The sequence below is a fragment of the Odocoileus virginianus genome, chromosome 21, assembly GCF_023699985.2.
Source record: "Odocoileus virginianus isolate 20LAN1187 ecotype Illinois chromosome 21, Ovbor_1.2, whole genome shotgun sequence".
In the NCBI taxonomy this organism is placed as follows: Eukaryota; Metazoa; Chordata; class Mammalia; order Artiodactyla; family Cervidae; genus Odocoileus; species Odocoileus virginianus.
The window spans coordinates 1,978,097-2,122,275 of NC_069694.1; the positions used below are offsets into that span (position 1 = coordinate 1,978,097).

The 144,179-nt window shown below is 36.7% G+C and overlaps 1 protein-coding gene across 2 annotated transcripts; it reads left to right on the forward strand.

The window, feature by feature from the left end:
* Positions 1-1,483: 1,483 nt before the first annotated feature.
* GABRG1 (gamma-aminobutyric acid type A receptor subunit gamma1) lies at positions 1,484-84,230 on the forward strand. Of its 2 annotated transcripts, XM_020890164.2 has the most exons (9): positions 1,484-2,121; positions 25,220-25,368; positions 48,233-48,300; positions 63,072-63,292; positions 64,127-64,209; positions 66,785-66,922; positions 67,046-67,198; positions 71,291-71,502; positions 78,277-84,071. In XM_020890164.2, the coding sequence occupies exons 1-9, from the start codon at positions 2,018-2,020 to the stop codon at positions 78,544-78,546; spliced, it is 1,398 nt and encodes a 465-aa protein (XP_020745823.1). In that variant the 5' UTR covers positions 1,484-2,017; the 3' UTR covers positions 78,547-84,071. The 2 variants fall into 2 exon arrangements, with proteins under 2 accessions (XP_020745823.1, XP_070308049.1); XM_070451948.1 differs by lacking the exons at positions 1,484-2,121; positions 25,220-25,368; positions 48,233-48,300 and adding an exon at positions 50,536-50,743 and having other exon boundaries at positions 78,277-84,230.
* The last annotated feature ends 59,949 nt before the right edge of the window (positions 84,231-144,179 follow it).

Genomic DNA, 144,179 nt, shown 5'->3' on the forward strand with positions numbered 1-144,179 from the left:
TAGTAGCCTAAGGATATATCCTTCACCTTTCCTCTCCATTAACTTTTTGTAATGGCCCTGAGCATCTTTCAGTTATTCATTAGAACAATAGGAGTAAAATTTTTGATGGGAGAACTTTCAACGACTGTTGTATAAATAAATGCAATATCATATTGTCAACTCGATATCATATTGATTTTATGCAGAAAACTTACCTAATCTTTGAAAAATGCAAAGAGTACCTAGACAAGTATTTGTTTTTCACCACATACTTCAAATAAATTCATTCCTAAGTTCACTGGCTAACCAGAGAAGTGAATGAGTGTGTGCACCCAATGAAGCAGTTAAACAGCTATGGAAAGTGCATTCTTAATTGGCCAGAAAAACAACTACTACCCACATTCATATTGAAATCAACTTTTAACTAAATTCAATTCATTTCAAAATTTATTATAATGAAACTTTATTGTTATTCAAATTATTTAGTGTGAGCTACCTTGATTAATGTGCTTTGATGAAAGAGAATAATGCTTAGTAATTGGGTAGCAGAAGAAAACTAAGGAAGTCAACACCTATTTTCAGAGAAGACTAAAGAGATGGAGAACCAAAGAGAGAGGAGAAAAGCCCTTGTATTTCACCATCTGTTATTCTGGGCAAGAAAATATCTGTAGCCTTGTTACCCATCCAGTTCCTTTAAGTGATTTCAGAAGCTAGGGTAGCAACAGCGACTCGTGCACAAACATTGTTACTTCTACCTTGAACTGCTTGCTGGGGAGACAAATACTCTAAGGTGACCCCATGGTAAATTGCGGTTCACCCCTGAATCGGGTCAGTTCCAGGTAGTTGTGAGATGATTAAGGACACAGCCAAAGGCCCCAGCCCCACGTGTCTGGGGGGAAGCAGCGATCCAGGAGGGCGCAGGGGAGGAAGATGGCTGGGCAGAGCGGGCCTGCTTCCACCGCCGCCGCCGTCAGCCTGTACTGATGCTCAGGCTGCCAGAGGCTTTCTAGTTGCCATGGCAACTGTTGGGCTCCGCTGCAAACTCAGAGCAGAGCCTCTGAAGTTAGGTACCACGCACTGGAGCCCCGCAGACGCAAAGCGGGGAGCAAGGGTCACACATGCGGTCGATCTACAGCCCCCAGGACTGACATAATCGCTCTAAGGCCGGAGTTTTGTTTATGTTTTGTACAATGAGATCGTTCTTGCCTGGCATTGTTCATTAGTGTGTTTGGCGCCCAGAGCGGGGAGACTGCAAATCCTCTCACTTGTAACGGCAACGGAAAGGGGGTGGGTAGGAAACGTGGCGACCAGGAATGCACGCAGCGGGCTCATTCACTCATGCAGCTATATATTCCAACATCTCCCGAGAACATATTTGTGTGGGGCACTATGCCAAGTGCTGGGTCTGCAAGGAAATAAGACCGCCCCTCTCAGAGTCACAACAGTAATTACCAACATTAGCTGGGTCTGCAAGGAAATAAGACCGCCCCTCTCAGAGTCACAACAGTAATTACCAACATTAGCAGAGCCTTCGCGAGCCTGGGGGAAACCAATTAGGCATGGCAAAGCTCCCCACGGATCCCTCTTGGAAGACAGATTCAGAATCCAAACGCGGACGAGGAAGGAGACTCCCGAAACGGAGGCGGTCCGGAGGGAAGGCTAGGGGAAAAGAGGGAAGCCGCCTTTCCCTAGGGAGGGAAATCTGTCAGAGCCACTCAACTGTTTCTCTGAGGCTGCCAGGGAGAAGAGGTTTGTTTTTCTTTTAGGAAGAAAAGAGCCCTTTTCCCTACTGGGCTCGGTTTCTAGTAGGGGAAGCTCCGCCTCCTAGGGCTGTTGATTGGCCCAACTTTTTCCAGCTAATTTTTACCAGCATCCTCTCGGTCTGATTGGCTCGCTTTGCTGAATTCCGCCGGGAGCCGCATCCTACCTGGTCGCGAGGGGTACAGCCTCCCCACCTTCTCCTTTCTGCACTCACCAGTCTGCAGCTGAGGTGGGAGGAAAAGTCCTGGCTGGAGAACTGAGAAGAAAAGCGATCCCCATGGGTTCTTGGAAAGCTCTTCTCTTCTCCCCTTTTCTTCTGTGGAATCAGAGGAGAGGCGTGAGGTTGATGTTCCTGTTACTGACCGTGCATCTGGGAAACTGGTGAGTAAATTCAAGGACTTCCAACTATTCTTTGCTATCTACCCACTCCCTCCTCATTTCTCTTTAGAAATCATGCTGGGTTAAATAATTTGCATTTCCCCGGTCACATTTGGGATATTTTTCCATCAGTTTATTTTTTTATTAGATCTACTCATTTTCTGATAGTATGAAACGAGCCTATGTGTGAAGCACCGAAATTAGCTCAGTTGGTTGTGACTTGAAGCACAGTGGAAACTAGTAAAGACTCAGTTGCTGGAAGTAGGGAGGGGAGTAGAAATGATTTTGTAACTGCATTTAGTGAATGAATGTCACTGTTGAACTTTCTGAATAATTCTGCATTTTAAAGACAAAGTTATTTTCGAAACTTGTTACACAGCATGGTATGTATGAAGCTTTTCTATACACTAATATTGCTTTTTCCCTTATCCCTTCTTTTTTGCTATTCAAAAAAAAATAAGCAAAGTTTTAGTCAAGGAGGATCATAGATATGGCTTAAAAATCCATCAGGGTTGCAAGTCTGTTATTTTTGTTAGAAATTAATTGTGTATAATTTATTGAGTCAGTTTTGAATGATTTTTATTTTAATGGGCTGTGTACAAGTAAATGAAAGTGTTATGTTGATGTGAATGTCCTGGATGCGTGTGTGTGTATGCATGTCATACAGTATGCATTTGTCATACAGCATGACAAAAAGGGATGAGTGAGATGGGGGACAGTGTTTAGAACTCGAGTAAAACGCGATCACTATAGAGATGGAAACATGCCTTTACAACTACTTGCATCATTGCTAAAATGTATTATGATTATGATTATTTTTAGCATATAGCTAGAGTGAATTTTTTGCCACTACTGGCCTATAGAACAACTGTATTTTCTCTCCAAAAATAGAGAATAAAGTATGCTAAGTAATATGGGTCTTGCCAGAACATGTTTGACACTGTTTTTTAATATTACAGTTTTAGTTTATTTACCCTCTTCCCTCAGAAACTTAAATGTTCTGTATGGGTACAAACATACTACGTAATTAACTTCTTATACTTAAGTGTGACATAATGGTTTAGTTCTTTGAATATATTATAAAATTATGAAATATATCTTGGTAGGCCGTGTATCACTGCTTTCCTGCATCTTCATAATATTGCAAATGCATCTGTGTCCTCATAAGTAAAAACAGATTTCCTGGTGGTTTTCTGGAGTAACAACCTGTATGCCCCTCATCACTCTGAGTGCAAGCTCCTTTTGCCGCCCAGTAGACAGGGCTTACTACAGGGCATGCTGTCTTTCTAAAGAGATGTTTGGTTTTAAATAATACATTTTCTTCTTGAGGATATTTGCATTATCAAGGCTCCAGAACTCTCTGTCAAGCTGCTCAGAATTAGGGTTTTGTGGTGGTGTAGACAGAGATGGACTCTGGCAGACTGGAGACATGATTCTATGTGTCAAGAGTCCTTAATCTCTCTGAGCACAGTTTCTTCATTTAGGAAATGGAGGAAAGCAGTAGATCATTTATGATTTCTTCAAGTTTTCATATACAATATGTTCAAGGTTTGAAGTGAAACAAAATAACTCAGTAGTTGTGTCACTGGCTTTTCTTAGTAGTGTTCAAGAGGGAAATTTTAATGGGGATGTCATGCACTTTTTTTTGCCATTATGGATAAGTGAGAGACAGATAAATGTGTTAACAGCTTAAGTAGATGAATTGTTTTATCATAGTACCAAAAAGAATATGAATTTTTCTGGCAAGTGAATAAATACGTAGTAAAAAAAAATAAAGATATATGTTGCTGTTGTAATTAGCTCTTAGGGTCTCAATGATGAGAATGCATGTATTTACTTTTCAAAGTAGCTACAGTTGTGATGAACTTTTCATCCTTTTAATATTTAGTTGAAGCTAATTGATGTAGACATGTACAAACCACTTACATTCATATTTTCTTCTTCATTTCTCCTTTTGTGAGAGACCTTCCTAAAACTAACCACAGATGGTTCTTTCTAAGAATTTTGATGGCTGATGCCAGTTTCTAAATTAAATCTTCAAAGTCACCTATTTTGGAATCTACCAAATTGGAAGTCTTGATTTTTTCGTATCTCATCAGAGACAGTAGCTTGTTTCCTCATTAGTTTTCACCAAGAGTATAAAGAAGAGACATTTTACTGATTTTTATATTGCTGAGCTATGAAAACCTATCCTGTTGTTGTAGCTAAAACCTGAAGTCACAGTTTCTGTGTTTCATTCTCAGTGAGGCTCCATGGCATCTTGGCAAGCTGGTTAAAACTTCTCAAGCCTGAGCTGTCTCATTTGTAGTGTTGAAAACAATCTCATTTTGATCAGACTTTGGAAAAGAGTTGAAGCAGTGGTGTGAGATGTTGGCTGTTCTGAACTAAGTTACAGTGAGCTTTCACTAAGAAGTGATATTCTGACAGAGCTCAAGGAAGGGAACTCATCTTTATTTTTAGAAACAATTCATTAAATCAATAATCCTACAGTATAGCAGTCATGTGCCTAAATGACAATATTCAAGTATAATTGCTTTCAAAATATATTATTTTCAAATAATTTTAGTAATATATTTTGTGGAGATGATAATACATGGTTTTTCTTTAGACACTTAGATTTTTGGCTTCATTCTCTAATAAAATGTGGGTGCAAACTTACAGACACAATGACTAATGATGTTCTAGAATAATTAAATATTCAAAGAAGAAATGAGAGACAAAATGATTTTGATGCTAAAATGCAAATGCATAATTACTAAATCCCACGTTTATAGAGTCTTTTAGGTATACTCTTCTTCCCTTTTATCCCATTATGTACTATGAGACACATTGTTGGTAAAGCAACAAAAGGAAATGTCTGATTTTTCATTTAAAAATGAAAGAGACAAGCCTGGTGTTTTATATTTATATACAGGTGATTAAGATTTATCTAAGAAAATAATAATGATGGTGGGGTCCCAAACAAGAGGAAGCAAAGCAGGGTGGAAAACTGGAAAAAAATTTGGCTCTTGAGACATTACTAAAATATGGTGAAATGACTGCCACAGGCCTCTGGAGATTAATTCACATATATGCATGCTACCGACTGAGAACCGTGGACCTGATCATTAGATATAACTTATAGTTTCAGCTACACCCCTTCCCACTAGGGTGATTTCAGGCAAATCTTTGAGGCAGAGTCCTCATCTGTGAAAAGCAGAAATGACATCTACCTTTCGAACTTGTTTCAAGACCAAGAGAGAAAATTTGTGCAAAGTAATGTCACCTAAATTTTTAACTGAAATGACATAACAGATATTCTCAGAATCACAGTAAGTCTAGAATTATTTATTCTAGTTAAAGTCAAGCTCAGTAAACTCCTTGAATTCTTGTGCATTATTATTAAATATCTTGCAATGAACTGAACTATAAAACTACTTTTCATATTATTGAATCTTTTTTGAATTAGAGACACCGTCGAGCCATCAGAAGCTTCCCTGATGGCTGAGATGGTGAAGAATCCACCTGCATCTCGGGAGGTTGGGTCGGGAGATCTCCTGGAGAATGGATTGGCTGTCCACTCCAATACTGTTACCTGGAGAATTCCACAGACTCCTGACCAGCTCCAGTTCATGGGATCACAAAAAGTCGGACATTACTGAGAGACTAACACTTTCACACTTTACGTTTTGAGTTACAAGAAAGATCAGTCTTTCATTCAACAAATATCTACTGAATGCCAGCTATGCTCTACAACTTGCTGGGTGTGCAGTGGTGAATAAACTAGACGTGAGTACTAACCAGACGGACAGTGCTTGTATTTTACATGAGTACTCTGTTACACTCACTGCTAAAGCCGAGATTTATGATGTTACTCAAAGGGAAACATCAAAATAATAGTCAAAATAATGAAATACATTTTAACTCCAAAGATAAACAGAGGAGTCTAAATTTTTAAGGTTACAGGGTGCTAATAGAAAATATTACAGTCAAGGCAAGAAAATTAGAACACCATGAGATTACTCATCGGCAATACCAGAAAACCATGGGGGAAATGTCTCCAAAATAAAGACACGTGTTCAACCTAGAAAGTTATACTTAGTGGAACTACCATCAAGCATGAAGGGAAAATAAAGGTTAGATACTGTTATTCTCCCAGTTTTGCAGATGGGAAAATCAGGACACATCAATTTTTAGGAACACACTAAAGATGCCAGGCATCTCAGGGGTAAACAATCCTCTTGCAATGCTGGAGACACAGGATGGATCCTGGGTCTGAAAGATCCCCTGAAGGAGGAAATGGCAACCCACTCCAGTATTCTTGCTTGGGAAATCCCATGGACAGAGAAGCCTGGCTAACTACTGTCCATGGGTTCACAAAAGATTTTGACACAACTACATAGCTAAATTCAGTTCAGTTCAGTTCAGTCGCTTAGTCGTCTCCGAGTTTTTGCAACCCCATGGACTGTAGCACGCCCTGCATCCTTTCCCTGTCCATCACCAATTCCCAGAGCTTGCTCAAACACATGTCCATTGAGTCGGTGATGCCATCCAACCATCTCATCCTCTGTCATCTTCTCCTGCTGCCTTCAATCTTTCCCAGCCTCAGAGTCTTTTCCAATGAGTTAGTTCTTTGCATCAGGTGGACAAAGTATTGGAGTTTCAGCCTCAGCATCAGTCCTTCCAATGAACACCCAGGACTGATTTCCTTTAGGATTGACTTGTTTGATCTCCTTACAGTCTAAGGGACTCTCAAGCATCTTCTTGACACTTGAGTTCAAAAGCATCAATTCTTTAGTGCTCAGCTTTCTTTATGGTCCAGCTCTCACATCCATATGTGACTACTGGAAAAACCATAGCTCTGACTAGATGGACCTTTGTTGGAAAAATAATGTTTCTGCTTTTTAATATGCTAAGTTGGTCATAGCTTTTTCCAAGGAAAAGCTTGTTTCTAAGGAACAAAGGTCTTTTAATTTCATGACTGCAGTAACCATCTGCAGTGATTTTGGAGCCCCCCAAAATAATACAGAGTAGGCACTAAATAATACATAGAAACAAAGTGAAAGTCGCTCAGTCGTGTCCGACTCTTTGCGGCCCCTTGGACTGTATAGTCCATGGAATTCTTCAGGCCAGGATCCTGAAGTGGGTAGCCTATCCCATCTCCAGGGGATCTTCCCAATGAAGATCCCAGGGACGAACCCAGGTCTCCCCGTTGCAGGCGGATTCTTTACCAACTGAGCTATCAAGGAAGCCCAAAATAATACACAGTGGAGCAGCTAAATAAACAACAACAAAGATCACCTTGCTGCTAACGCTGAGTCCATGACTCAGATCCACGTGCAGAGCAGAACCTGCGTTTGTAATCCCTTTCCTCTAAGGTTACAAATACCATGTAAATCAAAGCCATTAACATAACTGTGGACCAGGAAAGCTGGGGAGGGAGGGAAAGGATGAGGAAGGGAAAGTAGAGAAAAAGAGAGGAGCAGAGGGGAGAGGAGAGGGGAGGAGATACTTGAGTGCAATGGACAGAAGCACAATAGGCACACTATCCGCTGTGGCCCTGACGCATAACCTAGAATCTTATGGGCAGTGCTGGAGTAATTATTTTAGGGAAAAAACTTCAACAAACTGGACTTCTTGATCTAGAAAAAAACCCCACTGGATAAAAGCAAGAATTTGGAATTCAGGAAACTTGTATTGAGGCATCTTATATTCTTAAGGATGCCAGAGAAAATCATGCTTGAATTTACTATGTATAGATGTCATAAACAATCTATAACTAAGTAGTGAAAGCTATGTGAAGACAGATTTTCATCCATACAAAAGTCTTCTAACAAAGTAATGGATGCCTTATCACTAGACTTTTAGCAGAAACTTGTTAGAAGGAGATGAAATCTATGGTTTTCTTCCATTTTTAAATAGCTCAAGATCTAATTCTCCCTGTACTAAAATAGTTTAGCCAACTGAAGCCCCGTGTTTCAGGAAAGAGTCTTAGCTATTAATTCAGTAAACAGTCATTCAGCAAATATTTATTCAGTGCCCACTATGTAAGGCACTTTGGTCGTTGAATGTGTTTCATTACAATGGCAATGCTTCCCTGACAGTTCAGTTGATAAAGAATCCGCTTGCAATGCAGGAGACCCCAGTTCAGTTTCTGGGTGGGGAAGATCCGCTGGAGAAGGGATAGGCTATCCACTCCAGTATTCTTGGGCTTCCCTTGTGGCTCAGCTGGTAAAGAATCTGCCTGCAGTGTGGGAGACCTGGGTTCGATCCCTGGGTAGGGAAGGTCCCCTGGAAAAGGGAAGGGCTACCCACTCCAGTATTCTGGCCTGGAGAATTCCATGGACTATAGTCCAGGGGGTCACAAAGAGTCGGACACAACTGAGTGATTTTCACTTTCTAACATCCTGTTAAAATCTATATAATTTAGTTAAATAGTAAATTTCTGAACTGTAGGGATCTTTTTCTCCTAAATACAATCCATTTGGAGATTTAACATTTCTCCTTACTTTTAGACAAATATTTTGAGTAACACAGGGATGTAGAAAGAAAGTTAACATAGACCCTGAACTTCAACCTGTAGGTGGATGGGCATATCAGAAGGCTTATGATTAGAAAATAGTAGGTTTAATATAAAATTTTAACAGTTATGATCAGGGTATGATTCAGTTCGCTATGTAACAATAAGACTATTAGAATCAAGGGTTCTGGAAAAGAAGTTAATCTTTAGGTATGTTACTAAGACCATGATTCATGCTTGCAGAATTTGAGAACTGCTTTAATAAAGACATGTCATTCACCTCTCAGTCATCCTAGATGTGTGTAACTATCAGAATAATTTTCCAGCACATGTGGTGGAGGGCTTTGAGCTTTTCTACTAAAGAGCCATATTGACTGAAACAAGGTAGTCCTATTGGTTCGATTAAACTTACTTTCTAATCCAGGCAGCTGTGTTCTGTAAACTGATTTCTTACTTTGTGCAGGTGTCTTATGCGTGTACATTTGTTCCTGTCATTTCCTTAGCAACAATTCTTTCTGAAAGCCTTCAGATTGTCGTAACTGTAGTTGACTAGAGTGTTTTGTTGTTTCTGTTCTACTCATTTGTATTCTCTCCCTTTTCAAGTGAAAGTCCTGAGAGGATACTTACGTCAGTGAAAATATTTTACCTCTTATTTACGCTCTCAAGACTTAGGAAAAAGTATAACTTTTTGCATTCAGAAGAACAAATCCCCATTTCTTTCTTCCATTTAAAGATCTTTTCATATCTTTTATAATTTAATAACCTCAATATTATGTCTCAATTTTGCAAAAATTTTAGCAGCCTTATATAATTTATCTGAGCATCAAAGGCTTAGAGAATGGGAATGTCATGAAGAGTTATATTGTTTCTAAGTCTAATTTATATTGTGTTGTGTTCTATGAATATAAAGTAAAATAATGAAAAATTTGCTGTTCATTTTAATATACTTTCAATCCAGCAGTAATTTTTTAATAGACTGAAGAAAATTATGGTTTATTACCCTTCCTCCAAAAACTATTCACTTGGAAACAGGCTCAAAAAACATTTATAATCTCTGTGTATTCACCACCCCCCTAAATATTATTCTTTAGAATCATGGTTCCCAACTTTATAAACTCTGTTTCAAGAAAATAGAATTGGTATGTCAAACAAAGCAAATAAAAAATCCAAAAACTTGCACACAACATTGTTTTATTATTAGTATTTTTGGATCAATCACTAAACCATGAGAATTCCATAACTGTGAGCAAAGATGTTAAGAAAAAATAAGCTGCTTTTTTTTGTAATTTTCTCTTTTTGTTCTCTTTCTTATGTCACTATACTAATTAATTTTTAAAAATATATTCTGATATGAGTCTTTCCCTTTTCTTATTAACTATTATAGCTCTACATTCCTATATCTAGTCTAATCAGATCACACTGTGTTCTACTAGATTTAGGAATTTGTCATACTCCTTTTTGAAACTAAGAATGAAGCACTGTGTGCCCAAGCAATCTCTATGGTCATTAATTTCTTAACCTTAATGTAATTTGAAGGATTCTATATATTCTACTTTATCAAGAAAGTCACATAAAGTTCACAGTGGATGAAGTTATCATATTTTATTTTTTCTTCTAGGCTAATATTCCACATCTCAAATTGTAGAATCATTAATATTTAATCCAATTTCTATTCTATTCTGTGGACATAAAATATTTTAAGTTTTTTACCAAAAATAATTAGAATTTATTTTTCTTTATCTTAAATAATTTAAATAATCTGTTAGTGATACACATATATGCTGCTGCTGCTGCTAAGTCACTTCAGTCGTGTCCGACTCTGTGCGACCCCATAGACGGCAGCCCACCAGGCTCCTCTGTCCCTGGGATTCTCCAGGCAAGAGTACTGGAGTGGGTTGCCATTTCCTTCTCCTCTATGTTGTTGAAGTATATGGAAAAAATAAAACATTTTCCCCTAGTGTCATAATGTTTTTGATCATGTAATGTTAATAATAATAGAATAATATTTATTACATTTCTACTCCTCAAAATTACTTAGCCACTTGAAGCCTATACCTCCAGATTTTTCTGTAAGTTTAAACAAGTATGTGTATACACGTTTATGTGTACATTTTTATACAAATGAAATCTAACACTTGTTTTTGTCATACAACTAATATCAAAGGTATTTTTCTAGATTTATATATATACTTAATTGTTGTTCAGTCGCCCAGTCATGTCTGAAGTTTTGCAGCCCCATAGATTGCAGCACACCAGGCCTCCCTGTCCCTCACCATCTCCCAAAATTTGCCCAAGTTCATGTCCATTGCATTGGTGATTCCATCCAGCCATCTCATCCTCTGATACCATCTTCTCCGTCTGTCCTGAATCTTTCACAGCATCAGGAACTTTTCCAGTGGGTCAGGTGTTCGCATCAAATGACCAAAATACTGGAATTTCATCTTCAGCATCAGTCCTTCCAATGAGTATCAGGGTTTATTTCCCTTAAGATTGACTGATTTGATCTTCTTGCTGTCAAAGGGACTCTCAAGACTCCTCTCCAGCACCATAGTTCAAAGGCATCAATTTTTCATTGCTCTGCCTTCCTTACTGTCGAGCTTTCACAATCATGAGATGATTGTGACCACTGGGAAGACCACAGCCTTGACTATGGTCTTTGTCAGCAGAGTAATGTCTCTGCTTTTCAACACACTGTCTAGGTTTATCATAGCTTTCCTGCCAAGAAGGAAATGTCTTCTGATTTCATGGCTGCAGTCACCATTCACAGTGATTTTAGAGCCCAGGAAGAGGAAATCTGTCACTATTTCCACCTTTTCCCCTCTATTTGCCATGAAGTAATGGGGCCAGATGCTGTGATCTTAGTTTTTTTAGTATTTAGTTTTAAGCCAGCTGTTTTGCTCTCCTCCTTCACCCTCATCAAGAGTTTCTCTTCACTCTTTATGGACTAACTGAATAAATTATGATACTTCTGTAATATAGAATACCACATCATCATTAAAAGAAGGGACCAAGTATCTCTGTTCAGTTCAGTTGCTCAGTCTTGTCCCAACGTTTTGTGACCCCATGGACTGCAGCACGCCAGGCTTCCCTGTCCAGCACCAACTCCCGGAGCTTGCTCAAACTCATGTCCATCAAGTTGGTGATGCCATCCAACCATCTCATCCTTTGTCATCCCCTTCTCCTCCTGCCTTCAATCTTTCCCAGCAACAGAGTCTTTTCCAATTAGTCAGTTTTTTGCATCAGGTGGCCAAAGTGTTGGAGTTTCAGCTTCACCATCAGTCCTTCCAATGACTATTCAAGATTGATTTATTTTAGGATTGACTGGTTTGGTCTCTTTCAGTCCAAGAAACTCTCAAGAGTCTTCTCCAACACCACAGTTCAAAAGCATCAATTCTTTGGTGCTCAGCTTTCTTTACGGTCCAACTCTCCCATCCATACATGACCACTGGAAAAACCATAGCGTTGACTAGACAGACCTTTGTTGGCAGAGTGATGTCTCTGCTTTGTAAGATGCTAGGTTGGTCATAGCTTTTCTTCCAAGGAGCACGGGTTTTTATTATTGTGTCCATACACACATATGTGCTTGCATGTGCATTGTCACTTCAGTCATGTTCGACTCCATGCCACCCTGGGCACTATAGCCTGCACAGGCTCCTCTGTCCATGGGATTCTCATGTTTTCACTTCATTATTTCATCAGTGTTTCCAAGTTACCCAATTTGTTCTATTAGGGTAACTTATTCTGTTTATAGCGTCATCAACTCAGTAGACATGAGTTTGAGGAAACTCCAGGAGATAGTGAAGGATAGGGAAGCCTGGTGAGCTTCAGGCCACGAGGCCACAAAGAGTCAGACATGACTGAGTGGCTGAACACAAATGGTCATAAAAATGCCATTGATCCATATTATTGCTAGTTCTGAACATGCTAGTACCAAAACTTTTAATGTTTTGCCAGTGTGATGGCTAAAATTTGTCATATTTTAAACTTATTTTCCCTTGCTACCAGTAAATGTTAGCATAATTTCATATGTTTATTAGTCTTCTCTTCCCTCTGAAATTCCTGTGCAAGTTATGTTGTAGATATCTTTGTTTTTATCCTTTGTCTCTAGTTTTTGTCTGAATTCTGTCTAATGTCCTCCATAATTTATTTTTCCTTTTTTGTCAGTTTTTTCCTTTCCTGATTTGAAAACATGTTGTGTAGAAAGAACGCCTTACCCCAAAAAGTTAAAAAATAAATATTTTTGATATTTTCTTTAATTGTTTTATACTTTATTATATTTTGGTCTTTAGTATGCATGCTGAGTTGCTTCAGTTGCTTCTGACGCTTTGTGACCCCATGGACTATAGCGCTCCACGCCCCTCTGTCCATGGGATTTCCCAGGCAAGAATACTGGAATGCGTTGCCATTTCCTTCTCCAGGGATCTTCCAGATCCAGGGATCTAACCACATCTCTTGTTTCTCCTGCATTGGCAGGTGGGTTCTTTACCACTAGCCCCACCTGGGTATATTAGTAATTTATTGTGTAAGTAGTAATTTATTTTTTATAAATGTTTTAATAGGCATTTACTGAATTATTCATGCTCTCATTTCTAAGCTGACTAGTCATATTTATCATATACTGAATTTTTGGACACTTGGTATTTCACTTCGAATGTTTGATTTCGTTCTCACTGATTTTTTTATGTATTACACAATATGCTTTTGATTACAGTAACTTTACTTTGTTTTTCTCTTTATTCTGGCAAGGCAAATTTCATCTCACAATCTATTAAAAAAATTTTTTTTTGTTATCCTCATATTGAGGATTAATTACAGTATAATGATTTTAACATTTTATATAGAAACTGTTGATTTTAATTGAAACTTTCTTTTTGTTAATTTATTTTTAATTGAAGGATAATGCTTTACAACATTGGTTTAGTTTCTATGATACATCAACAAAATTTTTAAAATATAGATTTCTTAGATTCATAAACTAGTTTGAGAATTATATATTAATATGACTTTTATAGCCAAAATATTTACTTTGCCTTTATTTTTTCTATTCTTATATTCTTCAATTAGTTTTTTAGTTTCCTCACATAAGATGTACACCTTGCCTGCTATATTTTTTGTAACTGTTTTTTAGATTGTATCGTCATTGTTTTTTCTGAAGTTTATGATAGATTAGTACTAGGATGAGAAAGCTACTGTGTTTTTAAAATTAATTTTATATTAGGTAAAAATTACAATAATGTATGCATGTCAAGAAGCAACAGTTAGAACTGGACATGAAACCACAGACTATTTCCAAATCAGGAAAGGAGTACATCAAGGTTGTATATAGTCACCCTGCTTATTTAACTTATATACAGAGTACATCATGTGAAATGCTGGCCTGAATGAACCACAAGCTGGAATCAAGATTTCTGGAAGAAATGTCAATAACCTCAGATATGCAGATGACACCACCCTTATGGCAGAAAGTGAAGGAGAACTAAAGAGCCTCTTGATGAAAGTGAAAGAGGAGAGTGAAAAGGTTGGCTTAGAGCTCAACAATCAGAAAACTAAGATCATGGCATCTGGTCCCATCACCTCATGGCAAATAGAGGGGGAAACAGTGGAAACAGTGGCTGACTTTATTTCGTGGGGGGGGGGGGGGGGGGCTCCAAAATCACTGCACATGATGACTGCTGACATGAAATTAAAAGATGCTTGCTCCTTGGAAGGAAAGCTATGACCAACCTAGACAGCATATTAAAAATCAGAGACATTGCTTTACCAACAAAGGTCCGTCTAGTCAAGGCTATGGTTTTTCCAGTGGTCATGTATGGATGTGAGAGTTGGACTATAAAGAAAGCTGAGCGCCAAAGAATTGATGCTTTTGAATTGTGGTGTTAGAGAAGAGTCCCTTGGACTGCAAGGAGATCCAACCAGTCCATCCTAAAGGAAATCAGTCCTGAATATTCATTGGAAGGACTAATGCTAGATTTGAAACTCCAATACTTTGGACACCTGATGCGAAGAACCAATTCATTGGAAAAGACCCTGATGCTGGGAAAGATTGAAGGCGGGAGGAGAAGGGGACAACAAAGGATGAGATGGGTGAATGGCATCACCAACATGATAGACATGAGTTTGAGCAAGCTCTGGGAGTTGGTGATGAACTGGGAAGCCTGGTGTGCTGCAGTCCATGGCATTGGAAAGTGTTGGATATGACTGAGTGACTGAACTGAATTGAACAATAATGAATTCTCTGATTAAGGCCAATATTTACAGTTCTTACTTATTTTCTTTATTCACTATAATTTTACCTATGAACATCTAGGTGATTTCTAATATTCTTTACATTATTATTCATTTATTTAGTGAATTTTCTTTTATTGTGCACATTATATGTCTGGCTCAGCGACAATGTTATCATATTGAAAAGCTTAGCCCTGGCTTTCAAGGAGTTTATAGAGTGCCATAAACAAATAAAGTAGTTGAATAAGATGCAATGTGATTAATTTATGGTAGAGTTAAGCACTGAATAGACTGGAAGCACAGAGTGGAAAACACTTACTTAATACTCTAGACATGCTTCCCTTCTCCCTCCTCAGATTTCCAAAGCATTTCTCTCTAGTGCCTTAAGTGATGGGTCCCAAATTCTTTTGTGCTTATAAGATAATCACAGAATTGAGTGGACTATCATTTCACCTCTGAAGCTTCAAATCTGTAACACTGTTATCTATCACTCTTACTTATTTTGCTTCCCTACCAACATTTATGAACAATGAAAATGATTCAGCATCACTACCCTAAAAAGAACTCTATACTAAAGAAATAAGTGGTGAGACTATAACGGAAAAAAGAAGAAAAAGAATTAAATTTTTAAAATTTTATTTTCTCTGACTTTTAAATATAAAATCAGTGCCTATAAATACTCTTTAAAAGTTAGCTCCTATAGGCTTTGACTTTAAGATATAGTCTACTTAGAAACATTAAACATTATAGTTCTTCCCTGGAACGTGTCAGTTGACTTATGGAAATGTATCTGATGTTTATAAAAAAACACTAATTTGTCATGAGCAACAGTTCACTGACGAGGCCTGATTTTTGAGTTTCATCTGCCCTGTCTCAGCAGATTAATGGAAGGGTCTTTCCCAGGTGTCAGAACAAGGACACCTGCATTGAAATCAACTTTATTTGAACTATATATATATAGTTTGAACTATATATGAACTATATATATATATACACAGGGTGACCATACAATTTATAATTCAAATTAGGTTTTTTTGTGAGTGAAAGAGGGTACTATTTATAATTATTCTAGGACAACAGGTGTAAATCAAGATTGTCCTTGGCAAATCTTGATGAATGTTTACCCTATTTATGAAAGATAGTTTATATTGATTGATAGACTTGTTTTATATATATATATATTTTTTTCTAGCTGTAGAGATGAATTATTTCATGATTATATGCATTAGGTTATCTTGTCTATACTTAACCTATCTCTTAGTTATCATAAGTTTAAACTTTTTCTTATTGTATTAAGAAGAGTAATATACTCATTAAAGTATTTTTACATCAAATAATTTACTATATATTTATTATAATCAGACTTGTAAATGTATTAAAATAGCTTCAGTTCAGTTCAGTCGCTCAGTTGTGTCTGACTCTTTGCGACCCCATGAATTGCAGCACACCAGGCCTCCCTGTCCATCACCAACTCCCAGAGTTTACTCAAACTCATGTCCATCGAGTCGGTGATGCCATCCAGCCACCTCATCCTCTGTCGTCCCCTTCTCCTCCTGCCCCCAATCCCTCCCAGCATCAGAGTCTTTTCCAATGAGTCAGCTCTTCGCACGAGGTGGCCAAAATCCTGGAGTTTCAGCTTCAGCATCAGTCTTGCCAACGAACCCCCAGGGCTGACCTCCTTTAGGGTGTGCTGGTTGGGTTAGACGCTACAGGCATGTAATAACCACTGAAACATGAGGACTGACCTCCTTAGGGTGGGCTGGTTGGGTTAGACGCTACAGGCATGTAATAACCACTGAAACATGAGGACTGATCTCCTTAGGGTGGGCTGGTTGGATTAGACGCTACAGGCATATAATAACCACTGAAACATGAGGACTGATCTCCTTAGGGTTGGCCGGTTGGATTAGATGCTACAGGCATGTCATAACTACTGAAACATGAGGACTGATCTCCTTTAGAGTGGGCTGGTTGGATTAGATGCTACAGGCATGTAATAACCACTGAAACATGAGGGCTGATCTCCTTTAGAGTGGGCTGGTTGGATTAGACGCTACAGGCATGCAATAACCACTGAAACATGAGGACTGATCTCCTTAGGGTGGGCTGGTTGGGTTAGACGCTACAGGCATGTAATAACCACTGAAACATGAGGACTGACCTTCTTTAGGGTGGGCTGGTTGGGTTAGACGCTACAGGCATGTAATAACCACTGAAACATGAGGACTGACCTGCTTTAGGGTGGGCTGGTTGGGTTAGACGCTACAGGCATGTACTAACCACTGAAACATGAGGACTGACCTCCTTAGGGTGGGCTGGTTGGATTAGATGCTACAGGCATGCAATAACCACTGAAACATGAGGACTGACCTCAGGGTGGGCTGGTTGGATTAGACACTACAGGCATGCAATAACCACTGAAACATGAGGACTGACCTCCTTTAGGGTGGGCTGGTTGGGTTAGACGCTACAGGCATGTAATAACCACTGAAACATGAGGACTGATCTCCTTAGGGTGGGCTGGTTGGATTAGATGCTACAGGCATGTAATAACCACTGAAACATGAGGGCTGATCTCCTTTAGAGTGGGCTGGTTGGATTAGACGCTACAGGCATGCAATAACCACTGAAACATGAGGACTGACCTCCTTTAGGGTGTGCTGGTTGGATTAGACGCTACAGGCATGTAATAACCACTGAAACATGAGGACTGACCTCCTTTAGGGTGGGCTGGTTGGGTTAGACGCTACAGGCATGTAATAACCACTGAAACATGAGGGCTGATCTCCTTAGGGTGGGCTGGTTGGGTTAGACGCTACAGGCATGTAATAACCACTGACACATGAGGACTGACCTCCTTTAGGGTGGGCTGGTTGGGTTAGACGCTACAGGCATGTAATAACCACTGAAACATGAGGACTGACCTCCTTTAGGGAGGGCTGGTTGGGTTAGACGCTACAGGCATGTAATAACACTGAAACATGCTCTTGCTGTTTGCAGTGTGTGCCACTGAACGTGGCGCTGTGGCAGGATCTTTGTGTGTGATGGTTTTCCGTATTGTCTGAATGCGCTGTGCTCCGCTTAGTCACTCAGCCGTGTCCGACTCTTTGAGACCCCGTGGGCTGTAGCCTCCCAGGCTCCCCTGTCCATGGGGTTCTCCAGGCAAGAATGCTGGAGTGGTTGCCATGCCCTCCTCCAGGGGATCTTCTCGACCCAGGGGCTGAAACTAGATCTCTCGCATTGCAGGTGGATTTTTACTGCCTGAGCCACAAGGGAAGCCCAGGAATACTGGAGTGCATTGCAGGCGTATTCTTTACCAGCTGAGCGCCCACAGAAGCCTGATGGTTTGAACAGTTATCTCCTATAATAAAAAATAATGCCATCTAGGGGTTTCCCTGGTGGGTCAGTTGTAAAGAATCTTCCTGCCAATGTGGGAGACTCGGGTTCAATCCCTGGGTCGGGAAGATCCCCTGGAGGAGGAAATGGCAACCCACTCTGGTATTCTTGCCTTGAAAATCCCATGGACAGAGGAGCCTGGTGGGCTACAGTCCAAGGGGTACCAAAAAATCAGACACGACTTAGTGACTAAACAGTAACAACGAGAAGATCATTTAGATCAGGAATACAGTTTTATTTGTCTTTATGTTTTCTGTAGTTAACATATTTGTAGCACTTGTTATTTCTTCTATAAATGAATGAAAGCATTGGATTGAAGATTAAGCATACCTATTAGAAAATCTTTTTCATCAGAGTATGTGTGATTCCTTGAAATTATCATTCTAACTCCTCAGAGCTCAAGGCAGAGACTAAGTACCCTACATATGCACAGTCCAAATGCGCTTGCTAACTATTTACCACAAGTGTTGTTGTGTTCTTATAAATTAGAAGATTCACAATTCAACCACACTGGATTGTTTAATAGTGATGATACCATGGAAACTTCAAAGAGAAAATGAGCCTTCAAACTGATTCTTGTTTCAAATTCTGCCTCTATTGTTTAATACTGTGGGTCCTGGAAATTCTGTATATCTATTTTTTCTCATTTGTAAAATAGGAATAGTAATATTTATTTAATAAGATTACTCTGTATTAAATAGCATAGCTTAATATGGAAGAAACCTTGCACACAGTTCTGAAAACATAATAGGAACTTAATGGCACATTATTGGCACTCAACAGTTGATAATAACAATGAAAACATCAGTCATTAAAATTAAAAAAATATAAAATTATATACTGGGGAGTCTATGTATTTCCAGTAGTGATAAAATTATATTTATTCAAACTGTTTAAAAGAAGTGCTTGAGAATTCCCAGGGAAATTTCCTAAGAAAATATTACTTGTTTCCCCCAAATGAATGTTCACTCAACGTACGTAAATGTTACAGATCTTCCAGCCTGTGAAAGACAGTGAGACATTGATATGCTATATAAACTATGTTTAACTTATTACAAGTGTTTTTTTAATCCACAAAATAATACCAATATGATATTAAAGTCGTTAATATTCTGAAAGCAATTTAGAAAATGTAGACACAAACGTAGAATAATGGACTATTAATATAATGAAATTTCCTTTCTGTTATTGCCAAAAATGAGGAAAGTTAGCTTTGTAATATCATTGAGGCAAATTTTCATATTACCTCTGAGCTTTCTGGGAAAATGGGAATATACATCAGTGTGTACATGTACTTTTGGGATTACTAAGATTTTGTTGCCCTAAAAAATAGGGAAAGCTTTTATATTTTCTGGGAACATCCATTTGACTACAATCATATTGCAAAGAAAAATCAAGTTCTTATATGTGTATTGATCTTCTCTATCCATCAGATTTTTTTTTTTTTAATAAAACCAGGGTTTAAAGCTAGATGCATGCCCTAAAGTTTTGGTTATTGACAATATTTCAGCAATTCTAATTTCATAAAATTTTGCTGGAGGACACACCAGCAGGGATTCCTAATACTTCAGTATTTTTGAGTCTTTAGTTCATAAATGAATGTATCTATGTACATATATATACCTTTTATTGAGGGAAAATAAGAATTTATTTGAAGGAAATCATATAACTATATTTTAGTAGTATATACTTTTTAAGTTAAATACTGCAAAATAATTATGAATGAACACTTCATTAAAAATCTGTTAATATACCAGGAGTATAAAATTTGTACTCTGTGGTAATAAACTACCCCCCAAGTCTCAGTAGCTTACAAAAGGGATAAAATTATATACTCTAGTAATAATCTACTCCCAAATCTCAGCGACTTACGATTCTAAATGTTTATTTCTCACTCAGGCTACGTGTCCATTGTAGGTCAGCTGTGGCTCAGGTCGGGTGCCTTTACCCTGACAGACAAGTCATGGAGGACTAACCTCTGAGCGTGACTGGGTCTCTCCACAGAAGGACCAGAGAGAGACGGTGAACGTGCGTCGACATTAGAGCTTCTGCTCGGTAGTGGCACGTTACACGTTCCATTAGCCAAAACAAACTACTGAGCCAAACTTGAGTTTAGTGGGTCAGGGATGTATAATTCTCTTTGAGAAAGGAGAACTCAGGTCACATGACCAAGCTAGAACCCAGTGAAGTGAAAACTATAATTATCTGACAGGAAGAAGATGAGAAATATTGAGAAGACTACTACGTCCCATTATCTGTTAATAACTATCAATATAATGACTGTGAAGATGAAATGAGGCACAAATATTTCAAAGATTAAGTTTTTATTTACAATGTTAATTTATACTCTTTAAAAGGATAAAAAGGGTGAATGTTAACTAAACTTACTGTGGTAGTCATCTGCTGTGTACATGTGTCAAATCATTGTGTTGTACGCCTTAAATATAGACGATGTTGTAAGTCAATTATATATCAATAAAACTGGAAAAAATGATAAAAGAGTTAAGGATGGCATTAGCTAAGATGTTTAGGTCCACAGCAAAAGAGAGCTGAATGAATAGTGTAGAAATAACAATTAAAGCTATTATGATAAACTTCAGTATCTATTGTGTGAGGCAAGCCCATCTCTGAAACATATGTAAGTAAACAATGTATTATAGATTTACCTAATTTTACCAATATAAAAGTTTATATATATTTTTCACTGGGGACGAAGATTTACTAAAGGTGAGTGTAAGTCTAGAATGATCTCACTCAAATGATGATCGGGTAATTCATTGGCAATAAAGATGAATATTTTTTATCCTGGTGGCTCAACTTTCCTAGTAGCTCAGCTGGTAAAGAATCTGCCTGCAATGTGGGAGAGCTGGGTTCGATTCCTGGGTTGGGAAGATTCCATGGAAAAGGGAACGGCTACACACTCCAGTATTCTGGTCTGGAGAATTTCATGGACTGGCAAAGAGTAGGACACAGCTGAGCGACTTTGACTTTTCAAGATAAATATATTACAACTGAGGCTCCCCAGGTGGCACAGTGGTAAAGAATCTGCCTGCCAATGCAGCAGATGCAGGAGATTTGGGCTCAATCCTTGGGTTGGGAAGATCCCCTGGAGTAGAAAATGGGCACCCACTCCAGTATTTTTGCCTGGAAAATTCCATGGACAGAGGAGCCTAGTGGCTTGAGTCCAGGGAGTCGCAAACAGCTGGACATGAGTGAGTGACTGAGCTCACACACACACACACACACACACACACACACACACATACATTACTACCACATATGTTTCTAATATAATTCATAAGTAAGCTGGAACTTTATGCTTGTTAAACACATAGGTATAGCAGGAAGCATTAACTGTAGGACCAAGGTTTGAGTTTCAGTTTTGCAAACAAATGAGTCTGTGCTTTCTTTAGTTCCCTACAAACTTCAGTTTCCTCTTTACAAAATAAAGGCAGTGGGTTATTTGATCCCTAAAGTCTAAATTCCAGTTCTAAAATTTGATAATCAGAGTTTTCAATTATGTATATATGGAGAGTGAGTCATTCACTTATGATTTGAAAAGACAATCTTCAACCAAATTGTTGGAATAAATGGCTGGGGTCTGGGTTCTTCTGACTTAGCAGGAAAAAGCATCAGTTCGGTCAGTTCAGTCACTCAGTTGGGTTCTACTCTTTGCAACCCCGAGGATTGCAGCACTCCAGGCTTCCCTGTCCATCACCAAATCCCGGAGTTTACTCAAACTCATGTCCATTGATTGGTGATGCCATCAAACCATCTCATCCTCTATTATCCCCCTCTTTCCCACCATCAATCTTTCCCAGCATCAAGGTCTTTTCCAATGAGTCAGTTCTTTGCCATCAGGTGGCCAAAGTATTGGAGTTTCAGCTTCAGCATCAGTCCTTCCAATGAACACCCAGGACTGATCTCCTTTAGGACGGACTGGTTGGATCTCCTTGCAGTCCAAGGGACTCTCAAGAGTCTTCTCCAACACCACAGTTCAAAAGCATCAATTCTTCAGTGCTCAGCTTTCTTTATAGTCCAACTCTCACATCCATATATGACCAATGGAAAAACCATAGATTAAACTAGATGGACCTTTATTGGCAAAGTAATGTCTCTGCTTTTTAATATGCTGTCTAGGTTGGTCATAGCTTTTCTTCCAAGGAGTAAGCGTCTTTTAATTTCATGACTGCAGTCACCATCTGCAGTGATTTTGAAGCCCCCCAAAATAAAGTCAGCCACTGTTTCCACTGTCTCCCCATCTAATTCCCATGAGGTGATGGGACCAGATGCCATGATCTTCATTTTCTGAATGTTGAGCTTTAAGCCAACTTCTTCACTCTCCTCTTTCACTTTTGCCAAGAGGCTCATTAGTTCTTCACTTTCTGCCATAAGGGTGGTGTCATCTGCATATCTGAGGTTACTGATATTTCTCCTGGCAGTCTTGATTATAGCTTGTGCCTCTTCCAGTCCAGCATTTCTCATGATGTGCTCTTCATATAAGTTAAATAAGCAGAGTGACAATATTCAGCCTTGACAGTCTCTTTTCCCGATTTGGAACCGTCTGTTTTTCTATGTCCAGTTCTAACTGTTGCTTCTTGAACTCCATACAGATTTCTCAGGAGGCAGGTCAGGTGGCCTGGTATTCCCATCTCTTTCAGAGTTTTCCACAGTTTGTTGTGATCCTCACAGTCAAAGGCTTTGGCATAGTCAATAATGCAGAAGTAGATATTTTTCTGGAACTCTCTCACTTTTTCAATGATCCAGCAGATGTTGGCAATTTGATCTCTGGTTCCTCTGCCTTTTCTGAATCCACCTTGAACATCTGGAAGTTCATGGTTCACCTACTGTTGAAGCTTGTCTTGTAAAATTTTGAGCATTACTTTGCTAGCGTGTGAGATGAGCGCAATTGTGCCTTAGTTTGAGCATTCTTTGGCATTGCCTTTCTTTGGGGTTGGAATGAAAACTGACCTTTTCCAGTCCTGTGGCCACTGCTGAGTTTTCCAAATTTGCTGGCATATTGATTGCAGCACTTTCACAGCATCGTCTTTTAGGATTTGAAATAACTTAACTGGTATTCCACTAACTCCACTAGCTTTGTTCATAGTGATTCTTCCTAAGGCCCACTTTACTTCACATTCCAGGATGCCTGGCTCTGGTGAGTGTTCATACCATCATGATTATCTGGGTCATGAAGATCTTTTTTTGTATAGCTTTTCTGTGTATTCTTGCCACCTCTTTTTAATATCTTCTGCTTCTGTTAGGTCCATACCATTTCTGTTCTTTATTGTGCCCATCTTTGCATGAAATATTCCCTTGGTGTCTCTAATTTTCTTGAAGAGATCTCTAGTCTTTGTTTTCCTCTATTTCATTGCATTGATCACTGAGAAGGGCTTTCTTATCTCTCCTTGCTATCCTTTGGAACTCTGCATTCAAATGGGTATTTCTTTCATTTTCTCCTTCAGCTTTTGCTTTTCTTCTTTCGCAGCTATTTGTAAGGTCTCCTCAGACAACCATTTTGCCTTTTTGCATTTCTTTTTTTTTGGAGATGGTCTTGGTCACTGCCTCCTGTACAGTGTTATGAACCTCCATCCGTCGCTCTTCAGGCACTCTGTCTATCAGATCTAACCCCTTGAATCTTTTTGTCACTTCCACTGTATAATAGTAAGGGATTTGCTTTAGATCATACCTGAATGGTAGTGGTTTTCCCTACATTCTTCAATTTAAGTCTGAATTTAGCAATAAGTAATTCAAGATCTGAGCCACAGTCAGCTCCTGGTCTTGTTTTTGCTGACTCTATAGAGCTTCTGCATATTTGGCTGCAAAGAACATAATCAGTCTGATTTTGGTTGACCGTCTGGTGATGTCCATGTGTTGTCTTCTCTTGTGTTGTTGCAAGAGGGTGTTTGCTGTGACCAGGTGTGTTTAATACTTCTTCCTTTTATTCTTTGAACTCTGTTTCACTCATCTTTCCTTGTCTTCTTCTTTATACTTGCATTTTAAATACATTTACTAGACTAATTAAAGTTATGACCAACCTAGACAGCATATTAAAAAGCAGAGCCATTACATTGCCAACAAAGGTCCATCTAGTCAAGGCTATGGTTTTTCCAGTGGTCATGTATGGATGTGAGAGTTCGACCATAAAGAAAGCTGAGCACCAAAGAATTGATGCTTTTGAACTGTGGTGTTGGAGAAGACACTTGAGAGTTCCTTGGACTGCAAGGAGATCCAACCACTCCATCCTCAAGGAGATCAGTCCTGGGTGTTAAGGACTGATGCTGAAGCTGAAACTCCAATACTTTGGCCACCTCTTGCAAAGCGTTGACTCATTGGAAAAGACCCTGATGCTGGGAAAGACTGAGGGCAGGAGGAGAAGGGGACGACAGAAGATGAGATGCCTGGGTGGCATCACCGACTCGATGGACATGGGTTTGGGTGGACACCAGGAGTTGGTGATGGACAGGGATGCCTGGCGTGCTGTGGTTCATGGGGCCACAAAGAGTCAGACACGACTGAGTGACTGAACTGAACTGAACTGAACTAGACTAATTTTTGCAACTTTTCCTATATATATTAACCTTTTTAATTTTTATTTTATTGTCTGGTTTAGAATCACTGTATATGACTCTGCAGATTGTGGTCCACACAAATATAGGGCCACTACTATGTTGTCATCTGCATGATCTCTGTCACTGTAAATGACAGTTGTGGGATGGCAACATTTTATTTTATTATATTAATATTACATGATTATTCCTTGTATTGATTTATTCATTTTTGAATGTTATTGAAACAGCACAGTTCATATGACCAAAGTAGTAGGTATTAGGCTAACTTGTATAAGATATTTCTAATGCTTTTTTTCACCTCTTATTACTCCCATGCACAATTATATATATATATATATAGCAATCTTAAACTATTTTTTAAAATCTTTCTTTGACTGAATTATCATGCAGTTTTCTTTGAATTCCTTAGTGTTGATAAAGCAGATGATGAAGATGATGAGGACTTAACAGTGAACAAAACTTGGGTCTTGGCACCGAAGATTCATGAAGGAGATATAACACAAATTCTCAACTCCTTGCTTCAAGGCTATGACAATAAACTTCGCCCAGATATAGGAGGTAAGTTTGAGTAATCATTCTGGGACTTTGGTACCTATGAAAGCCACACTTACTGATGTTGCTTTAATCATATCTCATATTTCTTGAGTTTCTGACAAATGTTATAAACTGCTAGGTTTGACAGTTATTAGTTGGACTGGTACCACTTCAAAAGATTCACAGTTTGATGTGGGAAGAAAGATATCTAAATATTTTTGATGTCATTATTTTACAACTGCTACAACAAAGGGTGCAATAGAAAAGTTTTGATAAAATAGCCATCAAAATTTTGATATAATGCTAAGAGATACTTCATAAAACAGAACATTTCAAATGTAACCAAGAGTTCTGATTCTGTACAGTAATGCTGCACTGTCTTAGATAATGTAGAATTATAAGCCTTGAGAGTATATTTAGTGTAGGTAATCCAACTTTGTTCTTCTTTGTCAAAATTGTTAGTCTCAGTTCTGTGCTTTTTTGTATACATCTTATAACATGATTAACTTCTGTTTCTCCTGTGACAATTTAAAACAAAGAAGCAAAATACATTAGTAAGTCAGCAAACATTTTTATTGAAATTGCATTCAATCTATGATCAATATAGGGAAATTGAAATATTACTATATTGAATTTTTACCAAACCAAATTCATGATCATCATATATCCTTCTATAGGTATTCTATTTTTATTAATGTTTTCTGAAAAAAATTCTGAATGTATTTTGCTAGATTTAATTATCTATATTTGGAGTTTTTGATATAAGCATAAATAGATTTTTAAAAAATTTTATTTTGTAAGTTTTTATTAGCAGCATATGGAAATACAATAGACATTTTGCTATCTATTGTATCCTCAGCAGCCTTGCTAAATTTATCAACTTTATTTATTGAATGATGATTATTACAAATAATGACAACTTTGCCAATAGTGTCCATTTTTTTAATTTATTTTTTTAATTTTTATTTATTTTATTTATGTTTTTTCATTTATTTTTATTAGTTGGAGGCTAATTACTTTACAATATTGTAGCGGTTATTGTCATACATTGACAGGATGATGAATTTTTACTTCATTTTCAAAAATTTTGCTAGGGCTCTTTCTTCCTCCCTAATGTTTAAAATGATTTCTGTGCATCTATTGAAATCATATTGATCATATTTTGCTCTTTATTCTACTTACCATTTGCTCTATAAATTTGACTGATTTCTAAAACATCAACCAAATTTGCGTGCTTATAATAAATGTCACTTGGTTGTGACATGGTAAGATATTTAAAATATCACTAGATTCAATTTGATAATATTTTGTTTTAGAATTTTATATGTATGTTCAGGAAGAAAATTAGTTATTTTATTTAAAACAATTTTTTTTTTCAGTTACACAGTCAAGATTATGCTAGCATCTACAAATGAGTTATGTTTTCCCTTTTTTTCTCTACTGCAAGAGTTATTTAAAATGGATACTGTTTCTTTCAGAAATTTGAAAGGATTATTTGATAAAATCATGTTGACCTAGAGTTTGCACTTGAGGAAAAATTTTTAACAGTTCAATTACTTCAATAATCAGTTTTGGTGGGCTTTCAAGGAACTTAAATTTACTAATGTTAAATTGCTTCATAAAACTTCTGTGATATTTTTAGTGATTTTTAGCACTAAGGATTTTTCCCCTTTGTCACTTATATTGATAAACTGTTCTTTCACTTGTGAATAAATCTTCAAGGACTTAAAGTGTTTTATCAGTTTGTTGTAAAGTCAAATATTGGGTCTGTCAAATTTCTTTGTTGGAGAATGTCTTAAATGTCACTATTTTGTTTATTATGTTAATTCATTTTCTGTGTATTTAATTTCCTGTGTTCCTACATTGTTTTAAATGTTTCATTTCAAAATAGAATTTAGACTTAGTAAAATACTATCTGGGCTTCCCCGGTGGCTCAGCAGTAGAAAGAATTCTCCTGCATGTCCAGGAAATGTGGGTTTGATGTCTGGGTCAGGAAGATTGACTGGAGAGGAAATGGTAATCCATTCTAGTATTCTCTCCTGCAAAATCCCATGGACAGAGGAGCCTGGAGGGGTACAGTTCATGGGGTTGCGAAGAATCAAGACACGACTAAGCGACTCAACAACAACAAAATGCTATCTATGTACGGTATTCCCATAAACCTTTTAAATGTGCTGTTAACATTTGCTATAATCATAGAACCATTACCTAAATCAATGAATTAGTAGTATCAATACAATAATATTAACTAATCTATAGACCTTATTCAAATTATGCTGGATGCTTCACTAATGACCTCTTTCCTGGTTCAGAACCCTAACCGAGGTCACACACTGCGTTGTTCTCATGTCTCGATACTTTCTTCCAATGTGGTATAGTTTCTCAGTTTTTCTGTTTGGTTCATGAACTTGATAACTTTAAAGTATATTAGCCAGGGTAAACCACTCAATTTGCCTGATATTTTCGTTATTGAATTGTGCTTATGCATTTTTGCCAAGAATACCACAGACTGATATTCTCTGCTTTTCTGCACGTGTGCTCACAAAATGAAGCAGGGCAAAGGCTAACAGAGTTTTCCAAGAGAACGCACTGCTCACAGCAAACACTCCCTTCCAGCAACCCAAGAGACAAACCTACACATGGCAACACCTGACGGTCTATAGTGAAGTCAGGTTGATTATAGAGTTTGCAACCGAAGATGGAGCGGCACTATGCAGTCAGCAGAAACAAGACCGGGACTGACTGTGGCTCAGATCATTAGTTCCTTGCTGCAAAATTCAGACTTAAACTGAAGAAAGTAGGAAAAGTCACTAGGCCAGTCAGGTATGACCTAAATCAAACCCCTTACAGTTATACAGGGTAAGTGATGAATAGATTCAAGGGATTAGATCTGATAGAGAGGTTAGATCTGGTAGACCAAAACAATCCCAAGGGAAAAGAAATGCAAGACAGCAAAGTGGTTGTCTAAGGAAGCTTTACAAACAGCTGAGGAAAGAAAAGAAGCAAGAAGCAAGGGGAAAAGGGAAGGATATACCTGAATGAATGCAGAATTCAAGAGAATAACATGAGAGAAAAGAAGATCTTCTTAAATAAACAATGCAAAGAAGTAGAGAAAAACAATAGAATGGGAAACACTAGAGATCTCTTCAAGAAAATTGGAGATATCAAGGAAACATTTCCTACAAGGATGGGCACAATAAAGGACAGAAACAGTAAGGACCTAACAGAAGCAGAAATGATTAAGAAGAGGTGGCAAGAATACACAAAAGAACTGTACCAAAATGTCTTAATGACCCGAATAACCACTATGGTGTGCTCAGTTACCTAGAGCCACACATCCTGGAGTGTGAACTTAACTGGACCTTATGAAGCATTGCTATGAACAAAGCCAGTGAGGTGATGGAATTCAAGCTGAGCTATTTAAAATCCTAAAAAATGAGACCATTTAAGTGCTGCATGCAATATGTCAGCAAATTTGGAAAACTCAGCAGTGGGCACAGGACTGGAAAAGGTCAGTTTTCATTCCAATCTCAAAGAAAGGCAGTGCCAAAAAATGTTCAAACTACCATAAAATTGTGTTTATTTCACATACTAGTAATGTTATGCTCAAAAACCTTCAAGCTAGGCTTCAGCAGTACATGAACCAAGAACTTCTAGATGTACAAGATGGATTTAGAAAAGGCAGAGGAACTAGAGATCAAATTGCCAACATTCATTGGATCATAGAGAAAGCAGAGGATTTATAGAAAAACATCTACTTCTACTTCATTAACTATGTTAAATCCTTTGACTGTGTGGGTCACAATAAACTGGAAGATTCTTGAAGAGATGGGAATAACAGACCACCTTACCTGTCTCCTGTGAAGCCTGGAGCAAAGTTAGAACCTTACAGAGATCAACTTACTGGTTCAAAACTGTGAAAGGAGTATGACATAGCTGTGTATTGTCACCCTGTTTATTTAACTTGCAGAATACATCATGTGGACTGCTGGGCTGGATGAATCACAAGCTGAAATCAAGATTGCTGGGAGAAATATCAGTAACCTCAGATATGCAGATGGTGCCACTCAAATGGCAGAAAGCAAAGAGCGTCCTGATGAGGGTGAAAGAGGAGAGTGAAAATGCTGGCTTAAAAATCAACATTCAAAAAATTAAGATCATGGTAGCTGGTCCCATCACTTCACAGCAAATAGAAGGGGAAAATGTGGAAGCAGTGACAGATTTTATTTTCTTGGGCTCCAAAATCACTGCAAATGGTGACTGCAGCCACGAATTTAAAATATGCTTGCTCCTTGGAAGAAAAGCTATGACAAACCTAGACAGTTTACTAAAAAGCAGAGACATCACTTTATTGACAAAGGTCCCTATAGTTAAAGTTATATTTTTTCCAGTAGTCATGTATGGATGAGTGAGTTAAACCATAAATAAGGCTGTGGTGGTTTAGTTGCTAAGTCATGTCTGACTCTTGTGACTGCATGGACTGTGGTCTGCCAGGCTCCTCTTTCTATGGGATTCTCCAGGCAAGAATACTGGAGTGGGTTACCATTTCCTTCTCCAGGGGGTCTTATCTGCCCAGGAATCGAGCCCTGGTCCCCTTCATTGCAGGTAGATTTACCAGCTTTACCAACTGAGCAATGAGGGAAGTCCCCTAGTGAAGGCTGAGCACCAAGGAATTGCTGCTTTTGAATTGTGGTGCTAGGGAAGACCCTTTAGAGTTTCTTGGACTGCAAGGAGATCAAACCATTCAATCCCTAGTGAAGTCAATCCTGAATATTCATAAGAAGGACTGATGCTGAAGGTGAAGCTCCAATACTGTGGCCATCTGATGCAAAGAGCCAAGTCATTACAGAAGACTGATTCTGGGAAAGATTGAAGGCGGGAAGAGAAGGGGACAACAGAGGAGGAGGTGGTTGGATGGCATCACTGACGCAATGGACATGCGTTTGAAGAAACTCCAGGAGATGGCCTCTTGCAGTCTATGGGGTCACAAGAGTCAGATATGACTTGGGGACTGAACTGCAGCCTCCTATAACTTGACTGCTCTTTCCTTTTATGTTGACGTCGTTTCCTAGGCATATCCTTTTCTTTCTAGCACATAAGATATTTCAGGCTCATCTTGATCCAGGAATGTAATTCACCATATCTCTATAACTCCTGGTCCCCCCTTTTGTAGAATGATATATAGAAACCAAGATCTGGGTACTTGGTGGTGATGGTGGTTTAGTCGCTAAGTCATCTGACTCTCTGACCCCATGGACTGTAGCCTGCCAGGCTCCTCTCTCCGTAGCATTCTCCAGGCAAGAGTACTGGAGTGGGTAGCCTTTTTCTTCTCCGGGGGATCTTTCCAACTCAGGAATCAAACCTGGATCTCCTGTTTTGCAGGCAGATGCTTTACCAACTGAGCTATCAGGGAAGCTTGCCTGATAGCTCAGTAAAGAATCTGCCTGCAATGCAGAAGACCTCAGTTAGATTGGGGTTGAGACCTGGGTTGGGAAGATCCCCTGGAGAAGGGAAAGGCTACCCACTCCAGCACTCAGGCTTGGAGAATCCATGGACTGCAGTGGCAGACACCCCTACGAGCATCCTTGGTATATTCATTCATATTGAGGGTCATTGCTTCCTGACTTCATTGGACAGACAGAGACAATATATGTTCTACCTACACATTCACAGGCATTCCTGTGTGTTTCCATGTGTACGTGTATTATGGACCATGAGTCCAAACCTTTCACTTTTCCTTATTTGTAACTTCTTTTTTCCAACAAATAGGTACCTGGTTCTCATCTTCCCATTGTATATTTTCTTATTTGTTCAATTCTAACAAATATATAAAGTGGTTCTGTAATTTTAATGTCTATTAAAATTAACTAACATGAATAAAACATTCATGTACAATTATGTTTGTGTTTATCTTTGAAGTATTAATGAAAACACTGTTCCCCAAAGTTAGTTCTTTTCTTCCCTATCCCCATTCAGTGTTGTTATGTTACCCATTTTTTAACAGTTTGGTTTCAGTTTTACTGATTATATTCCACTTTGAATGGAATTCACCTATGTTTACTTTAAGCATTTGTATCATTTTATTTCATTTAATTCCCTAATGCACTCGAAATTTATCCTGTGCATGGTGTAAAGTATGAATCTAATTTTTATCTTTTTCAAATGGCTTTTCTGTTGACTCAGCATGATTTATTAAAAAGTCAATCTTTGCTTCCATTATTTGAGATGTCAACTGTATATTATATTTTCTTATGTACTTTGGTTATTTATGACCTTTCTATTCCATTCTCTTACTTGTTTTTCTATTTATTTGCCACCACACTATATTAACAGTAGAAATTCAACAGTATTTTGAGATTTGTAATACCTTGTAAAATATTTTAATGCCTGCCCTAAAGCTGGCCCTACCTCATATTTTCATTTTAGTTTGTTTTTCCTTTTAAGTTTTCCTTGCTATTGTGTGTCTTTACATATATATATGAGCTTTATTCTTGTATATAGAAACAACAAGTTTAGTTCTACTTGAATAATATTTGTTGGTATTTTTATTGAGATTGTGTTAAATTTGTGAATTAACTTTGGGAGAACTAGGATCTTTATAACACTGAGTCATTTAAAACAGGAACATGGGCTGTCTTTCTAAATCTTCATGCTTATTTTCTATCTCTCTGGAATGTTCTAAGATTTAGTCATTGATTTTTTTTTCACATTTCTTAAAATGAATCCTGAATATTTAAGTTTTTCTTCTGTAAATGATATTTCCTCAGACATAATTTCCTCTGAATATTGTTTTTGTATTTCAGTGCTATAGATTTATGAATGTTTATTTTATATATTTTTACCTTAATCAATTTTTGTTACTTTAAGCATTATTTCTTTTCAAAATTTTGCTATCATACCATATGCAAAAAAATCTTTTTTCTTTACCAATTCATATGAAACTAATTTAATTCTCTTGTCTAAAAAATTACAATGTCTCATTTTAATAATAGTGGAGATAATGGGTAACTTTGCCTTGTTCTCGTTCTTAGGGAATTGATTCAAGTATTCCTTTATATGAATATTCACATTAAGAACTTATCCCTTGATTCATTTGATTTAGTTTTAAAATCAAGAATCAGTGTTGAAATTTTTCAGTCTTTTTCAACATTTATGGAAATAAGTTTGAGTTTTACCCTCCTAAAATCTATTAGTATGGTATATAATAGTAATTGAAACTATTTGAATTCTGGACTAAAGATATACTTATCAAAGTGTTGGATTCTGCTTGGTAATATATTATTTAGTATTTTGCATTGTTATTTCTTAGTGATATTCATCTTCCATTTTATTTTTGAGTAATGTTTTCATATGTTTTGCTATCCTTTTACATTTGTTTCATGAAAGGGTGTTTTCCTGATTCATTCTCAAAGGTGTAGCGCTTTTTAAAATTAATTTTTATTTGAGTATAGTTGACATACAGTGTTGTGTTAATTTCTGCAAAGCGTGTCATTTATATTTATACACCTACCCGTGCTTTTCAGATTCTATTTCCACAAGGTCGGTGCAGAGTACTGAGTAGAGTTCTCTGTGCTATTTATTAGATTCTTATTGGTTATCTATTTTATAGATAGTGGGGTATATATGTCAATTCAATTTTTTCCAATTTATCCCTCCCGCCTGTTTCCCCCTTGGGAACCATCAGTTTGTGTTCTATATCTGTGACTCTATTTCTGTTTGTGAATAGGTTCATTTGTACACATTTTTAGATCCCATGTATCAGTGATGCCATAGAGCCCTTATTTCCTTCTGTCAGGCTTACTCCACTTAGTAGAGCAATCTTTAGATCCATCCGTGTTGCTGCAAATGGCTTTATTTATTTTTTTATGGCTGAGAAATATTCTATTGTACATATGTACCATGTCTTCTCTATCCATCCCCCTGTTGATAGACATTTAGACTGCTTCCTTGTCCTCGCTGTTGTAAATGTGCTGCACTCAACATTGGGGTTGGTTTCCCTGGTGGCTTAGCGGTAAAAGAATGCATCTGCCATGCAGGAGATGCATGCAAGAGATGCAGGTTCAATCCCTAGGTTGGGAAGATCCCCTGGAGAAGGAAATGACAGCCCACGCCAATTATTCTCGCCCAGAAAATCCCACAGATAGAGGAGCCTGGCAGGCTACCGTCCATGGGGTCACAAAAGAGTCAGACGTGACCTGGCACCTAAACAAAAATGCAAAGCACACTGGGCTACAGGAATCTTTTCCAAGCATGCTTCTCTCCAGGTACCTGCCCGGGAGTGGGGTTGCTGAGCCATCTGGTAGCCCTGTTTGAGTTTCTCAAGGAGCTCCCTGCTGTTCCCTGCAGTGGCTGCATCAGTTTATGTCCCCGCCGACACCGCCTGCGCCCTTGTTTCCACACTCTCCTCAGCACTTACTGTTTGTAGATCTTCTGATGATGGCCATTCTGACTGGGGTGAGATGATACCTCATTGTAGTTTTGATGTGTATTTCTCTAGTAAACAATGATGTTGAATGGGGCCTAATTAAACTTAAACGCTTTGGCACAGCGAAAGAAACCATAAACAAAATGAAAAAACATCCCTCAGAGTTGGAGAATATATTTGCAAGTGAAATTACTAACAAGGGATTAATTTCCAAAATGTACAACAGCTCATGCAGCTCAATATAGAACAAGCAAACAACCCAATCAAAAAAATGGCGGATCTAAATAGACATTCCTCCAAGGAAGACTTACAGATGGCCAAGAGGCATGTGAAAAGATGGTCAACAAAGTTCTAACACTTTCTTTGTCCACGTGTTAGCATTGTCTGACTCTTGGAAGTTTGGTAGAATTCTATTATAAATTCATCCAGGTCTTGTGCTATTTGGAAATAGTTAATCATTTGATCTTTTTTTTTTTTTTCCTGCTTAAATGTTTAGTTCACATTTGTTATTTCCTACTTTATATTTCGTATTGTTACCCCATTTTTTCTAATCAAGAAAATTATGAGTAGTGGATTTTTTCAGGATTTCCATTTATTATAACAGCAAATGAGTTTTAGTGGTTTTCTGTTAATTATCTCATGATTCCTACTCTATCTTTATTATAACCTTCATTTTATTTTATTTTTTTTGTGCTTTTTGAGCTTGAAATTTGATGGTTGATTTTCCCTCTTTGACTTTTGGTGTGTTGCTATCTGTGTTTCCACTTTTCCCCTGTATATTGTACCTCATGAATGTTGTGGTCCGTTGTTTAGTCATTGTGTCTGACTCTTTTGTGACTCCGTGGACTGTAACCCACCAGGTTTCTGTCCATGGGATTTCGCAGGCAAGAATGCTGGGAAGGGTTGCCATTTCCTTTTCCAGGGGCCCTTCCAAGCCCAGGGATTGAACCTGCATCTCCTGAATACAGGCAGATTCTTTTCCTGCTGAGCCCCCGGAGAAGCAAAGGTACTGCGTCTTATTTAGTGTAGAAATATTTTGTGTTATAGCTTCATACTGCCTTGTGGATTTAAACATTAACAAGAGAGCTTATTTGTCACCTGTAAGGTTTTGTAGGGGTTCCTTGGTGGTCCAGTGGTAAAGAATAAAAACTTCCTGCCCCTGCAAGAGACACAAGAGACATGGGTTCAGTGCCTGGGGTGGGAAGATTCCCTGGAGGAGGAAATGGCAACCTGTTCCAGTATTCTTGCCTGGAAATTTCCATGGACGAAGAAGCCTGATGGGCTGTAGTCCATGGGGTCACGAAGAGTCAGGCATGACTGAGAACAGCAGATCACAAGGCTTTTTGACTTACATTTTCCTTCATCTGATATCAAGATATTGCTAATCCTTGTATTCTTACTGTTGCCACTTGCCTGTATCTTTTTGTCCCCATTAATTTTTGCTTCTGTAGATCACTTTGTTTTAGCTATGTCGCTTGTATGCACCACGGCATTAGGTCTTGTTCTGTAGTCCAAGATAAAGACAATTAGGTCTTTTCTTTTAAGATCATTTGATTCCATTATATTTGTCAATATGACTGATAGTTTTGTTCTCAATTCTGTCATAACATTTTAGTCATAGTTACTGTCTTTCTACATGAGATTGGATTATTTGCACTTTAATTGATAATGTTTATATTTTAGTATTTTCAAAGCTTTATATTTTTGTTCTACTTTACCTTTATATTTTTAACTTTCCTAATGGTCTTAATCCCCTTTTTTAAAGTCTTTGATCTTTCTATTATCAGATGATTTTGGTATAATTTAACTCCTACCTACTATCCATGAAACAGCAAGCCTTTCCTAGGTTTTAAATTTTCCTCTCCAATGCTTTATTATTTTTAGTTAGCGCATTTTTTGCTTTACAACAACATAAAACAATTGTAAATTAGTCTCACATCCTTGTCTCAATCTCTGTTTTAGTATTTGATCTGCATGCATATGTGTTAAAAGGCTCACCATTAGCATTTTTTTTCCTGCTATTTTCCTGGTTCTATCCAATCTAGTACATTGTTTGAGTTTTTCTATGGTGAAAACTCTTTTTCGTTGACCCAGCGCTTGAAAGACACACTGGCTGCATGTGATATTCTTAGTTCAGGCTTTCTTTTGCTGAGTTTCCTTTTATTAGACTGTTTCAGGGTTGATGTGTTTTGTGTTTCTTTTAAAATGTATATATACATCGTTGAGGTGCAGTGTTGTGTCGTGTACTACTTTGTGGTTGGCATTTCTTTACCTTGTGGAATGGTCACCATGATACATTTAGTAATTGTCTGGTCTCATAAAGTGTAAAACTATTATTGATTATATTCTTTATGCTTTATATTATGTACCCATGAATTATTCATTCTATAACTGTAGGTTTGTGCCTCTTAATCCCTTTCACCTATTTTGTCCCTACCCCACCACTCTCCTTTCTGCCAGTTAACTGTTTTCTGTATCTATTAGTCTGCATTTGGCAGGGGGAGGGGTTGTTTGTCTGTTTTTTAGATTACACATGTAAGATTAAATTTACTTTGTTTTACTCTGACTTATTTCACTTAGCATAATACCCTCAAAATCTACCCATATTGTTGCAAATGACAGCATGACTAGTGATGTTGAACATCTCCTAAATGTAAGATGGGAAACTATAAAACTCCTAGAGGAAAACACAGGCATGTTAGTATTTGACATAAATCATAGCAATATTTTTTTCAGATCTGTCTCCTAAAACAAAGGAAATAAAAGAAAAACTAAACATATGAGACCCAATTAAACTTAAAACTTCTGCACAGCAAAGGAAATCAAAAACAAAATGAAAAACTACTGAATGGGAAAAAATATTTGCAAATGATCTGACTGATAAGGGTTTAGTATCCAACATATAACCATCTCATACAACTCAGCATCAAAAATGAACAACCCAATTAAAAAATGGGCAGAATAACTATCTTTAATTTTTTAAAGACCCTCCAGACTATTTTCCTGTAAAGTGGCTCCACCAATTTTCATTCCTACAAACAGTGTCCTGGACTTCCCAGATGGTGCTAGTGGTAAAGAACCCATCACCAATGCAAGAGACACAAGAGACACAGGTTCAAAGTCTGGGTCGGGAACATCCCCTGGGGAAGGAAATGGCAACTTGCTCCAGTATTCTTGCCTGGAAAATTCCATGGACGAAGAAGCCTGATGGGCTGTAGTCCATGGGGTCACGAAGAGTCAGGCATGACTGAGAACAGCAGATCACAAGGCTTTTTGACTTACATTTTCCTTCATCTGATATCAAGATATTGCTAATCCTTGTATTCTTACTGTTGCCACTTGCCTGTATCTTTTTGTCCCCATTAATTTTTGCTTCTGTAGATCACTTTGTTTTAGCTATGTCGCTTGTATGCACCACGGCATTAGGTCTTGTTCTGTAGTCCAAGATAAAGACAATTAGGTCTTTTCTTTTAAGATCATTTGATTCCATTATATTTGTCAATATGACTGATAGTTTTGTTCTCAATTCTGTCATAACATTTTAGTCATAGTTACTGTCTTTCTACATGAGATTGGATTATTTTCACTTTAATTGATAATGTTTATATTTTAGTATTTTCAAAGCTTTATATTTTTGTTCTACTTTACCTTTATATTTTTAACTTTCCTAATGGTCTTAATCCCCTTTTTTAAAGTCTTTGATCTTTCTATTATCAGATGATTTTGGTATAATTTAACTCCTACCTACTATCCATGAAACAGCAAGCCTTTCCTAGGTTTTAAATTTTCCTCTCCAATGCTTTATTATTTTTAGTTAGCGCATTTTTTGCTTTACAACAACATAAAACAATTGTAAATTAGTCTCACATCCTTGTCTCAATCTCTGTTTTAGTATTTGATCTGCATGCATATGTGTTAAAAGGCTCACCATTAGCATTTTTTTTCCTGCTATTTTCCTGGTTCTATCCAATCTAGTACATTGTTTGAGTTTTTCTATGGTGAAAACTCTTTTTCGTTGACCCAGCGCTTGAAAGACACACTGGCTGCATGTGATATTCTTAGTTCAGGCTTTCTTTTGCTGAGTTTCCTTTTATTAGACTGTTTCAGGGTTGATGTGTTTTGTGTTTCTTTTAAAATGTATATATACATCGTTGAGGTGCAGTGTTGTGTCGTGTACTACTTTGTGGTTGGCATTTCTTTACCTTGTGGAATGGTCACCATGATACATTTAGTAATTGTCTGGTCTCATAAAGTGTAAAACTATTATTGATTATATTCTTTATGCTTTATATTATGTACCCATGAATTATTCATTCTATAACTGTAGGTTTGTGCCTCTTAATCCCTTTCACCTATTTTGTCCCTACCCCACCACTCTCCTTTCTGCCAGTTAACTGTTTTCTGTATCTATTAGTCTGCATTTGGCAGGGGGAGGGGTTGTTTGTCTGTTTTTTAGATTACACATGTAAGATTAAATTTACTTTGTTTTACTCTGACTTATTTCACTTAGCATAATACCCTCAAAATCTACCCATATTGTTGCAAATGACAGCATGACTAGTGATGTTGAACATCTCCTAAATGTAAGATGGGAAACTATAAAACTCCTAGAGGAAAACACAGGCATGTTAGTATTTGACATAAATCATAGCAATATTTTTTTCAGATCTGTCTCCTAAAACAAAGGAAATAAAAGAAAAACTAAACATATGAGACCCAATTAAACTTAAAACTTCTGCACAGCAAAGGAAATCAAAAACAAAATGAAAAACTACTGAATGGGAAAAAATATTTGCAAATGATCTGACTGATAAGGGTTTAGTATCCAACATATAACCATCTCATACAACTCAGCATCAAAAATGAACAACCCAATTAAAAAATGGGCAGAATAACTATCTTTAATTTTTTAAAGACCCTCCAGACTATTTTCCTGTAAAGTGGCTCCACCAATTTTCATTCCTACAAACAGTGTCCTGGACTTCCCAGATGGTGCTAGTGGTAAAGAACCCATCACCAATGCAAGAGACACAAGAGACACAGGTTCAAAGTCTGGGTCGGGAACATCCCCTGGGGAAGGAAATGGCAACTTGCTCCAGTATTCTTGCCTGGAAATTCCATGGTCGGAGGAGCCTGGTGGGTTACAATCCACGGGACCACAAAGAGTTAGACATGATTGAGTGACGGGGCACACACACAACAATACACTAAGGCTTCTTTTTCTCTACATCCACGCCAACACTTGGTATTTCTTGTCATTTTGATAAAGTCCTTCTTGCAGACATGAGGTGATACCTCAATGTGGTTTTGATTTGTATGTCCTTGATAATAGTGATGCTGGACATTTTTTCATATGTCTGTGTGTCTTCTTTGGAAAAACATCTATTCAGGTTCTCTGCCCATTTTTTAATTAGCTTTATTTTTTGATGTTGAGTTGTAGTGTCATTTTGAGAAAATCTGATGCCAGTACAATTTTCTTGCCCTGGTTATTGATTCAATCTCTGTTTTATGAAAGCTAGAGGACTTTATGGATTTTTCTTTGTCTTTCAGCTGGATACTTCTGTTAAGATGTATCTTAGAATTGTTCATTTTGGGTAACATTTCTTCTGGGTAATCAATGTCTTTTTAAAATGTAATTTCAGGTTTTATTTCATCTCTGGGTAGATTTATTTATTTATTACATTATAGTGTTGAATATTGGTTCTCTTTAACTGTTTTGGTTTTCTTTTTAAGCTACAATTACAGGTGTGTTAATCATAACTTTCTATTTTCTATCATTCTCTTTGAGTTCTCTTCAGCTCATTTATATTCTCTTGATATTTTCCTTGTTTTTTATTCATTATTTATAGTTTATTTATTTATTTTTCTATCTTATCATATTGTCTTCCATTTCTTTCCTAAGTTCAATAAATTTCCTATTCATCTCTTCCTATGTATGTGTTTGTGCTGGGGGGAGGGAAATGGCACATTTTTAGTTTCTGAATTTCTGATACAAGGAGGATTTCTAATCCCCAAGTGATTGCTTGACTATGTGTAACTGTTTTTTTTAAACAGGTGTTTTTTTTTTTTTTTTTCTGCTTATGTGTATTGAGGGGATTTTCCACAGTTAATTTGCATTGGATCTTGATTTCTTATTTCTTCAATGTTTTGGTATGGATCCTTTCCTTGCTGTTTTCCTATTTCTTTTTGCTATTTATGAGTGTTTTATAAGATTACTAGTTTGTCGGTATCTCTTGTGTCCGTAGAGCAAAACCTTGACTTTGAATGGATTTGTTGTTGTGGGTAGTGTATATTTGGTTGCATGGTTTGAGGCCTTGCATGGTTTCCAATATATTGGCTCTCTTATTTTTAGCTCTACCATCAATTTTATCCAGATTTTATTTTCCCTCAGTTCATTCCCTCTTTTGAATTCATCATCTAATTATAATTTTATTTTCTTTTTACATTATCTTATTGTATGTACAATTGTTATTAGTTTTAGTGATTAAAATATGCCTTCTTTATTAGATTTACTCATACATTAGTAACTTTAGCATGATTTAAGGGCCTCACAAGCCATTTACTACATAAACTCTAGTTCTTATTTTTTTTTTTGCTATTACATTCACATATTTTCATTCTATATTTTGAAATACTAAAAGAAACTATTATTTTAAAATGTTGAACAACAAATTACTTTAACCAAGAAATTACTCTTTCTGATATTCTTTCCTCTTTTCAGTACTATATTTCCATTTAGAAACATACGCCCTATAGTATTTCTTTTGGTGTAAGTCTCCTGGCAAAAATTTATTTCAGTTTTTATATGAAAATACTTTTGTGTGGCCTTCAGTTTTGAATAATATTTTCAATGTATGCAAAACCCCAGAATGGCTATTATTGCCTTTTCAAAATTTACACACATTACTCCATTTTCTTCACTTATTTATGTTGAAAAGCACTTTTAAACATTAATTTTAAATCAACTTTAGGCATTTTATCAAATTTGACATCATCTCATCTATTTTCTCGTAGTTATATTAAAGTATTTGATAATCACAATAACTTGATTACTTGTGTAACTTTCAAAAGTTTTTTGAAAGTTGTATGTCTTGGTTAAAGGGGATTGGCTTCTGTTTCATGAAATGTGTGTTAATTTTTTACTGAATGCCACTAAGGCATATTAAAAACAAAAATATTCTAGATGATGTTATTTCCTGCAAAGTTGATGTTATTTTACTTGTATAGTCAGGCTGTTTGGCCAAACTTCATTTGGCCAAAATTGGTGTATTTCGTTTTGTAAAACTTTCGTTTCTCCTAGAGCACAGTCATTTGAAATTTCTCAACTTATAGCCTGAGGGTTGAACTAGGATTCCCTCTCCTTGGTGGCCCTAGGCTTCTCTAAATAGCTGAAATCTCTACATATTAGCTTAGAGTTCAGAAGCTGATTTATACGTTTCCTCAGCATCACATGTGCACATACACAATTTAGGAATCAGTACATGCCTTGAGGGAAAGTTGGTTGTGGATTGTCTGATTGAGTTCCCTGTGGGGCAGGTACAAGTTGTGAGCAACTGTATTTTGTTTAGACACTATTGCTATACAGTGACAGGAGAAATATACCAAGGGGAAGAGTGATCAAAGAATAGCACAGAACTCACATCTGCATTTTAAGTTGAGAAGCAAGCATATACCTAATGACTATTTTATAGGTAGGAGTATAGGATTGCTTTTGCTGTTGTTCATAGGCATTTTAAATTGCTCATTTCCTTGACTTGTACTCCAGGATGTTTTCTATATCTTTCACCTGTGTTACCTACTTTTATCAACAATCTAGTCTGGGGATATGCACTGCTAGTGGCCAAAAAACTGGCAAGTTGTCTCTGGTCCAGGTATTTTCCTTTTAAGTGAATGGTACCCGTAAGAAAATAAGGTATCCTAGACACCGTCTTCCAACAACACAAGAGAAGACTCTACACATGGACATTACCAGATTGGCACTGAAATTAGATTGATTATATTCTTTGCAGCCAAACATGGAGAAGCTCTATACAGTCAGCAAAAGCAGGACCGGGAGCTGACGGTGGCTCAGATCATGAACTCTGTACTGCAAAATTCAGACTTAAATTGAAAAAGTAGGGAAAACCACTAGATCATTCAGGTATGACCTAAATCAAATCCCTTTTGATTATACAGTGGAAGTGAGAAACAGATTCAAGGGATTAGATCTGATAGACAGAGTGCCTGAAGAACTATGGATGGAAGTATGTGACATTGTACAGGAGGCAGGGATCAAGACCATCCCCAAGAAAAAGAAATGCAAAAAGGCAAAATGGTTGTCTGAGGAGGCCTTACAAATAGCTGTGAAAAGAAGGGAAGTGAAAGGCAAAGGAGAAAAGGAAAGATATACCCATTTGAATGCAGAGTTCCAAAGAATAGCAAGGAGAGAGAAAGCCTTCCTCAGTGATCAATGCAAAGAAATAGAGGAAAACAGTAGAATGGGAAAGACTAGAGATCTCTTCAAGAAAATCAGAGATATGAAGGGAACATTTCATGCAAAGATGAGCACAATAAAGGACAGAAATGGTATGCCTAACAGAAGCAGAAGATATTAAGAACAGGTGACAAGAATACACAGAAGAACTATACAAAAAAGATCTACATGACCCAGAGAATCATGATGGTGTGATCACTCACCTAGAGAAGACATCCTGGAATGTGAAGTCAAGTGGGCCTTAGAAAGCATCACTACAAACAAAGCTAGTGGAGGTGATGGAATTCCAGTTGAGCTATTTCAAATCCTAACAGATGATGCTGTGAAAGTGCTGCACTATTGCCAACAAATTTGGAAAACTGAGCAGTGGCCTCAAACTGGAAAAGGTCAGTTTTCATTCCAATCCCGAAGAAAGGCAATGCCAAAGAATGTTCAAACTACTCCACAATTGCACTCATCTCACATGTTAGCAAAGTAATGCTCAAAATTCTCCAAGCCAGGCTTCTACAGTATGTGAACCGTGAATTTCCAGAGGTTCAAGCTGGATGTAGAAAAAGCGGAAGAACCAGAGATAAAATTGCCAATATCCATTGGGTATTCGAAAAAGCAAGGGAATCCCAGAAAAACATATATTTCTCTTTACTGATTACATCAAAACCTTTGACTGTGTGGATCACAGAAAACTGTTGAAAATTCTTCAAGAGATGGGAATATCAGACCATCTGACCTTCCTCCTAAGAAATCTGTATGCAGGTCAGGAAGCAACAGTTAGAATTGGACATGGAACAAACTGGTTCCAAATCAGGAAAGGAATACATCAAGGCTGTATATTGTCACCCTGGTTATTTATCATATATGCATCATGAGAAACACTGGGCTGGATGAAGCACAAGCTGGAATCAAGGTTGTTGGGAGAAATATCAATAACCTCAAATAAACAGATGACATCACCCTATGGCAGAAAGTGAAGAGGAACTAAAGAGACTCTTGATGAAAGTGAAAGAGGAGAGTGAAAAAGTTGGCTTAAAGTTCAACATTCATAAAACTAAGATCATGGCATCTGGTCCCATCACTTCATGGCAAATAGATGGGGAAACAATGGAAAGGTATCAGAGTTTATTTTTGGGGGCTCCAGAATCACTGCAGATGGTGACTTCTGCCATGAAATTAAAAGATGCTTGCTCCTTGTAAGGAAAGTTATGACCAACCTATACAGTATATTAAAAAGTAGAGACATTACTTTGCCAACCACGGTCCATCTAGTCAAAACTATGTTTTTTCCAGTAGTCATGTATGAATGTGAGAGCTGGAGTATAAAGAAAGCTAAGCCCCAAAGAATTGATTTATTTGAACTGTGGTGTTGGAGAAGACTCTTGAGAGTCCCTCGGATGGCCAGTCAATCCTGAAGGAAATCAGTCCTGGGTGTTCATTGGATGGACTGATGCTGAAGCTGAAACTCCAATATTTTCGCCTCCTGATGTGAAGAATGGACGCATTTGTAAAGATCCTAATGCTCGGAAAGATTTAAAGCAGGAGGAAAAGGGGATGACAGAGGATGAGATGGTTGAATGACATCACGGTCTCAATGGACATGAGCTTTAGCAAGCTCCAAGAGTTGGTTATGGATGGAGACGTCTGGAGTGCTGCAGTCCATGTGGTTGCAAAGAGTCGGACGTGAGTGAGCGACTGAGCTGAACTGAGACATTCTAAAGTGTGGGTGCTTCTCTGTCTTTAAATCTTGCCATGCCTCTTCTTCTTACCCCTGATTAGGTGCAAGCCCAGGGGTAAGCTGCTCAGCCTTCTGCCTAAAGAGACATTTATTCAGAATTAGAGATCAGTCTTTCATTCTCTAACAAGACACTCTCAATAATTAAATTTATATGTATTAATTATATGTTATATATATTAATAATAGCCTTATATTTATGAGTGTTGGATATTTGAAAATGGTTATTGACTAGTGAGTATTGAAATGTGTTAGTATGACTAAGCAAGTACATTTAAATTCAAGTTTACTTAATTAATTTTTATTTAAATATAGAGCCTCTTGATGGGGGTGAAAGAAGAGGGTGAAAAAGCTGGCTTAAAACTCAGTATTCAAAAAACTAAGATCATGACATCAAGTCCCATAACTTTATAGCAAATCGATGGGGAAAAGTAGATATTGTGACAGATTTTCTCTTCTTGGGCTCCAAAATCCCTTTGGATGGTGACTTCAACCATGAAATTAAAGGACACTTACTCTTGGAAGGAAAGCTATGGGAACCTGGACAGCATATTAAAAATCAGAGACATCACTTTGCCGACAGTGGTCCATATAGTCAAAGTTATGGTTTTTCCAGTGGTCATGTATGGATGTTGGGCCAAAGGAAGGCTGAGCACAGAACTGATGCTTTCAAATTGGCATTTGAGTAGACTCTTGAGAGTTCCTTGGACAGTAAGGAGATCTAACCAGTCAATCCTAAATGAAATCAACACTCAATATTCATTGGAAGGATTGATGCTGAAGCTGAAGCTCTGATACTTTGGCCACCTGATGTGAAGAGCTGACTCACTGGAAAAGACCCTGATGCTGGGAAAGATTGAGAGCAGGAGGAGAAAGGGTAACTGAGGATGAGATGGTTGAATGACTCAATGGGCATGAGTTTGAGCAAACTTTAGGAGACAGCGAAGGAAAGGAAAGTCTAGCGTGCTGCAGTTCACAGGGTCACAAAGAGTCGGACACGACTTAACAACTGAACAGCAACAACTAAATATACAGTATAAAGTAGCATTTTATCTTTTCATCTCAGAGTATATGTAATAAATGACCTAAGTCTCTTCAAAAACTGGTATTGGGAAAGCTTGACAACTACTTATAAATCAATGAAATTAGAAACCTCCCTCATACCATACACAAAAATAAACTCAAAATGGCTTAAATACCTAAATAAAAAACATGACAACATAAAACTCCAAGAAGAGAACATAGGCAGAACATTCTCTGACATAAATTGTAGCAATATTTTCTTAGACTAGTACCCTGAGGAGAAATAAATAAAAGCAAAATATAAACAATTGGTACCTAATTAAACTTAAAAGCTTCTGCATAGCAAAGGAAATCACTGACAAAACAAAAAGACAACCTATGGAATAGGAGAAAATATGTGCAATGATGTGACCAATGGGGAGTTAATATCCAAAATATGCAAACAGTACCTGCAACTCAATATTGAAAAATAACAAATAGCCCAATCCAGAAATAGGCAGAAGATGGATATAGACATTTTTCCAAAGAATACATGTAGCTGGTCAACAGGCAGATGGAAAGATGCTCATATTTTTAAAGATTGAAAGTGAAAGTGAAAGTTGCTCAGTTGTGTCTGATTCTTTGTAAGCCCATGGACTATGCAGTCAATGGAATTCTCCAGGCCAGAATACTGGAGTGGGTAGCCTTTCCCTTCTCCAGGGAATCTTCCCAACCCAGGGATTAAATCTAGGTCTCCTGCACTGCAGATGGAATCTTTAGCAACTGAGCTATCAGGGAAGCCCAATAATGTCCTCAAGAATCATTTAGTTCTTGGTATAGACTATGTTCAGCCCCAAGTATCATGCAGTTAAGAGTGGGTATTCAGTGTTTGTTGGTTTATCAGATGAACCAAAAATCTAATCAAATAAGACAGGTACACTGCACTTAATCGCTTATAACTAGTAATAAATGTACTTGCAAATGAAACTGATAAACCTCTTGTCTTATTAATTGACTTGCATAAAAACCACTCTGAATCTAGCTATAATTAGCTTAATAACATGATATTTATTGGTTACAACTCATAGCTAGTCAAAAATAAATGGCAGCTGATTAAAAGAACTCATTTGGAAGTCATCAGTTTAAGTTAAGCTATAAAACCTTCTCTACTTTATAGGACCTACTTTTATTTAAGAAATCTAATTGTTGGTTAGTAGATACAATTACATTGCCATGTATTGTGTAAGTCTAGAAGCCTATAGCTGGAGGAGGAAATTACAACCCCCTACAGTATTCTTGCATGGAAAATCCCATGGACAGAGGAGCCTGGCAGGCTACAGTCCGTGGCGTCACAGAGCCAGATGTAAAGAGTGGGACTGAGCAAGTGAGCACTCAAGCCCAGAAACCTATAGTTTTGCATACTGAGACTTTTCTAATTTCAAAGATTGAAAATAAATATGGTTTTAAAATAATATAAGCACTGTTTCCCAAAATACCTTAAGTTTTCCATGGAATCTTACCAGCCTGGAGGCTCTGCCAGAGTAGGTTACCAAGACAGGGAGATTTGGGACAGGCTAGGGAATCAGACAGGCAGACTCAGCTACATATTAAAGGAGAAGATTCATCCTGCCAGGTCTAATATAGTGTTTGCATGGTAAGAATAATAAACACTGGGCCAGAAAGGGAAATCACATAAAGTTATCCAGAAAGGATGACTGAATAAATATTTCTAGAAACATGCTTACTTTAGAAACTTTTAATGTCCAAGGTGGGTTTTCTGCATTAGTTTGCATTATCTCTTTGTAAATCTCTATGAGATCTATTACAGATTTTTTCTCACAGTGTTTATTCCCTTCCCATCTGCCTATGAAACTTTTACATATATTCCTCAACAAGTATTTGTGGAATCAATAAATGAACCTTTGGGGGAGTAGGGAATAAAAAGAAACTATGTGAAAATGTTTTTCATAGTAAACAGAAATATCTCATGAGTATAAATTATCATTACTTTGGTAAATCTCATTATAGGAAGCCAAAAATACCTGACAAAGGTAGAAAGCCTAAATCACAATCACTACTTAGTAATCATAAAATATTCACTATAGAGGGTATTAGTTAATCATATCGTTCAGTAAATGTTTAAAAGGCTGACCTATACTACACCTTTTTGATAGAATATAAGACTATAGACATTCAAAGACTAACTCAGAAAGCACAAATGGCTGCGTACAAAGCACAACAGATGAAGCTCACAGCGGTGGCTATCCAGTGTACTCAGAATTAGAGGCAAATACACCTTTCCTTGGAGCCAGCTGTAAACAATCCCAAGGAATATTGTTAACAAGGGAGGAAGGAGGTGTAAATACATCGATTATGCTCTTGATAATAATCAGACCTAGAGGTAGATGCTTTACATTCTTCACCTCCTTTAATCATCATAACTGTGCTTCAGATTCTAGTGTTGCTGGAACTGGTTTGTACTGGCTCACAATAGCCACTAATTGCATATTGTCCCACTTTGCACTCAGGGACTTCACAGTGGCATTTCTACACCAGTCATTGTGGGAGTTGTCGCAACACTGAAATCAGCAAACGGTACAAATCAGGGCTTTCTTGCTCATCTCTCAGAAGAAGCTTGGTAACATTTGCTAGACACCACTGATACGCACCAAGTATATTAACAGGTTTCCCAGGTGGCTGAGCAGTAAAGAATTCACCTGCAATGCAGGAGACGCGGGTTTGATCCCTGGGTCGGAAAGATCCTCTGAAAGAGGGCATGGCAACCCGCTCCCTCTTGCCTGCAGAATACCATGGACAGAGGAGCCTGGACGGCTACAGTGCATAGAGTCGCCAAGAATCGGACACGACTGACGCGACCGAACATGTGCGCATGCACAGGCTTACATAACAATATTTAGGCTTAAAATCCATCCGATCCTAAATTCTATAACTGTTGCAGAGTAAATCATCTAACATTTTTAACTGAATTAACTTTATTAATTTTCATGGAAGGTTTGAACAGTTTTAACATTTTTAGGCTATACACTAGAATATTTTTGGTCAAAAATGGTCATTTTTAGTTATATAATTGACTTAAAAGATTGTTGTGTTTATATAATGAGTCATGCTTCTTCATTTCATAGTGCAAAATGTTTTATAACTAAAATGATAAAGTATTAATGATTAGTAAAACTTATTTAAATAAGATTTAACACCAACTTTGATTATATCTTTGAACATTCTTTGTATTGGTATTTTGCAGTGAGACCCACAGTAATTGAAACTGATGTTTATGTAAACAGCATTGGACCAGTTGATCCCATAAACATGGTGAGTTATGAATATTAAAAATTATTATTTGCATGCAGTTCTTGAGTACATATCACAGCAATAGAATAAATATGTGAGCAATTTCTGAGAGTTGATTCTGAATGAGTTCAGGGTGAAAATGTGCAGTGATTTGCCGGTTGTGCATAGGCTGACACTAAGGTATAGAGATGACTTTGTGGACAGCAGAGTCATCTTTTGAGATTGGGAATATGTGCCCTCAGATGCTAAAGGCACATTCAGGAGGAACTGTCCAGCAATGATTTGGATTTTAAGTTCAGGGAATAAGTTGATTTGGAGATGATTTGGAAATAGATATAAATTGAGAAGGGAGGAAGAACAAACAGTATAAGATGTAGCTTGAAGCCTCAAGAAGTGATCCAAGGGAGACACATATTAAGAAGAACACAGATCTGCCAATCAGATGGTAAAATGAGGCCAGTGTGTGTAAACTACAGGTGGAAAAAAAAGAGAAGTGCTGAAAAGGGACATATTCAGAAAAGTCAGAGGGAAACAGAAGCAAGGAGAAGATGATATTAAATTATCTGAGGAAGAAAAGAGGGTGAAGAAGGAATTAATAAACAATTGTCTATGTACATGAGAATCCAATGATAAATGAATTAAATTGGGCCTACTGGTATTGGCTAGATGATACTGGTTCTCTCAGATAAAATTCAGAGGAATGCTGAAAGTAAGAAAAGAATAAGAGCTGGATCATATGTCTCTCCTCCAGCCTCAGAAGTGGTCTCATACCCAACTTCTTGGCACAGAGCCCTGAAATACAGGTTCTGTAGGAACAGCCATGAAATCATGTGCTGATTTCAAGGTGATGGAGAGTAAATGGGAATGCAGGTTAATTTTATGAACTACCATTTTGAGAAAATTGACTTAGAAGAGAATGAGATAAGAAGATGGTGGTAGAGAGGGAAGTGAGTATAAGAGAAATGTGGGCAAGAGAGAGAACATGAAAAATATGCCAAGGGAAGGTCATTTAGGCTGAAATTAATAAAAGTGTGTAACTATGCCTTATCTCTTACATGTGGAATGAATAGATTTTCTTACCATTTGAAAGACATAATTAACACCTACAATATAACCATAGACATTATTTAAAGTCGATTGAAAATGTACTGATCCAAACCCTAATAATCCCATTTCTGAGTCAGACTGCTTGATGCCTTCAATGGGTTCTATCATGTGTTATATTCATCTCCTTTGATGGACATCCGCGTTAGCCTTTCAGGCTGCCGTAACAAAGTATCAGAGACTGGATGGCTCTAACATAGACATTAGACATTTACGTCTCAGGTTCTGAAGGCAGAAGGTGTCAAATCAAGGTGTCAGCAACTTTGCTTTTTTCTAAGCCTCCCTCCTCAGCTTGCACATGTCCACCTTTTTGCTGAATCGCACGGGCTTTCTGCAGTGCACCCGCTTCCCTTGCTCTCTGTGTATCCAGATTTTCATGCACATTTTATCCAAATAGCCAAACTTTCCCTTGGTATAAGAACAGCAGTCAGATTGGATTCAAGTCCACCCTAACAACCTCATTTTAATCATCTCTTTAAAAGCCCTGTCTCCCAAACAGTCACATTCTAAGGTGCTGGGGGTTAGGCCTTCAGCATATAAATTGTGGCAGGACCCCATTGAGTGCATAATACCATGCAAAGATTATTTTCTAACGCTTTGAGGATTTTTCTCCCCAACTTCATTTATTCATTATTACGACCAAGTGTCCCTTTATTCTAGTCTTCACCATTTTAGACTTGAATGTTGTTGTTTAGCCACTGTCATGTCTGACTCTTTCGTGGCCCCGTGGACTGTAGCCCGCCAGGCTCCTCTGTCCCTGGGATTTCCCAGGCAAGAATACTGGAGTGGGCTGCTTTGTCTTACTCGAGGGGGATATTCCTGACTCAGGGATGGAACCTGCACCTCCTGCATCGGCAGGTGATTCTTTACCACTGAGCCAATGGGAAGCCCTTTATTATACCTGAATAAACCATCATTATATACCTAACAATTATCTGTGTCTATTTTGTCCTATATATTACAGTCATGATCGGTTTTTCTCTTACTCAACATGATGTTCATGTGACTGTCATTAACTTTCACAGCTGCCTATATTGATCACCATAGTGACAGGATTCAGGCCACACAATAATGGACATCTTTGTTGCCTTAGTGCAAGTGAATATGAACTGGCTGTGGATAAGTTGAATTTGATAGCCTGAAAATTGGAGCCAGCTCTCAGGGTAAAAGGTTGGAGCAAATATTTGTCTGTGATTAGCTAAACCTCTGAGGAATTGGAAAGTCTGAAAGTAAAGAGAGAAGGAAAAAGAAACAATATCAGACCTTGAGGAATATATACATTTAAGGACTTAAAAGATGAAGCTGAGATAGCAAATTAAACTGATAAGTTGGCAAGAAAATGAAGATAAAGCAAGGGAAGGTAAAATTTGAAAGTGTTTTAGTTTTCCTTCTAACTCCAAACAAATATGTATATAGCTACTTGGTTTTCGTAAAGATAAAGATGTTTATATAGCTGTGTGTATTAATTTAACATTGTGCAAATATAAGATTTTATAAAGTAATGCCTTAATAAGATGTTAATTTTCTCTTTAAAAGAATCTTAAAATATCCAGTCTCTACTGATGCTTAGGTAAACCCATTTGGGGATGTGGAAGTCTAAACTTCCCTGCATTATATATTTTTTATTTGTGCCTTTTGTCTTCAATTTGAATGAATTCATTAAAGAAGAACTGTGGTTATTAAAAAGAAGTAGAATTTAAGACTGAATTAGTATTCCAGAAATAACTTTGACAAGAATAGCTATCAGGAGACTTCTGTGATGATATTCTTGCATAAAAGTTTCATAGTATTAAATATTTAGTTTCCAGTGGGGGAAATCACACACTTGCAACCTTGGACAGTGATAGTTTTTTTTAAAGCTAATTAAGTGAAATTACTATTAAAATTGGTGATACTAAAGCACATATAAGAAAAAAACTAGAATATTTAATAGTGTTTATTAAAACAGAAGCATGTCATAGTAGGAACAAAGGAACAGTTTATAGAGAAAACTATTTTAACTAAACAATGCAGGAACATTAGAATTCAATTATTATAAAATGAATAGAATTGCTTTGACTGTGACTGTAATAAAACAAGCAGACTCGAATAGAATTAAGCAAGCAAGTCTTTTTTTCCTCTCTTGACTACATATACAAAGGGAACAAGGCTAATATACAGGTTTAATAATTTTACTTTTTCAAATGAAATAAAATATGGTTTGGTACAAAATTTTTTTTTTCAAACTTGGCTGCATAAAATAGTATCTGTAGATTATTGATAAGACCTAAAAACAGTAAAAGGCCTCTTAATGAAAGTGAAAGAGGAGAGTGAAAAAGTTGGCTTAAAGCTCAACATTCAGAAAATTAAGATCATAGCATCTGGTCCCATCGCTTCATGGGAAATAGATGGGGAAACAGTGGAAACAGTGTCAGACTTTATTTTGGGGGGCTCCAAAATCACAGCAGATGGTGATTGCAGCCATGAAATTAAAAGACGCTTACTCCTTGGAAGGAAAGTTACGACCAACCTAGACAGCATATTAAAAAGCAGAGACATTACTTTTCTAACAAAGGTCTGTCTGGTTAAGGCTATGGTTTTTCCAGTGGTCATGTATGGATGTGAGAGTTGGACTGTGAAGAAAGCTGAGCACTAAAGAACTGATGCTTTTGAACTGTGGTGTTGAAGAAGACTCTTGAGAATCCCTTGGACTGCAAGGAGATCCAACCAGTCCATCCTAAAGATCAGTCCTGGGTGTTTGTTGGAAGGACAGATGCTGAAGGTGAAACTCCAATACTTTGGCCGCCTCATGCGAAGAGTAGACTCATTGGAAAAGACTCTGATGCTGGGAGGGATTGGGGGCAGGAGGAGAAGGGGACGACAGAGGATGAGAAGGTTGGATGGCATCACCGACTCTATGGACATGGGTTTGAGTAAACTCCGGGAGTTGGTGATGGATAGGGAGGCCTGGCGTGCTGTGGTTCATGGGGTCACAGAGAGTTGGACATGACTGAGCCACTGAACTGAACTGAACTGAAAACAGTATCATTCTACAATCATATATATCTTTCTTTTCTTTTTTTTTTTTTAAATTCAGGGTTAGGTTAATGGCTTCAATCCTGGTGTCACTGTTAAACATTAGATATTCAATAATTGCATGTTGAAAGAATGAATAAATTAGTCAATAAATAGATTATCCCATAATTTCTATTTTGAAAATGAGTGTAAAGTGAGTAACAGATGCAACTAATTGGAATTGAAAAAAAAAATAGGAAAGAGGCCATTCAACTATGCATGTTCTAATTAAAGCTATCTAAATGTAAACAGAAGAAAAATACAATAAAAACTTAAGCCACAAAATGTTAATAGAGGTTATTAGACTGAAATTAAAGTATGTCATCCTCTTAATTTTTCAGGTTTTGAGGAGATTATGTGTTTTCACTCTTTTCAGTAAATATCTCAGGATAATTAAACAATTGTTATCTTCTGTGCTACCAGTTATCTTCTGGTAGCACATATAATAGTCAAGGGTTATGGGAATTCCCTGAATAAAGTAAAACTCAGTGAAAGCTCCGGTGAATCCAAGATGATATAATGAGCACCTAACACAAGGGGAGCAAGCACAGAACAGTAGTCATTGACAATCACAACGATAGTTTGGGCATGGGTTTACTTACAGGAAGTAGTGCACCCTTATATAGCCCAATATTAAGAGATTATCGGTGTAGGTTCTTTGAAAGTATCTGACCAGAGAGAAAAACAGTGATAAATAACTTCTCAAGAACAAGATCCCAAATCATGTCTGTAGAATTTAACTTCATATCATTGTAAATGCCAGGGTCATAGGTCACTTGATCTGAGAATATGGTTCCTAAGCTGGATAGATTCATCAGACTTGAAATTTTTATTGGTTTTGGTCCTGGAGACAGGGCTGAAGAATGAAGGCACCAGTTATAAAGAGAGCAAATTAGAAAGAAGCCAGGGCACCAGCTGGGCTAGACTTCAGAGTAACTACCTGCTGGAGTGACAGCGCAGGGCAGTTCAGTTCAGTTCAGCTCAGTCGCTCCGTCGTGTCCGACTCTTTGCGACCCCATAATCGCAGCATGCCAGGCCTCCCTGTCCATCACCAACTCCCAGAGTTTACTCAAACTCATGTCCATCAAGTCGGTGATGCCATCCAACCATCTCATCCTCTGTCATCCCCTTCTCCTCCCGCCTTCAATCTTTCCCAGCATCAGGGTCTGAGCAGTACACAAATAGGATTTATCGAATTTAGCAAAAGACAAGTTGTTTTCTTTCTGGGCAGTATAGAAATACTTAACAATAATGCCCTTTTTCAGGCTCTTTTTACCAGAAAACGAGAGTTCAACCTGTTCCCTATAAAAGTATAAATAATCTTGAAGTATAGGTGAACCCACACAAGTTATAAACATTAATTACTACTGCATCAAAATAAAATAAGGGGGATAAGAGATTTTTTCAGTAAATAAGTTTTGTTCCATCATTTAAGCAGAAGGGGCAAGCATCAAATGTCTGTATAGAAGGTGCCTGCGTGCCTGCTAAGTCACTTCAGCCGTGTCCGACTCTTTGCGACCCCATGGACTGTGGCCCGCCAGGCCCCTCTGTCCTTGGGATTCTCCAGGCAAGAATACTGGAGTGGGTTGCCATTGCCTTCTCCAGGGGATCTTGCTGACACAGGGATCGAACAGGCGTCTCTTGCGGCTTCGGCATTTAGCGCAGATTATTTTTCCACTGAGCCACCTGCGAAGCCCATGAGGTATAGTTACAGGGTAAGGTATAGTTAAATAATTCATTTGAGAATGGTGAGAACTGACTTTTAGGATTTTTTGTTTTAGTTTTATCTTATTTTATCAAACTCAATTTTTATAATTAAATCCCTAGGCATACAACTTTTGTTTAACCATTTCAAATACACTGAGAAAGCTGGTGCTCGGGGAGAATTTTTTCCTTCATGAATCCTGAATTTCTTTCAAGGAGCACTTTTCTTCAGCGTGGTTCATGCAGTTGGTCCCAGTGTTCATGCTGCTGCGTCTGCTAGGTCGCTGCAGTCGTGTCCGACTCTGCGCGGCCCCGTAGACGGCAGCCCAGCAGGCTCCCGCGTCCCTGGGATTCTCCAGGCAGGAACCCTGGAACCCTGGAGCGGGTCCCGCCTGCTTCTCCACCGCACGCGCGGCCCCGCAGACGGCAGCCCAGCAGGCTCCTGCGTCCCTGGGATTCTCCAGGCAGGAACCCTGGAGCGGGCCGCCGCCTGCTTCTCCACCGCGCGCGTGCATGCGAAGTCGCTCGGCTGCGGCCCTCTGTCTCTCTGCGACCCCATGGACGGCAGCCCGCCAGGCTCCCCGTCCACAGCATTCTCTAGGCAGGAAAACGAGTGGGTCACCGTTTCCTCGTCCACCCAGGGTTCATAAGCTCCCCCATCTCTCTGGTCTGTCTCTTTCTGCCCCTCCGTCTCTCAGGGTTTCTTTCTCTCTGCTCTCTTTTCCTTCCCATTCCTCTCCTTCCTTGCTTCTCTTCTTTTGTTACTGATGCTTGCAGAGTTAAGGAAATGAAGGTTTAAACATGGCTTCTGTACATGAAATTAGCCCCGTGTTTTCCTTTTACTGTACTAACAGGAAGTAGTCACTCTTTGCCAGCCGTGTTACTTTCAGGAATTATAAAACAGCAACACATTGTCTGTTTGTTTCATTCGTGCAATGTTTTAAAGCTTGCTACCCTAGTTTTTATTTCTTTTTTTGCATATTACATTAAGATTTATTTTTTTTCATTATATCATTTAAAGTCAATTTCCTTTCACTGGCTCTATTTTAGGTACCTTTTGACTCAACACTAACAGAAATGAAATTAGAAATTATAAATAAATGTTATTTTCATCTCTGTGTTGCTTTGATCCAGAATGCTTGTTTGCTCCAAGAATAGGAAGTTAAGAGTTCTTATAATAAAGAAATTAAATTGACCTCTAAACCTCCAAAAATTATTAAAATAATTTATACTGTTTCTTAATGTTAAGAAACACTTTTAGATTTGTATTCTGTAATCTTATTTGTCTTTTATCTATGTAATACTTCTATTGTGACAGTCGATACATTAATTACTAAGTTAGAAAATATATGGCCTTCTTTGGAGAAGTATAAAACCTAGTGGGGAGGATGGCTTAAAATATTAAATTAGATCAATACAGAGGAGGAAGGGTCAGGAAGAATTCTGTTATGAATCCATACATATTTTAACTTGCAAATGGTGACCCTATGCTATATTTTCTAAAATATTTTCAGATAATATCATGGATTATCATTATACAGTGGTCACCACTACTAGCTACTATTTTAACATTTTAATAACTTTGTATACATGGTTTCCCCAAATGCTATGCTATTATGCATATTTTTACTATAATGTATCTTTCCAAGTATTATATCATGGCTATTATTACACTTAGTTCCTGTTTAAAATATCATTAAATATTGCCTCATATATTAAAATATATTTAATAATTCATTATCTAATACCATGGTCAGTCTTTGGAGGTGTCTAATGTTGAATTCTTTTTTAGTGAAATGCCTCCCAGGTTAGTTATAATTTTGAGTCCTTTATGGACTAGTAGATATAGAATGTTCTATAATGGACTAGTACTGCTTGGCAGTTCTGGCCTCAGGTTAGGATTAGGGGGACAGTTCCGTCAAAATGTGATTAAAATCTGGTTTTTAGATTTGCTTCCTACCTAGCTAATTTAAGGCCCTATTTCATTTTTCAAATGCTATAGTTAATACAGCTATACCTTATAAGTCTACAGTTTTCACCTCTTTATTTAAATTGAGTTATATGGTATGTACCAAAATTTTTCAATGATGAATTCAAAGTTATTAGGCAACCATTTGATTGTTTCAGTTCTTAATATAAAATTTATTTACATGAGGAGGGTGACAAATGGTAGTATGTTGCTAATAATATTTTTTAAAAAACAGAAAAACAATGAATAGGAAAAAGCAGTTTAGCACATAAGGTGATGATGTATCATGGACTAAAGATCACTTCAAAGGAGAATATATCACCATTTGAGAAGATTCAGTTCAGTTCAGTTCAGTCACTCAGTAATGTCGACTCTTTGCAACCCTTTGGACTGCAGCACACCAGGCTTTCCTGTCCATCATCACCTCCTGGAGCTTGCTAAAACTCATGCCCATCGAGTTGGTGATGCCATCCAACCATCTCACCCTCTGTTGCCTCTTCGCCTCCTGCCTTCAATCTTTCCCAGCGTCAGAGTGTCTTCCAGTGAGTCAGTACTTCACATCACATGGCAAGCGTATTGGAGCCTCAGCTTCAGCATCAGTCCTTCCAGTGAATATTTAGGACTGATTACCTTTAGGATGGACTGGTTGGATCTCCTTGCAGTCCAAGGGACTCTCAAGAGTCTCCTCCAACACCACAGTTCAAAAGCATCAGTTCTTCGATGCTCAGCTTTCTTTATGGTCCAACTCTCACATCCACAGATGACTACTGGAAAAACCATAAATTTGACTATATGCACCTTATTCAGCAAAGTAATGTCTCTGCCATAATGGTATGGACCTAACAGAAGCAGAAGATATTAAGAAGAGGTGGCAAGAATACACAGAAGAACTGTACAAAAAAGATCTTCATGACCCAGAGAATCATGATGGTGTGATCACTCACCCAGAGTCAGACATTCTGGAATGGGAAGTCAAGTGGGCCTTAGAAAGCATCACTAGGAACAAAGCTAGTGGAGGTGATGGAATTCCAGTTGAGCTATTTCAAAACCTAAAAGATGATGCTGCGAAAGTGCTGCAATCAATATGCCAGCAAACTTGGAAAACTCAGAAGTGGCCACAGGACTGGAAAAGGTCAATTTTCATTCCAATCCCACAGAAAGGCAATGCCAAAGAATGCTCAAACTACTGCACGATTGCACTAATTTTACATGCTAGTGAAGTAATGCGAAAAATTATCCAAGTCAGACTTCAGCAATATGTGAACCGTGAACTTCCAGATGTTCAAGCTAGATTTAGAAAAGGCAGAGGAACCAGAGATCCAGTTGCCAACATCTGCTGAATCATCTAAAAAGCAAGAGAGTTCCAGAAAAAACATATATTTCTGCTTTATTGACTATGCCAAAGCCTTTGACTGTGTGGATCACAATAAACTGTGGAAAATTTTGAAAGAGATGGAAATACCACATCACTTGACCTTCCTCCTGAGAAATTCATATGCAGGTCAGGAAGCAACAGTTAGAACTGGACAGGGAACCACAGACTGATTCCATATCGGGAAAGGATTATGTCAAGGCTGTATATTGTCACCCTGCTTATTTAACTTATATGCAGAGTACATCATGAGAAATGCTGGGCTGGATGAAGCACAAGCTGGAATCAAGATTGCTGGGAGAGCTAATAACTTCAGATACGCAGATGGCACCACCCTTAGGGCAGGAATTGAAGAAGAACTAAAGAGCCTCTTGATGAAAGTGAAAGAGGATAGTGAAAAAGTTGGCTTAAAGCTCAACATTCAGAAAACAAATGTCATGGCATCCAGTCCCATCACTTCATGGCAAATAGATGGAGAAACAGTGGAACAGTGGCAGAGTTTATTTTTTGGGTTCCAAAATCACTGAAGATGGTGACTGCAGCCATGAAATTAAAAGACGCTTACTCCTTGGAAGAAAAATTATGACCAAAAAACAGAGACATTACTTTGTCAACAAAGGTCCGTCTAGTCAAAGCTATGGTTTTTCCAGTTGTCATGTATGGATGTGAGAGTTGGACTATAAAGAAAGCTGAGCACAGAAGAATTGATGCTTTTGAACTGTGGTGTTGGAGAAGACTCTTGAGAGTCCCTTGAACAGCAAGGAGATCCAACCAGTCCATCCTAAAGGAGCTCAGTCCTGGGTGTTCATTGGAAGGACTGACGCTGAAGCTGAAACTCCAATACTTTGGCCACCTCATGCAAAGAGCTGACTCATTTGAAAAGACCCTGAAGCTGGGACAGATTGAAGGCAGGAGGAGAAGGGGATGACAAAGGATGAGATGGTTGGATGGCATCACTGACTCAATGGACATGAGTTTGAGTAAACTCCAGGAGTTGGTGATGGATAGGGAGGCCTGGGGTGCTGCAGTCCATGGGTTTTGAAGAGTCAGACAGGACTTAGTGACTGAACTGAACTGACCAGACCCAGTCCCATAATATACATTTGAAGATATCAGAATTAGTCAGAAGGTTTTCAGGATGGAGAAATGGCCCTCAAGCAGGATGCATTGTTGTTATATAATCCCCAGTGCAGAGTTTAAACTGAGTTGTTTGTTGTGTAATCATCAGTTTTGGATTTAAAGAAAAAAAAAAACATTTTATGTGATTAACACTAAGGAATGTATAGAAAAAAGAAAAAAAATTATCTCCTCCTCTGGGACCCTGGACTTCTTATCAACCTGCCTAGGAATTGACTGTCTCATTACCTTTAGATCAGAAGTGTTTTTATGAGGACAGGTCACTGGATGCTACCATGTCCATAGGGCCTTTATTCTTCTTTATGTTTAGAATATGATCATGGAAGCTTAGGGCTAGGAAAGATAAGGATGATAATTTTATGTAGTGCCCTATTTTTCCATGGAGAAAGAGTAAAGGACTTGATCCACTTCCTCCTCTGGGAACTCACAGAACTGGGAGTCTGACATGACTTCCTGTCTCCATTCAACCAGTATTCTTTAGATTGCATCATAACTTCTCACTATAACACACATTTGATGTATTTGCTGTAGTTTATCTTAAAAGTATTTAAAATTATTTATACAGTTAAAGACAATGTCCTATTCCTTAATTGTGTTATATATATATATATATATATTTCAGTCCAAAGGCTTTTTAATAATGTATGAAAGCCTTAGGTTTCAGATTGGCAATGGATTTTAACTCACATCAATTTAATTAAAATCTGAAGTAGATAAATCTTGTTAAGTGTCTCCACTTTGTAACATTTTGCTATAATGCAAATCATGACAAATCTCTCTAGGAGAAGCTGTGCAAGTCCTGCAATGAATAGGCTTTGGTTTTATCTGCATAGAGAACTCCATTTTGTGATATGTACAGATTTGATCTAACCTACCAAAGTAAACACTGGAAGCCGGCACTTCCAATAATACTGTGAAGAGTGCTATCCTAGAAGCATACAAAAATGTCGGAAATTCTCTGATTCTATGCTTGTGTTAGTATTTGAACTTGGACAGCATAATTAACTTTTGTTTTAGAGATAAAAATCTCTAATGTTAGTTTGCAGCTGTTTAAAAGTCAATTCAGGTTAAATACAATTTCCGTCACAAAGTCTTTATTAATATCTCCTAGCTGAAAATAATCTCTATTGTTTTTGTTTCTCTTTAATTCTGTCTCTTCTAAGCAGTATTAATTTCCAATTTTATTATGTAAATATACATAACAGCAAAGCTTCACGTTCATCTTTGTAAACTGAGAACAATACAGAAGTAACTTGAACACTGAAAAATATTTGTTAAAAAGTTATTTGATGAATGTACATGGCATTATGTATTTTTGGCAATCTAAATTTACAGACATAAAAATAGCACCCAGTTGGTAACTGAATGCAGGATTTATGTCATAATATCCCTCAATGTATTGATGACTGACTTCAATGATTTAAGTATCTGAGAAAACCTTTTTTTTTCTTTTTCATTTGAAAAAAGGAATGCCAAGTCTTTTTCTTATCTTGTGACAGTATCAAGAAGTTGATGCTTTTATAACAATTGAGTAAAGTGGGGAAGAATCCTATGAACTTGCATCACTAAAGCTGTTTGTGCTGGTGGTTAGCTACACTTATACCTTTTCTCTGTATGTTTATAGCCTTAGTATCTGATTCACTGCTAACCACTGATCTATCTCACTGTTTTCGCCATGTGAATCGATAGCTTAGGGAGAGATCAATACCAGGTTCATAAAATCACATGAGAATCAACCCAATTTCATGATGTAATTATGCACCTAAGTTAATTACTTAGGCCTGCATTTTGTGTGATGTTAATTTCATTACTGAAAAAGATACTGAGTTAACCTGTGCATTTAAGTTTTAGATACAGCAGGTAATTGCAAGCTGGCAGTGAAGCAGGAAAAGGGCATGACACTCACCTTCATCAATTATGGTTTGATTGATTGAGTTAGAAGTCAAGATGGCTCAGTTCTTCACCTTTACCCGCTAATGCTATTTTCTGGGCTAACTGCAAGGAGGCAAAGTTTCACAATGTACAAATGATCTCCAATGCTACATGCACTGCTCCTCATCTTGAAATGTTTATCCTAGAAGCTATTCTACTTGTTGTTCTGAGTGACTGGAAATTCCTTTTCATGTTTCTTTTGCTTATTTATTATGTAGATAATTATAACCTGTAAATAGGAACATGAAGTACAAGAACACGGTTTGATCATTTTCTTGAAACTACATTAATACAAATGAGCAAATAAAATGGGATTTTTCAATTATGTATAAAATGGCACAGGCTTGAATAACTTCTTCTCTCAATGAAGCATTTATTAAGGGTTAGTAATTTAAAAGAGCTTGGAAGTATTAACCTCTGCAAAAAGTTTAGGGAGGATGGATTATCAAGACACATGCTCTGTATCTTTCTCTTCTTGAGCCTAGATTGAAGGAATTGTGATCAGAAAAAAATCTTCCCATTTTCCCAAAAATTCCTGCTTGGGGGAATTTGACGTTTTGGACGTCATAACTCATCCAACAGTGATTAGCACAGTTATAAACAGCTCTGCTAAAGAAAGAACTGCCAGTTGAAAAGCAGGATCCACAACTGTTTGCTGGGCTGTTTCCCAGCCCTATACAAGTTAGTTCTCAAGTGTCATTTTTAATGCCCTGTTCATTAGGAGTACTGCAGCCAATATACCTACTAAGTAGCTTATGGTTTCCGCTACCAACCAATGTTGTATCTTTGCTAATCCATAATCCTGGTGGGGTATGTTAGCATCTTTATCTTAAGCAGTTTCTGCTGTTCAGTTCTCTCTACCATTTAAAGATTTTTCTTTCATTAGTCAAACTCTCAATTATACTTTTATTTATTATATTAAATATTTCTTCCTGGGTAAGTTTGGACAAGAGCTAGCATTACATCAAGAGTGAGCAAACAATCTCTCCCACCTCCAATGACTCATATAAAACTTCATAATTTTCGGTTTACTCTTTTCCTAACCTTCTAATGTCAGAGTTTCACACATACGTACACTGCTCTTTCCTTTCTCAATAGCATTGATTATGCATTCTTATTCACTACTTCTATCAATTTTTTTTTACTTTTATAATATGGCAGGCATAACTGTCAGGATACAAAGTAGTTTATACCTAAGCACCTACTTCTAAGAATTCTCTCATAACCACGCAATTTCCTTTTTATAGTCTTTCCGATTATGAACAGAGGCTTTTCTCCAATATGGCACCCATCAGGCCTCACTATGATCACCATTATATGTGGTTGCCAGGTATGTGGATTGGGGATTCAACTTACTCCTTGGTGGCTCAGACGGTAAAGCGTCTGCCTGCAATGCTGGAGACCCAGGTTTAATCCCTGGGTCGGGAATATCCCCTGGAGAAGGAAATGGCAACCCACTCCAGTACTCTTGCCTGGAAAATTCCATGGATGGAGGAACCCCGTTCAATGGAATTGCAAAGAGTTGGACACGACTGAGCGACTTTACTTTACAATGCCTCAGTTGTCATACCATCTACTCTATGATGTAGGGAGAATTATTTTATATCTCTATTCATAAACATTCCTTAAAATAAATATTATAGTAGTGCTTATTTCATAGGGCTGTAGTAAGGATTTAATGACATGATGCTTGCAAGTGAAAGTCGCTCAGTCATGTCTGACTGTTTGCAACCCCATGGACTATATAGCCTCCAGGCCAAAATACTGGAGTTGGGTAGCCTTTCCCTTCTCCAGGGGATCTTCCTGATCCAGGAATTGAACCAGGGTCTCCTGCATTGCAGGTGGATTCTTCACCAACTGGGCGATCAGGGAAGCCCTGATACATGCAAAACTCTCTATCTCTCTCTCTCTCAATTTTTGATACTTGCAAAACTCAACACAATACTTAGCATATCATAAATGCTTAATGGAGTTTCTGTGTGTGTGTGTGTGTGTGTGTGTGTGTGTGTGAAAGAGAGAGAGAGAGAGAGAGAGAAAGAGAGAGTGTGGTGCTTTAAAACATTTGAATCTAAATGAACGAAATAGTTTTCTGGACAAAGGATAATCTGATGGCTGTTAGATAATTTGGTGAGTGCTTGAATTTTGATATTTTAGTTTGTGCCTTTTTGTGTGAGTTAATCACTCATAAATATCACAAAATTTAATATAGTTGTTAACATGAAAGTGATTGACCTTTATATTAATAACCCTATTATAAAATGTTGAATACAATTTTCAAAAAGTATGTGAAACGACACTGGGCAGCAGTTATTTCTAGAAATCTTGAATTTTATTTTAAGACACATGTAAACAATGAAAAAGGAAGTTTAAGATAATGGCATATACTTTTCTATGAAACGACTGAGTTCAAATGCTATTTACTTACAGAAATTTTAAAATATAAAAGTCCAAACTTTTGAAGAGAATGTCTAAAATAGAAGCTTCACTATCGTGAGTCATTACTCTCTTTTTCTCTCTCAGGAATACACAATAGATATAATTTTCGCCCAAACCTGGTTTGATAGCCGCCTAAAATTCAACAGTACCATGAAAGTACTCATGCTGAACAGTAACATGGTTGGGAAACTCTGGATCCCTGACACCTTCTTCAGAAACTCAAGAAAGTCTGATGCTCATTGGATAACAACTCCCAACCGTCTGCTTAGAATATGGAACGATGGGCGAGTTCTATATACTCTAAGGTATTACTGTTTAAAACAAAAAAAAGAACTTATAGTTGCTCTAGTTCAGTTTCCATATTTGAAACTCATAGATTTCCCTTTTTCCAAGTTGAAAATAAGTATGAAGCTTCTTTTATACACTAAAATTTAAAAAGGTGAAATTTTGTGGAAACACTTGTTTAAGCTTGCTGTTACCAGGATGTGAATAGGACTGAAAGCAAAGAGGAAAAACTTCTTGATTTCCTCGTTTTGAAGCAGAAAAGGTTGTGGCATAAACACTATATTTTTAAACCTATAAGGCAAACAATTGACAAAGATTTTCTTTAGGAGTCCACCCTACTATAACACTTTAAAATACTCTGATTTTCAGTGGTGTAGTAAAACATCCCTAACAGAGGATTCAATGAGGGTTGATAGGTAAGAGTCAGGTTTATTTAATTCATTGTCTTGAACATATTGGCTCATTATAAATCATCCCCTTAATGGAAAGGTGTTTATGATCCAAAGAAAAAAAATTACCATACTTAACTGGATACACTCTGTTAATCTGCCTGTGTATGTGCGCCTGTGTGTTTGTTGAGATTCTAAAGTATAAAATTTTAATCAGAAACACAGAAACCACACTTGGGCTAATTGAGGCAAGTTAGGTGGCTGGAGAGAAAAATGTCAGAATTTTATTAATCATTTATGAATGTTATTACTACTTAAGATTTTGAGACTTCAGAATTATTATTATTTTATATTGTATCACAGTCCATTATTGTAGGACAAAATTATGTTTTAAAATTAAAGAAAATATTTTTAATGCCTGAAATTATTTCTTATTATTTAATATTTATTTTTCCATCTAAATAGACTGACAATTAATGCAGAATGTTACCTTCAGCTTCATAACTTTCCTATGGATGAACATTCATGTCCATTGGAATTTTCAAGTTGTAAGTAATAAAATGTTTGATATTTTCATAGAACTTTATGGCCTATGATCCTTTTTATTTAAAAATGTAAAATGATGTGAGATAAACCATGATTTATACAATTATCAGAAGTTTAAATTATGTTTAACTGTCTTAGATAAATTTATAAATAACATTTATTTCTTACTTTAAAAAGTGATAATAAATGCATACTGAATATATATATATATTTTATTATTTACAAATATTCATTCTATCTGTATCCTTTTCCTGTTTTGATTAACTAAAGGACTACTGAAGATAGATTTGTATTCAAATATTTTTACACTGCCATGAATAAAAAATTGATTGAAATTTTATTCATCTTCCAGGAGGTCAGATTTAAGTTTATTACATTATATTTTAAAATATATTTAATTGGTCTGGTGAAGAATTTTACCACATAAATAGCAAATATTTAAGAAGACATTAATGTGTTGGAAAAGTCAAGGAAGAAATAAGTTTATTTCATTCAAAAGAATGAATGAAACAAAGAGAAATTACTAGAGAGAAATAATTTAGGTATACAAACTGAATGTTGCAAGGAAATAGCTATAATCTTTCTATACCAATATCAGTTTTATTTTATATTTATTAACATGTATTCTCACATGCGTTTTTATAAAAATATTTTTCTACATAATATATAATTTAAAACACATAAAATGCCTTTAAAAATGATATTGCCTATGTATATGAATGAGATAATTCTATTTTCCTATTTTAAAATTGATTTTCTAAGATATTTTCTGGAATTTATTTACAGTTGATTATAAGTGTTCATAAGTCTTTATCCTGCTTCTTCACTTTAAACATTCCCATGTATCTCTTGTTGCCCTTTGCTAAGGATTTTGTTGACTTTTAAAATTTTCATCTCACTAAAATGTCCTTTTTAATTCATAATCTCATGTCTCATTACTTTGATTTTCTAGCATTGACCTCTCAATGAATAAAACAGTCAATTAACAACAAAGACTTGATTAATAGGAACATTCAAGGAGTAGCTGATGCACAAATATTTGAAGACATACCGTATCTCCTCTAAATATCATGCCTAAATTCTTGGTGTGGCATCTCTTTAGCTTTGATTGTCTTTACTGGGAATATTCTATCCCTGTTAGTGCAATTGGGTGTCACTAACATCAACGTAATAATTATAATTATCTTTTTTTCACACACTTTATATGAGTCCAATAGAGAATTAAGCCTACTCCATCTAATATTTCACAATAAATATAATTAGAAGATGTCACTATAGTTCCCATTTTAAGACTCAAAATCATGAAATTTAGAGTGGTTAAGTAACTAGCTCACTGTCTTATTTGACTAAGGTCTAAATCAGCATACCTGAGTGAATTAACTCCTTGAGAGGATTTAATCACAAGCCCACCCCACATGGATTTTCCCAAATTTCCTTAACTTGGTCCAAAATACCTTTGTGTATTTCTCGTATGTGTAGCAAAAATAAAAGCATGTGTTTTTTAAAAGAATGCACTTACATTCTAGACAGCCATAGGGAAGGTAGATGTTTTCAACACAAATAACTAACAGAGGTCTAGTATCCAGAATATATGTAAGAATTCAGACCAAGAAAAGATGGGGGGGAACAGTAAAATAATGGGCAATTGAATAAGCAATGATCCAAAAAAGAAACTAAAAAATCTAATAACCACGTGAAATTTGTTTTAGATTTTATTCATATTCAGAAAAAAAAAAATACACTCTACAGTGAGAATAAAGAAGCCTGTCCACATAAACTTTAATGAGAACATGGATCAACATGCATTTTCAAACTATGGCTGGTGAAAGATGAGATTAATATATTCTCTATGGAAAAGAGATTGACACTATCTCATAAAGTGGGAAGTATATGTAATCCACAACCCAGCTATTTCATGTCTAAGTATTTATACCAGAGAGACTTTTGCATATATGTGTTTTGTGAGACATGTACAATAATATTGTAAACTGCAGTGTTAGTAATAGCCAACAGGAAAGATTACAAGTGTGGACACAGTAAAATGGATGAATAAATTTTGGCACGTCTTTACAACAGAACAAATTTACTACTGCTACATAAAATAGCATGAATGATTATTATAAATAATATATTAAAAGAAATAAGATGTAAAATAATGCATCCAGCATGGCAAAAATCAAGCAGAGTTCAAAAAGAATGTAAACTATATTTTTCAGAACTGCCTATCAAAAATATATATAACCAAAATCATAAGGGGAGCATTATCACATAAATCAGGTCAGTAGTTACCTCTGGATGAGAGGGGGAACACTACATTGGAGTGGATGCATGGTTTTTCTTAGATGCTAGTAAGATTTTATTTCTTGATTTAAATGTAATTAGCACGGACTATAATTATTTAATCATTAGGATTATTCTTTATACTCTACTCACCAATTTTATGCAGTATTTTTCTATATTAACCCACAAAAACGAGAAAGAATTTCCAGACATTTGTCTTTTGATAATGCTGGTGTTGCAACAATAACAGATTCGGATCTGCTGATGTATATATTTTTAATTTTAATTTTTACCTAGATGGATACCCTAAAAATGAAATTGAGTATAAGTGGAAAAAGCCTTCTGTAGAAGTGGCTGATCCTAAATACTGGAGATTATATCAGTTTGCATTTGTAGGATTACGGAACACAACTGAAATCTCTCACACAATCTCTGGTAAGAAAGGAACACAAATCAATGACTAATGCTAGCATCAAGTGGCATTTGTATTTTAATCTGTGGCTTGAAATCCTATACTTATTTGTATTTTATAGACAAAAGTATTTTTTTTTCTTCCAGGGGACTATATTATCATGACAATTTTCTTTGACCTGAGCAGACGAATGGGATATTTCACTATTCAGACATACATTCCATGTATTCTGACTGTTGTCCTTTCTTGGGTATCTTTTTGGATCAATAAAGATGCAGTACCTGCAAGAACATCACTGGGTATGATGTAATATTATGCTATAGTGTCATACAACTTTCAATGTGCTAAAAGTTTATAGTTTAATGTATTAAAAATATTCCTCTAACTACAGTCAGACAAAAGTGGACAGATACTCTAGTGCAGTGTGATGTTGAAGCGAATACATGTAAACAAGTAGGAAATAGAATTGTAAAGAGATGGAAATCTCAGAAATGTTTTTAATGGAGGTCAAGGGAAGCATAAAAGCTAAATAAGAATGAATGCATGAAAATCATACATAATCCGTGCATCTTAAATGTGGTCAGTATTGTCAACACTTTTCATCAAGACTATTTTCTAGCTGAGTCACTAATTGGCAGTATTTATTGACTAGAGTGTATTTAGAAGGCTTTGAAATCCTCTGTTCTTACAGTGGTACTGATGAAGAGTCAACTGCTCCAAAGGACAGGGACAAGAAGTTTCTGGGCTTCTGTTCTCCATAAAATGTGTTGTTATTTTGTAAACTTTTGAGAGTTGCCTGTATAATAACATTGATTAAAAGAGTAATTTGTAATTCATACTTGATAAAAGAAACTTTTCCTTTCTTTCTTTGGCAATCTGTTGCAATAATCAGTGTAATCAGTAATTAGGCCTAAGAAAATGTGTCTATTACACATTTGTTTAAAAGAAAATGATAACCTAAACTCTTGTATAGATATACAAAGATAAATTATTGATTACTTCCCCACATCAGTATAGTACATGAATCTCACTACTGATAATTGTGTCTTAAAAACATAAAAAAAAGTTGGGACAGTTTCTATTTTCAAAAGTAAAGAGGTTTTCGTGTAGTTCTATTGCAGCTAGTAAATAACTCCATTTAGTAAATAGTAAAAAAAAAATATAAAATTCAAATCACATAAAACTAGCAAGATAAAACAGGAAGTATCTAGTTCTGTACTCGGAACTGAAGCTCCCGGAGAGTCTAAAGACAGGTATAGATACAGCTGGGGACAATGCATTCATGTCTGAATGTTGTTTCTATAAATATTTCAAATTATTGTATGTTCCAAGGTAAATAAATTACTTCTGGTTCTTTTTGTATGCTACTCTGAGTATTCTTGTCTGGAAAATCCCGTGGACAGAGGATCCTATTGTGCTATAGTCCATAGGATCTCAAAGAGTTGGGACATGACATCAACTAAACAACAAAAATCGAGTATAATAAATATTGTATGTTGTTTTTAAACAGCATTTTCGTATTTTCCCAAAGATCATCTGGATGGATTTTTTTATACCTTAAGGTTTCTACAAAGCCAAAAGCCTATGCCATAATGTCAAAGAGAATAGATAATTGTGGAGTTATATTCTTACATGAATTCATATTTTATAATGTTACCACATCAACTGTTAACTTAGCCGTAGTCAGGTCTACTTAGAAAATGTCTGTTAAAATGGGGACTCCTGTGTGGCTGGAGGAGCAGAGACTTTAAAATTCTGTATGTATGCATGCACATACCCGTCTGTGAATGACAGTGTCCTCAGCTCGTGTATTTAGCGCTGCATTTTAGCAAACGTTTTCCAACTGCTTCAGTGGTCTAGGTGCTGCAGTGTTAACAGTGAACATACGTTGTGAAGTGATAATGTTCATGTTAAAACAGGAAACATTTATGTCTTAGCGGGGTGTACAGGTGATGTACATATGTACAAAGCATAATAAAATGTCAGTGAGTAATAATGGCTATGAAGAAAAATCAAAGTAAATGACTAGAGAATGGCACGGTGTGTGGGTGGATACTTACTTGCTATGTTATCTTGTGGAGTCAGACTAGTCCTCTCTGAGGAGGTGGCCGAGACCTACGGAAGCCTCTGTTGGATATCTGGTATTCTAAATGTTTTCTTAATTTCATGAACTCAGAGATATTTTCATAGGAAATCCACCATATTATTTTAAGCTAAAGTCTGTGATAATAAATGCTACATAAAACAGATAAATGTCTAAAAGCTAAGTTCTGCTATATTTTTCCTTACTTCATGAAATAGATATGTAATAGTATTTTAGTCAAGTGAAATTTAATTTCATCATTGATAATTAAATCAGTCTACTTGGAATGGGACATAATAATGGAAGAGAGGGATACCTTGGGAAATCTACCTTTGACCACAGGAATGTTATTATTTAATAAATTACAAAAAATAGTGCACTAAGCAAGGAAGAGAGAAGAATGGTAGTCCCTGAGATTATTTCACACTTACTATATTAATTAGGTTAAAAATTTTGGGTTAAAAATAATTGAAGCAAAAACTGTCAGGAATAATGAGAGAAATATAAAAATCTACAATAATAGTTGGACATTTTAATACTATGAAAATGAAAATCTTTTTCATTTACAGAATAACTACATGGAAAAATCAATTAAGATATATAAAATTTAAATGAAATTATCAACCTACTTTACCTGATTGATATTTATAAAGCATTGTACCTAACTACAGATTATACAACATGTTCAAATGCATAGAAAATATTAACCAAGGTATCAACAACATTCAAAAGACTAAAATTTTCCAGAATGTATTTTCTGACCAAAATGAAAGTAAATGAAAAATTAATAAAAATTTTATAGGTTAATAATGGCCTCATTTATTTGGAATTTTTTAAAATGATCTTTTAGATAACCCCTGAGTTAAAAATTAATCAAAAGGGAAATTAGAAAACATTTCAAACTGAATTTTAGTAAGAAATTAGCATATAAATATTTGCAAAATGCAGCTAAAGCCTTGCTTAGAGGGTGAAATTATAGATTTAAAATCTAGTATTAAAAGGGAAAAAAGATTTTACATCTACTTTAAACCCAAATGAAATAAATACATTTTTTATAAATATATTAAACAAAATATATTACATTTCTGTGTCAATTTTTTAGTTGAGAGGCACAGATGAGTTAAGAGAATTCCCCTAAGGTCACAGAGTTAATTTGTTTCCATAACTTCCAATCCATCATAACTGTATCATCCTTAACTTTTTTCAATCCTAAGTGATGACAAAAATAAAGAGATGGGCATATGAAAGGAATTATTATTAAGGTGTGTTTTAATGTAGACATGAAGGGAAAAGTTGGCTATTAACTTCATCATACAAAAGGGGTGCTATTATTTTCAACCCAGATACTGCCAATCTGTAAATAATTGGCCAAATTAAGATTTGTCTGGCATTATATTTAGGACTTCCTGGAGAGAAAACAATTCCCCTAATGGTGCTCTATCTCATGAGATGAAGAATGAGAATTAAGGCAGTTTAGATAAGGAGAGAGAGAGCATGTGTGTCTATAAGGTGGGCTGAAATGAGCAGTGCTAAGAACCACAAGAAGGCCATGGATAAAGAGAAATAGCCAGCCTCAAAGATCCATATACAGGGCTTGGGTCCAGGGGGCCATCCTTATTTTATATGTTGACTTCTTCAAAATATGATTTACTCTTGTCTTTCTAAAATAGTTGCTCAGTATCATTTTGCCTGTATTTACTGAGACTAGAAAATAGGTTTAATACAAGCTATAAAAAAGTTATGGCAGTTTGGATTAATTTTAACTGTGTCTGACAGGAAACCTTAGATCACTGGAGATTAAATTAGACAGAGGCCTAACGTGGCTTCTGATGGTCTGGCCATCATATTCCAGCAGAAATCAATTGAGAAAGAGGAAAAGGGCATTTCCTATCTCTCTAATGTCTAAGGACATCTTTTGGTCCTTGTTTACACCCTTGACTTGATTCTTCTTGGCTACATTTCAGCCTGTGGCCACACATAATTAAAGGAAGCTGGCAGATAAACGTACTTCCAGGCAGGCACAGGCCAGCTAAACATTGGGTAGCCTATTATTCCGGAAGAAGGCAAGGACAGGTGTGGGGGGTTACCTACGTGCAGTCCAGAGAATTCACATGATTAAAAGTCATGCAAATAACACACCAAACACAATGTAGCTCTGGTCGCCAGATTTCTTCCCTGTAAATCGTGAGTGATCATATTCTTTTGCTTCCATTGTTTATTTATGCGAACAATATTGCCATATCAAGTGGAAGAATAAAAGTGGTCTAAGATCATTTTCGTCATCTGTTTTTCTTCCCTCCTTCCACAGGTATCACCACAGTGCTGACTATGACAACTCTGAGTACAATTGCCCGGAAGTCCTTACCCAAGGTTTCCTACGTGACTGCGATGGATCTCTTTGTTTCTGTCTGTTTCATTTTTGTTTTTGCAGCTTTGATGGAGTATGGCACCTTGCATTATTTTACCAGCAACAAAAAAATTAAGACTGCTAGAGAAAAAAAGCCAAAAATCAAGACCTCGGTATGTTAAAAAAAAAAAATTATCTCTATAAACAACAACTTACTGTTGGAGATATTCTTTTGAGTTCTCATGTTATATTTTCTTAGACTGATATAGATGCTAGAGGTACCCTGACAAAAGATAAAAAATACTAAAATGAAACTGAGTATGTAATATTTCCCACTAGCAGAAATATACTTATATTTTTTCCCTAGAAAGTACTTTTGAATCACCTCTGCAACGAATGGTTACTATGCTGTGAAGTTTTCCACAAGTAGTAAATTCTTTGCCCTAGAAAACTCATTTAAACTCTCTCTTTGAATCTATTTTTGTGATAGGATTTTAATTTCTAATATGGTTTTCCCACAAACCTAATTTTTAGAGATTAGTATCCCTCTTTAATGTTGGTATCCAACTGTGTTTGAAAGACGCAGATTTCTATATCATAGAAAAGATATCTGTTTGGTTTCTGTACAGATAAAGTTGTACTCTCTTACCCCCCCTTCCTAAGCATATGTCTACCTTAACTTGTAAAACATCAAGTTGGTAAATTAGAATTAATTCTACTGACTCTAAAATACTTAAGTATTGGATGCCTAACTATTATTTCTTTTTGTAATGGCATTATAACAACCTTAAAGTAATACTTTTACTGAGTGTGCCAGAAACTCCTCTATTTTACATGCATGATTTCATTTATGCTCACAGGCATCTAATAAATACTTTGCACAAGGACAGCCTTAGAAAGTGAAGAATCCAAGACTCAAACCCAGGTTTTTTTTGGTGCCAGAGGTCAGGCTTGTAACCCTTCCTTTATGTTGTCTGTTCTTAAAAGATTCTGAAAAATAAGATACTTCATTGCTAATTTCACTAAATGTTTTCCAAGCAGATTTGTTCCATAATAACAATATGCTTGAAAACTGTATAAAACAGTTATCCATGAGTGGCAAGCTTGTAAACTTACCATGCGTGCATGCGTGCTAAGTTGCTTCAGTGGTGTCTGCCTCTTTGCAACCCGATGGACTGTAGCCAGCCAGGCTCCTCTGTCCGTAGGATTCTCCAGGCAAGAATACTGGAGTGGGGATCTTCCTCCAGGGGATCTTCCTGACCCAGGGATTGAACCCGAGTCTCTTGTGTCTCCTGCATTGGGGGGTGGGTTCTTCACCACTAGCAACACCTGGGAAGCCCAAACCTACCATGGCAGATACATAATGAAGCATGGGATTTTTCAGGTTATGTGCTAAATTTGTAAGTTCTAAGATATAATGCTTTTTCTCCTGTCCCTCATTTTTCATCAGTTTGTTTATATAATTTTGCCATACTTTAAAATTATATTTTACCTTTTATGTTGTACTCCAAGGACCAAAGCCTTATGTATTTGCTTCCAGATTCCCACAATATTCCTAGGAAGAAAACACATTGTTGGTGGTACATGTTTCAGAACTTCCGTGGTAGAATTAGCCTGTGATTCTCCCAAGTTGATATAATTTTAGCTTATTAATAAGACTTACTATGGTCTCTGAATGGGCAAAGCATCAGGAAGCAATTTCAAGTTTAATACCCATTTGCTATTTTTTTAAGTAAAGAAAAACAGGGGTTTTCTACTTTCTACCTTTAATCCAAGCCAAGCATCCTCTCTGGATTTTCCATTTTATCATTTACTCATCCACCGCTGTGTTCAATTACTACCTTGACAATTTTATTTCTGAACATTGTGAATGAAAATGTTTAAAATAAAAATAATTGACATTATAGGCTAACCGTGTACAGTCTCACATGGATTCTAGAATTTCATTCTAAGAATATGTGATATAGATACTAATATTGTCTAAGGCTACCGTAGGACTACAGATAATCAGTTTGACTCCAGGTCATGTGCTTTCGACCACATTACCGATACCTCACTCAGGAAGCTGAAACACTGGAGTGCAAGCTTTCAAATTATGATGTTCATGTAATCGTTCATTCATCTAATATTTATTAAGGACACCCAGGTTCTAGGTATTGTTCTAGAATAGTTATTTAAGAAAAAAATTGTCTATATGTTGGCTATTTACAATATATCAGCAAGCCATAGAAGCAAAATACTAAAGCTGAAAAATTAAGGAATAAAAAATAGATGAGTGCTTGAAAGCACTAAATTATAAATATCAAAAAGTTAAACATGTAATTGACTACCTAGAAAAGAAAAATATTTAGAGTCATCTAAAATAAAATTCTCTAGTGTCTTCTTTCTGTTCAGTTACATGCTTCATCAGCTCTTTCAATACTAGATGACACTTTGAGTGAAAAACTGGATCACTAATCAAAGCCGACTCCCTGCCTCTCTCAGTGTTCAGCCATATGGGCTCGCTAATCAGGTGAATCAGAACAGCCTTCTATGAAGAATAGATAGCTCTGTTTGCTGTTGTCTCAAAATGTTCTATTTCAGGGTTTTGTGGAATCCGTGTTTTCTTCTGTTCCAGCCAGGAGAATCAAATGCAAGCCTAGACCCAGAAATCTTGCGGCACATTGCCCTTCCCCCGTTTCAATAGTTTGTGACTTTATCTTCCCCTCTTATTCTCTGTGTCTCTGTTCTGCCATCACTCTATTTTATTTTATAGGCCCCACATTGTGACTAGTTTAAAATCAAGCATTTCCTTTCCTTCACCAAATTATTTATGGCGATGGGCCAGGACCAAAGATCTTGCCTGGAGTCTTTGAAAGGTCAGCGTGTCTAGCTTTAAATGATACTCAAGGCCATTCTTGAGATCTCTTTGACTGCTTAGCTGAGAATCCCTGAAAAGTTCAATTTGTTTTACTTAGGAAGAGAGGATGCATGCATACATACGAGGTTGCTTCGGTTGTGTCTGACTCTTTGCAACCCTATGCACTGTGGCCGTTCAGGCCGCTCTGTCCATGGATTGTTTAGGCAAGAACACTAGAGTGGGCTGCCATGCCCTCCTCCAGGAGAAAGAGATGATACTTGAACACAGTAGATTTTTAGCTTTAGTGACCCCTCTAAGAAAAATATAAGTTAATAAAAATGCTTTCTACATTATTCTCCATATGATGTTATATAATGGACCTCTTCTCTCTTTCTCTTACTTCATCCCCCCTTCCTTCTATCTTTTCATCCTTCCTTTCTTCCTTCTGTCATTTTCTTATGTCCGTATTTCTTTATTTCTTTCTTCTTTATTTTTATTGTGAATGTCAGTGCCATTTTGACTTGGCCTTTATTACCCTAGTTGAGAAAAGAAGAGATGTACTCAAAAGAACATTTGAAAGAACATTTGAGAGAAGGAACCATGTAATCCAGGTTGAGGTTTACATATAAGGATAAAAAGTAGACTGGTGTAGTTCTCAAGCTGTTTGTCTAATACAATAACCACCAGCTAGGTTGATTTAAACTAACGAAAATCAACCAAAATTTTAAAATTTATATCTTAGTAGCAGTGGTCACATTTCAAGTGCTTATTAGCCACATGTAGAGACTTCTCCTGGACATGCTGGTTTCAAAATAGGGATCTTAGGAAAGAAACTAAACCAAGTTGAGGATAGAAAAGTAATTTCTTGCCAAGATGTTGAAGTCTCAGCACAATGTTAAGAAATTTAGATTTTGCCTTGTCAGCACTGATAAGCTATGAATGTTTTCAAGGAAGATGGCATATTTGTTTCTATATTTTCAAAAGACAATTACAAGTAGCATGGAATACTTTTGAATTACCAAAGAAGCAAGGAAATAAAGGCTATTGCCAAAGTTCAAGATGTAATAGATTACTGAGGATGGAACTAGAATATGAGAGTGAAAATAAAGTGTGAAAGGTATTTTTGTGTGTGTGTATTTGTTTTGGACGCAGTACCCAACCCACAGCCCATTCTTCAGCTAATACATATCATATCTTTGTGAATAAGCGATCTTCTACCTTTTAGAGCACAAAAATTATGAAAAGTTCTATCAGTACAGTTCCATGAATTATAAACTTTCTTTCCTATAATGGTATTTGGCAAAGCTTCCAGGAATGATTATTTGATATTGGTGAAATCTGAAATACAGTAAGAGGCTTACCTGTGCATGGTTGAAGCAAATGGACGAATCAAACCATGTATAAATGCACAGGTGGAAACACAGTTCCCTGCTTGGCAGCCTTGGTCCCAACCCCCAGAAGCAGGCTTATTTGTTTGTTTTCTAGCTTTCTGTTTCTTACTTTCCTCTGATAATTATTTCCATTAACTCCTATATTCTTGAAGTACCAAGATTGACAACTCAGAATGACGAAAATCTACCTCATGTCTATTTTAACACTAATATAGTTTCAGAATATTTGAAATTTTGACTGATAATTAACTAGTTATTCTCATGTATAACTTTTTGATGAAAACTTAATAATAGTGATACTAGTCAATATTTCATAATATCAATAACATGACCTAATAATGTCTGCAATGTCTGCTAATTGCTAATACTTAATATTATTAATGGCAGTAGTAAATGATCTAAATAGTTAAGTATTGGCCTTGGTGCTTAAAATATATTTTGTATTAACTATATGATTAATCTATAAGTAATAAAGTATCTAGTATATAACCAGATACATATGTATCTTTAATAGAATGGGATTGATTTCTCAAAATGTTAAGTTCAGCTATATTCTTAGTGATTTTTTTGAAATGACAAAAAGATGGTATATTCTCAAAACTACATCATTTGAAGTAAAAGAAAATTGTATTCAATTGTTGTTTTCTTTATATTATTTAAACAGATCTATTTTATTTTCTCAATGTTTGTTATTTGGGGGGGACATCAGGATCTTTATTTGAGAAAGTATAAGGTAGGCTATGCAGTTGTACCTCAGATAAATAGTTTATAATGTTTACATTTTTCCAATTAATATTTCAATGGTTCCAGGTTACAAATCTGTATGTCACAAATATTTTATTTTACTGATACTGTATCAACTCTTTAGCTATTTTTCTCAGCACATACAAAATTCACTTCAAGTCACGTACATCATTCAATGAAGTATAGTTTCAATTTATGATTAGTGGCATTTTGAGGGAGAGAGCAGGAAACTAGAAAACCATCAATCCAAAGTGTCACTGCAATAGACGTTCTCCATGATTTTGGCCACCAGGGGTTGGTTCATATTTTAAGTGAAGCATTCGCAGTTTTCCTCCATTTTTGTGCACTTTAATGTTTGATCATCCTTCTCATGCAAAATTGATATCTTCCAACAAACACACTGTCTCCATTTATGGCCGTTATGAGTGATTATGTCTTATAGCCTTGAAATTGCATACGAACAATCTTATATTTTAATCGCTTTCACTCTGATTAACATTGAAACATATGCTATTTAAGTATCAAGTGATAAGAAAATTAATACCAATTTGTCTTATTTTTGTACATAAGTTAGTGCTCCACTAAAATTTAGGAGTCTAGTCAAGTATCCCCAAGTGACAATCTCAGAAGATCATCATTAACATATAATAATATATTACCTCTGTTTTTCATGATACGTGTGCACAAGTTCAGTCACAAATTTATTTGTTTTTAGGGCATTGTTTATCTTTGGGTTCAATAATTTGTTTCTAATATGGATAGTATAACTTGTGTAATGGATTTATCTTTTTAAAACATCACTAAATGTGATTATTTGCTTTTTGATCTACTGAATGTTTAATATTTAGTGGTTCAGAGTCTATGTTTATTTTAGAAATAAAGTGGGTTTGAATATAGGTCCAAATGTTTTTAAATTCTCATTTTTGTGCTTAATTTTCTAAATCTTTCTCATACAGTGTTTAATTTTCATAGCTTTGAGATTTATTTCAGAATTTAGGATGAAAAATTTTTATAAACATTTTCATTAGAATTTAAAATCAGGATAAAACAATTGTTATAATCTTGGCATTGTATTCAGTGTTTACAAAATAAAACCACTGATTATACTATATTGTGAGATTCATATCTAGAATAACCCCTGAAATATGTGGATGTCCGGAAGAATAAGGGTTACTAAAGACAGCAATTTTCATTCATAATTTACTTTCCATTTTATTTAAGTATTCATTAATGCAATTCTTCCCCAGCCATGGGGAGGATTGGAATGAGACAAATTTTGGTAGAATGAGAAAAATTTTGAATATCAGTTGTTTCCAAGCTTTTTAACAATCTTCCAAGTTTTAACTCCTGCACATTCTTTCTCCCAAACACAATGCTTTGTGTTTATCCACAACTCCAGACCTCAAATAGTTTTTATTCTTTACACCTTCTCAAAATGTTCTGCTTTATCAAAATCAGGTAGTAACAATCTTTAACCACTTTCACTCTAATTAACGTGGGAACATATGCTATTTAAGTATTAAGTGATAAGAAAATTAATACCAACTTGTCAATCTTTATTATTTGTTCTCATTATGACTAAAATGCAGTACAGAATATAGCTATAGCAAACCAAGAGATGTTTATAGTATTGTAAGTATTTTACTGTAAATATTATAGAAAAATATAGTTTATCCTCATTTTAGAATTAGATTCATGGTCAACAATAATTTAGTAGATCATCTTTTTAAACATATACAAAGTATATTTCATTTTTAGTGTCTTTTTCCTTCAAAATCTTTGGAATATAAAATAATATTTTTAAATGCTACAAAGTAAATTATAGCCTAAAAAAGATGTTAGGATTGAATACTTGATTTTTGAAAAATAACATTATTTTTTACTGCATATCACTCTTATAGTTTGCCTTGAAGGGACAAATTGATCTTTTTTATGCTATTTTTTTCTCAACATTCATTTATTATCTTACTCAGATGTCCTCTGGACTCCATCCTGGATCTACTCTGATTCCAATGAATAGCCTTTCTCTGCCTCAAGGAGAAGATGATTATGGCTACCAGTGTTTGGAGGGCAAAGATTGTGCCAGCTTCTTCTGTTGCTTTGAAGACTGCAGAACAGGATCGTGGAGGGAAGGGAGGATACACATACGCATTGCCAAAATTGATTCCTATTCTCGAATATTTTTCCCAACAGCTTTTGCCCTGTTCAATCTGGTTTATTGGGTTGGCTATCTTTACTTATAAATTCTACTTACTGGGAAAAATGAAAAAGAAGTCTGACTAAATCCAATATAATCTACTGTCCTTCAATAGCATGAAGTTTGAATTCAAAATGCAGAGAAACCAATGGTTTAAATGTGAATAGTTATTTTACCTATTTTATGGCTTTCATAGGTAAATAAAGTAGCAGCTTTCAGATTAATGTACTTTATATAAAACAAGTTATTGCAAAATTCAGCCTATTAAAATAGTATTGTATATTTGTACTTTAATTTTCTTTATTTTTACATATATCCTATTAGGAGTTTGAATTTATGAGTTCTGTGATTCATATTTTAAAGATGGAATAATTTATTACAAATTTTATTTAAATTTAGCCAATCGTTTGTAATGGTAACCTAATCTAATGCCTAATAATATGTAATCTTTTTTTACCTAGAAAATATTGTTAATTTGTTTTATTTTTTTTTGCTTTTTATTTTTATGTTTTGTTTGGGATAGAACTAGTTGAAAACATTAAACCATGATTTCATTGGGTTGATTTCTAAGAAGCTTTACACCTCCAAACAAATTAATTTTTAAATTTTTATTTTTTAATGAAGAAAGGCCAGTTTTTAGCTTACCTTTAATCTAGTTCATTTCCTGATGAAATATTTAGGTTTGGTGGCTTGCCAACTAGGATGGAAACTATCAAAGATACTTAAATACAAGAAATGAAAAATATTACATTTAACCATTTTATTCTCTGTCTCATAGCGTTTATGAAGAACAAAGAGATTAATACTGAAATGTTTAGATCTACCAACCTTGAAATTAAATGACTTTTTCTTAATCTTCTGCAAAAGTATCATATCCCTAAAATTAACAACAACAGGAAACATTGAGGAACAGGGCTTGTATTTACTCCTGTGGCTAAAGAATATCATCCAGCAAATTGATTTGGAATTCAGTTTGAGGATATTGTCTTAGGTACATGCTATTAACATTTTTCAGACCAGTGATATTCTGGAAACACAGTTTCAGGCCTGTGTTGTATATTGTCTTTTCCAGTTCCTAATTTCAGCTTGGTCAGCTTTATGAGTTTGTTATAAATTATAATGACATTCTCTTTTTTCAGAAAATGTGAGCAGGCACAGAAACTATATTAAAGGTGAAATTCTGTTAGAGGTACCTCTAATGAAAATGAGTGTATGGAACGCTCTCAATTCTGAGAGACAGGAACAAAAATAATCTTACTATAGTTTAGCGCCTGTTGATTAATAGTTTCCAAATGTCTGTTTTGTTAAGAGGCAAGTTAAAGTCAGGCTTTAATTATTGTATTGCTGTAACTAGTTTGGCATATCAATTATTTATAAGAACTCCCTGTTCATTCACCATCACCTGATGATTTGGAAAATCACCAAGGTGATCTTGAGGGTAGCCTTTAAACATTGTTTCCATGGTCAACAGCAACTACCAGGACAGGGTTTTAAGATCCTGACCCACTCAGGTGGAGGAAGCTACCCCTTGTGCACGTGACCCCATGTGGTTAGTGAATCCATGAATGTGCTCTGGCGTGGTTATACTTGGGCTTTTAGAATATATAGGGGTTATTTTAGTCTCGTATATTTCATTTTGTATCAACAGCCTACATCTGAATTTCTTCACTTTGCTTATAAATCTTGGGGAAACGTAACCATGAATTAAGTGATATTGCCCAAATATCCACCGACACTGCTTTTTTTGAATGGAGAGCCAGATTAGACTTTGGCCATGTATATATTCACTTACAAAGCGCTCATGCTTTCATGTTTATAACATTGCATATTGACAGATATTCTTAAGGTAAACATTCATTTAAAGAGAAATGAAAAGTGAAGTACCAATGAAGAATAAGTCATTTCACTAAAATGTATCATGGATATTTCCACGTTTTAAACTCTAGCCTGCTCATTATCATGGGGGCAGTTTTAATTCTGGTATTCTTTCTAGTCTATCTGAGCATGACCATACTTCAAAATTCTTAAAAATTAATATGAACAACTTTGCTTTTCTCACTGTGTTCCATTAACTCGACTTTACTGTTAACAATTTTCACATTGTGAATAAATGAACATAAATATGATGATAAAAATTAGATAAAAATATGACAGATGGTTTTCTACGTACATTCATTGTATATATCATCAAGACATGTGATTTATTTTCAAAGCCAGTGATATTCTGAGCAGTTCTATTTAAATATGCAAATCAGAAAGGGAAGTGTGTACAAATTTTATTCTTTCTAAAAATGAGAATGAAAAGAAGATGCAATTAGATTATTTTTTACAAGAAATCAAGTAGCTCTTACTATAAAAGGAAATGCAGTCTAATCCCTGTTTCTCTTTTCTTTCAAGTATTAGTTTTATTATTTTAGGAAAGAATTCTTAAAAAAAAATTCCTCCTTTTATCCAGGTGAGTTACATCTTGATTTTATTGGATTCACTGGCACTTGTGTTTTCTGACTATTTAAATATACACTGAATAACATACACCACAAGAAAAAAAAATAGATATAGAAAGGATAATTGGACCAGAGGGACTTAAAATAATTTGGAGAAGTGTTAATTCACATAGCACTATCCTCTAAATATGTTACCAGGATCTAGAAGTATTGAAAAGGAAAATTGTGACTGGTATTATTTTATTCTCTTGGATTTATGATTGCATGAAAATATTTTATCTATTTTGAATTGCATAGATAGACTCAATTGAAATCAAATTTCTAAAATGTCAAGTCATTTCTGAAAAAAAAAAAGAAAAGCTTAGATTTTCTGAGAATTCCATAGGGAAAGGGCATAATTCAAGAGTAAATCCAACTAAATAGAAGGTGTTAATGTAATAAGAAATTAGACAATTCATTGGATACATTATATTTTAAAGATATAGATTTCATTAAGGAGTTTTTAAAACTTATTAACTTTAGGTTAAAGTACAATAAATATGGGCTTCCCTGGTGGCTTAGATGGTAAAGAATCTGCCTGCAATGAGGTAGACTCAGGTTCATTCACCATTGCAGGCAGGGATTGGGAAGATCCCCTGGAGAAGGGAACAGCTTCAGTATTTCAGTATACTGAAATATACTGAACCCACTTCAGTGTTCTTGCCTGGAGTATTCCATGGACATAGGAAACTGGCGGCCTATGGTCGATGGGGTCAAAGAGTCGGACACGACTGAGCGACTAACATTTCACTTTTCACAATAAATGTGGGTAAATATAGAAACAACCCCCAGGGTTTTTCTCCCCCTTTAGTGTGTTCCCATATTCTGATATTAAATTTAATCATAAGATATCTTATATAGTGTGTTGTGAAGAAAGGCATCACGTACTTTGATTATGCAAGAGATTTAGATAAGATGATATGTTTGAGTTTAAAATTTAAACTGATTACCAATAACTGAATAAATGCATAATAAATAAACAAACACATGTATAAAGTCATCGGTTTATTTTTTTGTTGCTCAGTCATTGAGTCATGTCTGACTCTTCAAGACCCCATCACCTGGAGCCCACCAGGCTCCTCTGTCCACGGGGTTTTCCAGGCAAGAACACTGGAGCAGGTTGTCATTTCTTCCTCCAGGGGATCTGTCTGATTCAGGGACTGTACCTGTGCCCCTGTGTCTTCTGCATAGGCAGGCAGACTCTTTACCACTGAACCACCTGGGAAGTCCCCAAAGTTTTATACCAGTGCCTATTTTCACCCTTGAAAAATTCAGCAAGATACCACATTTGCAATTACAATATTTCATTGATCTTAGCTCTGGAGTTTAAGTGAAGTGGTTCCATAGACAGTGATTTAGCATTTGTCCCAAGAATAGCATTTTGAAAATAATTTCTGACCAAGCTATTTTTCTTTACATCGTCAAATTTATGTAACTCCCTTTGTCACGCCAAACAAGTCCAGACTTACTTGCTATTGTTTCTATCGGTCATCACGGTTTTTGCTGCTGGAGCCCTTAACAAAGCATAGTAAAGTCATGGAAACCATTCCCAGCCCTCTAACAAAATTTTCTAAATGGAGTTTCCAGACACTATTGACCACACTGCTCTAGTCAATTTAAGGTCAGGTCCGCTTTTCTTGTGTGTGCATTTTGAAAATAACCTAAGTCAAATATTTATGCAGCACTTCCTATGTATAAGGTAATGAGGTACAAGAGGGAATGTAAAAATGAACTTTCCATAGGAAAATTATCATATAATCAGAAGATTAGTTACACAATTTAAGAGAGGGAAGGTAACTCTGAGAAAGTTTCTTGGAGAATATGTGCTTAGACATGGGAGCTTGAGAATTTAATATGTCAATAGGTGAGGTTAATAGAGACCATGTTTTCCAGTTGAGTAAACAGCTTGAAAAAAGAAACAGAATCAAATGAAAGTTTGCTTTTATTTGGGTACAAATAAAAGTTCATTTTAACTGAAGTTTAAAATTCATACAGGAACAAGCAAAGATGAGGCTACATAGGTAGATCTAGCCCCATGATAGGCAAGAATGCAAATTTCAGAGGGCTGGGTGATACAAGACTGGCGTGCTGCAGTCTTATGGGGTTGCAAAGAGTCAGACATGACTGAGCTACTGAACTGACCTAGGCGATACCAATTCTTGAATAGTTTATGATGTTACGTGAATACAGAAGCGTCATTATTCATATCACAAAAGTTTCATCCTACTGGTGTGTGTGTGTGATGTTTAGAATAAGAAAAACCAGTTAGGAAGCTTCTACTATAATACATGGAAGGAGAGAGAATGAAGGTCAATATGCTGGGAATAGAAGTTCAGTGGAGTAGGGGGAAAGATAGATCCTGAAATAAAAGGAAAAAATGGCAAACAAGAAGCTGTGATTAATAGACAATATTAACTAAGTGACATGCTGTGTGTAAGAAAGGGCATCCTACATTGCATAGTAGGTACGCGAGTGTAAACACACTAAATTATTACAAGGTAATTTTGGATGTATTATGATCTTGTTGTTACTTGTAACATTTTAATCAAATGCTTATTTTCCCTACTGATCTAAGGTTTTCCCACATTAGGGATGACAAAAAAGAATAATCTCCTGAAATATAATCTGTCCAGGTTGTTATTATTTTGTAAAAATCTGTTTCCTCACTGAAAAGGGCTTTCTCTTCAAGTAACTTTCTCTTCTTTCTTTCTAACTAAGGAAAAACACTATATTTGGACAAAGAGAGGAAGGGAAGAGAAGTGTGAACAGAAATAGGCTGCTGAGTGCCCAGACAAATGCAGGAAGTTGATTTCTGATTCTCAAACAATTTCTGAAATGTTTGTCTCAAAGTAAATTATTGTTGGACAATGGAATGTATCTGGTACCTTTGAATCTGTGTGAATAGTTCAGATGAGCCTGTAATAGCTATATTGCAGTTAAGCTGAAAAGAGTTACTAATTAAAAGGCTTTTAAGATATAGGTGATCTAAATATAAATGGTTTGGATCTTGATAAGCTACTGTGACGACAGTTATTTGCGTCCATACGTAGTCACTTTGTCTAATAAAATCTTATGGCTTGTGATTGCAGTGGCTTCTATTGTCAGCTTCTGACTCGTCGTTTTGGGGAGCATCCTGTGAGTGTGTGGCAAAAGTATCTCAGTTTATCTGTCTTCTGTCCTTTAATGATTCTAAGTGCAAATAAATGCAGTAGCTTATTATGAAGTAAAAAGTTACATTGTCTTAGAATGTGCCTGTTTTGTAATTTTCTTACAGATAGGTCACTTTTTTGGCTCTGAATATGTAATCATGATTTTAGCATAGCAGTTAATTTCTGATAATGTTATTTCACATTTTTTTCTCCAATTAAGGAAGTAAATTTAAGAGTTTCTCTTTGACACAGAGATCTGAAAATAAATTAAGCTAAATGAACTAAAAGTTTAGGCAAAGATAGTTAATGTTTACGAGTGATTCTCACTGCAAAGACAATGAAAGATTATTTTAACAACCTGTAATTTCATCTTGATCAGAATAGCCAGATAGTATTCCTTACATGAATCAATGAGAACAATATATATTAGCTAGGATTAACACCCGAGCCATTCCAAATACCCTGCTATGAAAATGTATTATTTCGTTTGCAGAAACAGCTAGTAAAGGGAAATTCTCTACCACTAAAATACAGTACTTTAAGAAAAAGGAGGGGGCGTGATTCTTCCTTAAAGTCCAATGCTGTTTTCATAAAAAACTGAATAAGATGTGGGAGGTTTTAGCGTTTTTTGAGAACTTGCCATGTATCTAGAACTTTAAGTGCATTATATATGAATAGCCTAGTCTTCAAGGTAAAGAGCTATATGTAACAGATGGAAAAATTGAGTATCAATATGTTAAATGCATTCTCTAAGCTCACACACCTAAAGAAACATATGTACCTTAAGTTGTACAGATGCTTCTCTTTCAGTTACAAGGAACTAATCTGATGACAACATAATTGTTCATATTTCAACAGTAGAACAAGATTCCTTTCCAAAAGAGGCATTTAGACTTGAAAAAAAAAAAAAAAGCCTACTCGTTTGTGTTTGAGGCACAGAAATCCTATATTATTCAGTAAGAACATAATCTTTATCAAATGTGGACTTAATGTCAGCTGAAACATTTTAAACAGGTCCTAAAAGTGTTCTGAAAAATTACCCTGATAGCTAATCAAATATAATACAGACTGCGCAGCATGCCTCAGAGATACTGTGGGTTCAGTTTTAATGCCTCTGCAATAAAGTGAATATTGCAATAAAACGAGCCACACAAACTTTTTGGTTTCCCAATACAGTTAATGGTGAGCTTACATTTACATTACACTGTACTCTATTAAGTGTACAATAGTTTTGTTTATTAAAAAAAAGTACATACCTTAACTTAAAAATATTGCTGAAAAGTACTAAGCATCATCTGAGCCTTCAGCAAGTCATAATCTTTTTTCCTGGTGGAGAGTCTTGCTTAGATGTTAATGGCCGCTGACTGATCTGGGGGGTTGTTTACTAAAGATTGGGTGGCTGCAGCAATTTCTTAAAGTAAGACCAGAAAAGTTCTCCATATCAACTGACTCTTCAAGAATTATATTTCTGTAGTAGGGAGTGGCAGGGAGTGCTATTTGATGGCTTTTTACCCACAGAAGACCATCATTCAAAACTGAAGTTAATCCTTCAAACCCTGCCTTGGCTTCTTCAACTAAGTGCATGTAATATTCTCAACTTTTTGTTGTCATTTCAACAATCAACCTTGCCACCTTATATGAGATGGTCTGTGGCACCACCAAATAATTATAAGAGTAACAGCAAAGATCACTGATCACAGATTACCAAAACAAACAGTGGAAAGTTTCAAAATATTGAGAGAATTACCAAAATGTGTCACAGAGATAGGATGAGCAAATGCAGTTGGACAAATTCGTGCCAACAGACTTGTTCGACCCAGGGTTGCCACAAATATTCAGTTTGTAAACAATACAAGATCTACAAAGCACAATAAAGTGAGCTATGCCTACATTTACATTTTAGAAAAGAAGGCGGCACTCTATCACAGCAAGTTATTGGTTCACAGCCATACCCCTTCATTTATGTATTGTCTGGGGCTGATATTCCACTGTATTATCAGAGTTGAGTAGTGGTGTGTGTGCATACATGTTAAGAATTTCAGTCATGTCCACTTCTTTGCAAACCTTTGGGCTGTAGCTCACCAGGCTCCTCTGTCCATGAGATTCTCAAGAATACTGAAATAAGTCGCCATGCCCTCCTCCAGTGGATCTTCCCAACCCATCGTCAAGCCTCTTCTACGTCTCCTGCTTTGGCAGGTGGGAAGCCTGGTTGATGAGGTACTAGAGATCAAGTGGTCCATAGAGCCTCAATATTTACCCTCTAGCACTTTACAGAAAAAATTTGCCTCCTGTTTTGAAATAACTTTATTGTGCTATTTAAAAGGCACCACATGTTTTTAAGTGCATTTTCTTAATTTTTAAAAACTACTGCATTTGTCAAAAAGTTTGTGTGAGTTTTTCCATAAGATATTACAGAAAAATCTGAATAAGGTTTTTGGCCAACCCAATAATGCAATTCATTGCTCTTCACTGTACTTTACAATCTCAATTCCTCTCAGAGACATTAATCACAGCTATGATTTTTTTTAATCTGCTTTAAAAAACTGTTGTGAATCTGTTTTATTTATTCAAATGCATGCTTCATAATTATTTCAGTGTTTTCTGAAGTAGATAAAGTAGATTAATCTAGACAGAAGAGTGCTGCTACCACTGATACTGACACATGATGCTTTAAGTAAAAGAAAAGTGATAAATGCAACTACTAAAGTAATTTTAATATTTTCCCCCTTTAGACAGCATAAAGTATGTTTCTTCATTAAAGCTGTTTGTGCCAATGTATTATCTTGCTTTTAACATTTTTCACAGTATCAAAATCTGAACAGTTCTTTCTGAATAATTTTACTGGAATAAATATTTGATTTACTTTGCACATTACTCATGTGCTTTCTCTCTGCATTTCAGTATGTGCACTTCAATAATTAAAATTTACAATTCCAATAGTCACAAAAATTAGTTTGTTAAAAGTTTTATACTCTGACTAAATAGGAAAGTATCTTTAATATAGTACTACATAATAGATAACTTTAGTAATGACATATTCAACATTTACCATAAATCAAATCTCTGAATACTGATTCAAGTACACTACTGAAAAAATGTTTATATTCATATTAAGATTTAGATTTTTAATTTTTAACTTCAAATTATTGTGCAAAAATTTCAACTCTTCATTATGGCTTGTCTTTTTAAAAGATTATTCTCATAATAAAATTTTGAAACTGTGAAAACCTCACTTTGCATTAATCTTAATAATTAGTATTAGAATACTCTTTTGCTCCACATTTTTAAATTAACGCTCTCAGCTGACAAGTAACAAAGCTTATGCCACATGAATAACCGATAGTAAGCCTTCCACTTGGTCAGCTAGAAGCCATCAGCTTGGGTGACCCAGATAACATGGCACGTGGCAGGTTCCAGTCCTTGGCTTGTAAGTTCTGTGTCTCTAATGTAAACTCTGGATTTTAAGGACTATCACGAAAGAATTAGAGCCATTTGTACTGTGTGCATAATTCCTCCCATCGTCCCTGTCTCTTCCCAAGGATGAGTGAGGAAAGAAGGAAGCCAGACTCTTTCCTTTCGATTTATTTGTCGTTGGAGGATAATTGCTTCTCAGCCCTGTGCTGCTGTCTAGCATCCATTAACGTGACTCAGCCACAAGCATCCTCTCCCCTTAAACTTCCTTCCCTCTCTCGCCCCATTCCACCCCGCTAGGTGGTGACAGAGCTCAGGGCTGAGTGCCATGCGTCATGCAGCAAACTCCCACTGGCTGGCTGTTTTCCATACGGTAATGCGTAGGTTCCAATGCTACTGTCTTTATTCATCCCACCCTCTTCTCACCACACCACGTCCACAAGCCTGTGTGCTATGTCTGTGTCCTCATTGCTGGTCATCAGTACCATAGGTTCATCAGGACGATTTTTCTCAATTCCATATCTATATACATATATATGTGTGTGTTAATATACAATGTTTGTTTTACTCCTTCTGACTTGCTTCACTCTGTATAATAGGCTCTAGGTTTATCCACTTCAGCAGAACTAACTCAGACACATTCCTCTTTTATGGCTGAGTAATATTCCATTGTATTTATGAACTACAACTTCTTTATCCATTCATCTGTTGATGGACATCTAGATTGCTTCCATGTCCTAGCTATTATAAACAGTGCTGCAATGAACATTTGGGTATATGTATCTTTTTCAATTATGATTTCCTCAGAGCATATGCCCAGTATTGGAATTGTTGGGTCAGGAACAAGATAAGGGTGCCACTCTTGCCACTATTATTCAACATAGTTTTGGAAGTCCTAACCACAGCAATCAGAGAAAAGAAAGAAATTAAAAACAAAAAAAATCCAGATTGGAAAAGAAGAAACAAAGCTCTCACTGCTTGCAGAAGGCATGGTACTGATAGAGAACCCTAAAGATGTCACCAGAAAATTAGTAGAGCTAATTAATGAATATAGTAAAGTCACAGGATATAAAACTAACACACAGAAATTGCTTGCATTCCTTTACAATAACAAAGAAAAATCAGAAAGACATATTAAGAAAACAGTCCCATTCACTACTGTGACAAAAGAATAAAATACCCAGGAATAATCTACTTAAAAGGACAAAAGACCTGTATGCAGAAAACTACAAGGCACTGGGGAAAGAAATCAAAATGACACAAACAGACGGAGAAACATACCATGTTTCTGGGTTGGAAGAATCAATATCGTGAAAATGACTATACTATCTAAAGCAATCTACAGATACAATGCAATTTCTATCAAACTGCCTATGGTATTTTTCACAGATCTAGAACAAAAATGTTCACAATTTGCATGTAGGTATGAAAAAAACCCAAAAACCCTGAATAGTAAAGGTAATCTTGAGAAAGAAAACCAGAGTTGAAATAATCAAGCTTCCTGACTTCAGACTTTACTATAAAGCTACAATCATCAAGATAGTATGATACTGATACAAAGACAGAAATATAAACCAATGGAACAAGCTAGAAAGCCCAGAGATAAGCCCATGCACCTGTTGGCACTTTATCTTTGACAAAGGTAGCAGGAATACACAATGGAGTAAAGACAGCTTCAATAAGTGGTGCTGGGAAAATGGACAACTACATGTAAAACAATGAAATTAGACCATCTCCTAACACCATACACAGAGGTAGACTCAAAATAGATTAAAGACTTAAATGTAAAGCCAGAAACTAATAAGCCTTTTAGAGGAAAACAGGCAGTACACGCCTTGACATAAATCACAGCAAGATCCTCTATGACCCATCTCCTAGAGTAATGGAAATAAAAACAAAAATAAGAAAATGTGACCTAATTAAACTTGAAAGCTTTTGCACAGCAAAGAAAACTATAAACAAAGTGAAAATACAACCTTCAGAATGAGAGAAAATAATGGTAAATGAAACAAATGGCAAAGGATTAATCTCCATAATATACAAGCAGCTCAGGCAGCTCAATACCAGAATAACAGAACAAAACAGCCCAATCAAAAAGTGGTAGAAGAACTAAACAGACATTTTTTTCCAAAGAAGACATACATATGGCTAATAAACCCATGAAAATATGTTCAGCATCACTCATTATTAGAGAAATGTAAATCAAAACTACAATGAGGTATCATTTCACACTAGTCAGAATAGCCATCATCAAAAAATCTACAAACAATAAATGTTGCAGGTGGTGTGGAGAAAAGGGAACCCTCTTGCATTGTTAGTGGGAATGTAAATTGATAAACCACCTGGAGAACAGTACGGAAACTCCTTAGAAAACTAAGGATAGGAATATGTACTCTTAACTAAGTGTTTTAATGTGTTTTTCAGTCATAGTCCCAGGAGCATGATGGGACTGTTTAATTGTGTAACTTGAGGAGGGTTTAGCAAAAGGATACTTTACAAAAATGTGAGCCTTAGGAAAGCCCCCAGGCATTTTCCAGAATCTTGAAATTCCAAAAGGAAGAGCTAGGGCCAAAGGATCAGAGGGGAGGGAGTAGTTTCAGAGAGCAAGAAAGAAGTAACTGTAGGCAAAGGGACATTTGATAGATGCTATGATCTTCAGTTGAAGGACACTGGCAGCTTGTGGCAACCCTGTTGGAGGACCCTGTGGAATAACATCATTTCCCTTCTTCCTTCTGATCATCTCTTAAGTGCTTGTGGAGTCCTAAGCCAAGGCCACAGGCGTGGAGCCTAGAATCAAGTCACCTCTGAAACTCACTGAGTCCTTTTGTAACCACTGCCAAAAGCCCCCTGATCTTTGCCAGGCAGCTTCCTGACTCCAACTTAGGCAAAAATGCCCACCCCACTACTCACCCTATAGCACCCTAGCCAATCGCCTAACACCACCCTTCCAGCAGGAATTTTGTCTGCAGGCTATAGAAATTGGCTACGAATCCAAGAAAGGGGTTCCCAGATGGTGCAGTGGTAAAGAATCCAGCTGCCAATGCAGGAAACACAAAACACGCAGGTTTGATCCCTGGTTCGGGAAGATCCCCTGGAGTGGGAATGGCAACCCACTACAGCGTTCTTGCTTGGAAAATTCCAAAGACCTGGAAGTCTCGTTGGCTACAGACCATGGGTCACGTGAGCTGGCCCTCTGTCCTAGCAGTCAGCTTTCCCTGGCCCACTGCATTTACAGCACTCTCATTATCTCTGCTCCTTGTCCTTAATAAACTCACCTCCATCTGAAATACTCTGCGTCTGGAAATTCTTTCCTAACCCACACTTGGATTGCCACAACATTGTTTCTTATTGGCAAATCTTTACTAGAAGCCAGAGAGCAAAGGACATTTGATTTAATCCATATAGGTCCATTTTCTGGGACACAGACCAGAGATCATATGACTGGAGACTTTTGGAGGGCAAAGTGGAAAGCATCCAGAACAGCGTTTGAGGACCCTACTATGAAATTTAGGGCTCCCCTAGTGGCTCAATTGGTAAAGAATCTGCCTGCAATGCAGGAGACCGAGGTTCGATCCCTGGGTCAGGAAGATCTCCCGGTGAAGGAAATGGCAATGCACCCCAATACTCTTGCCTGGAGAATTCCATGGACAGTGGAGCCAGGCCAGGCTACAGTCCATGGGATTGCAAAGAGTCAGACATGACTGTGCAACTAACATTCATTTTCACTTTTTCACTGAGAAATTTAGAACTCATTACACAGCTAATGAACTTTATGCTTACATAATTACTTTCTCCCTGTCTGGAAAACCTGAGTTAATGCAGACCCTGGAATCTCTGAGATAGGTGCTTCTCACCGCACAGTTACTAGTCAAGGCTATACTAGAATGCTTTGGCAAATTTGACCTATGCATCAGATAAGCTTCTCTGTCCTCAGTACTGTTTTCTCTGACACCTGCAGGTATTATTTTTGACACAATGATACAGTGCATTTTTAGATATATGTTTGTTCTAAAGGCAAAGTTATAGATTTTTTTTTTCAATTGACATTTATTACCAAAATTCTAGTTATTTTAAGTGTTTTTTTTTTTTTTTTTCCATTTGTCTCTACTGTATACCTCTTTTTCTTGATTATTTGAATGGAGGAAGCAGGACCAAGAAAGACAAGATTCTGGTCTTTCTAGTTCTTCCTTTTTGCTAAGATTACAGCGAGGAATATGACAGACTTTCTGACTTCAGTAATTATTATGAACTAAAGTGTAATAGCATATGCTGGGTTTTCACTATGTACCCAGGACTATTTACAAAAATTCAATCACATATAAGGGTGAAACTTCAAAATATATTGATGCTATTGACTGGTCTGCAATTGGACATCTGTGATACACAAATATACCATAGTTCAATTCTGATCTAACTACCTTTGACAAACAGCTATAACATAGGAAATTGAAGGTGACACAGAGATCTAAGTATACTAAGAATGAGCCATGTTTTTCTAGAAGGAATTGTGAGAGGAAATGGCTTCTGAGAAAAAAAAGTGGGCAATAAAATATAAAAATAAGAAAAGAAAAAAATAAGAAAAAGTAATTTTAACTAGTGCATAATGTATACTTGATATATTAACTACTTTAAGTTTTACAACACTACTAAGTAGTAGTTAGTAATTTATTTGTAGTTTACACAAAGGGAAGTTGAGGCACAGAGTATTTGACATACTTGTTCAAGGACACAGAGAAAGTGAATAGTACACCTGGGATTAAACACTGGTATGCCAGCCTAAGAGTCTGTTCTCTACATCACTCTACAAATTGCCTCTCTAAGCATACAGGATCCACATACTCAGCCTGACTCCTAACATATTAATAAGAATATATGCCACACATACATATATGTATGTGTGTGTGCATATATATGCATATATACTCAGCCATATGTGTGTGTGTGTGTATATATATATATATATATATATATATATATAGAGAGAGAGAGAGAGAGAGAGAGAGAAGTCTATCACTTTGGAGAGTGGTCAGCAGAAGACGAATGTTCAGAATGTGATTAAAAAAAGATTTCATTAAAGCTCTGACAAATTGGAGAAACCACGTTACTTATATTAATCTAAATAACTAGAAAGTCAGAGCACAAATATTAATTGTCCTAGCAGGAGACTGCAGGGATGAAGAGAGAAGAAAAAAGGGGAAAAGTCCAAATGGAATCTATAGATTTCACGTTTTATACCTCTTTATTAATTAAAATTACTTCTACAATGATTCAGCAGTCTTATATGTATCCAAAAGAACTAAACGCCGGATCTCAAAGGGATATTTGCACACACCCATGTTCATTAGAGAATGATCTACAATAGCCAAAGTGTGGAAGCAACCTGATAACTATCGATGATGGTGTTGGCTAAGTTGCTAAGTTGTGTCCGGCTCTTGCAACCCCATGGACTGTAGCCTGCCAGGCTCTTCCTTCCATGGGATTCTCCAGGCAAGTACACTGGAGTGGGTTGCCATTTCCTTCTCCAGGAGATCTTCCCGACCCAGGGATCGAACCCGGGTCTCCCGCATTGTAGGGCTCAGCTGGTAAAGAATCCGCCTGCAATGTGGAAGACCTGGGTTTGATCCCTGGGTTGGGAAGATCCCCTGGAGAAGGGAAAGGCTACGCAATCCAGTATTCTGGCCTGGAGAATTCCAGGGACCATGTAGTCCATGGAGTCACAAAGAGTTGGACACGACTCAGTGACTTTTACTTTCACTTTCACATGCTAGCAAAAACTTCCAGAAGTTCAAGCTGGTTTAGAAAAGGCAGAGGAACCAGAGATCAAATTGCCAACATCCACTGGATCATTGAAAAAGCAACAGTTCCTGAAAAACATCTACTTCTGCTTTATTGACTATGCCAAAGCCTTTGACTGTGTGGATCATAATAAACTGTGGAAAATTCTGAAAGAGATGGGAATACCAAACCACCTGACCTGCCTCTTGAGAAACCTGTATGCAGGTCAGGAAGCAACAGTTAGAACTGGACATGGAACAACAGACTGGTTCCAAATAGGAAAAGGAGTACATCAAGGCTTGTCACCCTGCTTATTTAACTTACATGCAGAGCACATCATGAGAAATGCTGGGCTGGAGGAAGCACAAGCTGGACTCAAGATTGCTGGGAGAAATATCAATAACCTTAGATATGTAGATGACACCACCCTTTGGCAGAAAGTGAAGAAGAACTAAAGGGCCTCTTGATGAAAGTGAAAGAGGAGAGTGAAAAAGTTGGCTTAAAGCTCAAAATTCAGAAAACTGAGATCATGGCATCTGGTCCCATCACCTCATGGCAAACAGATGGGGAAATAGTGGAAACAGTGTCAGACTTTATTTTTTGGGGCTCCAAAATCACTGCAGATGGTGACTTCTGCCATGAAATTAAACAATGCTTATTCCTTGGAAGGAAAATTATGACTAACCTAGATAGCATACTAAAAAGCAGAAACATTACTTTGCCAACAAAGGTCCGTCTAGTCAAGGCTATGGTGTTTCCAGTGGTCGCGTATGGATGTGAGAGTTGGACTGTGAGGAAAGCTGAGTGCCGAAGAATTGATGCTTTTGAACTGTGGTGTTGGAGAAGACTCTTGAGAGTCTGTTGAACTGCAAGGAGATCCAACCAGTCCATCCTCAAGGAGATCAGTCCTGGGTGTTCATTGGAAGGACTGATGCTGAAGCTGAAACTCCAATACTTTGGCCACCTGATGCAAAAGTGAAAGTGAAATTGAAGTCACTCAGTCGTGTCCGACTCTTTGCAACCCCGTGTACTATAGCGCCAGGCTCCTCTGTCCATGGAGTTCTCCAGGCAAGAATACTGGAATGAGTTGCCATTTCCTTTTCTAGGGGATCTTCTCAACCCAGGGATTGAACCCAGGTCTCCTGCATTGCAGGCAGATGCTTTAACCTAGACCCTGATGCTGGGAAATATTGAGGGCGGGAGGAGAAGGGGACAACAGAGGATGAGATGGTTGGATGGCATCACTGACTCAATGGACATGAGTTTGAGTAAACTCCAGGAGTTGGTAATGGACAGGGAGGCCTGGAGTGCTGCAGTCCATGGGGTCTCAAAGAGTCAGACACAGCTAAGTGACTGAACTAAACTGAAATATATGACTATACATCCAAATATACAGCTTTACAGAAGATAAATTACCTCCAAAATTTTATTTTTAGACTAGATCTAGGTGAATAGTATCAGCGACAGTCATTATAATTAGGAAAATTAAAACCGTGTTGTAAGTAAAAAAGAGAAGGAGTTTTGATGTTATACAGGATTGAAATTATATCCTTACCTTCCATTGCTTCTGTGTGGCCATGGACAAATTACTTAACTTTATAAGCATTGTTTATTTATTTATTTTTTTAGTCTAAAAATTAGCCTAACCTATACTTCAAAGCATTTTATAAAAATAATATTTGAAAACATTTGGTGCCTTGGAGTTGCTCCTAAGTTGTTAGTATTTGCACTTGATGTTTCCAGGAGGGGAAAGACTTGAGAGTGGGAGATTTCTTGAAATAATGATTTTTTGGGCAATAACTTAAGAGGAAGCAGCTTTATTATAGCAGTTGAAAATGTGACTTGGAATTCAGATGATAAGTTTGCAGCCCATATCCACTAGTCAATGAGCACATGGCACTAGGAAAACCATTTAACCCCTTCAAGGCTTGAGCCACACTCCTCTCAGCTGTAAAACGTGAATGATAGTAAAGGTACCGGCTCTGTAGAATGTACAGCAGTCACTGCAAAGTGAACTGCCAGAGAAATATTCCAGAGAAAGAGAAAGATCATAGGACATTACTCGTTTGCATAATCTAAAAAATGATACATATGAAGTTATTCACAAAGCAGAAATGGACTCACAGATGTAGAAAACAAGTTCATGGTTACCAGAGGGGACGTGGAAGAGAGAAGTTAGGAGTTTGGGATTAGCTGATAGGCATTACTCTTTATATAAAATAGAAAAACAGCAAGGACCTGCTCTGTAGCAGGGGGACTGTTTCAGTAAGAGTAGGAAGAAGTGCATACATACGCGTGTTTGTGTGTGCTCACTCACTCCAGGTGTGGTCAACTGTTTGAGGCCCTGCGGACTGTAGCCCGCCAGGCTCTACGGTCCATGGGATTCTCCAGACAACAATCTTGGCGTGTGACGCCATGCCCTCCTCCAGGGGATCTTCTTGACCCAGGGATGGAACCCACATCTGCCTGTGTCTCCTGCATTGCAGGAAGATTCTTTACCCTGAGCCACCTGGGAAGCCCATATACGCTTATAACAACACAGCATTGTTAAGCAATTATATTTCAATTAAAAAAATTACAAATCCCTTTCTTTCCCCTAGTGTTTCTCTAGAGGCAAATAAAATAGAATTCATTTTCCCATACTTTCTTATAATCTAAGGATGACCATATGATCCAATTCTCATTAATTAGATGTAAGAAAATGCCTGGGTGTCTCCATTAACAAGATTTTCTTTTTCTTCTTAAGAAATATATTAGGCTGGTGTCTGCAAACAGTCATAGTCCTGTCAGTTTTTGTCAGCTTCTCTTTCTTTCTCCTGGATTTAGACAGAAGACTTCTAAGCACAAAAGTTGATGTACAGAAAAAGTAGAGATCATTATACTGCTCATGAATTGTCATATAAGCCTTATATTGCTCTTGCCAGAATTTCTTATACTCAGGGATTTTTTTAAAAAGGGGAAAAATCTCTATTCTTCCAGACACTGTATATGCTTATCACAAGTATTAAAGGAAGCAAAGAGAAGAAAACAGCAAAGAGACTTGCCTGCAGAAAATTATTATTGACAGATGTGTGCCTAGATGATTTGTGGATCTCACAAGTCTTCTATTTCATATTCTATGATGCTGAGCATATGCTAGCGATGAAGGCATTAGTATCAATCTCTACATAAGTCTTAATTGAATGTTTTTATTACTTTTCTAACCTCTACCAATAGATACATAATTATGAAGAGCCAGTTGTAGTACAGGTTTCCTCAGTTTTTAGAGTTGCTTTCCACTATATTTTGATTGATTGGTTGAACCATGACTTTCAAGAATTGTGAAATCCTCCAAAGGACGTGTAAAAAATCATTTCTGGGATAAATTTTATTGCTGCATTAAAAAAATGGATCTACATCTGGCTTGGACTACTTAGACAAGCTTAAAATATCTTAGGGGGAGTACAGTGTGTATGCCATATGCTCAAGCCTTAGTTCATTGATTAGTTTATTGAGCTGTGCTGACTTCCTAGTATAAAGCTGATTCATTTTGTGATTCATCATAGAAAAAGCTAATAAGTTGAAACGCTTTTTTTATTATTATGGAAAATGTATGTTTTCTAATGGGCTTCATAATGGTGTAGTTTTCAACCATGACCTGCTTTCCTTAAACTATCAAGATGAAAATTAGGATAGCATTTAAACTAAAATGATATATTCAGTGAAGTAAAGATGTGACTGGCTCTTTGAAAGCGTATGTATCAAATCATATTTCCAGAGCTCCATTATTTACTGAATCTGTTGCACAGCAGATTGTGTTTTCCAAAAATGGTTGCCACACCACTTTACAGCATATATAATTTGCGTCTTTCTTTGTTTTACAATGTGATTGTTTACCTTCCTTCAGTTAAGAGGTAGGACTTAATTTCGTTACTTATTTCCTGGAAAGTTCTGCAGTATCTGGACTTGGAAACATTTGCAAGTTAGTCTAATGCCATTTCAAAAACTCTGGGGTTTCACAACAAGAACCTTGTCATAATTTACTATTTCTGCTAAGGCTATCATTTCCCCTACAGTTTGCTTTGTTGACTTTTCCTATACGATAGATCTAAGCTTAGTTGAAGCTTAATTGTAATCTAAAGGAGGTATCCTCTGACTACTCTATAAATGTGGGTTCCTCCCTAGTTATTCTCTGTGTGTGATTGATCTGAGCCCCAACTATGCACTTTGTAGCACTTATATAAGTGGTTACTTTTATAAGTATATAATACACATTATTGTCTAATAGATCCTTCTCTCTAGCTTTAGATAATCAGGGGCCAAAGCAGCTATCACATAAGACAAAATAAATAACTATTTTTTGAAAGAAAAATTGAAATAATGACTCAGAAGAGAAATCATAATTATACCTTGATTACAACAAATGTACAAAATTTTTCTTTTAAAAAATATGGAATGTTTTATATATATATATATATACATATATATATATATACTATCATTAGTACTATTAATGCTATCATTATCAAATAGTAAAAAGAAAAAGTAGTGAATAAAAGTTCAATCAAACAATACAACAAATTCAGGAAAACCAGAAAAAAATAATAAGAAAAAAATCGACAAATATAACAAGAATTGATAAACACCGGCAGGCAATTATGAAGTAAAAGGGAAGACTCACTTTTAAAAGAAGAGAGAATAAAAAAGACAGGTAACTCATGTAACCAAAGTTGTAAATGTAAAGAAGGTAAAACCTCAAATAGGGAAATAATTGAGACATTTTAGAATACATTGTGCAATTACACAATAATAATAAGGCAACATGAAATAGGCAAGACTGACATAAAACTACTAAGTATTTCCACAATAGTGTGAATCAGGAAGGAGAGGCAGTGGAGGCAGACATTTAAGAAGAAACTATTTTACATTTTAAGAAATAGACAAGAGATAAGTTTTTAAAGCCTCTCAATTTGATTTTTATAGAAAATACATTTTAAAATCTGAAAACCATAAAAGAAAAAAACAGAAATAAAATTACAGACCTATTGCATAAAATATACTACCTATATTTTATATAAAATGCTACAACTAAAATTCATCAATCATAGTTCCATACCTGACAGAGAATATTATTTGCTACATAGGGCTAAAAGCTTCCAAAATGATAACCCAAGAGGTTTGGGACCAGTAATAGCTCACAGAGATCAAAGATGTAGCTTCCCAGAGGGTTTTCCTAAAACAAAATTTCATTTCCACAGGCTATTTGGTATGATACTTCATACATATAACAACTTAAAACAATACTGTTAGCTCAAGAACTTGTAGCAATAAATATTCACATACACAAATATATTTTTAATATTTCAAGAAAAATAGCAGTTGGAAAAAAGATTTATACATTATTTATTTCAGGCAAATTTACCATTATTGAAGATTTTTAAACCATATTATGCAATGAAGAAAAATATATGTACTAAGGGGTTTTGAATAATAGCATTTTTGAAAAGTTATTCCAAGCTGAATATTCTAAGCTCATTGAATCTTCATCTTTAATTTTTCTCTGCCACACACACACACACAATTATGGAGTACATTTTATTTAGAGTCATCTTGAAAAGCTTACTAAATGATTTTATGGAAGCTTTACTTCTATCATTTGAATACTTCCTTGTGATGGAGGGGGCAAATTCGGGAAATGGAGCCCTATCAGTGAAGAAAATTCATTGTCAACATGTGCTCAAATAGTGGCGATGCTTGATACATTATTTCACTTAATTCCTGCAATCTCCTTATGAGGTGGTTATTTGAAAATTAGGTTCTGAGAGACTGCAATAGTGGCTCAGTGGTAAAGCATCCTCCTTCCTACTCAGGAGAGACATGGGTTAAATCCCTGGGTCAGGACGATCCCCTGGAGAAGAAAATGGCACACCACTCCAGTATTCTTGCCTGGGAAACCCCAGGGACAGAGAAGACACGGGCTACAGTCTGTTGGGTTGCAGAAGAGTCAGACATGACTTGGCTACTGAACAACAACTGAAGGTTTGGTGCTAGAGATGCCTGTTCAGGTCATGGTGCTGTTAAATGTCAGACTAAAACTTGAATTTAGATTAGCCGGACTAAATACAGTGTGTGTATGTGTGTGTGTATGTGTGTGTGCTGTTTCCTTATTTCATGGTTTGATATGGAGAGGGATAAAAGAAATGCAGTTAACTCTACTAAAAGCAAAAAATTAACAAGTCACAGAAACATTAGAAATAGTGGCTCTCAATGTGAAATATTATTATAAACATCATAATTATTTTTATAAATAATATTTCATAACAATATTTTATTTCCAAATTGCTGAAATACTACAAACGTAAACATACTATCATTTCAAAACTACATTAACAAAGTAATAAAGTGAAGCCAAATTGCCCTTGGGATACATGAGAGCAGCTATTAATGAAATAGGACTTTTAAAAGTCATAAAACTAGCAAGTAACAACAAACTTGAACATTTTTAATAAACTGGGAAAAATGAAAATAACCTATTTGTGATAATCACAAAGTGCTTGACGAATCTTGCTATTGTTTTATTTCTATTGAAATATACTGGAATATAAATATGCTTCTTTGGTAACAGCTTTTAATAGTCACAAGCCACTCAAGACATATAATCAAACAAAGACTTTGGACTCAGCTTTTCTCTAATTGCCACCATCACTTTCTCTACTGAATATTTCTAACTTCATATATATATATATGTATATGTATATATATGATCTTCACTACGTGTTGAGCACTGAACTTCAGTGGATATTTACCCAAGAATACACTTACAAATTTCAGGTTTCAAATGATTTTTGTTTTTTGAAACTCTGACTATATGACAGCCAGTGGTAATCATCTGACATATATTACACCTGGTCTTTCTATAGTAACAAACAAAATAAAGGTCCTTTAGAGTCAAACAGACCACTACCCATCTACTCTATCCAATCACATTAAATACATCACCTGAGTTTTTCATTTATTGGTTTCAGAATAACTAAATATAGTCCAAGTATTCCGAATCTCATCTTGAATATCTAAATCAAAAGTCTTTCCAGTACATGAAAAAATGTTACTCATTTCTATTTCAAGAACTTCTTCTAGATACAGCATAGTATATAGTAGTTTTAAGAATTTGTGTAGAAACATTTGAGGTCATAAGATCCAATTTTTTGAATCAAGCAGCTTCAAATACAGCTGATGTTAAACAGTCATAAGACAACCTTATCTCACCAAAGTCAATAATTTTCCTTTATAATACTGTTTTCCAAACTACAGGAGTATTTTAGCCATTGTTTTAATGTGACCCTCTTGAAGAAAGATCACTCTCTTCAAAATGGTCATTCTATTGCTTTAGAGCTCATTCTTTAAAAGAACTCCTTCCTTGGTCTACCCAAGGCCCCAGATAAAGACCTGGGAAAGAAGGCGCCTGGACGAAGAAGGAAAATATGAGAACATGATCAGGTGGGGGTCTCTGAATCTTTGACTGCAGCTCCTCTCAAGGGCTGCAGTCCACTGGCTACGCTTCAGTTCTGGTGTGGAGAAGACAGCTTTCCCAGTGAGGCCCTCCAGGTAAAGCCTTTGTAATTGCCTATGATTGGGCCTGAAAAACCACACATAAGTTTGTAAACAGAAGCAAGACTCAAACAGTATTTTCTCTATGGAGCCAAAATATATTGTATTTCATTTTATTCCCTGATAGCAGCAGAAACAGCACCTGGAATGAAGGAATGAAGGAGACCCCGGTTCAATTCCTGGGTGGGGAAGATGCGCTGGAGAAGGGAACGGCTACCCACTCCAGTGTGCTGGCCTAGAGAATTCCATGGACTGAATAATCCATGCGGTCAAAAAGAGTCAGGCATGACTCAGTGACTTTCATTTTCAAAGTGAATGCTACTTCATAAATGAATATGAATAACCAGCTATTCCTATCTTCATTTTCAATAATTGCAAGGGTGGGACTTGATAGGTCTGATAAAGAAACTTAAAGGTCTTCTGTTTTATTTTAAAGGTATAAGAATTTGTACATAGATCTTAGTCCTTAGACTATTTTCTTTACTAATTCACTCACTTCCCATGTGATTTCATCTAGTATACACTATCTATCTAAATGCTAATGACTTCCCAGTTTCCATCTCATCCATGAACTCTACTCCCAGCTGCCAACTTAACATCCTGACTTGCTTCTCCCATGAGACTTACAATCCTGCCCCAAGATTTTGATATGCATCTTCTCAAATATGTTCCTCCTTTAGTCTGCTTCATTTTAATACAATATAACTTCAGCCTTCAAGATTGCAGTTCAGTCTAAAAACCTTGGGCTCATCCCTGACCAAACATTTAAATGCAAATATTGTTGGCTTTTCATAAAATTTTATTAAGTTAATGGGTACTTTCTAGCACTTCCAAAGCTCTGTTCACAAGAATAAGTCACCGTTATGTCCTGACTGAATTGCAGTCTTTATTCTTATCTTCTTGGAACCAGAGTGACCCTTTTGAAACCTATGCACATCAGATCATTCTAATCCTTTGCTCAAAACATTTTAAAGACATCCCTAGCAAAGTAATGCGCAAAATTCTCCAAGCTAGGCTTCAACAGTATGTGAACTGAGAAGACACTGACCCAACAGGGGGCTCTAAATCTTTGTCTGCAGCTCCCCTCAGAGGCTGCAGCCCACTGGCTATGCTTCTGGATATTCAAACTAGATTTAGGAAAGGCAGAGGACCCAGAGATTAAGTTGCCAATAACCACTGGATCATAGAAAAAGTAAGAAATTCCAGAAAAACATCTACTTCTGCTTCACTGACTACCCAAAGTTTTTGATTGGGTGGATCACAACAAACTGTGGAAAATTCTTAAAGAGATGGGATTACCAGACCACCTTGCCTGCCTCCTGAGAAACCTGTATGCAGGTCAAGAAGCAACAGTTAGAATCAGACATGAAACAACAGACTGGTTCCAAATTGGGGAAGGAGTATGTCAAGGCTGTATATTGTACGATGCTTGTTTACCTTTTCCCTGGTGGCCTAGATGGTAAAGCATCTGCCTGCAATGCAGGAGACTCGGATTCGATCCCTGAGTCGGGAAGATCCGCTGGAGAAGGAAATAGCATCCCGCTCCAGTACTCTTGCCTGGAAAATGCCATGGACAGAGGGGCCTGGGAGGCTGCAGTCCATGGGGTCGCAGAGAGTTGGACAAGACTGAGAGACTTCACTTTCCTTTCCTTATTTACCTTATATTCAGAGTACATCAGGTATATTGCCAGGCAGGATGAAGCACAAGCTGGAATCAAAGTGCTGGAAGAAATATCAATAGCCTCAGACATGCAGATCACACCACCCTTATGGCAGAAAGTGAAAAAGAACTAAACAGCCTCTTGATGAAGGTGAAAGAGGAAAGTCAAAAAGCTGACTTGAAACTCAGCCAGCAAAAAACTAAGATTATGGCATCCGGTCCCATCACTTCATGGCAAATTGATGGAGAATCAATGGGAACAGTGACAGACTTTATTTTTTTGGGCTCCAAAATCACTGCAGATGTTGACTGCAGCCATAAAATTAAAAGACACTTGCTCCTTGAAAGAAAAGCCAAGACCAACCTAGACAGCATATTAAAAAGCAGAGACATTACTTTGCCAACAAAGGTTTGTCTAGTCAAGGCTGTGGTTTTTCCAGTGGTCATGTATGGAGAATTGGTCCATAAAGAAAGCTGAATGCTGAAGAATTGATGCTTTTGAACTGTGGTGTTGGAGAAGACTCTTGAGAATCCCTTGGACTGCAAGGAGATTCAACCAGTCCATCCTAAAGGAAATCAACCCTGAATATTTATTGGAAGGACTGATGCTGAAGCTGAAGCTCCAATACTTTGGCCACCTGCTGAGAAGAGTTGATTTGTTGGAAAAGACCCCGATGCTGGGAAAGACTGAAGGCAGGAGGGGAAGGGGATGGCAGAGGATGAGACGGTTGGATGGCATCACTGACTCGATGGACATGAGTTTGAGTAGGCTCCGGGAGTTGGTGATGGACAGGGAGGCCCTGGGGTGCTGCAGTCCATGGGGTTGGTTGCAGAGTGGAACATGACTGAGCAACTGAACAGCAATCTTTTTCAAGAGGAGATCCTAAATCTCTCACATGGCCACAAGGTTGCATGAATTGACCGCCTTTTCCTAACTTTTCTCGATGCTGTGGGCTTCGTCCTCTTTCACTCTGCTCCTGGCCCCTCCCACCTCAGTCACACACACTTCCTTGCAGCTGGCTCAAATATGCCACTCACACCACAGCCTCACTTTGTACTTGCTCTTCCTTTTGCTGAAAAAGCCTCCTCCTGACGACTTTAGGGTTAGTCTCTTCTCTTTCTTCAGGTCTCTGTTCTAATATTACCTTATCAAGGAAGCCTTCCCCTAACTCTCTTAAATACCAACATCTTTCTTCTCTTTTCTCTGTAACTGATAACTCTACTTAATTTTTCTCCATGGCTTTCTGTGACAATTTTGAATTAAAGAATTAATCTCAGAGCCTTTTTCTAAATTTTCTATTAAAGTATTACTGCAGTTAAGTATTTTTTTTACATAGGATTTTTAATGAATAAAACTGTTGTCTTAAAAACCAGAACAAGTGATCAACAAATTCTTTTGAGTTTATAGTCTCCCAGTACTCATTTTAACTAAAATGAAGCCATATCTAATTTTCTTAGTGGTCAATATATAGAACTGAAGTTTAAGTAAAATATAATTATTATAGATAAAAAAACTAATTTAAGAGTATCTCACTCAATTGAAAAAAAATCCTCAAACATTTTTATCCAGTCAGCCATTCACTCAATCATTTAGATGCAGAATAGCTTTATTATGTTCATGTCATATGTAATGTTGTAAGTTAGCCATCTCATATGCAAAGCTAAATAAAGCATAGCCTTTGTTCTTACCTTTAACAGAGGAGAAATTGTCTAAGTCTAATCATAATTGTGATATAATCAACTAAGCATGCCCAGATAAACTATTCTTATCTAGAAGCAGTATTTAAAATGACCTTATATTTTATGTTCTTTGTAGGAGGTGATTGTCATTAAATGATTTTCCAATGATTCTGATTTTTCAGCAGTTCATATAATGTTTCCTAATTCCACATCAGTGAAGTTGGATATTATCCTTTATGCTTTTCCTTTGTAATAAACTCCTTTGGGGCCATTTAGAAGACGACTAACTTGTTCTTGCAATATCTTGCCAAGCTAACTGACATAATTTTTTTCTACCTAAAGGGAGAAGAAAAAGACCTACGTCTTTTGCAACACTGACATATTTCAAGGACCTAAAAATAAGCAATATTTGATGTAATTATTAACTCATGATGAGCAGAACTACTTGCACTATTTTTTAAAGGAGGACTAAATCCATGTCCAGTTGATTTTGACTAATAACGGCTTCCCTGGTGACTCAGATGGTAAAGCGTCTGCCTGCAGTGCGGGAGACCCGGGTTCAATCCCTGGGTCAGGAAGATACCCTGAAGAAGGAAACAGCAACCCACTTCAGCATTCTTGCCTGGAAAATTCCATGGACGGAGGAGACTGGTAGGCTACAGTCCATGGGGTCGCAAAGAGTCGGACACAACTGACTTCACAACTGACACACTTCACTTCAGACTAATAACAAAATGTTTGCATTTTCTTCAGTGATTAGATTTTCTATTCTTCTTCCACAGAGAATTTCTTTAAAACAGGGACAAGTCCTAAAAACTAGATGACTGTGTAGGTATCTTAATGTACAAGAACATAAAGGTATGTTATTCAGTGCAGATGATTTCTTACAACACATGTTCTAGTTACAGAACCAGCATTGTCAAATGCCTTGACATCTGGTTTCCATGTATCAGAGAAGATGGATATTTGGTGAATCAAAGAATGACTGAGCAACTTTAATAGCCAGTCATACTGAGAGAAGTTTATCTGATAATTTTTTAGCTTGTCAGTTTTTATCTACATCATCGAAGATATCGCAAATTAGATTTTTAAGTAGTGATGAAACAGATGTTCGTTATGACAAGATACTTGACTACACTAAGGTTTGTAACACATCAAAATTGTATATCTATATATAGAAAATTGTATATTGTACAAACTTGCACGTGTGTGTGTGTGTGTGTGTGTGTGTGTGTGTGTGAGCTTCTGCACTGGCTCAGTACTAAAGGGTCTGAGAATCTGCCTGCCAACCGGAAAACATGGGCTTGATTCCTGGGGTCAGGGGAAGATTGCCTAGGAAGAAATGGGAACCTGCTTTAGATTCCTTGCCTTGGAAACCCCATGGACAGAGGAGCCTGGTGGGCTACAGTACATGGGGTTGCAAAGAATTGAACATGACATAATGAAAGGGTTAACAGCCTCCATAGGGGGGCCAGAGGTCCCCAAGAGGCAGAGGGAATAAACTTGAAGTGGCAGGCTTTTTTTGTCTTTTCTAATCCTGTGTTGTCATGACTACACCTGGTTCCACCTGAACTTATTTTTTCTCAAACCATGAGTTAACCAATGCTCTTTTCTTATGAAATGTTTTTCTACAGTTATGTTAATGAAACTATGTATTTGCTTTGGAATCCGCTTTTCTTCAAATCAGATTCATCTAAGACTAACCTTTTGTCTCAAACCTTGAGCCAATAATAACAACAAACCAATAGATCTTACTCATGGAAAGGTTTTCTTAAACTATGTTAATGAAGTTATGTATTTGCTTGGGAATCTGCCTTTCTTCAAGACTCACATCAATTGTTTTATGGCAGTAGATTACTACCCTTGTACCATTCTATCTCAAAATGCATGTTACGGGAGAGGGTCCTGGTGCAACTCTCAGTCTTAAGGCATTTCTATTATCTGATTAGCATCTTGCTAACAGGTATAAAACGCCTTGCTAAAAACAAGAAAGGTGACATTCTTTCTGCTGATGTCTATATTGGAAACTTTCTCTATCTCTTTTTATACCTTTGTAAAACTATGCTAAATGAAAGATATGAGTGATCAAGCCTCATCTCTGGCCCTGGATCAAATTCCTCTCCTCTGGAGGCAATGAATCCTGGCATCGTTCACAGTTCACAGCCACAACCTTTTTATAGCAAATAGACAATAACATATATACTGTATATATATGTGTGTGTGTGTAAATATATTTCAAGCATTGCCAAATGACTTTGTATTTCAATAACTAACTTTTTTAGTTTTTAGTCTCAAGTCAAAATTATCTCCTAGGCTCATAATGCATACTTGTCCTTTCCTAGAAACCAGGGAAGAAGAGATATAAAAAAGAATGAAACAAATCCCATTAATTGTAGAAACTTATAATTTTGTGAGTGATTTTGACAAAGCTAGCTAAAATATCACTCATTACTTTAGAATCTGAAAACTATATGATCTTTTTCGTTAGTATTATAAAAATGGGTTTAACTGAAAACAGTGATAAATTTAGAAAGCTGCTAACAATTTTTCCAAGATTATTACTATTTCTTATAAGTTTCTCTATTGTTTCCTTAATTTTCACCAACAGATAAAATATAACCAATTGCTTTAAAAATTTTAAAGTAGATGCAAAGTATTGTACATCAGGTGGTTAGCAATGAAATATCTAAAGAAAACAATTATATAAAAGACAAAACAAGGAGTGTGTAGGTAAAAATAATTTTCTCCATTGATGTTAGCTGCAGTTAGCTGAAATGATACAAAAACGAAAATTGGAAAAAGAACATATGGTACATCAGAATTCATCAAGAAAAGAGATAATGACTCTGACGACTAGAGACAGAAGTCTAAGCTACCCAATTTAGATAATTGGTCAAAATGTTGCTAAGAATTCTAAGTCACACCATTAAATTCAGGATAGTTTCATGAAAAAAGACAACCATCAGCACAGCATGCAGACTCCTAATAAAACTTTTCTATAAAATCTTATTTTTTATATTCATATGGCCTGCTGCCGCTGCTGCTAAGTCGCTTCAGTCGTGTCTGACTCTGTGTGACCCCATAGACGGCAGCCCACCAGGCTCCTCCGTCCCTGGGATTCTCCAGGCAGGAACACTGGAGTGGGTTGCCATTTCCTTCTCCAGTGCATGAGAGTGGAAAGTGAAAGTGAAGTTGCTCAGTCGTGTTGGACTCTCAGCGACCCCATGACCTGCAGCCCACCAGGCTTCTCCGTCCATGGGATTTTCCACGCAAGAATACTGGAATGGGTTGCCGTTTCCTTCTCCTTATATGTCCTACACATTATAATTGTTGCTCATAATTTCACTTACAAAGAATTAAGCCATAGATAATGGAGAAAAAATATTCTATAAAAGATCATTCTTGCCTGAATTTATCATCACTGTATACACTGCAGAATAGTGATTTCTCTGTCATTCTCTTTTACATTTTAAATTTATTTTTAATAAATTATTTATAAAAATTTATTTATTTATAAAATTTTATTTATTTATTTTATAATTGCCTTACAGAATTGTGTTGGTTTCTGCCAGACATCAACATGAATCAGCCATAAGTATACATATACCCCCTTCTTCTTGAACCTCCCTCCTATCTCCCTCCCCATCCCACCCTTCTGGGTTGTTATAGAGCCCTGGTTTGAGTTTCCTGAGTCATTCTGCATATTCTATCATTCTTTGGCAATTATCAGTCAGATTTCTACTGCAACAGTCTTCCCTTCTCCTTGAATTTATTTGTTTGATTGTTTTTAGTGTTAATATGTAAATCATGAATTCTTTTATAGTTGTTGTTTTTTATTCTCATTGACCAGATCTGTTTTATTTTCACAGCATCCTTCGGTTCAATTCAATCACTCAGTCTTGTCCAACTTTTTGCAACCCAATGGGCTGCAGCACGCCAGGTTTCCCTGTCCATCACCCACTCCTGGAGCCTACTCAAACTCATGTCCATCCAATGATCTCATCCTCTTGTCATCCCCTTCTCCTCCTGCCTTCAATCTCTCCCAGCATCAGGGTTTTTCCCAATGAATTGGTTCTTTCCATCAGGTGGCCATCTAGAAAATTATAATGAAGTGAGTCATTCACTCTTTTAAAATATTTTGTATACTGTATACAACTAAACAAATATAATCTTTCCCATTTAATTTTACAAGAAAATATTCTCATTGTTAATTGATAGTGCAACCTGCTATGCATCTGTATTGTCCTACTGCATATCTTTGCTCTCCAAAATAATTTGGGAGTTGGTGATGGACAGGAAAGCCTACTGTGCTTCATTCAGTCCATGGGGTCGCATACAGTCAGACACAACTGAGCAACTGAACTGAACTGAATTTTTTTAAAAATACCTATTGTGTTTTAGTCTATTTTGTTGTTCAGTCCCTCAGGTGTGTCCGACTCTTTGTGACCCCATGTATTGCAGCATTCCAGGCTTTCCTGTCCTCACCATCTCCCAGAGTTTGCTCAAACTCATGTCCATTGAGTCAGTGATGGCACCCAACCATCTCATTCTCAGTTGTACTCTTCTCCTGCCCTCAGTCTTTCCCAACATCAGGGTCTTTTCCAATGAGTCAACTCTTCCCATCAGGCAGCCAAATATTGGAGCTTCAGCTTCAGCATCAGTCCTTCCTATGAATATTTAGGGTTGACTTCCTTTAGTATTGACTGGCTTGATCTCCTTGCAGTCCAAGGGACTCTCAAGAGTCTTCTCTAGCACCACAGTTTGAAAGCCTCAATTCTTCAACTGTCATTATTTATTTTGAAGATTTACTTCTCAAATTTGGTCAACAGTGGGAAATTTGTCAAAATTGGCTCTTGTGTCATTTGTATGTGACTCCTCATTTGTGAGAGTTTGCAGACTTTCTGGCACAATAAGTTATTCCAGAATTATCTTGCACTTTCACTGGAATCAGCTATTTCTCTAAGTATTGTGGTTTTACTTTTTTAAAAAAAATTATTTATTTTAATTGGAGGCTAATTACTCCACAATATTGTGGTGGTTTCTGCCACACATCGACATGAATCAGCCATGGGTGTACATGCGTCCCCCATCCTGAACCCCCCCTCCCACCTCCCTCCCCATCCCATCCCGCAGGGTCATCCCAGTGCACCAGCCCTGAGCACCCTGTCTCGTGCATCAAACCTGGTGATCTATTTCACATATGGTCATATACATGTTTCAGTGCTATTCTCTCAAGTCATCCCACCCTTGCCTTCTCCCACAGAGTCCAAAGCCTGTTCTTTATCTCTGTGTCTCCCTTGCTGTTTTTCATGAAGGGTCTTCATTACCATCTTTCTAAATTCCATATATATGTGTTAATATACTGTATTGGTGTTTTTTTTCTGACTTACTTTGCTCTGTGTAGTAGGCTCCAGTTTCATCCACCTCATTAGAACTGACTCAATGCATTCTTTTTAATAGCTGAGTAATATTCCATTGTGTATATGTCCCACAGCTTTCTTATCCATTTGTCTGCCAATGGACATCAAGGTTGCTTCCACACCCTGGCTATTGTAAACAGTGCTGCAATGAACATTGGGGTACACATGTCTCTTTCAATTCTGGTTTCCTTGGTGTGTATGCCCAGCAGTGGGATTGCTGGGTCATATGACAATTTTATTTTCAGTTTTTTGAGGAATCGCCGCACTGTTCTCCATAGTGGCTGTACTAGTTTGCATTCCCACCAACAGTGTAAGAAGTTCCCTTTTCTCCACACCCTCTCCAGCATTTATTGCTTGTAGAATTTTTGATAGAGCCATTCTGACCAGCATGAGATGGTACCTCATTGTGGTTTTGATTTGCATTTCTCTGATAATGAGTGATTTTGAGCATCTTTTCATGTGTTTGTTAGTCATCTGTATGTCTTTGGAGAAATGTCTGTTCAGTTCTTTGGTTTGTTTTTGGATTGGGTCATGTATTTTTCTGGTATTCAGCTGCATGAGCTGCTTGTCTACTTTTGAGATTAATTCTTTGTCAGTTGCTTTGTTTGCTATTATTTTCTACCATTCCAAAGGCTATCTTTTTACCTTGCTTATAGTTTCCTTCATTGTGCTAAAGTTCTTAAGTTTAATTAGGTCCCATTTGTTTATTTTTGCTTTTATCTCCATTACTCTGGGAGGTGGGTCATAGAGGATCCTGTTGTGATTTATGTCAGAGAGTGTTTTGCCTATGTTTTCCTCTAGGAGTTTTATAGTTTCTGGTCTTACATTTAGATCTTTAATCAATTTTTAGTTTATTTTTGTGTATAGTGTTAGAAAGTGTTCTAGTTTCATTCTTTTACAAATGGTTGACAAGTTTTCCCAGCACTACTTGTTAAACAGATTATCTTTTCTCCATTGTATGTAATCGCCTCCTTTGCCAAAGATAAGGTGTCCATAGGGGCATGAATTTATCTCTGGGCTTTCTATTTTGTTCCATTCATCTATATTTCTGTCTTTGTGCCAGTGCCATACTGTCTTGATGGACTGTAGCTTTGTAGTAGAGCCTGAAGTCAGGCAGGTTGATTCCTCCAGTTCCATTCTTCTTTCTCAAGATTGCTTTGGCTATTTGAGGTTTTTTTGTATTTCCATATGAATTGTGAAATTATTTGTTCTAGTTCTGAAAAATGCCATTGGTAGCTTGATAGAGATTGCATTGACTCTATAGACTGCTTTGGGTAGTATACTCATTTTCATTATATTGATTCTTCCAATCATATGGGAACATATATTTCTCCATCTATTTGTGTCATCTTTGATTTCTTTCATCAGTGTTTTATGGTTTTCTATTTATAGGTCTTTTGTTTCTTTAGGTTTATTCCTAAGTATTTTTGTTGTTACAATGGTGAATGGAATTGTTTCCTTAGTTTCTCTTTCTGTTTTCTCATTGTTAATGTATAGGAATGCAAGGGATTTCTGTGTGTTAATTTTATATCTTGTAACTTTACTATATTTATTTATTAACTCTAGTAATTTTCTGGTGTTGTTTTTAGGGTTTTATATGTAGAGGATCATGTCATCTGCAAACATTGAGAGTTTTACTTCTGCTTTTCCAATCTGGATTCCTTTTATTTCTTTTTCTTCTCTGATTGCTGTGGCTATAACTTCTAAAACTATGTTGAAAACTAGTGGTGAGAGTGAGTACCTTTGTCTTGATCCTGACTTTAGGGGAAATGCTTTCAATTTTTCACCATTGAGGATGTTTGCTGTGGGTTTATCATATATGGCTTTTATTATGTTGAGGTACGTTCCTTCTATGCCTGCTTTCTGGAGGGTTTTTATCATAAATGGATGTTGAATTTTGTCAAATGCTTCCTCTGCATCTATTGAAATAATCGTATGGTTTTTATCTTTCAATTTGTTAATGTGATGCATCACAACTGATTTGCAAATATTGAAGAATCCTTGCATCACTGGGATGAAGCCCACTTGGTCATGATGTGTGTCCTTTTAAATATGTTCTTGGATTCTGTTTGCTAGAATTTTGTTGAGGATTTTTGCATCTATGTTCATCAGTGATATTGGCCTGTAGTTTTCTTTCTTTCTTTCTTTTTTTTTTTTTTTTTTTGTGTGGCATCTTTGTCTGGTTTTGGTATTAGTGTGAAGGTGGCCTCATAGGATGAATTTGGCAGTTTACCTTCCTCTGTAATTTTCTGGAAGAGTTTGAGTAGCATAGGTGTTATTCTCTGAATTTTTGGTAGAATTCCCCTGTGAAGCCATCTGGTGCTGGGCTTTTGTTTGAAGAATTTTGATTACAGTCTCTGTTTCTGTGCTTGTGATGGGTCTGCTAAGATTTTCTATTTCTTCCTGGTTCTATTTTTGGAAGCTTGTGGTTTTCTAAGAATTCGTCCATTTCTTCCAAGTTGTCCATTTTATTGTCATATGGTTGCTGATAGTAGTCTCTTATGATTGTTTGTATTTCTGTGTTGTCTGTTGTGATTTCTCCATTTTCATTTCTAATTTTGTTGATTTGATTATTCTCCCTTTTTTTCTTGATGAGTCTGGCTAATGGTTTGTCTATTTTATTTATCTTCTCAAAGAATCAGCTTTTAGTTTTGTTGACTTTTGCTATCATCTCCTTTGTTAAACTCATACCAGTTTTCTCAATTAATAGACTTTCCACTTCTGTTGTCATTCACATGAATGAGATTTTACAAGTGTTTTTAGTGGGACAGTATTCCCACAAGATGCTTTAGGGTTGAATAAAGATTTTGTAGTCAGTAAGTTTGGAAAATACGGTATTCTCTATCTCCTTTCTGGAGATGGACAATACACAAGAGCATTTTGAAGCTCCTAAGAAGTTGAGGAGTAAAGGAGTCTGTCTAACCAGTTTCCTTAAACCAACTGATCACATAATGCTTTTCCCATTTTGAAAAAGGAAATCAAACTGGTATCACACAAAATTCATTTTAATAAATGCTCTTCTAGATCATTTCTATAGAAATATATTCTTGAGTTTGTCAATGTAGCCCCATTAAAAGGGGACAAAGCTAGAGGGAACATATTATCTTCACATGTACAAAATGGAGATGATTATTTGCTGCCTTGAGAAAGGAGACATTGAAGGATAAATTTTTCTGGCGTGATCTACAGGAAACTTCAGCCAGAGTCTGCTGATGGGCCTCTAACTGCCTCTAGTTTACAGCTTCTGTGTGATGATTCAATATGGTTAAGATAGTACTAGTCAGTCATTTAATAATCACTTACCCAAAGCCTCTTTTTTATATAATACCAAATCCAGACAGAAAAATTGCTGTCTTCTCAGTTCTAAAAAATTTGTCTTTCCTTATCTAATAGCAATGCTTTCAGTGTAAGAAAACATGGAATTACAGTAGGACAAATACTGACAGATGTTACTATGTATCTAAGAACTGTGTTCACTACACATCTACCTCTTTGTTGACAAGTTGATTTCAGCCTGGGATGAATAAAGAGTAATTTGAAACATCAGCATTGAAGTCAATATATGTAAAATAATAACTGCTAAAACCTATGCTCTGTTGTGCTACACAAATTAAAATACAGAAATTCTTTGCATATTCTAGATAGACACACTTCTTTTGTTAGATAAATCAATTCAAGACAGTATTTCTTAAAACTACATAATATCTTTAATAAATGAAAGAATACACAATTTAAGTGATTCTGCATCTTTTACTATTTTGTTCCTCTCCTGGTTTTATATAAAGAAATTGAGAACATGTGAAAAGTTTCCCAAGTTATTTTTTCAAATTTCTGTCAGTTTTCAATATGCAGAATTAAGATATTTTGAAATAACTTCATTAATATATGTACATTTTCATGATTTTTACACTGCTTTACTTAATATAGGTGACACTGTATCATCAGTTTGGGGAAAAAAAAGTATTTGTTCTGCAACTATTCACTCAATCTCTTCTATTTTCTAGATATAATCTTAGAGGTTTAGAACACAAAAAGTGGATACATGGGCCCTGCATATAGGATAGATGCTTACAGTATAAAAAGAAGGCAGGCATGCAATGAATAAGATATATTTGTGGAGAGTGTCAAGGAATCATTAAAATTATGCTTAATGAAACTTTATGGAGGATAAAGATTGAAGAGATTGATGCTACCCATATTATTCATAAAAACTGATGCTTTTCTGAACTTTCAACAATATCACTTTATCTGGTGGTTACACCAGCTAAAATTTTGTGAAGACATGGGTATATTTTATCCTAAAATTCAGGAAAAACACTAATAAATGAATTAGAAAATTTCACAAACAAAAATAATATTGTATTTCCTTACATTAATTTCAGAAAGTTGGCCAAAGAAAAGTCTCCATGGTAATGAAAGGACCAATGAACTAGAAGGAGCTGTATTTGATACTGGGAGACTTGGCATGTAGCATCTTCTCCCTATTCATTTGGTCCTGGTTTGGGACAGGGTTGAGAAGGCAGAGAATGCCATGGACTTACAACTCAGCTATTTTAGAAATAAGGTAAAGACATTTCATTATATGATTTCTAAAGAGTAAACATTAAAATTTTAGGAATCAGTGAAATAAAGTGGACTGAAAAGGGTGTTTTTAACTCAGATGACCATTATATCTACTACTATGGACAAGAATCCCTTAGAAGAAATGGAGTAGCCATCATAGTCAACAAAAGAGTCTGAAATGCAGTACTTGGATGCAATCTGAAAAACCACAGAATGATCTCTGTTCATTTCCAAGGTAAACCATTCAATATTAGAGTAATCTGAACCTATGCCCCAACCAGTAATGCTGAGGAGGATGAAGTTGAATGGTTCTATGAACAGCTACAAGACCTTCTAGAACTAACATCCAAAAAAGATATACTTTTCATTATAGGGGACTGGAATGCAAAAGCAGGAAGTCAAGAGATGCCTGAGTAACAGGCAAATTTGGCCTTGGAGTATAAAACGAAGAAAGTCAAAGGCTGAATTTTGCCAAGAGAATGCACTGGTCATAGCAAACACCTTCTTCCAACAACACAAGAGAAGACTCTACACATGGACATCACCAGATGGACAACCCCAAAATCAGATTGATTATATTCTTTGCAGGCAAATATGGAGAAGCTCTATACAGTCTGTAAAAACAAGACTGGAAGCTGACTGTGGCTCAGATTATGAACTCCTTATTGAAAAATTCAGACTGAAACTGAAGAAAATAGGGAAAACAACTAGACCTTTCAGGTATGACCTAAATTAAATCACATATGGTTATACAGTGGGAGAGAGAAATAGATTCAAGGGATTAGATCTGATAGACAGAGTGCCTGAAGAACTATGTTTGGAGGTTTGTAATATTATACAGGAGGCAGGGATCAAGACCATCTCCAAGTAAAAGAAATACAAAAAGGCAAAATGGTTGTCTGAGGAGGCCTTACAAATAGCTGAGAAAAGATGAGAAGTGAAAGGCAAAGGAGAAAGGAAAGATACACCCCTCTGAATGCAGAGTTCCAAGGAATAGCAAGGAGAGATAAGAAAGCCTTCTTCAGTGATCAGTGCAAAGAAATAGAGGAAAACAATAGAATGGGAAAGACTAGAGATGTCTTCAAGAAAATTTGAGATACCAAGAGAATATTTCATGCAAAGATGGGCACAATTAAGGACAGAAATGGTATACACCTGACAGAAGCAGAAAATATTAAGAAGAGGTGGCAAGAATACACAGAACTATACAAAAAAAATCTTCATGACCTAGAAAATCACGATGGTATGATCACTCACCTAGAACCAGACATCCTGGAATGTGAAGTCAAGTGGGCCTTAGGAAATATCACTATGAACAAAGCTAATGGAGGTGATAAATTCAGTTGAGCTATATCAAATCCTAAAAGATGATGCTCTTAAAGTACTGAACTCAATATACCAACAAATCTGGAAAACTCAGCAGTGGCCACAGGACTGGAAAAGGTCAGTTTTCATTCCAATCCCAAAGAAAGGCAATGCCAAAGAATGCTCAAGCTACCATACATTTGCGCTCATCTCACAGGCTAGCAGAGTAATGCTTAAAATTCTCCAAGACAGGCTTCAACAGTACATGGAACTTGAACTCCCAGATGTTCAAGCTGGATTCAGAAAAGGCAGAGGAATCAGAGATTAAATTGCCAACATCTGCTGGATCATCGAAAAAGCAAGAGAGTTCCCAGAAAAACATCTGCTTCTGCTTTATTGACTATGCCAAAGCCTTTGAGTGTGTGGATCACAACAAACTATGAAAAATTCTTAAAGAGATGGGAATACCAGATTACATTACCTGCCTCCTGAGAAATCTGTATGCAGGTCAAGAAGCAATAGTTAGAACTGGACATGGAACAACAGACTGGTTCCAAATACGGAAAGAAGTGTGTCAAGGCTGTATATTGTCACCCTTCTTATTTAATTATATACAGAATGCATCATGTTAAATGCCAGGCTGGATGAGGCACAAGCTGGAATCAAGATTTCTGGGAGAAATATGAATAACCTCAGATCTGCAGACGACACCACCCTTTGGCAGAAAGTGAAGAAGAACTAAAGAGCCTCTTGATGAAATTGAAAGAGGAGAGAAAAAAAGTTAGCTTAAGACTCAGAATTCAGAAAATGAAGATCATGGCATCTGGTCCCATCACTTCATGGCAAATAGATTGGGGAAACAGTGGGAACAGTGGCAGACTTTATTTTTTTGATCACCAAAATCACCGCAGATGGTGATTACAGCCATGAAATTAGAAGACACTTGCTCCTTGGAAGAAAAGCTATGACCAACCTAGACAGCATATTAAAAAGCACAGACATTACTTTCCCAACAAAATCCATCTAGTTAAAGCTATGGTTTTTCCAGTAGTCATGTATGGATGTGAGGTTTGGACTATAAAGAAAGCTGAGTGCCGAAGAATTGATGCGTTTGAACTGTGGTGTTGAAGAAGACTCTTGAGAATCTCTTGGACTGCAACGAGATCCAAGCAGTCTATCCTAAAGTAAATCAGTCCTGAATATTCTTGGAAGAATTGAATATGAACCTGAAACTACTACTTTGGCCACCTGATGCAATGAGTTGACTCATTGGAAAAGACCCTGATGCTTGGAAATTTTGAAGGCGAGAGGAGAAGGGGATGACAGAGGATGAGATGGTTGGATGGCATCACTGACTTGAGGGACCCACGTTTGAATTAGCTCCAAGATTGGTGATCGACAGGAACGCCTGGTGTGCTGCAGTCCTTGGGATCACAAAGAGTCAGACACAACAGCGACTGAACTGAACTGAACTGGACTGAAAGGGCCTTTGAAGGTCAAGATTTTTTCTATCCTATTCCACTAATTATGAACATAGCAGAATGCAAAAAAGGCAAAAAGGAGCAAGACATGGGCCCAGTAAATCATGGGAGTGAATCAGTTCTGATAACCAGGTGGAAAGTAAGTTGCATTGGCCCCTGTAGGGAAAGGACTGAAATGATGGAAGTGGGAACAGAGCTGGGGAGAGGTGTGTGAAAATGAAAAATCCAGGTGACAATTCTTATCCAGTCCTTCTCCACTACAGCTTGAACCTGGATATTGCTTAAGAGATGAAAGAAATCCTTGCTTGGATTTTCCATGCAGCATCTCGGGAAAGCCAGATGCCTGCATTTAGTAGACCACCACTCCTTTGAACCGCAAGCATGGACAGAAAGTTGAACATTCACATAAGGAGAAAGCATCCTCTCCTGGCTGGGTAACAGGTTTCTCTTTTTGCTCTGATGAAAGGTTCTTGGTCTCAGGGGAAAACATGCCACGAATCTGAATGAAATCCTTTTGGCATGAAATTTGTGCGTACTCCTGGTAGGAGGCAGTTTTCATATGGCTTGGCATTTTTCTGATGAAAATTTCACACTGTTCTGGTTTGTTTGCATCCCCCAGGAATCTTCACAAATAAGCCCGTGTGAAACAGTTCCCAGGGGACATTTCACTTTATTAACTTCCCCTTATTTCTCTTGTGGCTGCTTTTTATCGTTCTCTTTCAAGCTCATGCAGCCTAGTCCCCCAGAGCTACCTGTTAGGTTAAAGTGTTACTGCACGGCTCTGCGAATGCCCGTGTGAGGATGGGATGCTCCTTTCGCTGTAGAACGTGAGTTAAACACTCTGGGGCACACTTTTTTCATCAGAAAGCTAACTTGAGTCCATCTAGTCCAACATCTTTGTCTGGTAACAGACAAAGCCGAGGTTCAGAGGGGTTCGGTGAAATTGCCCTCCCGACTCCGATGACCCTGGTGACCAGAGGCCACTTTGCTTCTCCATTTGTGTGTGACACACCTGCATGGGTTTATCATTGTCTTCACAGAGTCGCCTTTTGCAATCCATTCTCCACATTCATAAATGAGAAAGAACTCTTTCAAAACTGCACTCTTCATGTCACAAAATCTCTAAGGCTTCCCATTGCCTAAAAATAACCCCTTAATTTCCATTCTAAGTCCGTGACTGATCTGACCACTTCTGACTTCCAGTTTGAACTCTTCTCACTTCTCAAAGTCCTCTAGCCTTTTTGACCTCAGCATGTTCTTGCATGCCCCATAGACTTTACTGTAAATGCTGACGTCTCGCTTTAGAGAAACTTCCACTTTCTCTTTAAATCTAAAGAGGTAAGTCTAATTCCTGCAGGTTATAATTTAAAGCTCACATGTCACAAATATCTCCTACAGACTGCCTTCGTTCCCTCCACCCCCCTCCCTCCCTCCCAAATACCGCTTAGCTACTAAAATATGTATTGCAAGTACTTCTGACCATGTGGTTATCTACTACACTATGAGCTCCACTGGACAGGGTTTTTATTTGCTTTTGCTAATTGCTGTAAGTTACCCAATTAGCATAGTGTCCAGCATACAAATGACTCAAGATACCTGTTTGTAAAACAAAGTCAAAAATGTAAATGAATTTGCCCCCCTTTCAGTCTAACACTCTTTCCACTACTTCATATAGCTTAATTTCACTTAAAGCACCTATAATCTAGGAAGCATTCTAAGATTCTCCAGGTAGACACTCTTGTGTCTCCACTGTATTTTTATTGCACTTGGCATACATTTTCAAGAGGGCTTTTCCTACACATGTTTGGCACATTATTTCCAAGATGACATTTTCTATATTTGTTTATATGTCACCCTGATAACTTCAAGATTCATTGATTTAGAGATTAGGATTTACTCACTTTTCAATGTCAGTATTTATCACATAATCTGATACAAGTTAAGCTCAATAAGTGCTTCTACAATAAGTAACAAAACTGGTATGATATTATTACCCATTCTTGTTCCCTTTATTTCCTGCAAATAAGAGATGAGTGGTGCCTCATATATTATAAAGCGAGACACATACATTTTATTTTAGAATGCCCCTAGGTTCCAGTTTTACCATTTATGAGCTGGTTTATATGAAGTCACTCATTTTACCATTCAGGAAGTTGAACTTCAACTTCCTGATCAATAGAAAGAATTCAAAATAAATAATTGAATAAATAAATCTTAAAATTAAGATATTTACATGAAATTCATTGGGATCATTATGAAATGAATACAAAGTGTTTTCTAATCAATGACATGATATTCTGATATTATCTTTTATTATTAGAAATATATGGATTAAAATGAGATCTGAATCTTTCCTATAGAATTGAGTTAATTTTATTTCAAAAATTCTTTTTGGTAATATAAAGAATTATGACTGATTATTTAATTTAAAGTATTTTACATTTTTATGAAATATTAGTTTTCTTTTTAAAGTTGATTTTTTTAATTTTATAAATCATATATGCTCAACATCAATATGCAAAAGATTTACAAAGATGTTAATAGAACACAAATAAATTTTTATTTTTATCTATAAGTAACTTTTAATTATATTTTGATGCATTTCTCCTAGCCTTGTATCTATGTGTACTTTTATTTTCCTGTTTCATACAACCGTGATCAGCATTACATAGTACTCTTTTTTAAATTACTCAATCATCATATAATCAGAATTCATTTTATTTTTCACTAAACATGTTTTGATAATTGAAATTAAACTAACACACTGGCAAATACCTTTGTACTTTTATATGGTTTCAAAAATTTACAGTTACAAACAGTGTTGTACTATCATTTTGCCTAAAGTTCTGTTTTGTTTTACCTAAAGAATAATTACAAAATATTATTTTTAGGTCAAGTAATAAAAATCTTTGCCTTTCATTATAATTATTGATAAATTGATTTCTAAAATGATTATACAAAGTTTATACCCCCACTAGCATTACACAAGAACATTAAACTTAAAAGTGTAAACTTCTTGTATAGTACATTCTTGTATTTTTCCATATTTTTGCTGCTTTAATTGAGAAGGAAATGGCAACCCACTTCAATTTCATGCCTGAGAAATCCCATGGACAGAGGAGCCTGGAGGGCTGCAGTCCATGGGCTCACAAGAGTCACACATGACCTAGCGACTAAACCACCACCATCATGATACTTTAAAAAGTAAAAATTATTTTTATTTTTTCAATATGTATTTCTTGGGGCTTCCCAGCTGGCACTAGTGGTAAAGAACCCGCCTGCCAGTGCAGGAGACCTGAGAGTCGTAGGTTCAATCCCTGGGTCAGGAAGATCTCCTGGAGAAAGGCATGGCAACCCATTCCAGTATTCTTGCCTGGAAAATCCCTTGGACAGAGGAATCTGGTGGGCTATAGTAGTACATGGGGTCACAAAAAGTAGGACATGACTGAAGCAACTTACCACATGCATTTCTTTGCTTAATAATGAAATGTACCTTTGCCCTAAAGAATATGTGTCCTCCTTTTTGAATTATTTATTTATGTCTTTTTTTCCATTGATGTATTTTAAGTATTTTAATAGATTTATGGGGAAATTAGTATAATAAAATATTATTACATTGTTGCACATATTTATCCTACTCTATCCTTCATAATGACTTTTGAATTATATAGAGTTATTATTCCATAGTATCACTTTTCCATGCAGTTTACCTGTATCAACACACCTAACCCTGACAGCAGCACATCCATTGGGTTTTCTTATTATTCTTACTTTAGACACAGAGATTTAATACAGAGAGAAGGTAAATACTCTAGTGGTGAATTCAAATTATCGTCCAGATGATGTGGCCATTGCACTTATGCTATTTGGCAATATGTCATGTTATCTCAAGGTCTAAATTGACCATTAAATATGATTATTTGAAAAAAAGACTTACTTTGTTTTATAATTTCTAACCATTTTGACATGACTCAGGAAACTGTTAAACTATTTTTTAAGAAATGATTTTCTGTGGTTCCACCAATTTAGATTGTTATACATTAGTATATAGGGTAAAACATATTTTAAGTTCCCAATTCTGAGCTCTTTCAATTAGTCCCAGATTCTGTATGCAATTTCTAAGAATTCAGATGTTTGCAATATTTTAAATTATGTAGACAAGCAAGCATCTTCCAGAAGATACAGGGAATATGAGCAAAAGAATCTCTTCTAAATTCACCATGCACTCCAACTTGATATATAGATCTGGCTTTGGTAAAATGAAACTATACCTGTTCAAAATGACCTGAAAAAATCTCATTTGACTTTTACTCTCTCAGGAGTGAAATTCAAAAATATCAACTATATATTTTTCTGAAATTTCATTATTCATAAACATTGAGTGCACTATTTGATAGAGATTCCCTGACTTCCCGTGAATTATACATCTGCAGTCTCGAGCAGCAAGTGCCCTCGAACGTCAAGCGATATGGTTTAGTAGATAATATGGTGACAGAATTATTTGCAATGCGCATTAAATAAACAACCCAGTGCATAAAATAAACCTTCCAGCTTGAATTCTTGTACAGGAAACAAAAGCTATATAACTAATATCAATATAAAAGTACAACTTACACCTCTCAACAGAAAAGAAGAAAAAAAAATCAAAGTAACATCCATCCTGATTACTGAGAATGTTGATCTTGGTTTTAGAAGAAAGGGCAAATTGCAATAAATACTCCAATGTGGTAAACAGTGGAGCTTGTTATTTTCTTCCACATAGCATGATGTGATCGCATTGTGTTTTATGATCAGTTTTATGCCTACCACAAGAGATGTCAGAAGGATATCTTGTTCTGAAATGTCAGCTCTAAAGCCCCAAATAGTGTCTTCCCAGATAGAGTGTTTAGATGGCCAACTTCAATGAAAACCCCCAGGGAGCTGCAAATTTCCTCCCCTACTGTTAGCACATACACAACTCCTGAATAAATACAGTTAACATCACTTTACACTTTTTCTGCTTTTGTATCACAACATAAAGTCGTGCTGCATATTTTATCTTGCACAGTGTATAGCATGATAGCATGCACTGATAGCTATATATAACATGTTCTTCAGTTGCTGTCACATCTGACTCTTTGTGAACCCATGGACTGCAGCATGCCAGGCTTCCCTGTCCTTCACAGTCTCCTAGAGTTTGCTCAAATTCATGTCCGTTGAGTTGGTGATGCTATCTAATCATCTCACCCTCTGTCACCCTTTTCTCCTTTTGCATCAATCTTCCCAGCATCAGGGTAGTAAGCATTTAGTCCACGTCAAATTAAACTCTCATAGCAAACCTTAGTTGTAAGTGATTCTACTATCTACTGTGAGAGAAATTAAGATATGCTTTTAACACTTTCTGTTGATACTAAGATATGATTATCCAACATCAAAACCTGTTAATTCTCACTGTAATTTTATCATTGCCAGCATTCTATAATTAGTATTGAAGGCATATATGGTAAATCTAATTACTGATCAGACTTATGCAATAAAAAAATTTCAAAACCATTTTTAACAGTTTTAATAAAGGCATAGGAAGAGTAAGATGACATAAAAAAGACTTCTAATATTGACATATTTTATACAGTACAAAGCAATATTTTATTATTATGTTGTATCGGAGTGACTTGTAATGGGCAGACTGACTTTTTCTCCTTCAAATACCAGGGACAATGATTATTCTCATTAGGGAAAAATGCTGCTTATTATAGTTACATATCAAGATAAATGTATTCATTGGCATATGTTCTACTTTAATTAGCAATCAGAGTTCTGTTGGGGTTGCTTATCTTTGAAAATTTAAATGAAAACTTCGGCAAATACATTTACAGAGGAAGTTTGTCATGGTACACGCAGACTCCGGATCACAAGTCAGGCTGGGAACCTGGCAGGCGGGAAGAGGGGTGTGGCTTGGGAGTTACAATTTTAACTGACAGCTCCAGGGCCTGAACACTGCACCCACAGATGTGGGGGAATCTTCGGTCTGGTTCACAGTCATTAAAGACCTAGTGGCGCTGGCCTGGGGGCTGGGGTCCACCACAGGAACCCTAAGCACACCCGAGGCCAGGGCAGGGGGTGGGGGCAGCGCTGGCCTGGGGGCTGGGGTCCACCGCAGGAACCCTAAGCATACCCGAGGCCGGGGCAGGGGTGGGGGCAGCGCTGGCCTGGGGGCTGGGGTCCACCACAGGAACCCTAAGCACACCCGAGGCCGGGGCAGGGGGTGGGGGCAGCGCTGGCCTGGGGGCTGGGGTCCACCACAGGAACCCTAAGCACACCCGAGGCCGGGCAGGGGTGGGGCAGAGAGCAAGGCGCGCTGATTGCATAGTGGCTCCCGGGGGCGCAGTAGTAAAAATCCGTCTGCCAATACGGGAGATGCAGGAGGCGAGGGCTTGATGCCTGGGTTGGGGAGCTACCCGGAAGTCGGAAACTGCAACTGGCTCCAGTATTCTTGCTTGGAAAGTTCCATGGACAGAGGAGCCTGGTGGGCCACAGTCCGTGGGGGCCCAGTCGGACACGCCTGAGCCGCGGAGCATGCGCGCGCACGCACAGGCTCATACTGACTACAGAATCGTCAAAGCTGGAGAAGGTGCTCCTGGAGGCTTAACACGTTGTTATAGTTCCCAGTGAGTCCGGAATGAGATGAGGGCGTGATGTAAACGCTGTTGTAGAAGTCTCATCACTCTTTTTACCCTTGGCAGAGAGGAGGAAGTGGGCAGCAGTTAAATTCAGGCCTGGCGCCTCGCTTTATCCATCTTAGATAGTGGGCTGAAAACAGAAGACGAAGTGCTGACTCTGCCCATTGCATCCGAGACTTCTAACACGTCACCGCGGTTACCGTCGTGGGTCTGGGGACAGAAAGGAGCGGCATCAGCATCTGCCAGGCGTCACTTATTGGGCAACTCGGCACAGGCATGAAGATCCCGGACTAGGAGAGCGTTAGGAGGCGATTTCTTACTCATGAAGCAAGGACCGCTGGATCCCCAGGAGAGAGTAAGCTCTTAAATAAGCAAAAAACAAACACACAAACAAACCCACCAGTCTGAGAGGGTGGATACCCCTGCTTATAACTGCTCATCAGCTCAACAGAAGTGATTGAGAACTCAGTGCCAGGCGTGTTTATACCTGCTAGGGTTAGAGCGCTTAAAACGGAGTAGATGCCGATACACTAGCAGGGCAAATTCAATTTCCCTGTTCCTTTCTACAAACCAGAAAATAATTTATTTTGCAATCAGATATACTTACGTATATATTGTTGTGTTGAGATTGAGGAACATTGGATTTTGATGGAATGTCTTTATATTATTTCCTATAAAGTTTTAGGATATTACTCACTTGAAACACAATCAAATGTGAATTTTGCTGTTAAGGGCTCTTGCAAAAATTTTATTCCAACTAACTGAAAAGTTGTTGTGGAAAAGCCTGGATACAGTTGAGTTAAAATAGCAGATCTGTTTTGTTAAGATTTCAACTGAGGATAGTTCTGTTCATCATGTTCCTCCATTCATGGGATTCTCTCAAAACCAATATCTGCAAAACTTCCCATACATTTTATATTTTATTTATTTTCTAAATTTTATCTTATTTTATACCACCCTGTCCTTACCTAGTTGTTCACTTTCATATATTATCAGGGAAACACTCAGATATTTTCAAAAATATATAATACTAATAGATACATGTGTATGTTTTAAATACATCTTAAAACAAATAATAGTTTCAAGAATTTTTCAGGTCTTAATATGTGTGAAGCACTCTTCAAAGTGTTTTTCATATATTGATGTATTTAATTTTTACAACAATTTTTATGGTATTGATTTCAGTTCAGTTGCTCAATGTGTCCAACTCTGCAGTCCCAAGGACTGCAGCACACCAGGCTTCCCTGTCCATCACCAACTCCTGTAGCTTACTCAAACTCATGTCCATTGAGACGGTGATGCCATCCAGCCATCTCATCCTCTGTCATCCTCTTCTTCTGCCGTCAATTTTTCCCAGCATCAGGGTCATTTCAAATGAGTCAGTTCTTCACATCAGATGGCTAAATATTAGAGTTTCAGCTTCAGTATCAGTCCTTCCAATGAATATTCAGGACAGATTTCCTTTAGGATGGACTGGTTGTAACTCCTTGCGTTCCAAGGGACTCACAAGAGTCTTCTCCAACACCACAGTTCAAAAGTATCAATTCTTCAGTGCTCAGCTATCATTATAGTTCAACTCTCACATCCATACATGACTACCAGAAAAACCATGGATTTGACAAGAAAGACCTTTGTTGGCAAAGTAATGTCTCTACTTTTTAATATACTGTCTAGTTTGCTCACAGCTTTTCTTCGAAGGAGCAAGTGTCTTTTAATTTCATGGTTTCAGTCACCATCAGCAGCGATTTTTGAGTCCCCCAAAATAAAGTCTGTCACTGTTTCCATTTTTTCCCCATCTATTTCATGAAATGATGAGACCAGATGCCATGATCTTCATTTTCTGAATGTTGAGATTTAAGCCAATTTTTTCACTCTCCTCTTTCACTTTCATCAAGAGGCTCTTTAGAACAGCATTGAAACATGTATACTATCAAGTGTGAAACAGATCGCCAGCCCAGGTTGGATGCATGAGACAAGTGCTCGGGGCTGGTGCACTGGGAAGACCCAGAGGGATGGGATGGGGAGGGAGGTGGGAGGGGGATTCAGGATGGAGAACACATGTAAATCCATGGCTGATTCGTGTCAATGTATGGCAAAAGCCACTACACTATTGTAAAGTAATTAGCCTCCAACTAATAAAAATTTTTTAAAAATTAAAAAAAAGAGGCTCTTATAGTTCTTTGCTTTCTTCCAAAAGGGTGGTGTCATCAGCATATCTGAGGTCGTTGATATTTCTGCTGGCAATCTTGATTCCAGCTTGTGCTTCATCAAGCCCAGGCTTTCTCATGATGTACTCTGTATATAAATTGAATAAGCAGGGTGATAACATACAGCCTTGGCGTATTTGGAACCAGTCTGTTGTTCTGTGTCAAGTTCTGACTGTTGCTTCCTGACCTGCATACATATTTCTTCAGGAGTCGGGTCTGGTGGTCTTGTATTCCCATCTCTTTAAGAATTTTCCACAGTTTGTCATGATGTACACAGTAACAGGCTTTGGTGTAGTCAATAAAGCAGAAATAGATTTTTTTCTGGACCTCTATTGCTTTTTTGATGTTCCAATGGATGTTGGCAATTTGATCTCTGGTTCCTCTGCATTTTTTTTTTCTTTTTTCTTTTTAACCTCTGCATTTTCTAAATGTAGCTTGAATATCTGGAAATTCCTGGTTCACATACTGTTGAAGCCTGGCTTGGAGAATTGTGAGCATTACTTTGCTAGCATGTGAGATGAGTGCAACTGTGTGGTAGTTTGAGCATTCTTTGGCATTGCCTTTGGGATTAGAATGAAAACTGACCTTTTCCAGTCCTGTGGCCACTGTTGAAATTTCCAAATTTGCTGATATATTGAGTGCAGCACATTCACAGCATCATCTGTTAGGATTTGAAATAGCTGAACTGGAATTCCATCACCTCCACTAGCTTTGTTCATAGTGATGTTTCCTAAGGCCCACTTGACTTCGCATTCCAGGATGTCTGGCTCTAGGTGAGTGATCACACCATCGTGATTGTCTGGGTCATGAAGATTTTTTGTATAGTTCTTCTGTGTATTCTTGCCACCTCTTCTTAATATCTTCTGCTTCTGTTAGGTTGATACCATTTCTGTCCTTTATTGTGCCCATCTTTGCATGAAATTTTCCTGTGGTATCTCTACTTTTCTTGAAGAGATCTCTAGTCTTTCTCATTCTATTGTTTTCCTCTATTTCTTTGTATTGATCAATGAGGAAGGATTTCTAATCTCTCCATGCTATTCTTTGGAGCTCTGTATTCAAATAGGTATATCTTTCCTTTTCTCCTTTGCCTTTCACTTCTCATCTTTTCTCAGCTATTCGTAAGGCCTCCTCAGACAACCATTTTGCCTTTTTGCATTTCTTTTTTTGGGGGATGGTCTTGATCCCTGCCTCTTGTACAATGTCACGAACCTCTGAACATAGTTCTTCAGGCACTCTTTATATCAAATCTAATCCCTTGAATCTATTTCTCACTTCCACTGTACAATCATAAGGGATTTGATTCAGGTCATACCTGAATGGTAGTGGTTTTCCTTATTTTCTTCAGTTTAGGTCTGAATTTGGCAATAAGGAGTTCATGATCGGAGCCACAGTCAGCTCCCAGTCTTGTTTTTGCTGATTGTATAGAGCTTCTCCATCTTTGGCTGCAAAGAATATAATCAATCTGATTTTGGTATTGACCATCTGGTGATGGTCAACTCCATGTGTAGAGTTTTCTCTTGTGTTGTTGGACAAGGATGTTTGCTGTGACCAGTGCGTTCTCTTGGCAAAACTCTATTAGCCTTTGCTCTGCTTCATTCTGTACTCCAAGGCTAAATTTGCCTGTTACTCCAGGTATTTCTTGATTTCCTATTTTGCATTCCAGTCCCCTATAATGAAAACTATATCTTTTTTGCATGTTAGCTTTAGAATATCATGTATGTCTTCATAGAACCTTTCAACTTCAGCTTCTTCAGCATTACTGGTCGGGGCATTCACTTGGATTACTGTGATATTGAATGGCTTACCCCAGAAACAAAGTTCATCCTGTTGTTTTTTAGACTGTATACAAGTACTCCATTTCGGACACTTTTGTTGGCTGTGATGCCTACTCCATTTCTTCTAAGGGATTCTTGCCAATAGTGGTAGGTAAAATGGTCATCTGAGCTAAATTCATCCATTCCAGTCCATTTTAGTTTGCTGATTCCTAAAATGTCAGTGCTCACACTTGCCATTTCCTGTTTGATAACTTCCAATTTACCTTGATTCATGAACCTAACATTCCAGGTTCCTATGCAATATTGTTCTTTACATCATTAGGCTTTACTTCCGTCACCATCACATCCACAACTGGGTGGTGTTTTTGCTTTAGCTCCATCTCTTCACTCTTTCTGGGGTTATTTCTCCACTGATCTCCAGTAGCATATTAGGCACCTACCGACCTGGGGAGTTCATCTTTCAGTGTCCTATCTTTTTGCCGTTTCATACTGTTCATGGGGTTCTCAAGGCAAGAATACTGAAGTGGTTTGCCATTCCCTTCTCCAGTGGACAACATTTTGTCAGAACTCTCCACCATGACCCATCCGTCTTGAGTGGCCCTTCACGGCATGGCTCATAGTTTCATTGAGTTAGACAAGGCTGTGGTCCATGTGGTCAGATTGGTTAGTTTTCTGTGATCATGGTTTTCAGTCTGTCTGCCCTCTAAGGGAGAAGGATAAGAGGCTTATGGAATCTTGCTGATGAGAGAGATCTACTGAGGGGGAAACTGGGTCTTGTTCTGATGGGCAAGGCCATGCTCAGTAAATCTTTTTTCTAATATTTTATGGCATAGGTACTATTATTTTCTCCTCCATTTACAGGAAACAGGAAATAAGGGCAGAGAAGTGATGTAATTTGCCTTGGTTACACATCTAACAATATATCATACTCAGATTATCTGGCTCCAGAAACTGAAATTTTAACTCATCTCTATATATTTTGCCTTTATATATGTTGCATTGTGTCATAACTCTATTTTCCATATCTTAATTTTTATCTTGATATTGCATTTTTAAAGTCAGTAAACATTAGTGTATAAATATTTTTTATTGCATTGAACTGCTACTACTTAAGTCTATCCTATAGTACAAGGTAAATACATTTTATTTAACTGTTCTCTTTGTTGAGACATCCAAATTGTGTCTAGTTCTCTGCTTGTACAAACAATACTGCAGCAAACATTCTGCAAATTTCCCTTTTGAGCCCATTTATGTTTGGATATGGAGTGGAACTGCTGGGTCATGCTATATATTTACATTTCTTTCTTTATGCTTTGTTAAAGTACTCTCCAAATAGCTGTACCAGTCTTCATTCCAAAAGGAATACACACTGGTTGCTATATTTTCACAGAATACACAACCCTTGATATTTATCTATGTTTGCCAGTCTGATTGAGAATATAACACTGTGGTCTTAATTTGCCATTTCTATTTACTAGGAGAACTGACTGTCTTTTTATATAGTTTTAGCCATTGTCTTTTCTCTGCAAATTAATTATTCATAGACTTTGTCCATTTTTGTAATGTGTTCAGGCTTGTTTTCTTGTTGAAGTAGCTTCTTGGACTTTTTTAAATTAATGTAGAGGTCTTTTTAAAATTTTAACATTCATTTTGATCTTTCTTCTATCAACAGTTTCAGTGTTACCTTGACTAGTCACAATCATAAATTACAAGCAGATCTTCCCAAGTGGCTCAGTGGTATAGAATCTGCCTTCGAAGCTGGAGACTTCGGTTTGGTCGTTGCGTCTGGAAGATCCCCCGGAAACGGAAGTGACAATCCACTCTAATATTCTTGTCTGGAAAATCCCATTGACAGAGGAGCCTGGCAGGCTATAGTCCATGTGGTTATAATGAGTTGGACACTACTTAGCAACTAAACAGCAGCAATCCTTAATGAAACCAGGAAATTTGGTGATCCTCACAGACTGTGATGACTGAAACTAAACAAATAATGACGAGGCCAGAAAGTCTATTGCTGAATGTTAGTAAGAAAAGACTAACGCATTACATCACAAAGTTAACTAAGCATAGCAACCCAATGAAGTGGGTGTTGTTATCCCTATTTTAATGATGATTAAACTGACACTCAGAGCAATTAAAGTGTTAGTTGTAAAAGAGAAATCAAGACCTTTTTTACTGGTTGTCACCCTTCCTTTCTCTATAGATATAAATGCTAGTGTATCTTTTGGTCCACATATAAAGAGAAGACATTTTGGCAAAATGCAATTGAAAACAAAATCTGTCAATTTAGAAAGTTTCTTCTCAAATGTAATAGAAAAGAAAACAGCTTATTATTGAATAAGAATTATCACGATGTGATATGTATCACAGGCCATCTGTTAAGGGGGTTCCAGGACAGAAAGAAATCGCAACCTTTTTATAGCCAAGCAGATATAATCCACTGCATATATATTCTCAAGATAAACAATACAGGGACTTGACAGCATCATTGGTCACACACGGTGTGACTGCCTACAATATGATAACCCGGTAATCGGGGTTACTATTTATTAGCTAATTAGACAAAATCAAAAGAAAAATAAACTTTTCATCATTATAACAGGAGACAGTTTAGCAGCTTTAGCAGCTGAAGTTAAGCTCCCATTCTCCCACAGAAACTGAGAAACTCTAACTTCCTTGAGTTTACATTTCAGTGAGATGGTTTCCAGGTCCTTGAGAAAGTTATTCCTGAGTATTCTAATAACCAACCAAAGGTTTCTTTAGCTTTTAAAATGTTTTACATGAATTATGGTGATGGAGAAGACTTGAGAGTCCCTTGGACAGCAAGGAGATTAAACCAGTCAATCCTAAAGGAAATCATCAACCCTGAATATTCATTGGAAGGACTGATGCTGAAATTGAAGCTCCAGTACTTTGGCCAGCTGATGCCAAGAGTCAAAACTGATTGGAAAATACCCTGATGCTGGGAAAGATTGAGGGCAGGAGGAGAAGGGGACAGCAGAGGATGAGATGGTTAGATAGCATCACTCAATGGACATGAGTCTGAGCAAACTCCAGGAGACAGTGTAGGACAGGGAAGTCGGGCGTGCTGCAGTTCATGGGGTTGCAAAGAGTCCGACATGACTTAGTGACTCAACAACAGCATACATTTCAAAGAAACAGAGAAAAAACTTAGAAATTTTCTAAAGCATGTGGTCTAAGAAAAGAAGGGAGGGGAGGGAATTCTTATCCCTTATTTTTAACATGGAGAATTAAGCCTCCTATTTTTAATGTATATTTACCCTTACAGGTGCTTATGTATTTTGCAGTTAATATACATGGACTCTCTACAATGTCCTGAGTGTCTTTTAACCATTGGTAATATTAGGGTAACAATAAACATAACAGCATAAAACAAAGGATTTTCTTTGATAAAATATTTTATATGTATTAAAACAGTATTCACCACAAACTACAAGAGCAATGCTATTATCTTCTTTTATAGGTGAGGAAATTGATGAACAGATGTGAAATAACAAATCAAAGTAGCCTAGTTCTGAAGTCTAGATGATGTCACATTTATATCCTGGAATCTCTTTTATCTAAATCTCTCTCTCTCTCTCACAAACACACAAACAACTCCTCATATTTTCTACCTTTCCTTAAGAAAAGGAGATGACATCAAAATATCAATGACAAATTTAATTATGAAAAGCACTGATAGTTTCATTCCAGACACATGCCAGTTCAGTTTTCTGAAGGAATCAGACTATTCTGACAGCAAATGCCTGCTAGTTAGTTTGAATGTTTGGAATTTATACCTACTTAATTCCTGCTCAATAGAACAAAAATTTATAAATCGTTAAGACAAGGGGACACAAGACAGAAAAAGAACTTGCCTCATAATCTTCGTTTTTTCTCATTATAAAGTATGTAGCATGGCCTCTAAAAATATGAAATGGATTATTATATTTATATCAAAGCAAAATTTATTTGTATAAGACAATCATGCCTACAAGTCCATAGCTACCAAAGCAAAAATATTGCCTGTCAAATATATGTTTTCTTATTAATTCTCCAAGGAGTGTAAATTAAGTGTAGGCATTAGCCTAAACACCGTGAATAGTTGAGGAGGTAAGGTCTTGGCCTTCAGAAATTTACACACTAATGGGCAAAGTGGAACCATTAACATTCTGAGCATTATCACAGTTACAAAGCATCTTTTGCATTTATTACCTCATTTGGTCTCCATTATGGCTAGTGATGGATGTCTTATTTTAATTCTCACTTTGCAAGTAAGGAAACTGGGGTTCAAAAAGGTTAATTAACTTGTCCAAATTTACACTCTAAATTGGAGGCTGAAACTAAAACTTCTTACTAAATGTTATGTTTGCTCCATTCCACAATAGCTGCTTAATTTACTAATATTGCCTTTAAAATGGGCTTCCCGGGTGGTGCTAGTGGTGAAGAACATGCCAGCAATGCAGGAGGCATAAGAGACATGCTTCGATCCCTGGGTCAGGAAAATCCTCTGGAGGAGAACATGGCAACCCACTCCAGTCTTCTTGCCTGGAGCAGCTGTTGGAACCTATAGGAATAAACTACACACTAGCTTTCTGTGCAGGAAAACACTGAAGACATAATTTTCTGGACAGTTCCTGAAATGTAACCCAACCTAAAATCACATTCTTGCTAGTTTTCCTCCCCATCCCTGTCTTCCTTTCTGGTTTCTTCTAGGAATACTCTCTTACTCACCTACAAAGGAACCTGATATAAGACAGAACGTATCATGTGACCTGACCTTACACCAATTGGTGGTTAATATTCTCCTATCATAGGTTTGTGTTCAGAGTTTATATATAATTTAAACCAATGAGACATAAGATTTCCCTGGGAATTCTATGGCGAGAACAGCATGCCTTCTAAGGAAATTGGAGTAAAAGAATCTAAAGTTTTGACTTTCTACAACTAGTTTTTCTGAGCTTGTTGGAGAGTGGAGCCAAACATTGAGTCAATCTGAGCTAAGTGGTGGGGAGAAAACAAACGCTAAGGATCTCATCTACGCCGGTACATCCAGCTTCGCCTGAGGGACTTACCTCTGGACTTCTGTTATGTTAGCCAAAAAATTCCCCTTTTTACTCATGCCAGATTGGCTCAATGTCTTCTTAAGAATAACAAGCTATTTATTTATTAATAGAGGGAACTGAGACACATGTTTCAATTGATGTAATGCAAAGAGTGTTGAATCTATTTTCTTTCAACAATGAACTACTACTTGAAATTATTCAACATGCTGAAATTTTAAGATTATGTATTTAAAGACAGAACAGGCCGCTGCCTTTGAAAATGCTTTTATAAGTATTTTCTGGTAAAAGATAAAAGGGTCTCTCTGAAATATCATTTTTGTGCTAATAAAAATTCCATCTTTGGCAGTAAAATCAGATTGCAAAGTTAATATAATAGTGCATTAAAATTATCTTAGTAATTTTTCACTAAGTTAACTCAAGGATTTATGTACTTTATATACAACATATATATAATTAGCTCTATACTGTCAATTACTATTTATGAAAATTGAGAGAGGAAACTGTGGTATAAATAATTGCAAAGCGAACACATCCTCATTGAAAAGATATTATGTTATTATTACTATTATTATTATTAATTAAAATCAGTATATAACTAAGAGTATGGATTCTAGAGTAAAGTGAATTCTGGAACTGTAGGCAAATTCTGACACATTCTAGATATCTAGCTGTTTGATTTTTGGAAGAAAATAGCTTTTCTGAGACTGGATAGCCATATCTATAAAAAGAGCATTATGATGGTTTTTATATAATTAAGTTATCTGGGGAATAAGTAAGATAATTCAGTTCACATTCTTAGCACAATGTTGGTCATACAGTAAAAATTTCCAATAAGCAAGTGTTATTATATCCAATGGAGAAATCATTTTTTTACATTTGTTACATACACTGTTTTTAAAAAGAAATACTTTACACACACACACACAAAAAAAAAAACCTTTAACCAATTAAATAAAATGCTTACATATTTAAAAGTAAAATACTTGACAGCATCCTATTTCTCTGGATAGATTCTCAATGCCATAAGCACAGTGTCAAATTGTTTATATTTTACTTTTTATTTAGCTATATTGTATAAAATAGGATATTTTTGAAAATTTTAGCATAAATTTATCAAGAAATATTCAGACTTGAGGTTATGTACCCTAGGTATTTTAAAGAAAAGAATCAGGATAAAGGCTGTATTTTTTAGTTAAACTGCTTATTTGTAAATATTAGTAAATATATGTAAACTTTAAATGTCTGGGAAGAGACACTCTGGATTTTAAAGCTGTTTAGTTCTGGGTTGTGAGACACTCACACTGTTTCCATTTGCTGTTGTTTTCTGCGTGTCATTTAGTTGCTAAGTCATGTTCAACTGCTTTGCGACACCGTGAACTGTGACCCTCAGGCTCCCTGTCCATGGGATTTCCCAGGCAAGAATGCTGGAGTGGGTTGTCATTTTTTCCTCCAGGGGATCTTCCCAACTCAGAAATGGAACCCATGTCTCTTTCATTGCAGGCAGATTCCTTACTGCTGAGCATCAGGGAAGCCCTTCCATCTTTTTGCCTAATTGTATTGTCTATTTTTCATATCATTTCTATGATTTATTTTTTAAATTAAAACAATTAGTTTTATAAAGAAAATAAGCAATATAAACTTTAAATATGGCTAATATTGCACATGCTCATCACACCTGAAGAATATGCAGAAGCAAGCAGAAATTTGTTTCCCTAATTTCTTGATTCATTATCTACATATGGTAATTTGATGAAAATCATCTATCACTCAGAGTACAAGTATGGGTTAAAAAAAAAACAAAAACTTTCCTAAAATATTCCAGAGAAGTGTAAGTCAGAATATCTCAACTACTGCCAATAACCTAATTCTCTATGGGTTAAAATTTTTACCTCTAGAAAGTCATGAATTTAGAAGCTACAATCTTCTCTTCTAGAGTACATAGTTAAGAAACAGAATTTATGAGCCATTTCTGTAAAAGGAGAAATAAATAACATCTGTCACTTTAATAAGCCTTTTAAAAGTCTAACTTTCAGTTCCTTAGATGGTATGACCACTCACCTAGAGCCAGACACCCTTGGAATGCGAAGTCAAGTGGGCATTATGAGCCATCACTATGAACAAAGCTAGTGGAGGTGATGGAATTCCAGTTGAGCTATTTCAAATCCTAAAAGATGATGCTGAAAAGTGCTGCACTCAATATGCCAGCAAATTTGGAAAACTAAGCAGTGGCCACAGGACTGGAAAAGGTCAGTTTTCATTTCAATCACAAAGAAAGGCAATGCCAAAGAATGCTCGAACTACCTCACAACTGTACTCATCCTACACACTACCAAAGTAATGCTTAAAATTCTCCAAGGCAATCTTCCACAGTATGTGAACCATGAACTTGACAGATGTTCAAGCTGTATTTAGAAATGGCAGAGGAACCAGAGATCAAATTGCCAACATACACTGGATCATCAAAAAAGCAAGGGAGTCCCAGAAAAATATCTATTTCTGCTTTATTGACTATGCCAAAGCCTGTGACTGTATAGATCACAACAAATTGGAACATTCTTAAAGAGATGGGAATACCAGACCACATTACCTGTCTCCTGAGAAGTCTGTATGCAGGTCAAGAAGCAACAGTTAGAACTGGACATGGAACAACAGACTGGTTCCAAACAGGGAAAGGAGTACGTCAAGGCTTCATATTGTCACCCTGCTTATTTAACTTATATGCAGAGTACATCATGTGAAATGGCAGACTGATGAAGCACAAGCTGGAATCAAGATTGCCAGGAGAAATATCAATAACCTCAGATACACAGACACCACCCTTATGGCAGAAAGCACAGAAGAACTAAAGAGCCTCTTCATGAAAGTGAAGGAGGACAATGGAAAAATTGGCTTAAAACTCAGCATTCATGGCATCCGATCCCATCACTTTATGACAAATGGATGGGGAAACAATGGAAACAGTGACATACTTTATTTATTTACTTTTTTGGTCTTCAAAATCACTGCAGATGGTAACTGCAGCCATGAAATTAAAAAATGCTTTCTCCTTGGAAGAAAAGCTGTGACCAACCTAGACAGCATATTAAAAAGCAGAGACATTACTTTTCCAATAAAGGTCCATCTAGTCAAAGCTATGGTTTTTCCAGTGGTCATGTATGGATGTGAGAGTTGGACTGTGAAGAAAGCTGAACGCGGAAGAATTGATACTTTTGAACTATGGTGTTGGGAGAAAACTCTTGAGAGTCCCTTGGACAGCAAGGAGATCCAACCAGTCCATCCTAAAGGAGATTAGTCCTGGGTGTTCATTGGAAGGACTGATGCTGAAGCTGAAACTCTAATACTTTGATCACTTGATGCGAAGAACTGACTCATTAGAAAAGACCCTAATGCTGGGAAAGATTGAAGGCAGGAGGAGAAGGGGATGACAGAGGATGAGATGGTTGGATGGCATCACTGACCCAATGGTCATGAGTCTGAGTAAACTCTGGGAGTTGGTGATGGACAGGGAGGCTTGGCGTGCTGCAGTCCATGGAGTCGCAAACGCAAAGAGTCGGACATGACTGAGCAACGGAACTGTACTGAACTGAGAATTCTTTTTTGCTGTTTGTTTTTTAATTTCTCCTTTCTAGTTCTATTTTCAAAAAGTCCAAGTAGATAAAATGTTGTTGTCGCTAGGTCATGCCCGATTCTTTTATAACTCCATGGATTATAGCCCACTGGGGTATCTATCCATGGGATTTTCAAAGCAAGAATACTGGAATGGGTTACCATTTCTTCCTTCAGGGGATCTTCCTGATCCAGGGCATCTTCCTGATCCAGGGCTCAAACCAGTATCTACTGAATTGACAGGTGGATTCTTTATTGCTTAGCCACTAGGGAAGCAAAGAAAACATTAGGCCAAAACCTATAGCAAACTGCATACAAGTGACTTAAAAAAAATTGGTCTTTGATTCAGAAGATCTAGGTCTTAATTGAGTTTCTGAACTTGAGAGTGTAGGGGTTTGCAAAAGTCACTTCCTCTTGCTGAGGCTTAACCTTATATGATAAAGTTTGGATTAGTTGGATGCTGAAACTTTTTCAGCAGCTTTAAAATCACATTTTATATGTTTACAATTAAATTGTAGTTAAAATAAAATTTAAAAATTTCATTACAGATTAGTTTGTTGGTGGTGGTGGTTTAGTTGTTAAGTTGTGTCCGACTCTTGCAACCCCAAAGACTTTAGCCTGCCAGGTTCCTTTGTCCATCAGATTTCCCAGGCAAGAATACTGAAATGGGTTGCCATTTCCTTCTCCAGGGTATCTTCCCAACCCAGAGATTGAAACCAGGTCTGCTGCATTGCAAGAGGTCTTCTGCATTGCTTGTGGATTCTTTGCTGACTGAGCCACCAAGGAAGCCTGATTAGTGTGTTAAGTATATTAACTATAACTTCTCACGGCTGTCAAGACCACATAATCAAAGTTTGGCCAATTTGACAACAAATTCCTAAATAATCTCAACTGCTTTTCTCTATGGAGAGTAATCATGTGTGTGTGTGTGTGTGTGTGTGTGTGTGTGCACATAAATTTGGAGGGCATTTAAGATATTATCTCCTTTCAAAGGAAAAATCCTACACAGCATATTAAAAAGCAGAGACATTAATTTGCAGACAAAGGTTCATCTAGTAAAAGCTATGATTCCAGTAGTCATGTATGGATGTGAGAGTTGGGCTATAAAGAAAACTGAATGCAGAAGAATTGATGCTTTTGAACGTGTGATGTTGGAGAAGACTCTTGAGAGTCCCTTGGACTATATGGGGCTCCAACCAGCCAATCCTAAGGGAAATCTGTCCTGAATATTCATTGGAAGGACTGATGCTGAAGCTCCAATACTTTGGCCACCTGTTGCAAAGAACTGACTCATTGGAAAAGACCCTGATGCTGGGAAAGATTGAGGGCAGGAGGAGAACAGGATGACAGAGGATGAAATGGTTGAATGGCATCACTGACTCAATGGGCATGAGTTTCAGCAAGCTCTGGGAATTGGTGATGGACAGGGAGGCCTGATATGTTGCAGTCCATGGGGTCACAAAGAGTCAGACATAACTGGGCAACTGAACTGACAGAAAGGGAAAAAAAAAACAAAACAGCATAACTTGTCTTTCCTCCAAATATATGTAAACTTATTTTGGCTCTTGCTAATTTGTACAGTAGCCTAAATTAGTTATAAAATCTTAACACAAAGTGGAAAAAAGGAAATAATTAAGAGAAAAGAAGAAAGGGTATAAGAATAATGGAAAATAAATATAATTTCTTGACAATTTAAGAATAGTTAACTCATGGATGTCTTAGCCTAGATTCTCTAAAATAGAGCCTGAAATGAAAATGTATATGCTAACATTTTATGGGTGAGGAAGATTGAAATCTCAGGAAAGATGTAGTGAGGGAAAATGAGATGAGGATAGAACAGGATCTTATATAACAGGATCTTATATAAGAGGGTGCATTTCTGAGCTGGCTGTAGACAGGTAGCAAGCATAGCCAACTGTTCAATGTGAGGGGTATCTGAGAGAACCAGAGCAGAAAATTTCTGTTTATTATCTCCCACTGACCAAATTCCTCCATAGGGCTCTTATACCTAGAGTTCCAGTTTTTTTTCAGTTTAGTCTTCATGGGCTTGGGCATCTTAGGACGCCGATCTCAAAGTAGCAGAGGAAACGTCCAAAAAATCTGGTGGTGCCTTGTGTCCCAGAGGCAAAGGGGAACCCACGGTAGAAAGCAGCTGGGGTGGGTAAAGGCGTGGGGTGAAATACTAGCTATTCATGTCAATAAACAACACGGCAGCTCAACAGCCTGGACCTGAGTGTTGCCCAAGCAGATTACCCTGAGCACCATGACAGGCATTAGAGCTCAGAGGGGCTTCCTCCCAGGAAGATTAAACCTATCAGAAGGAAGATAATGCCAAGTGATTTTTTTGGAGGCTCATTCCAAACACAGAGGAGAAAGGGAGTTGTGAGAAAACTTGGAGAGTTATCTACACTGGGTCCAACATCTGGGTGTAAAAATTCTCCATTTCTGTATTCTGCCTTAGAATTATATAACAATATTCTTGTTAACCAGCACACACTTCTAATTTATTTACTCTCCAAGAATAAGTGGCATTTTAAAGGAAGCCAGTCCATGGTAAATCAGACTGCAAGGAACTTATTTATAATGAGAAAGATTGGTCTCTCTAATAAGCAGGTGGATTTATTGTAGAAAACATTCACTGACAGAAATATTATTTCAGGCTGTAAAGGTCAGCATAATAATATAATTTCCACCAATTAGCTTTTATGCAACCCTTAGGTAGCCAATGTAAAGAATATTTTAAAATGATACCGAAGGATAAATTTCAACTGGTCATAGGACTTCTGGAAGTGGTTGTATTGTGTGCTTTAAAAATAATGCCAAAGGAGCGGGGCAAACTCAACTAGAAACTGTCCTTCTTAAGTTTATTTCAATAAAATTACAAGACTGGAACATTAGTTCTTGGAAACATCAAACTCTTTTTCAAAGAATTTAACCTTTCTTGGAATAAAGAAGAAGCCATCAAAACTTTGCTGAACAATGTTAAATGGATGACTGGCTTCTCCTTGTGAAACTACACAGAAAGACGAACCATGAACCATAAATCTGTATTTCTTCTTTTTAAAATTTGTACTCAACCTTATTTGATCAATATCCTGTAAGATTTTTTATTATTAGCAGATTGCAAGCCGTCTAAGTAATTCAGAAAAAAATTCCTTATGAGTATGAATATAGATAACAATTCAATCTACTTATTAAAAAAATATTCTGGGGACATACAGGAAGTACTTCAAGATTAGTTTGAATTCTGAATTTTTATTTACATCAAATCCAGAAATTAAAACGTTTTCCCAAATTATTATGCCTTTAACTGATAGATAATTTTGTCCGCAAATGTGGCTGAGGTTGCAGTTTTTCTTTCAATACTTATTTTCTTCTCCTCCTTTCTTTTTTTTTTCTTAAGTAATAGAATCCTTCAATGTTAGCAAGGTATGTGATTATCAGAATAAAGGCCATATCCCCTAGTCTTCCTTGCAAGAAGTTATAGCCATCTCACTAAATTTGGCCCAGGACTTGTGAATAGAAGTGAGAACACGCGTTTTAGATCTTGGCTTTGAAAGAAAGGAACATACACTCCACTTCTCTGAATCTCTTCCTTCTGGTTGAAAGACGCTGTGGCAGTAAATGTAGGAAGTGTAAGCTGGGACAGAGACAGTAATATCCCTCAGACCTTCCATGTATTTTCAGTATATCCCAAACCTGTGTAGTTTGGGAAGGCCAAATGACTGCTTCTGTTCAGTAAACTGTGAGAGGAAGGACCTCTAACACTTCCTGGCCTAAGCAGTGAAAAGAGCAAGTGCTGATCTGTAGCATTTACTTCCCCTCTGCAGTGCTGGCCAGCGAGGCTTCATGTGCCATTTTTCGATTCTAGAAGACCAGGATCCCCATCACCCCACATCCCTGAGTGAGTCTGTGGGGCACAGCTCTTTGCTGATGATCTGCTAGGAGCAAGTAGACAATGGCTTTCTTAATTAACCCTCTGGGATTTAAGGGTTAATTTGTTAATGCATGATAACTTGTCTTAACTAATGAATGGATAGAGGCAATGTCATACAAAAGGCAGAGCCCATTGTTGAGACAGCCTGGTCTCCAGCACCATGGAACTTTCATATCAGTTTTGGCTCTCTTTCAGAGTTAGATAAGAGAGAAATAAACATCTTTCTTGCTTAAACTTATAAATCTATGGCATTATATATAAAGTTCCACATTATCCAAAGAGTCATTTACCAAATTTGAATTTAAATTCTTTGATGTTTATATTTTCTAAAATATGAATTTTAATTGGTTATAATAAAGTAAAATAATAATTGCTAAGACTGTCAAAAATGACTAATTTTGAAATTGCCTTTGAATAATGGTCTATGAAGATATCTCACTCAACATTGCTGTATTTTTTAAATAAATACACATAAAACGCCTAATTCTGAACTTGCATACTCCTTTTACATAATAATGAACTTTTATGGAATGGTTACTACATACCAAGAATTGTATTAAATAATTTGTACACATTAATTAATTTATTCTTCACAAATCTATAAGGTTGATACTCTAATTACAATACCACTGTTACAGCTGAAGAAACTGAGATGCAGAAAGGAAGGTAAATTGATAAAAATCACAGAAATAAAAAGTGTCCATTATTCAAACCAAATTTTTAATGATAAGAATATATTCTCTGAGGATGATACTATATTTATGTTCATGGTAAGATAAATGCACACATGATTTTAAAGTCCTTTTTCATTTTGTTAATTTTTAATGTATTTTTTACATTTCTTTTTCTTTCTGTTTTTCTTCCTCTCTCTCCTTCCTTCTTACTTTCTTGTTTCCTTGTGTTCTTTCTTTGACGTTTGTTCTTTTAAGAATAAATGAAGCATGCATCCCCAAGGTTAGCAGCCTGAGGACTGAAGCACTTGGCTCCGTCTTTGACGCTAGATCTGCGCGGGGACTCCATGAGCTCCCTCTCCACGCATCAAATCTCCTATTACTCCTGTAGTCAGAATTTCATATCTGGAAAATTACTTTTTGAAAATAGCAAATTCCTTCTGGAGGACTGTCGCGCAGGCCATTCAAGGGCAGGATCCATCTCGCTTGCATTGTCCCTTTCACTCACGTAGAGCAGGCACCTATCTGCTCTCTGCCGTGTCTCTGCATCCAAAGTGGCTGATAGGCGGTCCCTTGGTGCGCAGAGAAACGCCTCCAAGCGAGCTGGGGCCTGCTTCTGGGAGGCTCCCAGGGTGGGTGAGAAACAGATGGCAATAAGAGAAGAACATTTCTGCGCTGGTATTGCTACTGACACTTCTAATATAATCTTGATATGTTAGCGTAACGAATATGTGATACATGCTAGAATTACAGAAAGAAAAAGCATGGTCTTGAAAAAGGTATTTTAAGACTGGAAACAGAGAAAACACATTATTAAGGTTTAATAAAGGTAAATATCCTGCACTGTGGGAGCAAGAAAGGGATGTGGAATTGAATTTAGTCATGAAAAGGAGAGGGTAAGGGAATAAGTGAGGCTCTGGGAGGAAGTGATCACTGCTCTGAATCTTAAATAATAAGTAGTAGTTAGCCAGACAGGTAATAGCAGTATTATTATGTTGGGATGTATAAAATTGCTATTATGCAATAATTTTTAAATCATAAAAAAATGACAATTTCGCATGGTTTAACCTAACCTGACAAATGTTTTCCACTAATCTAGGAGTTTGATAATTATTAATTTATTTAGTTATCATAACACTCATAGGAATTAAGTATTGCCATTTTACATTTAAGAAAATGTTCATTGAAAGATTAAGTATATCTTTTAAAAGATCAGTAGAAAAGCCAGGATTAAAATCTAAACAATCTGGCTCAGTCATTTTCTTAAAAGCACTGATTTTCAGTCAAGACGGTAAAGGACATTCCTCTCCTCTTTAGAAGTGGAGGACTCTGTTTATAAATGCCCACACCCAATTCTTATATTTCTAGCATTCATGCTAGCCTAACGTCCTCCTACTTGAGAAAATGGGAATGTTTATTTAAAATATTTATTCACAAAAAAAGTCTAACTCTTGATGGCCTCTGGATTATTGCAAAAAATATAGTAATATTGTTAGGACTTTAAAATTTACATGCTATAGATCCGAATTTTACTAAATTCATTGAGTGTCTTTTTCCCAATTAAATATATCTGTTTTAAAGACTTAAAAGTGTGTTAAATGCCAATTTAAGTATTAATTGTGTATATGTGTATACTCAAAACCAGAACACTAACAAGACTTTTAAAATGTTATATAAGCCTATTTAAGGAAAGAAGACAACTTTAGTTTCTAATAAGTCATTTGTAAAATACACAGAAAATTTCCATTAACTGCCTGAAAGGCTATGACATCTTGGTGATTTGAATAATACAAATGGAATCAGTAGATTTATCACATAATTTAAATTTAAATAAGTGTGAATATATGATTTAAATATTAAGTTTGGGCATAACCGAATCAGTTTTATTTTTATAACCAATATAGTTTGACAAAATTATCTTTGGTCAAAATCAAATTAAATACGTTAGTACTTTTTGCTATTGTTTTTGCTGTTGTTGAGCCAACTGTTAAGACTAAAATTTCACTTATTTTTTCAGGGTGCTTCATAATATATAGAACTATTCCAATGTAAATGAAAATTCTTTTTAGGCAAGCCATATCATCTTTTACTTACTTTTTATTTCAAATTTTTAAATAAAATGTATATTTACAATTAAAATTCAGCAAAAGTGGCTATTAGTACTTGATAAACAAGGCCAGTAGCCACTTTATTGAATTTTAATGTTTTATTTATTTGCTTTTATTATAAGTCTAAATACTTTCAGGGTGGAGTGGGAAATATTTTTCCTTTTCTTAGCTGTGCCACACAGCTTGTGAGATCTCAGTTCCCTGACCAGGGATTGAACCTGGGCAGTGAAAGCAAATCTTAACCACTGGACTGCCAGGAAATTCCCTGAGTTTAAGTCATTTTAAATTAAGAATTAAAACTCAGTGAATGTACATTTTTATGTTCAACCACTAAAATAAAGTTATGTATGTAATCAGGGTAAAATCACAATATGGCACTGTGATTACTTATAGCATTGATTATTCAGTGCTGTGGCTAAGTCGCTTCAGTAGTGTCTGACTCTGTGTGACCCCATAGACAGCAGTCCACCAGGCTCCTCCATCCCTGGGATTCTCCAGGCAAGAACACTGGAGTGAGTTTCCATGTCCTTCTCCTGATTATTCACAGGCAATTGCAATTATCAAATTCAAATCTAGAAATGGAAAAGCAAAATATTAATAATATGATTAATAGTAAAAGGATTTTGCTTTTCTTTTATCATCAACATTATTATCATCATCATCATCAATTTGCTAAGGTGAATGGCTAACTTTCTGCATCTGGAGTAAAAATAACAGATAATTAGTATGTCCTTGAAACCTCTTTTAACCATCACTAATTTACCAGCCCTTATTAAAGACCACTTCAGTTTTTCATTAACTCTTATAACTTGTGGTGGTGTCTTCATACTCACTTACACTAACATCTGTTTGATATAGACCCTTCACTCATTCAAATTTTGTTGAGGCTGCTCACTACTACTATTCCCTTCCTGAAAAAGTGAAGCCCAAGATAGTTTCAATCAATGTTAAATGGGGAAAGGTCTTAAACCATCTGCTTCTTCATAACTAAATTTTCCAATAAACAGTGTCAGATGAAAAATAAAAAGAGAGAGTGTGCTTTCTGAATCAGGAGCATCTTCCACTGTTACTTTTCCTAGTCCAGTTAGTTTTCCAAAAGTTCTTTCCCAAGATGTGACCAAGAAGGACTGGAGTGA

Coding starts and splice junctions, on each gene's coding strand:
- GABRG1 (XM_020890164.2), top strand. CDS start 2,018: ATGGGTTCTTGGAAAGCTCTTCTCTTCTCCCCTTTTCTTCTGTGGAAT. Junction 63,293..64,126: donor CGAGTTCTATATACTCTAAG/GTATTACTGTTT, acceptor CCATCTAAATAG/ACTGACAATTAATGCAGAAT. Junction 66,923..67,045: donor AATCTCTCACACAATCTCTG/GTAAGAAAGGAA, acceptor TTTTTCTTCCAG/GGGACTATATTATCATGACA.